We start from the raw sequence: 144,179 nt of genomic DNA on the forward strand, positions 1-144,179 counted from the left end.
ATAAGTCTAGATTCAAGTCTGCAAAGTGATGCCATTCTTCTAAAAATATACAGAGGAACCACGGAAGTCCTTTCCCCTTTTCTAAGAGCTTTCTCTTTCTTTCTTTTAAAGAAACATACTAGGATTGGTTTGTAAATCTGAGATTCAACACCTCAGATTTCCCCTTTTTTGTCGAGATGATGATCAAGCGATACTATTTTAAGGACTTCCTTCTCTTATACAGATTTTTCCACACTGGGAGGACAGATAAGGTATGTTCCACTAATGTTCCTGATTAAACCCACTTGCGTGCCAGCAGTCATTTCCCTTTGTCTTGCTATCCCATGACAACAGATTGCATATCATAGGAAATTGGAATGGAGATTTTATTTGGTTTGGATCTCTCTTCTCCATTGTTTAATTCCACATTCAGTTTTTCATTCTACATCTGCCTCCTTTTGCAGACATATACTACGATTAAAACGTCGGAGAAGGCAATGGCATCCCACTCCAGTACTCTTGCCTGGAAAATCCAATGGACGGAGGAGCCTGGTGGGCTGAAGTCCACGGGGTCGCTAAGAGTCAGACACGACTGAGCGACTTCACTTTCACTTTTCACTTTCATGCATTGGAGAAGGAAATGGCAACCCACTCCAGTGTTCTTGCCTGGAGAATCCCAGGGATGGGGGAGCCTGGTGGGCTGCCATCTATGGGGTCGCACAGAGTCGGACACAACTGAAGCGACTTAGCAGCAACTATGATTAAATACAGGGATGGCTAAACGAGTTGGTGTTGCTTATTGCCGACTCACTTCGTAGACTTCTCAGGAGCACTCTGACCAGCCCTCTCTCTCCCCAGAGTTGCAAAGAGTCAGACATGACTGAGCACACACACACACATACCCTCTGCCCTCAGAATCTCTGGTCTAAAATGTACTATGTACTCAGTAAAGAGCTGATGACTGACGTACATATCTCTGTTGTTAATTGCACTCCCAGTACTTTGTTTACTGTTGATCAAGTTCCAATAGTCAGTTTCCCTGTTTGCGCTAAGATGTGTGGATGTCTCAGTGATATTTCTGTCTTCAACCCAGATCACCTGTCCATTAAAACAAACAAAAAAGAAAAATAAAAAAAGCTTCCACCAAGTGCCAGAAAAGTAGGTCTAGGGGGGCAGAGAAAGTTTCACATTTCCTGTTGCTGAATTTAGGCATGGCCCTTAGAGGAAGCTGGATGACTTTTCAATCCAATATGCTCTGTTCTCTGATGCTATCATCCTTGTTTTTCCTTAGGACTACAAAGCCATGTTGCCAAACTTTTTTTAATGACCCAGCTATTTGTTTTTTGAGTGTCAACTTTTATCCAACTGTTGCTATGACTTTTTTTCTTTTCACTTAAAATTGTGATTTTAAAATATTTTGTTTTTCTAAATGGAATCCATTAAATCTAAGAGCGTTCTTTCCATTTATCAAACATGAACTGTGTGCCAGGCATTGGGTACTAACTAGCTTCCACACTCATTATTTCACTCACTCCCTTACAACCGCCCTATGAAGGAGATGCCATCACCTGAGAAAACTAAGGGAGGTTACACCATTTGCCCAAGATCTTATGTCTAGCGAGGGTTCTTTAAACCCTTCCAATAAAATCCATCCAGCTCTTACTAGCTTAAGTCCATGAGTTTTGCCATCCAGAAAACGTTTTCTGAGAACCCAAAGGAGAACTGTATTTGCATTCTGAAAAGTCCAGACCTCCTCCAAAAGAGGCAGACTCCAGGCAGTCAAGAGGCCAGACTCACTTGTGACACTACCTTAGTGGTCAGTAGAAAGTCCAGACATCAGATCAGATTTCAAGGCCCAGCTCACCCACATATACTGAGCCTGAGACCATAGGCTCAGAGACAGTTTCCACATCTCAAAATGGAGATAACAGTTTAAGTTATCTTCGAAACTGCCAACTTTCAACCATTTTTGACCTCCAAAACAAAATTTTTTTTTCAAATTCCTCACTGGGTCATTGTAGAGATTAAAACGAGTGCACAGAGGAAACAATAAATGGCTCTTTTGGGCAGACTTTTCTCTTTCCAATTTCATTTTGCTCAGGTCAATAAAGTGTGTCCCTGTTCTCTGCCCACACTTTACATGTTGAGAAGCCGGCTTAAGGTTATGTAAGTGTTGGAACTGATAGTTCAGGAAGAAAATATGACTGCGTGGATAATCAGGAATTAACAACAAAGGATCCCCTCAGGCCTTAGTGCTCCGTGCATTTCCCTCCCCCCCCCCCCCACCCCAGTTTAGTCTCTTAATTACTAAATCAGTATACAACTGCTTCTCTCTCTTTTTTTTTTCCTTTTATAAAGTGGAAGGAGGAGAGTATTGAGGAAATTTAGCACTCTATGTTAAAGTAAAGGTTTTTAAATCCATTCTTGCCAGAGTCTGTGCCTGGAAATGGCTTGGCTCCTCGGCCAGCAGGAGGGGGAGTCCTGCCTTGGACGGCAGCTCGGGCTCCAGACCACGGCCGCCGCACCCACGCCGGGAGAAGAGCCACCAGCGTTAGTTGTACCTGCCGCACGCTGTTTACCTCCTCGCTAGGTGCCAGGCCCTGCTCTCGGCCCCTCACATGCATGATTTATACACTCCCCTCACACCATTCGGGACAAAAGGGAACTCTCATTTTCCCCATTTTCCAAGTGAGGAAATAGGCACAGAGAAGTTAAGTCACTCGCCCAAGATCTCCTAACTGTGAAGTCAGACTCGAACCTGGGCAGCTCCAGCATTCCCACTCGGAACCTCTCCTTTTCCAACTTGGTTTTTCATCTAAGAATTCTCCAAACTTGGCCACCCCCAAGGGAAGGGGCTCGGCATCGCCAACTCGCACGACCTAGCCGGGCTCCGCAGGTCCAGGGCTGCGGGTGCCCGACGCGGGGCGCGGGTGGAGGAGCGGCGCCTCCCCCGGGTATTTAACCCCAGTCTGGAGCCCGCGGGGCGCCGGACGCTCCTGCTCCTCCCAGCTAGCGCCTCCCCGCCCTCCTCCCGGCTCTCCCGGCGCGCCCCACCCTCCGCCCCGCGCTCGCCTCGCGCACAGGCACCGGCCGGCGGGCGCGGGGAGCGGAGAGCGGGCCGCGCTGGCCTCTTCCGAGCCGCCCCCTGCCGCGGCCGCCGCGCATCGCCCGGCCGGAGTGCGACGCGGCTGCCCGAGTCCGGACGCCGGCCCCGGACGCCCCGGGGACCGGCGGGCGGCTGTGGACGCCAGCCGGCGGCATGGATTCAGATTCCGGCGAGCAGAGCGAGGGCGAGCCCGGGACCGCCGCAGGTACGAGGGGTCGGGGCAGCCCCGCTAGGAAGAGTGGGGCATTGAGGAGGGGAGGCCGGGGCGGGAAATCCCGAGTATTTCTCGGAGCTGCCGGGCGGGAGGCCGATCCCCAACAGTCCGATCCTTTCCAGGCCGGGACTGGGACGGCTCTGCGCTCTGACTTTGCTTTGGGGTTTTCTCCCCATTGCATCTGGGCGCTGGAGGGAGAGTAGGTGCGTTTGAGGGTGGCTCTCCGCGCTGCAGGGCTCGGGTCGTCGGGCCGGGGCAGGAGGTGGGGAGGTATCGGGCCGGGGTTGGGGAGGGGGGGTGGTTCGGGAAATCCGTACCCTGTAGTTTGCTGCAGTGAGGGTTGCAACACATCTGCTTTTTGAAATAACTTTCCAAGAGCCGGCCGGGTCCTCGAACCCCGGGCTCCAGGGACGCTGCGGAACAGATGACCGGCTCGAGGGCGTGACAGGACACTCGGGGAAGAAAATGCCCCCGCGGGTGGCCAGGCAGGACTCAAACCACAGCTCGTGGTTGCGGTTCCCGAGGTTGCTAGATGAGCCGGTGCAGAAGCGTTGGCCCATCGCTGCCCTGCACACGCGGAGAAGGTCCCCCACCAAGGGTCCAGGGAGACAGACACATCGGCGCGCGGGGGCCGAGCTTCGCCTTTAAGGGGCGCAGCCGGCTTTTCACAATCGATAGTTAATCGAAACGATGGGTGGATGCTTACTTAGGAAAAAGATGAATGTCCTCCCCCGCCTCTCCCTGATACTGAGCAACAGGAGGAAGCCACCCACAGCCTTGAGTCGACTTACCGCCGGGCTCTGCCCACCTCCACTGGCCAGCTCCGCCCGCCGCCCACGGGTCCAGGGGCAGAAGACCTATGGTACTCACACATACCCGTGGCTCCCCTCGCACCACGCCACCCTGCAGGCTGGCCCTGGCCAGCAGACCTGTGACCTGAGAGCTGGGGTCCTCGGGTACAGATCGGAGGTCCCAGACTAGTCCCCACTCTTCCCACTGTCAGACCAGGGTCCCCAGGGTGGGGACCAAGTGTCAGGAGGCACCATCAGCCCAGGCGTGCCTGTAGGAAAGTCAGGCTCAGGAATCAGGCAAGTCAGCGCCAGAAGCTGTGCCAAAGGCCCTGCATATATTATTCTCCTTCATCCTCACAGCACCTAGCCTGGTGGTTATTATCTCCATATTCCAGAACTGGGTTAGGTGGCTTACCCATAAATCATAGCCAGGGCCTAGCCAAGGGCGGAGTGACTGCCTTTCTGTTGCACCTCACAGGGCAGCTGGGTGGGAAGAGAGGATGGCAGAGAAGCAAGGTGGCATCGTCAAGATGCCTATGTGTGAGGACTCCTATCTCTGTGCAAGGGCCACCTGCTTTCTGTAGGTATGTGTGGACCTAATTAATAAACATGAGCTCTTCTCCAACCTGTGTGTTCCCATGACTATGAAGCACCAAGCTTTTGTTTCACAGGTGGCTTGTGGATCTCTTCCCATCATTTAAAAGTTCCAGTGGGTGTTTTGTGTGTATCTAAGTATATCTCTAGAGTTCAGAAGGAGGAGGGGAGGTGGATACATTGATACTGAAACTTTACTCTCTCAAAATCTCAGGAACTAAGGTGCTCTCCCGGCTCCCACCCTCAGATCTTTTATGTCAGTTGATGGAGAAGGGAAGGAGGATAGGAGGCTTTGAGAAAGAGGAGGGGAGGAAAAGGGGGAGGGGGGCGGGTAGCAAGAGACACTCAGAAGAGTTGGTACTTGGATGACAGGGGAGGAAAAGAGTTCTGAAGGGTCTGGTTGCTTCTCCGGGCAGCCTGCTCTGCAAGGAATATCCCTGAGGGTTCATGTCTGTTTGTGTGGAAGACCTCTACACGGCTAACAGCAGCTGAGCCGTGACTACCAAGGTTGGATGGATCCCGTGAAGAATAGGGCAGCCAGTTCTATGAGCTGTCACCATTTGTTTGTGCCTTACTGTTTTATACAGTCATTTCTTCTTCCTCTGTGTGCTTGAATCTCACAAGTTGAACATTTATTTGAATGTCACAAGTCATTCTGCTAAATGGCATTCAGTATCACTCATTACTTTCAGTCTTAAAGTCTTCGTGACACACCTTCAAAACTAAGTGCTAATTCATCACCTAGCTGTGGCTACATCCTATCGAAAGGAAACTCCTGTTGCAGCTTCAGATACAGGTTAAATTATCCATAGGGGTGATCACTGTCCCTGTAAGTAACATGACATCCATCTGTGGACCTGTAACTGTGCAAGCTGAGTGGGTTTGTAACTGAGGACAGCAGAGAAAGTGGGGCATCTTGGAGTATTAATGTGTGTATTTGTGTGTACCCGCCTCACAGGGAGCTGAGATGAAGGGCTGCTTCCTCCTCAATGCCCTCTCCTTCCTGAACTTGTAGAGAAGCCCTGCTGTAAGATGGACTGTATTAAAGTCCTGAGCCTGGACTCTGGAATCAGAAAGACCTGGGTCTCAATCTACCCCCGTGTGCTCTAAGTTGCTTCAGTTGTGTCCAACTCTTTGTGACCCCATGGACCATATCCCACCAGGCTCCTCTGTCTATGGGATTCTCCAGGCAAGAATACTGGTGTGGGTTGCCATTCCCTTCTCCAGGGGTTCTTCCCAACCCAGAGATCTAACCAGCATCTCTTACATCTCCTGCATTAGCAGGCGGGTTCTTTACCACTAGCACCACCTGATGGGCAAGTTAACTTCCTCATCTGTAAAATGGGGATAACATTTTATAACATTTATAAAACATGTATAAAACATTTATAACATGTATAAAACAATTAGTATTATTGTCATTATTATTACATTAATGTAATTGCCTGAGAAGATTTGTTTTGAATTTTCTCCTTTTCACTCTGTCTCGTGTATGTGTGTGTGTGTGTGCACATGTGTTTGTTTAGGAGAGGTTATTTTTAAGTTACCTCTTCTCATCCTCATCTTCTAGTTCAAGGCATAAAGACGGGGACCTTCAAAACTACTGCTTTCACCATCCATCTCTTCTAGCTCTAGAGAAATTTGCACAAAGTAGAGAACACCTTATCCAGTCTACCTTCTAACCTGGAGGTTAGCCATTTTTATGCCACTTCCGATAGAAGAGTGGTTAATCCCCACACACACTGGTTCACCTTTTCCCGTCAAGGTAACAGGAGACAGGGGAGATAGTCACTATTCTGCTGTCCATTTTTGCCCATCTCATAACCTTCCTGGTCAAAAACTGGCAGAGGAGTGAGGAAATGTTTTTACTGTACCCCTTTCAAGAGCCTTTTCCAAAGATCTCCGCAGTATCTGCTGTACTGCTCTCTCATGGAGCAGTCCCTGCATAGGAAGGTCAAAGGGGGATTGTGGATGAGATTTGTCCTAATCTGCATTTTCTGGTTTTCAAGAAGCACAGGATGGTGCTTCCATGTCATTCTGCTGCCTGCAGCTCTCCTTTGCCTCTCTGTAGTTTTATGGTTCTTTCTATGATTAGGAAAGAGACAGCATTTATGGAACACTGGATTCTTTCCAGAGACCCAACTTGGCAGTCTCTCCTTTTACAAACCCACCATCCATCTCTCAGGAATCTTAGAGCTTGGTATATTAACTCAGCACTGATTCAGAGTTTTTCCTAAGAAGCAACAAGTGAGTAAACATTAGCAGTGTCAGTTTCTTTCCTTTCTGACTTGTAAAACTGAGATCGTCTACCCCGGCTGAAACAGACAAGCTCCTTCTACCCAGAGGTAGCGCCAAGCAGTCACACTGATGGAGCATCCCTGTGTCTGGGTAAGTGCCACAGAAAAGCGTTTCCATGTGATAGAGTTGGGATGTGATCAGGAAACCTCAAGATAATAAAAGAAGTGGGAAAACAGCAGGCTCCTGACTTTGCCCTCCTTGTCTTTCCCATTCCCTAGGTCCTAAGCTTGGTCCAGGTAGACAGAGTGGCAAAGGAGTAGATAGGATTCAGTAGTTAGCCAAGAGGAGGTAAGGTGTTCCAGAAATCAGACACCATTGAGCAAAGGCACAGATAAACAGGGAAGAAATTGGAGTGGAGGGCATATACTAAGGTGTGCATGTGTGTGTGCTAAAAGTTGCTTCAGTATGCCCAACTCTTTGTGACCCCATGGACTGTAGCCTGCCAAGTTCCTCATCTGTGGGATTCTCCAGGCAAGAATACGACTGGGTTGCCATGCCCTCCTCTGGGATACTAAGGTGTACTGGGAAATAAAGTTAGATGAATGAAGGGAGAGCCACTTACTAGAGGGGGTCTTAATAACTTGGTCCTGGCAGCACTGAAGGAGCCCTAGCTGAGCTGATAGTAGAGCAGAGATGTCCCTGACTGAGAGCTGTGTTTTCAGAAGCCACGTCTGACAGACATGAAGTAGGGAGATGGCCTAGGCTTGGAGCCACGGCTACCAGGGTGTGACCACACAGTCAGAGGGGATGGTATCCTTAAGCGAGGCAGAAGAGGAAGGATGCAAATGCCATTTCAGAGAAACAACAACAACAGAAGTTGGTGACAGATTGTACAAAAGCAGTAAAAGGAGAGGGACAGTGGAAAGGGACTGGCGTGTGGAGTTGGGCTGAGGCAGGGAAATGCAGGAGACAGACTTCCCCACCCCACCAGTGCTTCCTTTCTTTCCATCAGATACTTAATAGTGAGGAAAAGACCCTGAAGACAGGAAAGATTGAAGGATGACAGAGGACGAGATGGCTGTATGGCATCATCAACTCAATAGACGTGAATTTGAGCAAGCTCCGGGAGATGGTGGAGGACAGGGAAGCCTGGCATGCTGCAGTCCATGGGGTCACAAAGAGTCAGAAATGACTTAGGGAGTGAAGAGCAACAAAGTTTTGCTCAAAGGCACTTCCCCCTACCCATAGTAAATTATGCTGGGACGTTGGTTTTGGAGGATCATGGGGTTCTGGAGTTTGTTGATTCTTATTGTTGGGTTATTTGTGGAGGCTATTCAGTAACATTTGTCGCCTGACAAATTAACAATCGATGGACTGAACAACCAAACAAGCACAGGCAAGGACACCACCTGGGGAAGATGAACTACTTGGCTATTAGTCATAGTCCCAGGTCTCATTCTTATTTTGGACATTTTCAGGGGCTTCGGCCCCAACACACAGTGGGCTGCTTTGAGGATCAGGACCTTGTCTCATGCTTTCATGTTTCCAAGGTTTTATGGACATTATAAATGAATGAGAAATTTGAGGAGCCTCCTGAGAGCTCTGCACTAAAAGGCCAGATGGACAGCCAAAAACCTGTCCTATAAAGTAGGGCTGCCAACGCTTTCCTTCAGTGCTTTGCTTCAGTGTTTTAAGATCACTTGCACTATCTGGGACTCTTGTTGGAAAGTATGGGGGCATGAAAAGAGATACAAGGATACAGTCCATTCTGTCTCCAGGAGGGCTTGGGATCAGATGGGCAGATAGGACGCAGGTACTGATGGCCACAGCTTAAGCCAGTACAGGAAGACTCTCACACCGTTGCCCTGAGGTTAGATCCTGGCCACGTCTCTGTTTATATGTTTTCTCTTGACACCAGCCACTTTCCATTGTGTGTTTTACAGTTATTCCTGTACATGTCTTATCTCTGGTATTGGTCTTAGCTCCCTAAGGATAAAGACTGGGCCTTTTTCCTCTGTATCGCCTCTCATCAACACCACCTGTGTGCCCTAAACACAGTGGTAGGTTACTGCCTGGCTGGCTGGCTGCTTGGATAGATGGATGGATCTACAAATGCTGTTATAAGTTGGTTCTCCAGGAAGCAGACTCTGAGATGGAGGTTAGCATGAAGTGTGTTTATTGGGAGAGGGTCTTGGGATCAATACCTGGGGAAGACAAACAGACAGGAGGGATGCCAGGCTGGGCAGAGGGAGAAGCTGAGCTGCAGAGCAGGCCCAACAACAAGTTGAAGGTGGAAAGCCCTACAGAACTGAGTTGAGGTGAGGGACTAGGCTTTTATATCACCTGGCTTAATGATCAGTCGTTACATGCAGGCCATCCCTGCATCTTGGAAAAAGCTGTCCCCTTCAGCTGAGAGCTGTCTGCAGGCAGCACTTCAGCAGCTTGTGGAGTGCTTGGCCTTTCATTCCTGAAGGGGGACCTGGAGCGTACACCATGGCATCTACCACGGGTGGCTTCCATAGTTCTCCAGGAATGTTTCATGGGGGTGGCAGCCCTGCCTGTGGGCAACTATGAACATTATCTGGACCTAATTAGAGCAATTTAGATAGCCAGATGAAATTAACCATTCTAGATCTCACAGATCTGCACCCAGCTGTTCAACCCATACAACCCAATAGATATTGGTTCATCACCTGTTTTGTGTTCAGTAGGTGAGGGGTACTATGGTAGCAGACAGAAATGGTGTTAGGGACCTCCCTGGTGGTCCAGTGGTTAAAACTCCACTTTCCAATGGAGAAAGCGTGGGTTGGATCCCTGGTAGGGGAACTAAGATCCATCCCACATGTCATAGGGTGTGGCCAAAAATTAAATAAAACTTGTTTTTTGTTTTTTTTTTCTTTTTTTAAAAAAGAAATGGAATTAGATGTGGCCCTGTCCTCAAGAGGCTTGCAGCCATAGGGAGAGAAAATGCCTACCCAGTATGAATCTGTAAAATTGACAGCATCAGCAATAAATAGTGGAGGATTCAGGGACTTCCCTGGCGGTCCAGTAGCTAAGACTCTGCACTCGCAATGCAGGAGGCCCAGATTCAACCCCTGGTTGGGGAACTAGACCCCACATGCCGCAGCTAAGACCCAGTGCAGCCAAAGAAATTAGTTGAAATACATTTGTTAAATAGTGTCAGGTTTGGAGCGTGGGGCGTGATGGTCTGGGGTTCTAGGGGAAGCCTCATGGTGGAGATGGGCCTTGAGGACAGCCTTGAAGGAGTGAAAGATTTCGACAGGGAGAAGAACGAGCCAAGGGACTCAGAGAAGGAGGGACAGACAGGAGTCCGTGGGAAGCCTGGCGTAGCCCGGGGGGCCCCCTTAGAGGGCCAAAAGGAAGAGAGGGTGGACATATTCAGAATGTCAAATTGGGTGTTGTGGTGCTTGTGGCCAATGTGTAAATTTCTGGAGATGGAGACAGAATGTCTATGTGTATGTAAATATAAAGCTATTTTCTACGTTATTTTTCCCTAAAAATATGGCACCTGCTTTCTTATTTGTCAGCAAAACCAAATAATAGTTACACTTTCCATTAGCACTTTTCTTTAATTGGTTCATTTTCCTCCAGAGTTACCATTGGTTCCATCTGAATTCACATGTAGATCTCTGTAAAGACACTATATACATAATTTTGTTTTGTTTTTCAGTCACTTGGCTTCCAACTCTTACTGTAAAATGCCTGTGTAGGTGGGTGTTTGGGCTGTACTGTGTACAAGTATAAATATAAAGGCTTGAGAAGAAGAATTTAGCAGATAAGTTCTCTGAGATAGCCCAGTCTCAGAAAACATAAAGAGTAGTGAGAACCCTTTTCCCCAACATATATTATCACATGCCCCCAAAACATATTTTTTATACATCAGAAGTGTTCTTTTTAGGCAACTGCATAGCACAAATTCTGAAACTGCCTTAGAACAGTCTTCATGTTCATATTGGATTTTCTAAACATCATTGCCTAGGAATAAAATTGAGCTTGTTCATGGAAAATCTAGTGTGCAGACTATAAAAATGGAAGGCTTGGCCGCAAAGAAAGTGCTAGACACACCCTAATAGAAACCAGTATTTTGTAATTCAGTTCTCCGGGGAAAAAAAAGAGAGAGAGACACTTTGGTGGTATCCAAATACTGGTTTAAACAGCTGGAAAACCACAGAAGCAGCCACTAGTTTCTAGATTGTCTTCTTGAAAATAAAATATGCTTTCTGAGAACATTTTCTAGCCTGGAAAGGAAGTATTTTGGTGATACACAGCTTTATGGAAACTTGCAGTTAATGTTTTTATGGTAGAGGCATCCAGTTTCATGTGCGGGAGGAAATTCTGTAAAGGGTTGTTCTGGTGAGCACACACATCCCGCATTCCCAATTTGGAGCCTGAGGGTTATGCTAGGAAGATATAGCCAGATTTTGGGGGAATAATATGGGAGGGAAGTGAAGGGGGCTGTCTGCCTGGCAGGCCGCTGCATTAGCTCTTCCCTACCCCACTTGAGTCTGGTTCCTTGGTTTGCTTGGAATGACATCAAGAAGGTCAGGAGAGAGGACTGGGGCCCAGGTCACAAGGTAGAGAAAGTAGATTTAAGAAGTTGTGGCATATACCAAACAAGATGAGAAATGGTCTTTGCCAGCCAGAGTCCAGTCCCAGAGGGCCAGTCCTGAATGTAAAATAATAGTGATGTTTTGAATTTGTACTTAATTTTATATTATTTAAGCACATGCAATGTATTTGAGACCAGGTTAACTATTTATATGGTATTTAAGACTTACACAGGCCTTATAGGTTAGGTACTATAAATAGCCCCATTGTATAGACCAGGAAACTGAGGCATGGAGAGGTTAAGTAACTTGCTCAGGGATATTCAGTTTCTCAGTGGATATGAAGCTGGTCTAAACTCCAAACATGGTGCTCTTTACCAGGTAAACTCTGTTGTTAGATCAGTAGATGCCACCAGGCTCCTTTATATCCACCACCAGCTCCCACAGGGCCCTTGGACTACAACGTTCCTTCTTCAGGCACCTACTGGTAGGTTAGGACATTCTACCTCCAGAAGGCCCTGTTTGAAGCTGCAGACATTTCCTGCAGTGGCCCAATAATACATGGGCAAAGAGGGGCTGTCATGGGTTCCAAAACAGGAGCTAGTAAGGGTTGGTTTAGGAGGGAAGAAGAGGAGAGCAGCACAAAGCAGCTGTCAGGGAGAGAAGGCCCTGGAAGGACCCTGCAGCCATGTATATGTCTAAGGTCCTGGCAACGTGGTGGAGGAGGAGACAGAGAGGAGAGAGGGTTGAAAAGCAGCGTCAAGAGAGATGCCAAACAAATGCTGCCTCTATCAGAGTGCGCTTAGACATTTTTTCCACTCCAGTATTTAGAATCATTCTAGATATAGAATCACCAGGACATGGTGACCAATTGGACTCAAGGGCAAGAAAAAACTCGAAGTTGAGACTATGGCACAATGATGAGATACTGAGCTGAACAACTTGGGTTTGGGTTTCTTACTTATTGCTTTCCAGTAACATTATTTTCCAACCAAAGGAGTACAAGCTCATGATAGAATATGCAAAAACAGTACAAAGAAGAAAATTAGATTGAGTCCCAAGAATAGATGGGCTTTTCCAAAAGAGTGTAGTCCAAAAGCCATCCTGAAAAATGCAAGAGACCTTTATTTAGGGAGGAAGGAAGTTTTGTATGGAGAAGGAAATGGCAACCCACTCCAGTATTCTTGCCTGGAGAATCCCAGAGACGGGGGAGCCTGGTGGGCTGCTGTCTATGGGGTCACACAGAGTCAGAGCCCCACTTCTGAAATGTTTAGTAAGAACATTGGCTACACTGCCAGACAGCATCAGCACCAGAGCTAGAAGCCAGATACTCTGGCTCTATTGGTCCCCCAAAACATATGTAATTGTAAAAAAGGATCAGAGTTATTCTGGATGTTCGGATATCAAAAGGACCGCTTCCATGTTTCCTTTTGACACCTTCCACCGTGTTCTTGCCATCCCCTCCCCTTTTCCTCTCCTGAGCTTTCTCCCTCCCAGCACAGCTGCCCAGAAGTCAGACACCACAGGCCCACACCAGGCCCTTCCCATGTACCAGGCCCACTTCACCAGTCAGGAGAGCCCTACATGGAGCCCTTAGAATATTTTTACATTTTTTTTTATACCCAGGAAGAATTTGGTAGGTTTTATAGATGCATGGCGACAATTGCAAAGGTTAATTTACTTTGAGTTTAATAACTTCCAGCTTCGGGAATAGATTTATTGGTTTCTAGTTCTCCAATTACTCTGTTTAGATTGATTTTTTACTTTATAAGGAAAGAGGTAAATTTGTTCACCTGTGTTAGCCTCTCTCTCACCCTTAAGATTTAATTCATTGATTCAATCTCAGTCAAACAAAGCAGGCAGAGCTAAGTTAATACATTCAACTTTTAGCGAGCCCAGAGCAGTACATGATGGGAATTAAATGTGAATTTTCTTGACTTTTTTTTATTTTGGTTTCTCTGATCGTATGTAATCCTGATTTTTCCTGCTGTTGTTGTTCAGTTGCCCAGTCGTGTCCAGTTGTTTGAGACCCCATGGACTGCAGCATACCAGGCCTCCCTGTCCCTCACCATCTCCTGAAGTTTGCCCAAGTTCATGTCCATTGCATCGGTGATGCCATCCAGCCATCTCATCCTCTGATGCCCTCTTTTCCTTCTACCCTCAATCTTTCCCAGCATCAGAGACTTTTGCAATGAGTCCACTGTTCACATCAGATGACCAAAATACTGGAGCTTCAGCTTCAGCATCAGTCCTTCCAATGAGTATTCAGGGTTGATTTCCCTGAAGATTGACTGGTTTGATCTCCTTGCTGTCCAAGAGACTTTCAGGAGTCTTCTCCAGCGCCACAGTTCAAAGGCATCAATTCTTCGGCATTCTGCCTTCTTTATGGTCCAGCTCTCACAACTGTACATGACCACTGGGAAGACCACAGCCTTGACTATACGGACCTTGCTTTTCAACATACCGTCTAGGTTTGTCATAGCTTTCCTGCCAAGAAGCAATCATCTTCTGATTTCATGTGTGCAGTCACCATCCACAGTGATTTTAGAGCCCAAGAATAGGAAATGGGGCTGGATGCCATGATCTTATCTTTTAATGTTTAGTTTTAAGCCAGCTCTTTCAGTCTCCTCCTTCACCCTCATCGAGAGGCTCTTTAGTTCCTCTTTGCTTTCTGCCATTACACTGGCATCATCCGCATATCGGAGGCTGTTGATATTTCTCCCACCTGTCTTGATTCCAGCTTGGAACTCATCCAGCCTGGCATCTCTCATGATGTGCTCAGCGTATAGGTTAAACCAACGGTGACAGCAGACAGCCCTGTCGTACTTCTTCCTTGATCTTGAACCAGTCAGTTGTTTCATGCAGGATTCTCACTGTTGCTTCTTGACCTGCATACAGATTCCTCAGGAGGCAGGTAAGATGGTCTGGTATTCCCATCTCTTTAAGAGCTTTCCACAGTTTGTTATGATCCACACAGTCAAAGGCTTTAGCGTAGTCAATGAAACAGAGGTAGATGTTTTTCTGGAATTCCCTTGCTTTCTCTATGATCCAGCGAATGTTGGCAGTTTGATCTCTGGTTCCTCTTCCACTTCCTTTTCCCTGTATCCCTCCTCAATTTCCCCTTCTGCCATCCTTCATTAATACCTTTTTTCTACCTGTGTCTCCTAAGGCTTTGCTCTTGGCCTTGTTCTTTTCTAACAATACACTTTCATTTGGAAAAGCCTGCCCACTTTTCATTTGGAAAGTGGAAAAGTGAAGTCGCTCAGTCGTGTCCAACTCTTTGTGACCCCGTGGACTGCGACCTCCCAGGCTCCTCTGTCCATGGGATTTTTCAGGCAAGAGTACTAGAGGGGGTTGCCATTTCCTTCTCCAGGGGATCTTCCCGACTCAGGGATTGAACCCGGGTCTCCCACATTGCAGGGGGACGCTTTACCCTCTAAGCCATGAGGGAAGCCCTTTTTCACTTGGAAAAGCCCGCCCATTTTTCCAGCATGAAGCTAAAGTTTCCCAAAGCTGTGGTCTAACCTGGTCCTCTCTCCAGAGCAAGAATCCTGCCCGTCAAAGTCATCTGGGTTTCATCTCCTTCCTGTCCAGGAGACACCCCAACTCAGCATAGCTACACCTGGACTGTTACCTTTCCATCACCCTCTCTCAGCTCTTCTGATGGCCTCACCAGCCACCAAGTCATTCAAAATTAAATTGTGAAGTCATAAGAAGAGTGACGGAGAAGGCAATGGCACCCGACTCCAGTACTCTTGCCTGGAAAATCCCATGGACGCAGGAGCCTGGTGGGCTGCAGTCCATGGGGTCACTAAGAATTGGACACGATTGAGCGACTTCACTTTCACTTTTCACTTTCATGCATTGGAGAAGAAAATGGCAACCCACTCCAGTGTTCTTGCCTAGAGAATCCCAGGGACGGGGGAGCCTTGTGGGCTGCCTTCTATGGGGTTGCACAGAGTTGGACACGACTGAAGTGACTTAGCAGCAGCAGCAGCAAGAAGAGTGAAATCTCCTATACATGTGATCTCATAGCAAAACCAGGACATGGAGAAAGCAGGCATTATTCCCAGTTTATAGATAAAGAAACACATCCACAGAGATTATTTACCCCAAATCACAAAATAAGTCGTAGATTTCCACTATTTAAAGCTACATCCCCCTCCAAAAAAAAAAAGGGGGGGGGGGGAGGGGCAGAAACAAATCTAAATGTTCAACCTAAAAATATATAAGCCCAGACTTTGGGGTCAAATGGGTATATGTTCACACCCCACACATGACTTGAAGCACTGCCTAGAAACATTTCAGAATCTGTTTCTTCACATCCCTGGGGTGGCTATCAGGTTTTCATGTGTGCTCAGCTGCTCAGTCATATCCAACTCTTTGCAACCCTATGGACTGTAGCCTGCCAGGCTCCTTTATCCATGGAATTTTCCAAGCAAGAATACTGGAGTGGGTTGCCATTTCCTCCTCCAGGGGATCTTCCTGATCCAGGAATTGAACTGGAGTCTCCTGCCTTTCCTGCATTGCAGGCAGATTCTCTGCTACTGAGTCACCTGGGAAGCCCCATTCAACCCAAGCATATAGGTAAATATTCAATCAAATAATTACTGAATAATTAAATACATAATGACATTTCTATACTGTGGAATATTACTCAGCTGTTAAGAAAAATTAATTTGGAAAAAATATAGATGTTTGTATTATAATATATGAAGAAAGCTTGATAATCTATGATCGCAATTTTGCTATATACATACATGTACACATATATACATGTATATTTATTTATACATGTACACCCATACACCTGTACCTACATATCAATACATCCCTTTTTAAAAATTTGTATTGAAATATAGTTGATTTACAACGTCCTGTTTAATTTCTGCTGTACAGCAAAATGACTTGGTTATACATATACATATTATTTTTCATCCTTTTTCATTATAGTTTATCACAGGATACTGAATATAGTTCCCTGTGCTATAGAGTAGGACCTTGTTGTCCATCCATCCTACATATAATGGTTTGCACCTGCTAATCTCAAAATCCCAATCCATCCCTCTGCCCTCTCCTCCTTGGCAACCACAGTTCTATTCTCTATGTCTGTGAGTCTGTTTTGGTTTCATAGATCACATACCCCTTTTTTCTTATAGAGAGAAGGGGAAGAAACTCTCCCTCCATTCACATTCATGAACTTTTTTTTTTTTTTTAAATCCTGGAGCAGAATTAACCATTCTGTGTGATGAGTTTGTAGGCAATTTTAATTTCCATCTTTTTTGCTTTCCTTCCATACTCAATGAGAATGTATAACTTGCAGCAGATTTTTATTTTAAAAACCACCCGAAATGAGATCCAGTGGACTTGTCCACTGCTCATCCTTCTGACTTTCTTGCAGGTTTGTCCCAGGTCCCTCTATTTTCTTCCTTGACACTCATTCTTCCCTCTGTTCCCCATGATCCTCTTCCCCATCAGACCAGGCCTCCATGGGTTCTTTTCATGGGCTCCTGCTGGCTCGCTGGTGGGGGCAATTCTGGACTTCTCTCCTCAGCCCCCTTCCTACTTACCCACTGCCCTGGCAGTGCTCTGCACCTCCACCTTATCACACCCTCCCTTCTGAGCCCATCTGGCCTGAGCCCCTATGCCAGGTATAGGAAGTATGAATACTCAGGGTGGATAAAGAGCTTATAGATTTGAGGCCAAGAGCCTCGGAACCTTGCAAGCCAAGTGGACCTGCTGGGTGAGTTTGCTGACCCAGCCATTATGGCTCTAGACTGTGGCCTTGCTGCTGCTTGCTGACCAGCAGTGTGTACAGCCTCTATCCCTGACCCTGCTCCCTCCCAACCCCCATCCCAAACATGAGTGACTTTCAGTTTCCACTTGTTCATCCTCACACTGATTTTGTCTTTATTACTTTTACAATTTGAAAAAAAACACCCTGTGTACACCCATGGAAGATTCATGTTGATGTATGGCAAAACCAATACAATATTGTAAAGTAATTAGCCTCCAATTAAAATAAATAAATTTATATTAAAAAATAAAAATTAAAATAAAAGAAAAAAAGAAGAGGCATTTAAAATTCTATTTTAACAGGATTATTAGCTTCTGGGAGGTATTGGTCTTCCACCCTCAGGTTTGATCTGTCTTTCCAAAAAAGTTCATTATTGAAATGTTGTTGTTGTTTAGTCGCTCAGTCATGTTCAACTCTTTGTGGCCCCATGGACTTCAGCCCCCCAGGCTCCTCTGTCCATGGGATTTCCCAGGCAAGAATACTAGAATGGGTTGCCATTCCCTTCTCTCGGGGATCTTCCCAACCCAGGGATTGAAACCCACATCTCCTGCATTGGCAGGCAGATTCTTTACCACTGAGCCACCTGGGAAGCCCATTGAAAAGTTAATATGATATTAAGTATTATATGTATCTATTTCTGAAGGAATTAGAAATTATTGAGGTCTTATAATAACCTATAATGGAAAAGAATCTGAAAAAGAATATATATAACTGAATCACTTTGCTGAATACTTGAAACTAACATAGCACTGTAAATTAACTATACTTTAATAAAAGAAAAAGAAGAAATGTATTGGATTTTGTGTGTATCTTGGAGCTGATATAAGAGATATCATGGCCCCAGTATTATTTGCTGCCTCCCTATCTCCACCTTATTTTACTCTAGTCCATCAAATAGGAATAGCCCAGTCAGGAAACTTATAGGAAACAAAGGTGTTCACCCTTTAGACTCACATTAACTAGCGTTTTTAACCTAGTTTTAAATTAGCCCCATTCACCCTTAATGACTGATATTCCCCATCAGCTAGAATTTTGTCTATCTTTACTTTCTTCATTTATATTATAAAATATGATTATTTTATGAGGTCACAAAGAGTTGGACACAACTGAGTGACTGAACTGAACTTATATTGATACTGATGATTATTTTACTCATTCTCAGATATAAAAACATATAGTAACTAAGCATTTTCACCCTTCCAGAAAAGTTCCTCCTTCCATTAAAAAAATCACTTTCTTAATCTTTAAATGGAAAGCAATATCAGTTTCCTTATTGAAAAGCCATATCTTATTAATTGCAAGTGGGTGAATATGACAACTGTGGATTTTAAAGGAGAGATCAGAGACTATGAGAGGAAGAATAATTGAGATATGAGTACATTCCTAGAGGAAGCAGGTGTTTATGTCTAGAGTGATGGATGGTACATCCTAAGACCAGCAGGTTCTATAAGCACCCAAGCAGGATATCTAGAGACTATCACCTGTCTTTCCCTTCATCCTAGGAGGGAAGTCAGTGATAGGCTGGCACTCACTCGTGGGTAAAGAAGTTTGGTTCCAACCATCCTTGGTTTTCTTTATTTCATTTTTATTTAAAAAAAAAAAAAAAAACAACCTCTCCACATAAATTAGCTCTCCGGGGCTTCCTGGTGGCTTAGTGGTAAAAATCTCCCTGCCATGCAGGAGACACAGGTTTGATACCTGATCCAGGAAGATCCCACATGCCTAAAAACAACTAAGCTCGTGTGCCACAAACTATTGAGCCTGTGCTCTAGAGCTTGGGAGCCACATCTGCCGAAGCCCAAGCAGCCTAGAGCCCATGCTCCGAAATAAGAGAAGTCACCACAATAAGAAGCCCGAGAATGACAACTAGAGAGTAGCCCCCGTTTGCCGAAAGGAGAGAAAAGCCTGCACAGCAGTGAAGACTCAGCACAGCCAAAAATAAATAAATTCAAGCCAAAAATAAAACTATTTAAAAAAATAGCTCTGCTATATTGGTACAACCCAATGAGAGTGGCTGAGGTCTGAGCCAAGTCTGAAGAGGGGTGAAGGTCAGTGGTCATTAGGGTCTGAGACTGTCTTATCAGCAGGATAAAGAGCAGGGGTGAGGACTAAGCACAGCTGGTCACGTGGTTGAGGAGTCAGGTCATGTGGCAGGGAAGCCAGAGGGGCCATAGGCCTGGCCGATTCTCTTTTTTTTTAACTTTTTATTTTGTATTGGGGTATAGCTGATTACCAGTGTTGTGATAGTTTCAGGTGAACAACAGAGGGACTCAGCTATACATACACATGTATCCATTCTCCCCCAAACTCCCCTCCCTTCCAGGCTGCCACATAACATTGAGCAGACTTCCCTGTGCCATGCAGTAGGACCTTGTTGGTTATCCATTTTAAATATAGCAGTGTGTACATGTCCATCCCAAACTCCCCAACTATCCCTTCCTCTCATCCTTCCTCCCGGCAACCATAAGTTTGTTCTCAAAGTCTGTGAGTCTCTTTCTGTTTTATAAGTAAGTGCATTTGTATTTCTTTTTATATAAAGGATGTCATATATCTCATTCTTTGTCTGATTTACTTCACTCAGTGTAACACTCGCTAGGTCCATCCACATGGCAGCAAATGACATTATTTCATTCTCTTTAATGGCTGAGTAATATTCCATTTTATATTTGTACCGCATCATCCTTATCCATTCCTCTGTCAATGGACATTTAGATTGCCCCATGTCTTGGCTATTGTAGATAGTGCTGCTGTAAATATTGGGATGAATGTTTCCTTTTGGGTCATGTTTTTCTCCATATATATACCCAGGAGTGGGATTGCAGGGTCATATGGTAGCTCTAGTTTTAGTTTTTTAAGAATCCTTCATACTATTCTCCATAGTGGCTGTACCAATTTACATTCCCACCAACAGTGTAGGAGGGTTCCCTTCTCTATATACCCTTTCCAGCATTTACTGTTTGTGGATTTTTTAATGATAGCCATTCTGGCTGGTGTGAGGTGATACCTCCTGAGGGCCTCTTGGCTTGCAGCAGCCACACATGGCTGCCCCAGCCTTCTTGAGCCTCCCCACCTGGAGAGTAGCCCCCTTTAATATTAAAGAGCCCAGAACTTTGAGAAAAGCTGGCTTCCAGCTGGGGCCTTCTGACCTCTCACGTCCACCCCAGGAGCAAGTCCTTCTAACCTCCCTTCCAGCCTGTTTCCCTGGCCCCAGATCTCTGCTTCATCCTTGTGCTTCGCTTCCCTGCAGCCCCTCCCACTTAAGTGTTCCTCTCCATCGATCCTCCCACCCATCCCACAAGCCCTCCAGAGTGCTAGAGGGACTATGGCAGTGGAGACACCAAGATAAGTGGCTGTGACTGGCGACTTGTCATGAAGCAAAGATATTAAAAGCTTCCAGAGAGAAAAACCAGGCTCTTAACAATGCACTAGTCAGAGAAAACCATAAGTCAAAAAGATACAGGCACACCAGTGTTCATAGCAGCACTGTTTACAATAGCCAGGACATGGAAACAACCTAAATGTCCATCAACAGAGGAATGGATAGAGAAGATGTGGCACATATATAGAATGGACTATTACTCAGCCATTAAAAAGGAACAAAGTTGGGTCATTTGTAGAGACATGGATGGTCCCAAAGTGTCTCATACAGGGTGAAGTAAGTCAGAGAGAGAAAAACTAATATCATATATTAAGGCATATATGCAAAATCTAGAAAAACAGTATAGATGATCATATTTGTAGAGCAGAAATAGAGACACAAAGGAAGAGAACAAATTTATGGATACCTGGGATCGACACACATACACTACTGATACTGTGTGTAAAATATGTAACTAATGAGCACATACTCTATAGCACAGGGAACTCTGTTTAATGCACTGTGGTGACCTGAGTGGGAAAGAAGTCCAAAAGGGACAAGGCACAGGTATACGTATGACTAGTTCATTTTACTGTAGAGTAGAAACTAACACAACACTGTAAAGCAACTATACTGAAATAAAAATTAAAGACACACGAAAAACAAGGCACTAGTTTTCTGCATAGCTGAGGACTAAACAACGGTGTTGCAGTATCTTTGAATTCTCAAGGCAAATGATTGGTGATACAGAGTTCTGAGCGCAGTCAGACTACCAGTCAAGTGTGTGAGGTAGACTAAATCATTGTTTGATAAGGTAGATCTCAAAAAAATTGCCTCACTGTGCTCCCTTCCTTAGGGAGCTGCTAGACTAGGAGTCAGCCAACTGACATCCCCAGGCCAAGACGAGCCTGTCACCTGTTTCTGTATGTCCCACAAGCTAGAAGCATGTTTACTTTTTTTAATGGTTAAATTGTAAATGGTTTTATAGGTACTTTTTTGTGCTTTTGGCCCTTAATTCTCTGGCCCTTTAAGGTAGCTTGCTGATGCATATACCGGACAAAGTGTTACACTGAAATGGGGAGCAAGTTAAGAAGGAGAAAGCTGTGAGAACCAAGAAACAGGAGATGGATACAGGAAAGAAGAAATGAAGAGTGAAGGAAGAATTGAGCTGACAGCCTGGAGCGGGCTAAGAGACCTTTGCACCCAGATTTGAGCCAGGGCACACAGCACTCCCAGAGAGGAGTCTCCAAGAAAGATTAGTTGATTTGTTTGAACCTGTTGTGAAACACTTTATATTCTGCTTAGAACTTTAGGTGTGAATTACTGCCCAGTAGCAGCAGCAGCAGCAGCAGAGTAAATTGAACTATGGAATGAGGTTCGTGACATTGTACAGGAGACAGGGATCAAGACCATCCTCAAGAAAAAGAAATGCAAAAAAGCAAAATGGCTGTCTGGGGAGGCCTTACAAATAGCTGTGAAAAGAAGAGAAGCAAAAAGCAAAGGAGAAAAGGAAAGATATAAACATCTAAATGCAGAGTTCCAAAGAATAGCAAGAAGAAATAAGAAAGCCTTCTTCAGCAATCAATGCAAAGAAATAGAGGAAAACAACAGAATGGGAAAGACTAGAGATCTCTTCAAGAAATCAGAAATACCAAAGGAACATTTCATGCAAAGATGGGCTCAATAAAGGACAGAAATGGTATGGACCTAACAGAAACAGAAGATATTAAGAAGAGATGGCAAGAATACACAGAAGAACTGTACAAAAATCCTCACGACCCAGATAATCATGATGGTGTAATCACTGACCTAGAGCCAGACATCCTGGAATGTGAAGTCAAGTGGGCCTTAGAAAGCATCACTACGAACAAAGCTAGTGGAGGTGATAGAATTCCAGTTGAGCTATTCCAAATCCTGAAATATGATGCTGTGAAAGTGCTGCACTCAATATGCCAGCAAATTTGGAAAACTCAGCAGTGGCCACAGGACTGGAAAAGGTCAGTTTTCATTCCAATCCCAAAGAAAGGCAATGAAAAGAATGCTCAAACTACCACACAATTGCACTCATCTCACAGGCTAGTAAAGTAATGCTCAAAATTCTGCAGGCCAGGCTTCAGCAATACGTGAACCGTGAACTTCCAGATGTTCAAGCTGGTTTTAGAAAAGCCAGAGGAACCAGAGATCAAATTGCCAACATCCGCTGGATCATGGAAAAAGCAAGAGAGCTCCAGAAAAACATCTATTTCTGCTTTACTGACTATGCCAAAGCCTTTGATTGTGTGGATCACAATAAACTGTGGAAAATTCTGAAAGAGATGGGAAGACCAGACCACCTGATCTGCCTCTTGAGAAACCTGTATGCACGTCAGGAAGCAACAGTTAGAACTGGACGTGGAACAACAGACTGGTTCCAAATAGGAAAAGGAGTATGTCAAGGCTGTATATTGTCACCCTCCTTATTTAACTTATATGCAGAGCACATCATGAGAAACGCTGGACTGGAAGAAACACAAGCTGGAATCAAGATTGCCGGGATAAATATCAATAATCTTAGATATGCAGATGATACCACCCTTATGGCAGAAAGTGAAGAGGAACTAAACAGCCTCTTGATGAAAGTGAAAGTGGAGAGTGAAAAAGTTGGCTTAAAGCTCAACATTCAGAAAACGAAGATCATGGCATCCGGTCCCATTACTTCATGGGAAATAGATGGGGAAACAGTGGAAACAGTGTCAGACTTTATTTTTCTGGGCTCCAAAATCACTGCAGATGGTGACTGCAGCCATGAAATTAAAAGACGCTTACTCCTTGGAAGGAAAGTTATGACCAAGCTAGATAGTATATTCAAAAGCAGAGACATTACTTTGCCAACAAAGGTTCGTCTAGTCAAGGCTATGGTTTTTCCAGTGGTCATGTATGGATGTGAGAGTTGGACTATGAAGAAGGCTGAGTGCCGAAGAATTGATGCTTTTGAACTGTGGTGTTGGAGAAGACTCTTGAGAGTCCCTTGGACTGCAAGAAGATCCAACCAGTCCATTCTGAAGGAGATCAGCTCTGGGATTTCTTTGGAAGAAATGATGTTAAAGCTGAAACTCCAGTACTTTGGCCACCTCATGCGAAGAGTTAACTCATTGGAAAAGACTCTGATGCTGGGAGGGCTTGGGGGCAGGAGGAGAAGGGGATGATAGAGGATGAGATGGCTGGATGGCATCACTGACTCGATGGACGTGAGTCTCAGTGAACTCCAGGAGTTGGTGATGGACAGGGAGGCCTGGCGTGCTGTGATTCATGGGGTCTCAAAGAGTCGGACACAACTGAGTGACTGATCTGATCTGATCTGATCTGAGAGTGAATTGAAGGCCCTGGTGGCTCATATGATAAAGCGTCTGCCCCCAATGCAGGAGACCTGGGTTTGATTCCTGGGTCGGGAAGATCCCCTGGAGAAGGAAATGGCAATCCACTCCAGCACTCTTGCCTGGAAAATCCCATGGATGGAGGAGCCTGATAGGCTACAATCCATGGGGTCTCAAAGACTTGGACACAACTGAGCGACTTCACTTTCAGAGTGAATTACTGCCCGGTAGATAGAAAACTAACCAAAAGAAATACAAGGCAGTGTTTAACTCCTGGGAAAACAAGATGAATAAGAAAGGAAATGCTGTCATGGAAGTGACAGAACATATATGACTCAGCTATGAATGGCATCTCTATCACAGCAATGTAATCACTTAAGTTTGATTTAAACAAATATTGAAATAGAACCAAATTGGAAGGTGGAAGGAGAAATGAATGGAAAAGACAGCTAAATTCTCACCTTCTGTGAAAGGAAGTTAAACATAATTATTAGTAATTACTAATAACTAGTAATTATTAGTTGCAATGGTTATAAAGTGTTTTGCCTCCAAAAAGCCAGGATCAGAAGTGGGCCAGAGTCTACAGCATTATGAGCCTTATAGAAGGATTTAACTTTTTAAATAATGTACCTATATTACATTGAAAAACGATTTTTAGAAATAAAATTAAAAATAATAGTAACTGGTAAGCTCAGAGTGACCATGCCCAGGTGGGGAAGGGGCAGTGTGGCAACCTCAGGCCCCTGTGTGGAGGAAGCAGGCATCAGCGTCCTGAGACCCCACCTGCTCCAGTTATCATTATTGTTCCTGACGTGAGTGTGAGTGGATTTCAATAAAATGTCAAGACTGTCAGCCATTCATGCATGCAACAGTCTCTATGTTTCAATCCCTGGCTAAAGTTGCAGTGTTAAATTAACTATGATTCCTGCCCTCAAGTTGTTCACAGACTGGTGAGATATAAAGTCACTCATTCAACCAATGGATGATTGCTCTCCATGGTGATAAGAATATAACAAAGGGAAAAGTAGTTGCAGAGAAAAGTTGCTGAGATGTTAGAAGTCCTTCGGGGAGCCCTGGAGGTTATTGAATAGGAATTGGTGGTGAGGGCAGAGCCAAAGTTCAGGCACAGGGGAACAGAATATACAAAGGTGCAGAGGGGACCCAGACATGATGGAGCAGGACAGGTGAAACCTGAGCGTTGCCTGGAATCAGGAGCTCAGAGTCTGTGGAGGATGAAGCTGGAGAGGTGAGCTCAGCAACCAGCATCCCATGCTCAAGAGTCTGGCCTCTGTCTTCAAGGCCATGGGAAGCCAGCCAGTCAATTGATGTTCTCCCTGATGGAGGAGTATCATGAAAGCCAACTCTTAAGCCCAGTGTGGAAAACAGAAAGGAAGCTGGGGCAGAGAGATGAGTGAGGAGACGGACAATCATTCGGGTGAGAAATGATCAGGGTTGGTACTAAGGTGGTGTCAGTGAGACAGAGAAAGGCATATAGATACATTTGAAGATGTGAAGGAGACCGAATCGACAGTCTAATGTCCCCTTAGATGTGCGAGGTGAAGGCAAGGATGACGCCCACATTTTTGTCCAGACACTGGGCAGGCAGCAAAGCCACATATAATACAAGGAGGAGGCTGCAGAGGGGTGGGAGAAAGGGGCTGAGAGAAGCTCTGAGCATGAGGCCTGGGAATCTAGGTGGAGAGGGCTGGCAAGCAGTAACATGTGGGGCTGGGCCTCAGCAGAGACACCTGGGCTGGGAGGCATATCAGCAAGAGCAAGGGGTGACATCTCACATTCTGGGAGAGTGTGTGGCAAGAGAGAAAAGGGTCCTGAGCAAACGGAGAACACCTAGGCCTCAGGCCTGGGCAGAAGGAAGAGGAGGCCTGGAAGATGCTGTGAAGGACCAAGACAGGGGAATCCAGAAAGCAGAGACCAAAGGAGCATCACAGGCTGTTGAAGGTCAGATGAGCCAAGGCCCGAGTGTGTGTCGCAGGGTGCCACAGGCATTCCCTGTCCCAGAAATTACAGCAGAGGTAACATATTTGGCCGCACCCACTGATGCCCCATAGAACCCCCCACTCCCATGCTATGACAACAAAATGTCCTCCCATATCCAGTCACTCCCCAGGAACAACTAGAAGGTGACCTCGTGAGAGCCAATGCCATTGAGTCTGGGGTGAAAGACAGGACAGGACAGGACCGCAGCGCCTCTGTCCTCTTGTGGCTGACCCTCCTCAGGCCTCTTCCTGGGGCTCCGGGCTCACCCTCTTCCCCATGACATCACTTCCTGTGCTGCCCAGTCAGTGTTGGGGTTTGAGGCTTAAATCTATCATTGAGCTCTTTCTATGTGCCGGGGACACCATGGTGGACACAGCAGTCCCAGTCCCCCTCTCCTGGAACTTGCAGTGAATGAACATGTGACGCCAAATGGAAGGTCCCTGAACAGGCCCCAAGAACCGAGTTTGTTCTGGAGAGAAGGAGGGCTCAGAGGAGAGGGGGAAGGAGGACAGCAAGGGATGCTTGGATCTGGGGAGAAGATGCACTGAGCCATGGGTGAAACCGCGGAAAGGATGAGCCAATCTCTCTTGGGGGCAGAGAGGTGGGATGACAGGGCTGTGGGCCTGGTGATAGGAACGGGGCCTGGCGTGTGGGACACAGCTCCCGTGTGCAGCTGCGTCAGCACAGGGCAGCCCGCCGGCACTGGCTGTCTGCAGCTTGGTCTGCGGGTGCTGAGGTCAGCGCCGGGAGAAGCCTGGGGGAAAGCTTGCTGACCGCCGCTCTGTGGCAAGCACAGGCTGACGTCTGACAGAGAAGTCAAGGGCCCTGGGGCTGGAGCGGGGAGGGGGGAAGAGGGAAGGTGTAATTTTGGAGGAAAGCCACAGGAAAGGAAAGCTGGAGCCTCCAAGGTCCATGCCCCAGGTTTTCAGAAGGACGGAAAAGCAGGAGGCATTCCACTGCGGAAACCACTGGCAGTGCAGAGCTGAGAGCGAGCTTGGAGGCTGGAGGGAAACCAGTGTGAAAGAAGGAAAGCTGAGGGTCTCTCCCACTGGCAGGGGCTCTATCTCAAGCATGCCCAGTGGGGTTTTTTAATGGACTTAAAAACTCAGTTTCTGATTCTGATGAGGTTATTATTAAATTGAGACTATAAAACAAATGAGCAGAATCATCTAGTCCAACTCCCAGACGTATAAACCAGGAAGGTGAAGACTTGGGCCCACAGCACACAGGGAGTACCCTGGGGCTCTTTCCTCCACTCCTCTGCTGTGAGCTCATGGAGAAACAGGACCCAGGTCAGCTCCCAGTTTTCCCTGTATTGGGGATATTCCCCAGACTTGGGGATCAACTTCATAGCCACAGCCCTGGCATCCTGGCTCCCCAAGACAGCAGTTATCAGCATCTTAGAGTGACTGGTACCTAGTGACTTGATTTGAAACAGTGAAACTTTTTGGTGGTACTGTCTTATATTACCATGCTGCTAAGTCACTTCAGTTGTGTCTGACTCTGTGCAACCCCATAGACAGCAGCCCACCAGGCTTCCCTGTCCCTGGGATTCTCCAGGCAAGAACACTGGAATGGGTTGCCATTTCCTTCTCCAATGCATGAAAGTGAAAAGTGAAAGTGAAGTCGCTCAGTCGTGTCAGACCCTCAGCGACCCCATGGACTGCAGCTTCCAGGCTCCTCCGTCCATGGGATTTTCCAGGCAAGAGTACTGGAGTGGGGTGCCATTGCCTTCTCGGATATTACCATGAAGTATAAATAACTTTCTTTGGAGGCTTTTACTGCCTTTGAGACAAGTATGGCAAAAGTTTAATTTAGAAAGGAAGCCTCAGAGAAAGACACACTTATGGGCAACTTCCAGAAAGGCAAGTCTCCACAGCTACTCTCTTGTTCAGAATGGTTCCTTCAGAGGTAGGGTACCAGCAGAACTAAGGTACCCAACCTCCAGGGACCTGGCAGGAGAGCAAGCTATCCACCATCCCAACTCCCTTCAGCAAACTGGGCCAGATAGGACCATGGCACCAATGGATATCCAAAATGTGTCTCAACTCATGTCTCATACCTCAGATCCATAAACAACAAGAAGAAACCAGTTACTCTAGAATACCGTTAGGGGGTACTATAAGTCATATTACATATGCCCCTTTCCTGTTCATATTGACTGAAATCCAAAAACGTCATTGTACAAAATTCTTATTTCACTAAAAAAAAAAAAATTAAGTAGACTATTAAGCAAGGCATAACACTGGCTGCCAAATCATCTCCCATCCAGAAGTACCTTCCGTTTCTTCACCCTCATGTGTTTCGACCTCCCTAGTACAGCAAATTGTTCATCTTTTTTAAGCTCACTAAACTGAGGGTTAACATATTACTGTATTAATCTCATTATAGCACCTTCTAAGAGCATCAGTGCTTTGGGCTTAAATACCCACCATCTCAGCCCATATTTTGTTTATTTTTGCCAATATAGGTAAGAGTTTGTTTCATTTTATTGCCTGCTTTAAAAAAAAAATTTTTTTTTAGGCTTTATAGCTATCCAAAAATGGGAGATTTCCAAAGATTGACGTTTTTATTGCATTGTTCTGTTTACTAATTTCACATATTACCAAGTTGGCATCCTCCCACGGCTCTGAATGTGGCATCCTACTGGCATCCTTGTTAGCAGTCTGGTGGCCTGAGCCTGAGTGTTTGAGCGCCTGCCTTGGTGAACAGTTTGGGAGCTGCCAACAGAGAAAGAGAATCACCCAGAGAGACAGACATGGCCTGTGCTATTCTGATCCCCAACAGCTCCTGAGTATTAAAATAGCCTGTGAGCGTGAAGGGCTGTGAATCTGGGGAGGCTCAGGGGTGGCAGGAGGGGTGGATGCTGCTGCCATGGAGAGAGGGTTCCTGCTGGAATTGAGTGCTGAGGGTATGATGGGGTGATGCATCTTGGGCCCCAGGTGCTGCTTCTGCTTGTGGGGCACAGACAGAGCCTGACCGGATCAGGCAGACAGCTCTGTGTGACAGGCAAGGGATGGAACTCAGTCCCTCAGCTGAATTCAGTACTTTTTTTTTTTTTTTTAGTGAGATCAGTTCAGCCTGCACTTTGTGAATAGAATGTATCTTGAACAGATAGAATCTAGGCCTCCAAGTGTGAGCAAAGAACAGGCTAAATCATTTATCCAGACATTCATGTAACATTTATTGGACTACTTCTGCTTGATGGACACTGCCCTAGGTGTGAGGTTCACACCCTCCGGAGCATCAGTCCTGTTAGCGCCCAGCGCCAGGCACAGCACAGCAGCACAGGGAAAGGACTGTAGGCGGGCTGGGCTCAGGTGTGAGGGCCACCGTCCCTGGGTAGGAGGAGGCCTTCAGCTGGGACAGACAAGCTGTGGCTCTGCCCCTCCCACCCAGACAGGGGTCCATTGGATTCACCTGTGGGCATGTGGGGCCCGGGTTCCACCCTCATGGAGAGCCAGCTGTGTTGCTGGTACTGTTTGGTTCTCATCTACCTGGCTTTCTTCAGCCAGCTGGGCTAGGGCACAGCCATCCTAGTGAAGACACCCTGTGGCTTCTGATTTCAGTATGACTGCTGACTGACATGGAAAAGCAGGGAGGGCTGGAATGGGGGTAAGTGGACCAAGGAGTCTGCTTGTGGGGCTACCTCTGGTTGTCACCTGCCATATCCTGGCTCAGGAAGGAGCATTAGGAGGGAATACTGCCATTTGCCAAGAGACACCTTTGGACATCCTTCCCCTCTTTGTGCTCCCTGCTGCTGCTGCTACTGCTAAGTCGCTTCAGTCCTGTCTGACGCTGTGCGACCCCATAGACAGCAGCCCACCAGGCTCCCCCATCCCTGGGATTCTCCTGGCAAGAACACTGGAGTGGGTTGCCATTTCCTTCTCCAATGCATGAAAGTGAAAAGTGAAAGTGAAGTCACTCAGTCGTGTCCGACCTTCAGCGACCCCATGGACTGCAGCCTTCCAGGCTCCTCCATCCATGGGATTTTCCAGGCAAGAGTACTGGAGTGGGGTGCCATTGCCTTCTCCCTGGTGCTAGGTTATTTGTTATTTGTTACTGTCTCCAGGCCTTTTGTAGCAAAAACTTTGAACAAATTAAAGTCTATCAAGAGAGAATTGGGAGAGGAAATGGGAAAATTGGAGCAGGGGGAAATTATATCATCAAAAAATATATAATCTATTTATTGACAAAGAAAGATATCCTCAGAATGTTAAGTGAAAATACAGATTAGAAAATAGTGTTCATTGTTCCCATGTTTGTAAATATGAAAGTGCATATGCCTGAGAGAGTGTTTTGAAGAAAATATATACATGCTAACCATTATGCATGATGGTATCATGGGGTGCTTACTTTCTTCCTTTAGCTTATCTGCCTTTTCTGATGGTTCTCAGTGCTCATGTATCATTTTTATAGTAAACTTATTAAAGAAAGAAAATATTTTGAGAAACAGCTCCTCAGTCTCCCCTCTTAAAACAAAACAAGGAGAACAGTATTAAAAATTATGCCAGTGGGTAGTGTTTGTCTCTTTACTCCTGAGAGTGATCTACCATTCAGAATGACTACCTACTTTGTGGATGCTCTAGGGAAAGTAATAAAATTCTAAAGATTTTGGATTAAGATTTTAGATTTTAAGCTCTCAAGACCTTAATGCTATGCTAAGTCACTTCAGTCATGTCCGACTCTGTGCAACCCCATAGACGGCAGCCCACCAGGCTCCCCTGTCCCTGGGATTCTACAGGCAAGAACACTGGAGTGGGCTGCCATTTCCTTCTCCAATGCATGAAAGTGAAAACTGAAAGTGAAGTCGCTCAGTCATGTCCGACTCTTAGCGACCCCATGGACTGCAGCCCACCAGGCTCCTCTGTCCATGGGATTTTCCAAGCAAGAGTACTGGAGTGGGGTGCCATTCAAGACCTTAAAGTAGTTGTTAAATAAAAAAATTACAAGAATGTTCTGTTTTAGGGAATTATTGCTCTTCTACACCAGAAAACATTAGAGAAATTGATTCTTCATTCATCCCTACTCTCAGAATAAACACTAATCACAAGTGGCTTTTATGGACACACTTTACTAACCCTTCAAAAGACCATTCATCCTTGTCTGACATGTACAGTCTCAGAAAACAGAAAAAGAGAAAGCAACCCAATCCATTTTATGAGGCTAGTTTACTCTGACATCAAAATAAGACAAAAACTATAATAGAAGAAGGTTATAGACCAGTCTCACCTTTGAGCATAATTGTAAAATGCTGACTGTGATATTTACTAATAGATTTCTACAGTATATTAAATGCATGACCAAGTAAAGCAGCTTATCCTAGGAATGCAGGGATGATTCAAATTTAAAAGTCTATTAATAATTGATTAAGTTCACATATTAAGAGAGACAAGCCATATAATCATCTCAGTAGGTACAAAGAAAGTGTTTGATAAAATTAGATACATATTTTTACCTTAAACAAAGCCTTAGCAAACTAGGAAGAGAAGGAAGGTTCCTTAACTTCATAAGCAGTATCCATAAAAAATCTACAGCAGAAAGTATATGTGGTGGGAAATATTATTAGAAGCAACCCTATTAAAGTCAGAAATGAGACAGGGATGCCAAATACCACCCTTACTATTCAGTATTGTACTACAGTTTCCTACTAAGGCAATAAGGCAAGAAAATGAAATAGGAGGTAGACAAAAATAATCATTCTGTGCAGGCAATGTAGCTATCCACATTAAAAATTACAAGCAGTGCTACATAAAGTCTATTAGGACTCAGAACTCAACAAAGTTTTTCAATTGGAGACAAATATACAGGGATCAACGGACATGAATTTTAGCCAACTTCAAGAGATAGTGAAGGACAGAGGAGCCTGACATGCTGCAGTCCATGGGGGTCACAAAGTGTGGGACACGACTTAGCAACTGAACAACAGCAACAATACAGGAATCAGTTGGGTTCCCATGCATTATCAATAACCACTTAGAAAATATAGTAGAAAAAAATTACACTTAGAGTAGCAACCAAAACTATATGGTACCTAGAAGTAAACCTAATGAAAGATATGCAAGAGCTTTATGGGTGTGACTGTAAGACCTTATTCAAAGACAGAGAAGACACTCTGATTAAATGGAGATATATCATGCTAATGAATGGGAAGCTTACTATCATAAACATATCAGTTTACCTCAGATGAATACAAGGTGTTCATTTGGTCAAATGACACTAAAATTCATTTGGAAGAGTAAAGGCAAGAATAATCAAAACAATTTCTAAGAAAATAAAATGGGGGGAACTTCCCTATGGCCAATCAAGACTTACTACGCTGCTGCTCAGCCCTGAGATTTCTTTGGAAGGAATGATGCTAAAGCTGAAACTCCAGTACTTTGGCCACCTCATGCAAAGAGTTGACTTATTGGAAAAGACTCTGATGCTGGGAGGGCTTGGGGGCAGGAGGAGAAGGGGACGACAGAGGATGAGCTGGCTAGATGGCATCACCGACTCGATGGACTTGAGTCTGAGTGAACTCCGGGAATTGGTGATGGACAAGGAGGCCTGGCGTGCTGCGATTCATGGGGTCTCAAAGAGTCAGACACGACTGAGTGACTGAACTGAACTGAACTGAACTGATGCTGCTGCTAAGTCGCTTCAGTCGTGTCCGACTCTGTGTGACCCCATAGACGGCAGCCCACCAGGCTCCCCTGTCCCTGGGATTCTCTAGGCAAGAACACTGGAGTGGGTTGCCATTTCCTTCTCCAGTGCATAAAAGTGAAAAGTGAAAGTGAAGTCGCTCAGTCATGTCTGACTTCACAACCCCATGGACTGCAGCCCACCAGGCTCCTCCATCCATGGGATTTTCCAGGCAAGAATATTAGAGTGGAATAGAAATAGAAATAATGCCATTGCCTTCTCCGAAGACTTACTATGAGTAACAGTAATTAAGACAGTGTGGTATTGGTGTTGAAATAGACAAAATGATCGATAGAAGAGAGTAAAATACTCAGACCTCTGCAATATGGAACTTGATAAGAAAAAGGTGGCCTGCCAGATCAGTAGCAGGCAGATGAGCTATTCAATAAATTGAATAAATTATGAGGAGAAAAATATACCTTCTACAGCACCCACAAATAAATTCCAAATGGATTAAAGACCTTAATGTGAAAAACAAAACCTTAAAACTTTTGGGAAATATATGAGACTCACTTATTGCCTCATGGCAGGAAATAATTTTTTTTAACACAAAATAAAAACCACTTCCCTGATGGCTCAGACGGTAAAGAATCTGCCTGCAATGCAAGAGACTTGGGTTCTATCCCTGGGTCTGGAAAATCCCCTGGAGAAGGGAACGGCAACCCATTCCAGTATTCTTGTCTGGAGAATTCCGTGGACAGAGGAGCCTGGTGGGCTATAGTCCATGGGGTTGCAAAGAGTTGGAGATAACTGAACTACTAACACTTTTACTTCACTTTCACAAAAACCACTAACCATAAAGGGAAAGACTGATAAATTTAACTATAATAAAAGTTTGAATTTCTATATAGCTGAAGATACCATAAACAAAATTAAAGGGTAATGCTATAGACTGGGAGGAGATTTTCACAAGTAATGTGATCAGCAGAGATTTAGAATCCATAATACATAAAAACTCCTACAAATTAACAGGAAAAAGACACACAATCCAATTGGGTGGGAAATGACCATGAAAAGAAAGTGAAAGTTGCTCAGTTATGTCTGACTCTTTGCAACCCCATGGACTGTATAGTGTATGGCATTCTCCAGGCCAGAATCTGCAGTAGGTAGCCATTCCCTTCTCTAGGAATCTTCCCAAGCCAGGGATCGAACCCAGGTCTACCACATTGCAGGTGGATACTTTACCAGCTGAGCCACCGGGGAAGTGGGAAATGACTATATGAATAAGCAATTCATAGATGAGAAAAGCCTTAATGCTCAATATACACAAAATATATTGACTCCCAGTGACAATCAGGGAAATGCATATTAAAATGAGGTACCATTTTGTTCTTAACAAATTGGCAAAAATTTTAAATGTGGATCTGAAGTGTTGATGGGGAAGTGGATCCACAGGAAATTCATACACTGCGGCTGGGAGTGAAAATTAGTGCAGTCTCGCTCGAAGCAATTGGCGGCTGTGGTGCAGGATCTGGCAGTGCTGGCCTAGGTTTAGAACCCAGGAGGCTATTGTGTGTGGGCACAAGGAGATGCGACTGTGGACTTACTTTCTTACAGAAAGTGGAAATAATGTAAATGTCCATCAAGATGAAACATGGATATAGAATATATTCGTGTAAGCAATGAAATGACTAATTAGATCAGTCTTGCAAGAATGAGGTTGAATGAAGAGATGCAGAAGGATCTGTGTAATGTTATACCTTCGTCTGAAGTTTAAAAACACTCTGAACAGTATAATGCTGATGTGTGCATACTCATGAGGTAAACATATAAAAACATGGATGAGAAAAAGACGCATGGACTTCTGAAGCAGTTAGATCCGAGGAGACAGAAGGGAAAGAAAGTTGAAAACAAAGCGGGCTTCATCTCCCTATGTCTTTGAGGGCAAAATATTAAGATTTATTCCATATGTGTGGTGACCATACAAGTAGAGTTTGTTATATTATTTTCTGTTTTGTCTATATATTTGAAATGCTCCATGGATTTGTAAAAAATTCATTCTTCTGAGGAGAAAACCAGCTCAATCTCCATGTTAAAGTGAGCAGTAATTCAAAAAAGCCTTTAAACTAATTGGTGTTTATCACCTCATGAATGGCAGGTTAGTGTGGTGGGTTGAAGCACAAGACTCTAGGGCAGCCCGAATCCAACTCTGCCACTTCCTAAATGGTGCATTTAAATAGCTGCTGCTGTTGCTGCTAAGTCGCTTCAGTCGTGTCTGATTCTGTGCGACCCCATCGGCTCCCCCGTCCCTGGGATTCTCCAGGCAAGAACACTGGAGTGGGTTGCCATTTCCTTCTCCAATGCAGGAAAGTGAAAAGTGAAAGTGAAGTCGCTCAGTCGTGTCCAACTCTTAGCGATCCCACGACTGCAGCCCACCAGGCTCCTCCATCCATGGGATCCCCATTTTGCAGTGGTTTCCTTGTATGTAAAATGATGATGATGGTGGTGATCAGTGCCTGCATGTTGAATTGTTGCAAGGATACGATGAGTTACTGTGCATAATGCACTACATACATAGACTCTATTTTTATTATTTTATTCTGCCTGAGTATGACCTGCTGTTCAGGGAGAGACACTAGCTATTCGTTAGATGCAAGAGAGATTGGGGGAGGGGTGAATAAGCTTTGCTTAAAGAAATCATATACCATAGATGTTGTTTTTAGTGATGGTTGCTCTTCTACTGCAGTGAGACAAAAATCTCTCTCAGATCTCCAAAATTAACCTGTTGAGTTGGAGATGATTCACCACACACACACACACCCCACCCCAGTGACTTCACAAGTATCTGCTTCAGTTAGTTCTGTTAAGTAAAATTATCACTCATTCACTTTTCAGAGCTAGCTATAAAATCAATATGAAAAACAAAGCCAGAATGCAACTCTGTTCAAATATATAGAATGCCCTCTCAAAATGAAAGTTACATCTACCTTCAAGTTTTGATGAATAGGTGGTATTGTTCTGTCACATCATAAGACTGGCTTTTTTGGGATAATATTTTTTTTAAATGATGAAATGTAAATCTCAGTGCTAGATGGTGATTTTAATTGAGACCTATTTAATTTCTCAAATAAGTGAGAAATCACAGTCATTAGGGAACCAGGGCCAATTTTCTAAAAGCAGATGCAGGGAGGCAAAGATTGCAGGCTTTGTCTAGAGTTGATTTGGCTCAACTTCAGCTGTCTTACTTAACTAGTCTCGTAGTTTTAAATGAATTACTTAAATCTGCTGTTCCTGAGTTTCCTCATCTATAAAATAGGACTCACAGACTTCCTTTTGCAGCCCTTTTGTGAGGGTCAAATACATAGCATACACTACCTGGGGTACATAATCTATGCTTGTAGTTAACATTATCTCTGACATGATTATTAATTGAGTTACAAATTCCTCAGTGCTGAGGTGGGTGGATTGGGGGCGTCTAAGACAAAGTGAGATAATGAGCTAGAAGAGCTTACAGCTGACCCTGCCAGATTTCTTCACCTGAAATGATGTTATTTCAAGGCCCAGGGATTTTTTTTTTGGAAATGAGACAGACTCTTCATCTTGAAGGTCATTAAATGCTGCCTTTAAAGTGTACTTATCCAGTGTAAGGTATTGCAACAGTCTGAACCTGCTTTCCTATGAAGACATCTTGTTTTCTCTACCACTGCTTTCGTATATTTCTCCGCACCCAAAAACATCCAATATAGCTAGGAAATTCCATCATGTCTGGTTCCCCCTGAAAACACTCAAACCCTCATTCCTGACTGCTAGATGAATGAATCTCTAGGACTGAGCAGCCACCCAGGGCAAAGCAAAAATCTGTGACTGTTCCCAGGCCTTAGCCAAGGGCAAGATTTTAAGGGCACCCCTTCCCTGGTGGCTCAGATGATAAAGAATCTGCCTGTAATTCAGGAGACCCAGGTTTGATCCCTGGGTTGGGAAGATCCCCTGGAGAGGGGAATGGCTACCCACACCAGTATTCTTGCCTGGCGAATTCCATGGACAAAGAAGCCTGGCAGGCTACAGTCCATGGGGTCTCAAAGAGCATGACACGACTGAGCAAATAACCCTTCACTTTCTCTCAAGCCCAAGCTAGAGGCAGGACTCGGGGTGGGTGAAGACGGGCTACTGAGGCGCCCTCTCCTCTGACTTGGTTGTCTCTGACAAATCAGTCCTTCCTCCTCCACCCTCCACCTCAATCCTTGTACCCAAAGCTACCTGTCACTTCCTACCCTCATTTTAAAATAATCCGTTTTCTTGGTGGGGAGGTGGACCACAAAGTAGGGGAGGAGCCATAGGAGGGCTGCAATGCGGCTCTGATGTGATCCCCAGGAAGCAGTGAGTAGAGACTACACTTCAATGAGGAATTTGCATTTTAAAGGAAGAACCTATTTATCCCCAGGATCTTTAATTGGCTAATTATTTAAGGAAGCTAGGTCTTTTCACTGTCAACTGCTTGATGGATAGGGACTGGGTCTGAACGGGGAAATGGGAAGCTCAGGGCAGAACATGTCAAGCTGGAGATGCCTGCTGTACAGGTTCGTGTGACCGTCTCCTCCCAGATGCCCCCCAGGACCCTCAGAACTCAGCATTCTCAGGCCTGAAGTCATACTCCCCACACATGCTCTCCCAGATGCTTGTTTGAGTTGGTGGTGCCTTAATGTCCCCCACCCCATGTCTCCCAAGCTAGAAGAAGCACTCAGCCTCACCCCTGACTCATCCATCTCCCCCAAAGTCACCCAGGCTGTTCCTTATTGCCTCTTACCCTCAACCACAGTACAAGCTAAGATCAAAATCACAATACGTCTGTCTTGCTGGGCTTCCCAGGTGGCGCTGGTGGTAAAGAACCTGCCCGATGATATAAGGTAGGAGACGAGATGTAAGAGATGCAGGTTTGATCTCTGGGTCGGGAAGATCCCGTGGAGGAGGACATGGCAACCCACTCCAGTATTCTTGCCTGGAGAATCTCCATGGACAGAGGAGCCTGGCGGGCTACAGTCCATAAGGTTGCACAGAGTTGGACACAACTGAAGCGACTTAGCACTCAGCACTCAGTGTCTTCCAAATTGCCATGACTTCCTACTGCCTTGGGGGATATCTTGAGGCAAGTACAAGTGTATGAAATCAATACTTCAAATAATCTTACTAGAATTTTTGAAATTTTTATAGCTTGTTTCTTGTCTGATTTGATTAGATCATTACTTTTACCTTATAATTTGGCTGTGGAAAACCTCTTTTGATGAGGAAGATAATCATCAGCTCTGCCATGTTCTTGCTACTCACTTGTGCTGGCATGATTGGTGTATTGTCTTCAGGCCTCAGTTTTGTTTCTTGCAAGAATCTTTTGAAATCATTGGTCCATTTCATAATGGTTAGTTTGCTGCTGCTGCTGCTAAGTCGCTTCAGTCGTGTCCGACTCTGTGCGACCCCATAGACCGCAGCCCACCAGGCTCCCCCGTCCCTGGGATTCTCCAGGCAAGCACACTGGAGTGGGTTGCCATTTCCTTCTCCAATGCATGAAAGTGAGAATTGAAAGTGAAGTCGCTCAGTTGTGTCCAACTCTTAGTGACCCCATGGACTGCAGCCTTCCAGGCTCCTCCATCCATGGGATTTTCCAGGTAAGAGTACTGGAGTGGGGTGCCATTGCCTTCTCTGAAAGGTTAGTTTAGTCAGAACTAAATAATATAAGCAGTAAGTCTATTTAACCAAGCACACATAAACATATGCCAAAATAAGCCAAAACTGCTGAAATGGAACAAAGAAACTAGAGATACACACTAAATACTTGCCCACCCCCTAGGGGATAGGGGGATCTTCTTCTCTTTTCTTAGACTGCCACACACTGGTGGGTCCCAGGGTCAGCCTGAATGTTAAATATTAGTAAAGCTTAATCTATCTCATTAGAAAAAAAGGAAACAGAAATAAAATTCTAATGTTCTCATTTTTCACACCCCTTCATGGTGCCTGGTGGAGGCTGCTGCCCTTCCAAGCCATGGTGACTCACCCACGGGACCCACAAGCTGCTTGCTTCTTATTGCAGGTGGTGGAAATTTGGAGACCTTGGGTCTTCTCATGGGCCTCCCAGTGGCTCAAGTGGTGAAGAATCTGCCTGCCAGTAGAGGAGACGCAGGAGATGCGGGTTTGATCCCTGGGTCAGGAAGATCCCCTGGAGGAGGAAATGACAACCTGCTCCAGTATTCTTGCCTGGAAAATCCCATGGACAGGGGTGCCTGGTGGGCCATAGTCCATGGGGTAGCAAAGAGCTGGACACGACTGAGCTACTGAGCATGCATGCACGCAAGGGTGAGCCCAGGGGCTCTGTCCTCAAGGCAGGAGAAGATGACTAGTATAATCAGCTTTTCTGGGTGCCTGTGCAGGTGAGCAGAAGATGGGTGCTCATCGTGAAAGTTCACATTCAGAGTAGTTTGTGGGGCTGCTCTGTCTCAAGGAGACTTGCTCAAACTTTATTTCTAACAGCTAAATTGGGAGATTGGGATTGACATATACACACTATTATATATAAAATAAATAACTAACAAGGACCTACTGTAAAGCACAAGGAACTCTACTCAGTACTCTGTAATGACCTATATGAGAAAAGAATCTAAAAAAAGACTGGCCATATGTATATGGATAACTGATTCACTCTGCTGTACACCTGAAACTAACACAACATTGTAAATCAACTACACTCAAATAAAGCAAACAAAACAAAAACCCAGTGAAGTGTAAGTGATTGAGCGCCAGAAACCTGGACAACCACAGATCACCCTCTGCCCAGCTCTTACCCCTCCTCGGGCCCTGGGGACTCCCCTCCCCTCTTCCTTGTACTCTGGGCCTCCTACTTTGACAGATGGTGCTTATTAAGCACCACAGATTGTTTTTCTCATGGTACCCTCTCCACCCCTAACTTCTACTTAACAATTTTTAGCCTACTTTTTTCCTTGCCATTTTCCTAAGCTATTTACAGAAGTGAAGTGAGATTGTGTGAGCGCTAGCTATTACAGATAATTTTATAATTTTGACACAGCTATCCATACAGCCATATATGTTTTGCTGCTGCTGCTGCTAAGTTGCTTCAGTTGTGTCCAACTCTGCACGATCCCATAGACGGCAGCCCACCAGGCTCCCCTGTCCCTGGGATTCTCCAGGCAAGAACACTGGAGTGGGTTGCCATTTCCTTCTCCAATGCATGCAAGTGAAAAGTGAAAGTAAAGTCACTCAGTCGTGTCCGACTCTTAGCAACCCCATGGCCTGCAGCCCACCAGGCTCCTCCATCCATGGGATTTTCCAGGCAAGAGTACTGGAGTGGGGTGCCATTGCCTTCTCTGATATATGTTTTACACACAGTCTTTAATCAGAGGTAGAGAAGTTACCAAGTCCTGAGAGTAAGAAGAAAAGAGCCGAGTCTGTCCCCCAGCCCCTCTCTGCCACAGTACATCCTGGGCTGATGCTCAAGAGCTCTTCTCTGGGCTGTAGCTGACAGCTGAGAGCCTGTCATCTTTCATAACCATCATTTATTTTTCCCAGAATGTATCACCTTGCTCTTACCATGCTGAAGCTCATCTGCCTCTTTTCTGCCCACTCACCTTTCCTGCTGTTTATCACCTCCAGCTTGGCATTTCACCATCCAGGAGAGCTTAGTGTTTCTAGAAACGCGGAAACATCACTTGTGCTACAGCTAAACATCATTTATAGACGCATCAGCTCAGACTGGCCCCAACACTTTTCCATGCAGTAAAAGGCCCACTCAGATGACTTTTGCATTCTCTCTTCAAAATAGTTCATTCCCATTGCCACGCCATTCTCCCAACAGAGTTCTGGTATTTCTCCTTTCCTTGTAATGTTCCAAGGTTGCTTATTCTCAGAGCACTGACTTTATAATCTTTTTATTTGAGCTCCTTTATCAATCTTGGTTTAAGGAAGCTCTTGTTTTTTTCTACAAGGATGGACTTTGCATCTTTCTCAGTCTCATCTCCTTGTGCTAGTCACACAAACTGCATAATCACCTTTCTATTTCCGTTCTCAAAGATTCCCAGGTACTGTAAACAATCCATTACTTTTCATGACTGGGGAATGGGTACTGTTGTTTAAATGTGGTTAAGAGAATTGTCACTGGCTAAAAGAGCCTTTTTAAGGCTTGTATACAGGAAAAAGAGAATAGTTTTTGCCATGACCTAGCCTAGATCTTCTTGGTGTTTCCCCCAAACACACACATGCACACTAGTTTGACCTGTTTTCCCAGGTATTCCCAGGGCACTCCTGACCTTGGCTTCCAAAGTTCATGCTCTTCCTCTCAGCCTGCAGTGCTTCTCCCTGGTGAGTCACCAACATGGTCCCTCTGCAAAAGACGGAGACAGAAGGATGGGTGGAAGGAAACAAGTCCAAGATTTCCACATGAAAAAAGTCTGTCCCAAAGCAATTATCCTCCAATTAAAAATAAATTGAAAAAAAAAGTCTGCCCCCCACCCCCAAGCCCTCCCTTGGTGCACACACTCTCCCTTGAATCCCGTGCCTGTTGGAAAGAGTATTGGCTCTCCAGCCCTCCCCCTGGGAGTTGTTAGAGTTGACCAGATTGGTGTCTTGATGCTATTTCATCAAATAAATAATAAAACTACACAGTTATCTTTACTACAGGACTTTTCAGAGCCTTTAATAAGCTGTCTGGTGTGGCACAACATCAAAAGCCAGCCACAGTATATAGTCATCTACAAACTCATTTAGCTGACCACAAAATCTCCTCCCCTGCAACATCTGACAGGACCAATGTTCTGTAAGATACATGTTGGGGCATGCCGTGATTGGTGGGTCCTACCTTCAGTAGGTTGGAATCATGCTAAATGTTAGGGAGCTTGTGATTGCTGGCCCTCCTTCTAAAGATTTTAGTACTGACAGTTTGGAGTAGACTGTGGGAATCTGCTTGGTTGCTGTTTTTTTCTTAAAGTTTCTCTTATAATTCGATGATCTGTAATCCCTCTGCTCCAGATTCTTGATTGTTAGGCTTCAGAGATTCAATACCTGTGACCCTCCTGAGGGCTCAGCATAGAAGCTTGTACCACAAGTCCCTTTGTAGGTAAATAACATGGTCTTTTACAGGAGAAATTGCTGAGAACATATGTGGGAAACCAACCCAAGGCCTTTGTGATTTGGGGGAAATTGCTGGCCTATTTCGATGACTTTAGAAACCACCTCCTGATATTGTAGCCATCCCCACCTATACATTTAAGTCCACCTTCAGAGCCCAGAGCTTCCACCAGCTGCTCTCACTCATGCCAATTTGGGCTACTTCACACGTTAAAGTATTTTGTTTCATTTGTCTCTACCCTGCCTCCCTGCAGGACCATATTCAGAGTAGGACCCAATTAAATATTGGGGAAAGAGGGGAGGACATCCCCCATGGCACTTCTACAGAATTGAACAAAGAGTAAATGCTCAGTAATTGCAGAGAAACCAAGGGACAAAGGAAACCTTGGCCCAAAGAGACCAAAAAAGGTTAAGATTGACTCTAGAATTAAAAAGCAAGTAGAGAAGTGTGATGTGTGTGCCAACAAGAGTAAGCATCTTACCCTGCTGAGATGATAGCAACTTCAACATTGTTCTTCATTTTTTAGGTCAATGATCTATGTATCATTAGTGGCTCAGGAAGAGGGTAACCAACTTGTCCCAATTTTCCTGGGCTTTTCAAATTTTAGCACCAGAAGTCCACCATACAGGAAACCCCTCAGTCCTGGCAACTCAGGGCAGTTGGTCACTCTACTCAAAAAAACAGAGTTTGGCAACTAGATAAAACTGGGAAATGCTTTACCACCCTCTGGGTTTCCTTAGTGGCTAAAGTGATAAAGAATCCACCTGCCAAGCAGGAGACATGGGTTCAATCACTGGGTTGGGAAGATGCCCTAGAGAAGAAAATGGCAACCCACTCCAGTATTCTTGCCTGGAAAGTCCAATGGACAGAGGAGCCTAATGAGTACATGGGGTCAAAAGAGTGATAGAACTTAGTGACTAAACAAGAACACGTCCACACTCTACTCACCTGAATTAGTTTCCTACAGCTGCTATAACAAATTACCACAAACTTAGTGATTGAAGACTATATAAATTTATCGTCACACAGCTTTGGAGATCAGACATCCTGAATGAATTTTATAGGTCTGAAAACCAATGTGTCAGCAGGGCTGCGTTTTTTCTGAAGGCTCTAGAGGGTAATCTGTTCCCTTGCCCGTTTTGACTTCTAGAGGCCACCTGTGTTCTTTGACTGATGCAGTTCTCTTTCCCATCTTTGAAGCCAGACATTACATCCCTTTGATCCTCTGCCCCCATCATCAAGTCTTTCTTCTGACTCTCTCTCCCCTTTTCACTTATAAAGAGTCTTGTAATTGCATCAGGTTTACTGGCTAATATGGGGTAATTTCTCCATCTCCAAATTCTTAACTTAGTCATATCTATGAAGTCTATTTTACCAGGTAAGGTAGTACATGCACAGATTCCAAGACTAGGATGTGGACATTTTGGGGGGGTCATTATTCTACCAATTATACCCACCCCTGTCTGACAGCTGATAAAACACCTTAATGTTTTAAAGAAATATTTTTAAAGTCTCATAGTAAAGAAATCTGTTTAATATTGCTTAATCTAGTGTTTTCCAAACCTTTTTTGATCAAGAAATTCTTTATTCAGGGAGTATTATGCTAAGTAAAATAAGTCAGAAAAAGACAAATACTGTATGATACCCATTATACATGGAATCTAAAAAATACAACAAACTAGTGAATATAACAAAAAAGAAGCAGACTCACAGATATAGAGAACAAACAATCAGTTACCATAGTAACCTTCTTCCTTGGGAGAGGGAAGGAGGAGGGACAAAATAGGAGTGGGGGATTAACAGGTATAGACTGTTATGTATAAAATAAGCTACAAGGATATATTGTACAACACAGGAAATTTAACCAGTATTTTATAATTATGGAGTAAAACCTTAAAAAAAAAAAAAAAGAAACTCTTTATTCCTCCGAAAAGAACAGCACTTAACATCTCATGGAACAACACTGCTCTTATAAAAGAGCAGGATTCAAATTGGTGTGTGCACCATGGAGAGTCCAGAAACTTTCCATGCAATGAGCAGATGAGGAGAGTTTTGATATCTAAGTCCAACTCCTCTTTCTCACTTCAATAATCTTCTAAATTCAACTGTCAGAACAACAATCTGAGGTCAAAGTGCAGGGAACCTTCCTTCTTTCCACTGGTTCAATCATGGAGTTCCCACCCATAAAGAATCTTATTGGAACAAATATGAATACATTTCACTGGCATGCAAAACCTGGTCAAAGTGATGACGTGCCCCTACTAATCTCACTTGGAGGTACATGTCCAATAAAACTACTTTTTATGTTTAATATTTATAACAGTTTAATACTTCTACCCAAAATAATTAGAATGATAACTTTTTAAGGAATTTCTTTAAGGATTGGAGATTTTGATCACTAGAATTATCTTTTAATTTAAATCTCAATTTTTATGTATCCTTTGGTTATAGAGAATTATGGATGGCTTGATCAAATAAAACATTTTCAAGCATAAAAACAGATACTAAGTTAAAGTTCTCTATATGTCATAGATATACAATTTTAAGTAGGGAAAAAAAACAGTGTAGCAGCTCTCATTTTTAAAGGAAAGCTTGCTCCTGTCAATTTCAAATGGACAATAATGGATGTTATATCACTGTGGTGTGTGCTGTGTACACTGGACACTTTTAAAAGAATAACACATTGATTTTAAAGTATCAATATTTAAAATATCTAGACATGTAATCTATTTTGAAAGTATAACTGTTTAACCATAAGGTGAAAAATACTTGTTGTCAAGTTAAAAAATATGCAAGGAGGTACTCGCTTTTCAAAATTCTTATGGGGATGTAAGAGCAAAAGGTGTGATGGCCCTTTGGAATCTGAAATACATCAGCTTACCACAGCTCTCAGGGATAAAGCCATGAAGTGCCTGGCTCAGAGCCAGTGTTCCCTCATTCAACAATGGCTGCCAAGGGCCGCCTGGGTCCAGTGGGCCCACTGAGTCAGTGGGGCTTGGACACAAACCCCTGTTCCCATAGAGCTTATATTCCAGCAGACACATAGTTAGTTGGTCAGTTGCTTCTGTGCTGCATTTCTATAGTGGTTCTTCAAATATCTTCTCAATTTTGGGGAACTGTGTCTACAAAGAAATGACTCATTTTTTGATATTCCAGAACAGATGCATCTGGATTCCATTGTTCCCCAACAGAATAACCACCTAGGGAGGCATACAGTTATTTTGGTGACAGAGCCAAAGCTTAAAAGTCTTTAAGTTTCTCCTGTGGAATTGACTTCAAAGCATGCAGCACAATCTTTTAAATATCCTTAATGCTGGTAAATATTTGTACGGGGAGGAGGAATGTGATGTTTTGGAACAAAGGTTATCTACACAAAGGTCTGATGACCATGGCAGATGATCGGTCTGGGCAAGAATATTGTCTCCAGCTCTGGAAGGGCATTAATCTCACAGTAAGGAAAAGTCAAAAATTGCTATCTCTTCCCTTCACACTGAGGCTGAAGGGAAAATCCTGGCTGTGTCAGGGTCACTTACTCTGAAGTTACTTGAAGAATCTATGTTCTCAGACATTCAGAAGAGCCTTCTGGGGCCATGGGAGACCCATGGTGCCTGCTTCTTTAGTTCTACTGATCCCACTTTAGTGACCCCACTCCAGGCCATGCTCCTGAGGCTGACAGCTAGAAGAGGTCCATGAGCAGGAGTAGCTGTCCTGGGAAAACCCAGGGCTGAGCTGGGAGGGAAGGAGCCAGTCTATGAAGGGGCATACGGGTGGAGGAAGAGCTGGGGCCTGTGTCTGAATTGTGTTTGAGTATTTACTGAGTCCATGTTTGTGAGACTTATGCACCCAGGGATTAATGGCATTCCATTGAGGGATGAATCCAAGGTGAGCAGAGGGGGTGGGATTGAGATGAGGAGGGGCCAGAGAGGATTGCAAAAGCTGGTATATGTAGCCATCTGGCTGTCCATGCTGCCTGCCACTTCCATGCAGCCACAGAGTGCTGGAAAAGAACTCTTGGGATCCTAGACAGCCCTCAGTTCTCAAAGGGAAATTTATACTGCAGAATTTCTCTAGCATTTAATTTAACAAATGCCATTCCATCCCTGTGCCCAGAACGTAACTAGGTGCTTTGGGAGATGCTGTCTCTGTCCTCAGGCAACTTGATTCTCCTTGGGAAGATAAGAAGGATACACATACATACTGTTGAATGAAGATGGCCAATGGGTTTCATTTCATATACCAGTTTCAGCTAACTGGTAACTTCATGGCGTATTCCATCCAGTCTAAGACCCCATCAATTACAAGAGGCTATTTTATATACTCTTAAGAAAGAAGAAAATGTTTCCAATTAAATTACAAATGATTGCTTTCTTACTGGTTAGAGTTTTGTGTCCAATTTCTTATTAGAAGATTCTTTTTAGACTTTCTTATACATAGTGTTATTTCCTTTAACATATATTATTCTCATTTGTTCATAAAGTGGAAAGTATGGGAAATAAACTGGGTTTGGTTTTTCTACATTTCCTCACATTCAGGGTACTACTTGGCGGAAGCATCTTTGCTCAGAGCATTGATGTCTGTGTTTCCCACACAGTGTAGTTCTCGGTCATCAAGAGCATTGGTGAGGCAACATTTCTTTCAAGAGTACTCATGACTTTTATTTCAAATCTCTGTCTCCTATTGTGTAAATTGATGCACACACAGGTAATGCAACCATAGCACAACTACCACCTGGCAACAGTGACTATAAGACAGATCACTATTTCCAAGACATCAAATGTGAAAAAATACATCTTAGACTCAATGAATATGGATTCTAAGACTCAGTCAAAAAACACTCCCATGATCAACCACCCAGGTCTGTCCTAGGAATGGGGCTGGCACTGGTGCTACATTCTTATCACTAAGCAATAATTTCCTCCTGTAAAGTTGCAAAACTGAATGGTTTTCATTACAATAATTATTGTAGGGAGTTTTCCATGAGCAAATAGATTCAAGGAGGCTTTCTGCAGGAAGTAGGTCAAAAGAATGAGATCTGGCCTGGACATGAGAAGACCATGTCCAGAAAGGAAAAAGGACAATTTAAAAGGTTCAAGAAGGTAAACAGGCATATCATGTGGCAAGGACAGTGGAGTAACCAGGCTAGGGTGGGGTTTCGTAAAAGAGTCATGGGTTACGAAGGCATGAATTTTTGCCCTAAGAACATAAGTTCAAGTTAGTATATTTCACTTGTAGAAACCTAATCAAAGGTTCTCCTATTTATATAACTCTTATTTCTTTTCTTACCATAGGTCCTGATGTTTTTAGTTCAAAGAACCTTGCCCTTCAAGCCCAGAAGAAGATTCTGAGCAAAATAGCCAGCAAAACTGTGGCCAACATGCTGATTGATGATACCAGCAGCGAGATCTTTGATGAGCTCTACAAAGTCACCAAAGAGCACATACATAACAAAAAGGAAGCCCACAAGATCATGAAGGACTTAATCAAGGTGGCAATCAAAATCGGGATCCTCTACCGGAACAACCAGTTCAGCCCAGAGGAAGTTGTTATAGTGGAGAAGTTTAGGAAGAAGCTGAACCAGACCGCCATGACCATTGTCAGCTTCTATGAAGTGGAATACACCTTCGATCGAAACGTGCTCTCCAAGCTCCTACATGAGTGCAAGGACCTGGTGCATGAACTGGTGCAGCGACACCTGACACCCAGGACCCACGGGCGCATCAATCATGTCTTCAACCACTTTGCCGATGTGGAGTTCCTCTCCACCCTTTATAGCCTGGATGGAGACTGTAGGCCCAACCTCAAGAAGATCTGTGAGGGAATCAATAAACTGATAGATGAAAAAGTCCTCTGAATGCCTTCCCTCCTCCTGGACTTCGCTGCATTCATGTTAGGGCACCCAGTGTGTTCCACATGAGAATCAGGAAACAAGAAGAAACCCTTGTCAAAGATGCCTATGTCTGTTTTGTTTATCCCTCTGATGTTGATGCTAGATTGAGCTCAGGTGTGTTTATCCTCTGAGCTATCTGCTGAGGTATGTACTTAAAATCTCCTTTGTTTGCAAGCCCAAAGGACGTCTTATCTCTCCTGAGCAGAAAAGCCACCCTGCTCACCAGGGTGGGCCCAGTTCACCTTGTGGAGTGGAAGGAGCCCTGGACCAGGGGTCAGAGTACACAGATTTGGTTCGCAACTCCATCAGTTATGACTTTGTTCTCTGGATCCTGGAACCACTGTGCCTGCCTGCCTACCTCCCAGGGTTGCTGTGAGGATCAAGTGAGACTATGTTCATGCTTTTAATAACTCTAATATGAGGTCTTACTAGTTTCTCTTTGGCATGTTGTGGGGATCAGCCTGGATCTAGACTATCAGGCAGTGGAGAAAAGAACAATAGTTTCTAATGGGCTGGGTTTGCAATCTGTGTCGAGATGTGCTGTTTCAAACACACAATTTCATTCATAAAAACAAATCTAAAGGTGTGAAAAAGTAGAGCAGCAAAGTGGAAAAATGTTTTTCAAGTCTTAGATGTGCAGGTTTATGGTCCTGCAGAGGGGAACTTTCTGGGGGGTGGGGGAGTAGAGAGAGAGTTTCCCACCCACGAGGCAGAAGCAGAGAAGAACTGTGCTCACCCTGCTCCTGCAGGACAGGCCTTCCCCATCTAAGGGGCACCATCAAAGAGGCACAGGGAAGGTTTATCCCAGCATGCACAGGAGAGTTGGCCTGAATGAACCCCTGTCTGTCTTTCTTGGTCTTTCACAGTCATTTTGTGCTGTTTATTCTGGTTTGTTAATAAATTGGAATTATCCTTCAAACAAGATGTTTTTGAGTTGTGATTCAAAAGTCAAATTCCTTGGAGTTTGATACGGTGTTAAGAATGATGCGATTGAAAGGAGGAAGAAAATAAAGAGTAAGAGCTTTCCACTCAGACCCGAAGGGAAAGTAGCCCCTGGGGGAGCAGGTATAGGCTGAGACCTGTGCCCTTGCTCAGTGGGGAGCTATTGTGACCTCCTTCCCCGTGTGTCTTAAATCCTCACATTCACACAAAGTATTTAATGCCTTATAATGTTGTCTGGAGGCCATCACCTTAAGAGACTTGCCCATCCAGCATCACCTCTGTCCTGTTATGCTTCTCTGATATCTGATAATAATGCAAAAATACTACCATTAGCTCAAGCCCCATGATTCATGCCCGCCCCATGGCCTCTCTCTGGCAGGAGCATCAAGAGATGGTTTGTAGGCGAGTGTGAAAAGATGGCAGCTGAACATACTGTGGCCATTCAACCCCAACTGGCTCTCATGTCAACATCAGTATAAAGCATCCAGTTAAGTTCTTCAGCCACCAGCACTCAAAATTAGTTCGTAGGAAAGATGTCTAGTGGGTAACAGGGAGTAGGTAAGTCAGCCCCTGTCTTTCTGTTTGACAAACGTGGCTCAGCCCCTCTTCATAGTCCCAAGGACCGAACAGTGATGGCCTGTGCACATTTGGGCTGGGGAGGCCATTGGTCATTTAGGCAGTGCCAGTGGAAGGGCTTCCCTGGAGGCTCAGTCGGTAAAGAATCCACTTGCAATGCAGGAGACCTGGGTTCGATCCCTGCATCAGGAAGGTCCCCTGGAGGAGGGCATGGCAACCCACTCCAGTAGTCCTGCCTGGAGAATCCCATGGACAGAGGAGCTTGGCAGGCTACAGTCCATGGGGTCGCAAAGAGTCGGACATGACTAAGTGACTAAGCACAGCACAATGGAAGCTGCAGGTGACAGGCTCCTTCTTGCCCACATGCCAACTAGGCAGCCAGCAGCCCAGCACTAGCCAAATTTTCACATATTGCCCTCCATGCCTGCCTTGGTGTACTCGTCTGATTAAGCACCACATTCTAATATGACGGGTGGCTCTAGAAGCAGGTTCTTTTTCGCTAAGTAGGTGGACCTACCCAGAGAGCTCAACCCTGCCAAAGGAATAGGCAGAACTGTCTCCTCTTCATCTGAGACAGCAGGGAAAGAAGGTGGGATTCCCCAGTCACAGAAGACTGCAGGTTCTCCCCACTCCACGTGTCACAGCATGGTGGGGGCACAGCAAAGCTGAGTAGTTTCTGAGCCACCAGCCTCAGAAGGAGGGGTCCTCCTTGTGCTGGTCAGAAAAGGATCAGCACTTCCACGAGCAGATCTTGGCAAGCACAACGCAGTGTAGACCAAAACATTCTACCACCTCTGGCTTCCCCACTGAGGCAGCCAAGCAAGGGGCACTCTACCTCAAGGCCAGTGGGGTATGTTTCCACCTTATCAACAATAGCCACAGGGAGCTGAGCTACCCAGGCATAAGTAACCCACCACAACTCTAAAAATAGTCAATGCCTACCCTCCATCCCCAGTATACCTTTCAAACACAGCACTGGCATGTAAATTCAAGTGATAAGTGAATTTCATCAACCAACTAAAAAGCTACACATTTCCAATATTTTACATAACAATCTAGTGGCCAAGGAATCTCATTACTGGTTTATCTGACAACTCTAACCACATCACTTAGTGCCCCTAGAAAGCTGTTTTGGTTGTAAACAATGTGACAGAGACCAGCAGATGCTTTTAAAAACAAGACTCTTTAGATGTATACATTTGTGCTCAGAAAGTGAAAGTCGCTCAGTCTTGTCTGACTCTTTGCAACCCCATGGACTGTATAGTCCATGGAATTCTCTAGGCCAGGCTACTAGAGTGGGTAGCCTTTCCCTCCTCCAGGGGACCTTCCCAACCCAGGGATCAAACACAGGTCTCCCGCATTGCAGGCAGATTCTTTACCAGCTGAGCCACAACCGAAGTGCAAGAATACTTGAGTGGGTGGTAGCCTATCCCTTCTTCAGTGGATCTTCCCAACCCATGAATTGAACCGGGGTCTCCTGCATTGCAGACGGATCTTTACCAACTGAGCTATCAGGGAAGTCCTTGTGCTCAGAACTTTGTACTAAACTTTTAATAGCGAGAACCCACAAAAGCAAAGTTACGATATCTACATTTAGGTGGCACCCTAAAGAAAACTGATTTCAAGAGAAGCAACAGTACTAAAACACTCACTTGATCAAGCCCCATGCAAAATTCAGAGAGAAATGCCTGGCTCAGCACATCAAGGGCAGAGACAGGAAACAGCAGTTTTTGATCTGGAGACATCACTGAGTCTTCATCCATCCCATAGCACTCAGTTGTATCCCCACAGGAGGACACCAGGAACTTGTGCTGAAGTGTCCATCCCACCCCTGCTTGCATCCTTCTTCGTGTGTCTGAACCCTACAGAAACACATTCCCTGCCAGCTGTGCCTGCCATGTGTCTGTATCACTCTTTCTCCCTGCGTTTGCATCTGTGTCTTGACACCCTCAGCAACTCCAGGTCTCTGCTCAGTGACAAATCAAAATGAAAAGATTTCTCCATCTGTGCTTCTTCTCCAAATTCCCATTTCACCCATCTGTGCATTTTCAGGGGCAAATCAGTACATTCACTGTCTGCTACAATGAACTTCTTGCATCCATTTATTTAAAAAGGAGCTCAAATAAGACCTATATACCCTCATCCCCAATATTCTGGGGGCTTTTAAAAATCAACATGGTCCCAGATGTCAAGAGCAAAACTACTTAGTAAAAATTCTAGACCAACTCTGGGATGCAAAGACCGTGCATTAATAGGAAATGTCTAGCTTGGACTGCAAGGAGATCCAACCAGTCCATTCTAAAGGAAATCAGTCCTGAATATTCATTGGAAGGACTGATGCTGAAGTTGAAACTCCAATACTTTGGCCACCTGATGCAAAGAACTGACTCATTGGAAAAGCCCCTGATGCTGGGAAAGATTGAAAGCAGGAGAAGGGGATGACAGAGGATGAGATGGTTGGATGGCATCACCGACTCAACAGACATGAATTTGAGCAAGCTCTGGGAGTTGGTGATGGACAGGTAAGCCTGGCATGCTGCAGTCCATGGGGTCACAAAGAGTCAGACATGACTGAGCAACTGAACTGTGAACTGTGTCTAGTAATGGAATGGGATGTTGACAATACAATCATAAATCAGATGGCCTTGGGAGAAAGGGTTTCCAAGGCCCTGTCAACTCAGAACTGTGTGGTCAGTGGGTGACCTTTGTTTAGTCTTACCCTGCTATGGGACCAAAGCCCCAACAAGGCCATCTCTTGCTCTTGCTGCAGAGGGAGGTCTTGCTGGATAGAGGAAAGACTCTTCTACAATCGTTTTCCTCAAAATAGCATCTGGAAATCCATGAAAGTCCTGGGAAAGCAGGAGTGGTTTGGAGGAGGTAAAATTCCATGAGTTCTAAAAAGGAATTTTTAAATTTTTGTCTCATTCTGACAACTTAAAAAAAAAAAATCACAATTAGCCTCAGTACCTTCTGAGTCATGGGAAACTACCTTATAATCAGGTAGTACCATCTTACTTCAGGGTCCGAGTTTCTCTTTGTGTTTACAATGTTGTTCATGCTGATTGACCAACCCAAGTGAAAGAAAACAATTTAACTTAATGTGTTTCTCTAACCAGGCCTGAGCATCCCTAAGGGTCTGCAGGCATACCTTAGGCATCCATGAGTTCTCCATTTTGAGAAATGTTGCTAAAGCCTATGAAAATATAGGCTTGCAGAGAATGAATGACTGTTACCCTACCCTTGATGGAGACTCATTTGTGGGGACTCAAAGACTGAGAGGTGAACCTGTGTCTGGAGGATACATAGGCCTTCTGCAGGAAAAGGTGGGATCCCACATGTCCTGCCTGCCCTTTGAAAACTGGCCAGAAAAAGCTACCATAAATAATCAAAGAATTAACCAACCCATCCTGGGAACTCTCATAATAAATCTCAAAGACACAAGAGAGGCCATCACTGGACACACCAGGTACTGCTCTTCCCAAGGAAGGGAAGAGTGGAAAAAACTTGCAAAGCCTCTTTGGGAAGAAGAGAAGTCATCTGCACCTGTTCACATCCTCCCAGTTCCAGCAGCACCTGCAGCGTGCAGAGGCCTAGTCAGACACGTGGTCCCAGGATCCCAGGGACTTATTCCTTGTCTGAACTTAAGGCACTGACACTCAGAATTCCTCCCAGTCTCAGAAGAAAGAGTGGTAAGCCAGAGCAAGCACTCTCACACCTCTCTCCAGCAGGGGTGGTACAGTCAATATTCCTATATTCCTCAGTGCCACGACTAACCTATCCTTCTTCTACCTTGTCCTTTGTTTGCTGAGCTGGGGCATGTCTCTACAGAGGAGGAGTCCTGGCCACTTACCCAGGAAGCCGGAGCTTGGGTGGCCAGACCCCCCAGGCTGTGGTATAGAGCTCCTTCTTGCTGACTCTAAGACCTTTCTGGACCAGCTCCTGGGACAAGGGAGTCTGGGGTTTGGCTCTGCCTTAAGAGGAGCTGGGTGGGAGCCAGAGCTTGGCACAGAGCAAGAGGCTAGCAGGGAAGCCGCAATTAGACTACGTTATGGAAGGAGAGAAGGCAATGGCACCCAACTCCAGCACTCTTGCCTGGAAAATCCCATGAATGGTGGAGCCTTGTGGGCTGCAGTCCATGGAGTTGCTAAGAGTCGGACACGACTGAGCAACTTCACTTTCACTTTTCACTTTCCTGCATTGGAGAAGGAAATGGCAACCCACTCCAGTGTTCTTGCCTGGAGAATCCCAGGGACGGGGGAGCCTGGTGGGCTACTGTCCATGGGGTCACACAGAGTTGGACATGACTGAAGTGACTTAGCAGCAGCAGCAGCACCCCTTACAGCAGCAGGATCCCTGCCAAGAGGGTCATACTACCTCAGTGATAGGTTGGGGCTGCCCCTGCTCTGTGATTCAGAAACAGTTACAACTTGACTTTAGAAACAGATTGTTGATTCTGGGATGAGGAAGGCTGGGGAGATGAATATTTTGGGTTTTCTTTTCAGCTTTCATAGGCAGCAGAAAATATAGAACATGAAATCAGCCATGAGTCAGGAGGTTTAGTCTCAGCTTGCCCAATACCTGGTGATTTCCTAATACTTCACCTCTCTGGGCTTCAGTTTCCTCAACTGTAAAAGCAGACCGTTGCACAAAATCTCCAAGAATCCTTCTAGCTCCAAAATTTCACATTCTGAGCACCACAGAAGGGAAGACGCTCTGGACATTTCTGTACTGTAGGTTTCTTAGAAGATAAGTTATTCATTATTTAAATGAAATAATACTTCCAAATGCACTGAGAGATGACATATCAATGAACCCCTTCAAGACCTTTGTGTTAGAAAGCTTTTTTTTTTAAATCTCATCTCAAATAGCTTAAAAATAAAACCAAAACACTAGGAATAAACCTAACCAAGAAGGTGAAAGACCTATAGGCTAAAACCGATAAACCACTTATAAAAAAATTGAAGATGATTCAAAGAAATGGGAAAATATTCTATGTTCTTGGATTGGAAGAATTAATATTGTTGAAATGACCATATTACCAAAAGCAATCTACAGATTTAATGCAATCCCTGTTAATATACTCATAACATTTTTCACAGCACTAGAATAAATAAATCTGAAATTTTATATAGGACCATAAAAGGCCCAGAATTGCCAAAGAAATCCTGACAAAAAAGAACAAAGATAGATGCCTACCCCTTTCAGATTTCAGACTATGCTATAAAGCTACAGTAACCAAAGTAGTTGGTATTGACACAATAAACAGACATATAGTTCAATGGAACAAAACAGAGAGCCCAGAAATAAACCCAGGTACCCATAGTCAGTTAATCTACAGCAAAGGGGAGAAGAATATACAATGGAGAAAAGACAATCTCTTCAACAAGTGGGGTTGGGAAAACTAGACAGCTATGTGTAAATCAATGAAATTGGAATACTTCCTCACACTAAATACCATAAAACTGCTAGAAGCGAACATAGGCAAAACATTATATGACATAAATTATAGCAACATTTTCTTAGATCAGTCTCCCAAGGCAAAAGAAATAAAAGCAAAAACAAACAAATGGGACATAACCAAACTTATAAGCTTTTGCACAGCAAAGTAAACCATCAACAAAATGAAAAGACAATCTATGGAATAAGAGAAAATATTTGCAAATGATGAGACCAACTAGGGGTGAATATTCAAAACCTACAAACAGCTCATACAACTCAATATTGAAAAAACAAATAATCTGATCAAAAAATACAGAAGACTTAAATAGACATTTCTCCAAAGAAGACATACAGATGGCCAAGAGTGAATGAAAAGATGTCCGATGTTGCTAATTGTACTGCTACTGCTGCTAAGTCACTTTAGTCGTGTCCAACTCTGTGCGACCCCATAGACGGCAGCCCACCAGGCTCCCCCATCCCTGGGATTCTCCAACCAAGAACACTGGAGTGGGTTGCCATTTCCTTCTCCAGTGCATGGAAGTGAAAAGTGAAAGTAAAGTTGCTCAGTCGTGTCAGACTCTTCGCGACCCCATGGACTGCAGCCTATGAGGCTCCTCCGTTCATGGGATTTTCCAGGCAAGAGTACTGGAGTGGGGTGCCATTGCTAATTGTAAGAGAAATGCAAATCAAAACCACAACAAGGTTTTACCTCACACAAGTCAGAATGGCCACCATCAAAAAGCCTACAAATAATAAATGCTGGAGAGGGTGTGGCAAAAAGGGAACCCTCTGACACTGTTGGTGGAAATGTAAACTGGTGCAGTGGGCTGGTTTGGTGGTGCTGAATTCTCTCAGCTTTTGCTTGTCTGTAAAGCTTTTGATTTCTCCTTCATATTTGAATAAGATCCTTGCTGTACTGCTGGGTAGAGTAATCTGGGATATAGGTTATTTTCTTTCATCACTCTAAGTATGTCTTGCCATTCCCTTCTGGCCTGAAGAGCTTCTATTGAAAGATCAGCTGTTATCCTTATGGGAATCCCCTTGTGTGTTATTTGTTGTTTTTCCCTTGCTGCTTTTAATATTTGTTCTTTGTGTTTGATCTTTGTTAATTTGATTAATATGTGTCTTGGGGTGTTTCGCCTTGGGTTTATCCTGTTTGGGACTCTCTGGGTTTCTTGGACTTGGGTGACTATTTCCTTCCCCATTTTAGGGAAGTTTTCAACTATTATCTCCTCAAGTATTTTCTCATGGCCTTTCTTTTTGTCTTCTTCTTCTGGGACTCCTATAATTTGAATATTGGGGCATTTAACATTGTCCCAGAGGTCTCTGAGGTTGTCCTCATTTAATTATTTTTTCTTTTTTCCTGTTTCATTTATTTCTACCATTCTATCTTCTACCTCACTAATCCTATCTTCTGCTGCCGTTATTCTACTGTTGGTTCCCTCCAGAGTGTTTTTTTATCTCATTTATTGCATTATTCATTATATATTGACTCTTTTTAATTTCTTCTAGGTCCTTGTTAAACATTTCTTGCATCTTCTCGATCTTTGTCTCCAGGCTATTTATCTGTAACTCCATTTTGTTTTCAAGATTTTGGATCATTTTCACTATCATTATTTGGAATTCTTTATAGGTAGATTCCCTATCTCTTCCTCTTTTGTTTGGTTTGGTGGGCATTTATCCTGTTCCTTTACCTGCTGGGTATTTCTCTGCCTTTTCATCTTGTTTATATTGCTGTGTTTGGGGTAGCCTTTCCGTATTCTGGCAGTTTGTGGTTCCTCTTTATTGTAGAGGTTCCTCACTGTGGATGGGGTTGGACGTGTGGCTTGTCAAGGTATTCTGGTTAGGGAAGCTTGTGTCGGTGTTCTGGTGGGTGGAGCTGGATTTCTTCTCTCTGGAGTGCACTGAAGTGTCTAGTAATGAGTTTTGAGATGTCAACGGGTTTGGTGTGACTTTGGGCAGCCTGTATACTGAAGCTCAGCACTATGTTCCTGTGTTGCTGGAGAATTTGCATGGTCTGTCTTTCTCTGGAACTTGTTGGCCCTTGGGTGGTGCTTGGTTTCAGCGTAGATATGGAGGCGTTTGATGAGCTCCTATTGATTAATGTTCCCTGGAGTCAGGAGTTCTCTGGTGTTCTCAGGATTTGGACTTAAGCCTTCTGCCTCTGGTTTTCAGTCTTATTCTTACAGTAGCCTCAAGACTTCTCCATCTATACAGCACCGATGATAAAACATCTAGGTTAATTATGTAAAGTTTCTTCATAGTGAGATACACCTGGAGAGGTACACAGAGTTACATGGAGAAAAGAAGAGGGAGGAGGGAGACAGAGGTGGCCAGGAGGAGAAGAGGGGGAATCAAAAGGGGCAAGAGCAAGCTAGCCAGTAATCACTTCCCTATGTGCTCTCCACAGTTTGGATCCCTCAGAGATGTTCACGGAGTTACACAGAGAAGAGAAGAGGGAGGAAGGAGACAGAGGTGGCCAGGAGGATAAAGGGGGAAATCAAAAGGAGACTGATCCAGCCAGTAATCAGTTCCCTAAGTGCTCTCCACAGCCTGGAACACACAAAAAGATTCACAGAGTTGGGTAGAGAAGAGAAGGGGGAGGGAGGAGACAGGGGCAACCTGGTGGAGAAAAAGGAGAGTCCAAAGGGGGAGAGAGCAATCCAGCCATTAATCTCGCTCCCAAGTAAAAATGGGTACTGAAGATTGGGTTCTTAAAGGTACAAAATTGATAACAAATACCAAAAAGCGAAGATTAAAAATCTAGAGTAGAGGTTAGATTTTCAAAAATACAATATTAAAGAAAAAAACAAAGTCACAAAAATTATGATATATATATATATATATATATGAAGTTTGCTTTAAAAATAGGGTCTTTTTTTGGCAAAGTAATAGTAGGTTATTAAAATGAAAATTAAAGGAGTAATAGAGGACTTAAAAAATTTTTTAATGTAAAGAAATTTAAAAAATGTTAATAGTAAAAATATAGCTAGGACTTTCTCTGGTGTTATTGTGGACAGTGTGGGGTCAGTTCATTTTCAGATAGTTCCTTGATCTGGCTTACACTTCTCAAGATCTATAGGCCCATTCCTATGTAGTCGGTGCTAACTGCAGGGTTTTAATCTATTTCACCTGTCACTTCCAAAGCGGTTCCCTCTGTTTATTTCGGCTTCTGTCTGCTGGCCTCTTCAGCGTCTAATTTCCGCCCTGACACAAGGGGGTGGTGGTGGTCACTTTTTTTAGGCTCACTTGTTCAGTCGTGCTGTGGGGAGGGAGGAACACTGCAAACAAATATCACTGGTGTCTGTGGGGAGTGCTCCCAGTGTCTCGGCCACACTTAGGTTTGCCCCCGCTCACTGGTGTGTGTGCTTTCCCAGTCTACACTACTTAGGCTCTAGGTTGCTCTGCCGGGAACTGTCTGAGGCAGGCCCTGGGTTGAGTGCACTTCCTAGGTCTAAGCCACTCAGGTTCAGGTTCTTGGGTACTCCACAAAGGCACAGACTTGATTGGGCCTGCATTTTGTGCCCTTCCCCAGCCAGAGCAGCTCAGGTGACCAGGTGCTTGGCAAGCATGGTCGCCCCAGTTGGGGCTGCGACTTATCACCTCCCCCGTCCCTGCCGCTCGGTTTTCTAGGTGTACAACAGGCGTGCCTTCTCTTGCATGCCGTGTGTCTCCTCAGGGGAGCTTCTCTCTGGGTACGATCCTCCGGGCGGATGTCGACCATCCAGAATCCCAAGGAGTCTTGGTTAGCAATGAAGCCTGCTTGCAGTTTGGTAGATGATGCCTCTCTGGGGCCGCAATTGCCCCCTTGCAGCTCTGGCTGCCCTCGCCTGCCTGTCTCTGGCGGGGGGATGGGCCCGTCCGCAGCCGGCTAGCTCTGCTCAGTCCTTTGTTCTGTGAGCGGGCCTGGCGGTGTCTTAGGTTAGGGCTTTTCTCGGGATAGCTATCCCACAGTCTGGGTTGCTCTCTCTAGTTAGTTCCCTCTGATTGCCCTCGGGGCATTCAGACCCGGTCCTTACCCTAAGCAATGCAGCCCGCACCTTCCTGTTCAGTCCCCGCTTGCTAGTGGCAGATGCAAGCGTCTGCGCTGCTTCTCCGCTGGGAGTTGCCTTTGGGCACGTAATCTGAAGGGTTTAATTATTTATTTATTTTTCCTCCCGGTTATGTTGCCCTCTGAGGTTCCAAGACTTGCCACAGAGTCACCGGTGAGAGTGTTTCCTGGTATTTGGAAACTTCTTTTTTTTAAGACTCCCTTCCTGGGATGGATCTCCATCCCTCCCTCTTTTCTCTCTCTTTTTATCTTTTATATTTTTTCCTACCTCCTTTCGAAGACAATGGGCTGCCTTTCTGGGTGCCTGATGTCCTCTGCCAGCATTCAGAAGTTGTTTTGTGGAATTTGCTCAGCATTCAAATGTTCATTCAATGAATTTGTGAGGGAGGAAGTGGTCTCCCCGTCCTAGTCCTCCTCCATCTTAGGACCGTCCCTGACAAATACTATATCACTCATATATGGAATCTGAAGTATAATACAAATGAATGTATAAACAAAACAGAAACAGACTCATAGACACAGAAAATAAATTTATGATTATCAAAGGGGAGAGAGAGGGTGAGAGGGACAAATTAGGGGTATGGATTTAAGAGATATAAACTGCTATACATAAAATAGATAAGCAACAAGGACATACCGTATCAGATCAGATCAGATCAGTCGCTCAGTCGTGTCCAACTCTTTGCGACCCCATGAACCGCAGCATGCCAGGCCTCCCTGTCCATCACCAACTCCCGGAGTTCACCCAGACTCACGTCCATTGAGTCAGTGATGCCATCCAGCCATCTCATCCTCTGTCGTCCCCTTCTCCTCCTGCCCCCAGTCCCTCCCAGCATCAGAATCTTTTCCAATGAGTCAACTCTTCGCATGAGATGGCCAAAGTACTGGAGTTTCAGCTTTAGCATCATTCCTTCCAAAGAAATCCCAGGTAATTATATTCACTATCTAGTAATAACCTATAATTGAATATGTATAATTTGCAAAAAAAAAAAAACCCAAAAAAACAAACCTGAATCACTATGCTGTACACCTGAAACTAACAAAATACTATAAATCAACTATACTTAAGTGTTTTTTAAAAAAGATTTTTGAGTGTAGATCTAAGTTCATGATTACAGAAGGGAAAGGCTTTAAGTCAGAAAATGCAAAGTAAAAACTACAAAGACCAGTGAACTGCACAATGTAGGACCAGGTAGTCAGCCAGTCACCAGGGGCCCACTGGGATTCAATGTTAGGACTGATCCTCTACTGAGACACACATTTCAAGGTCACGTGTCCAACCCCAGTAATGTATCGATATCTCTGTAGAGATAACAGGGTAGTATGCAAATTCATGAGTAAGTCATTACTGATTTGAGCCAAATACAGGAAACAATCAGAATTATTTTTAAATATATTAATGAAGCCATTCTGCCAACAAATGGGACATTATACAGAACTCTCAAAACCTCCCCTCGTGTCCCTGTTTGAATCATCTTTAATACATATCTTTACACGATGTATTCCATGCACCCCCACGTCATGAACTCACCTTTTAAAAAACAGCTTTATTGAGATATAATTCACATAACATACAATTCAGTGGCTTTGGATATACTCACAGATATGTGCAACCATAACCACAGTCAATTTTACAATATTTTCATCACTTCAAAAAGAAACCTGGTACCCTTTAGTTATCACCTCCCAACTCCACCTCAGACCTTACAAGCATACTAGTCTCCTAAAGTCTTCCCCTGGAAGTTACAAGCTTTATTCAATAAATTCCAGAGTTTCAAAATAGTTACGCAAGACAAATTCTGCCAGTGCAATTGTTGTCCTAGGTGGTGAGATTTCCGGTTGCTTCTTATTTCATCTTCCCAGAATCCTCCTTGGCACATTCACCCTTGGGTTTCCTGCCTACTCACCCCATGCCCTAACACATCTATATCTGTATTACCTCCTGTTTTCCATTTCCATCCCCTACTTGGGTGTTCAGACTATTAAAGAGGTCATGAATTCTGCTCAACAAGGGGCATCAGCCACATTTCAGGATTCATCAGTCCCAGAGAACCAGGGACCCACCTCTTTAAATCTCTCAACTCTTCCTCCTCACCATGTACCCTTTTACATTTTTGCCCAATTTTCTACCAACATGATCAAATTCCTAAGAGAGAGGGATTTTCATGTTCTGTGTTTATGTGCACATACCTTCTTTTCTAACTTCCAAAACCATAACAAGTTTGTTGGGTTTTTTTGTTTGTTTTTTGTTTTCATTTTTTAAAGTTAAATTCTGTTGACAAATTTCCCCCAAGATCTCTGAGTTAACTACAGACAACAGGATTATTTTAAAAATTCTTTTTGTAAAACTCAACATCTCCAAGATCTTAAACAAGGAAAACCAGCCCATTGAGCACGCATGTCTGATGCCTCTGAGCCTGGAGCAGGTCCTCTGACCATAACTAGTGGAGAGAAGTGGTGATATTTTGCCTCCCATTGCTCCCCTTGCTGCCATTCACTCTCTGAGTGAGGCTGGTCTTATTTGTGGACTAGTAAACACTGGGCTGTAGGGAAGGGAGATTGTAGGCCTCTTTACCCTGAAGAGAACTGCAGCTTGACTGGGCTGCTGAACTGGGCCTTTGTAAGGAAAGGGTCCCCCTGCCTCTCCTCCCCCACCTTGTAAATGTCCAGGGAGAAAAGGCCCACAGGGGAGTGGGTCACCCTCACAGTTGTGGCCAGCCAATTCCTCGCTTGCCTGTGAGTTCCCAGAGGAAATGCAAACAAATCAGACCACATTTGGCTGCTGGCCAACGAATCTTTTAACTTCTTCAATAAAAAGTCTTGAAAACTTTGATTCTGACCCAAATCTTTTGCTCTAGCATAAAAAGTGCTGGGCCTCAAGGCTCTCTGTTGAGGGAAACAGTGTGTCTGTGGCATGTGAATAAGGATGTTTATCTCAGAACTGGTGCCTTGAGCTTCACCAGGTTCTATAATAAGCTCAATGCATTTTACTTCAGCTTTCAAACCTTCCTGAATTTCTAGTGAGTGTTTACCTCCACCCGTTAGAGCAGTCGTTGGGTGGGTTTACTTGTGAATGTTCTTAACTCCATCTTCTTTCTTTGTAAGCCTCCAGTTGTGCTTTGTAAAAGGGCCCAGAGGTTACTGAGTTTCCACTGAAATTGGGACAAGAGAAAACAAACTCTCAAGCAGGAAGCATTTAAAAGGTGTTGGTCACTGGTATTCACTATCCAAAGTGGTCCTGGAGCTACCACATTACAAAAAAATAAAAATAAATTTAAAGAATTGATGAGCTAAAAGGTGTAGTTTTTTTTTTTTTTTTCTTTTAGACTAAATGGTACATTAGATCTTTTTTTTCATTCCCTCTCTGTTGCTGCTTATTTCCAAAGTAGATTATATGGCAGACGCCTGCTCTCTAAAGTCACATCTCAACCTTATATATAGAAGTCTCAAGAGGTGGACCCAGGGACAGAGGAGCCTGGTGGGCTACAGTCCATGGGGTGGCAAAAGAGTTAGATGTGACTTAGCGACGAAACAAGAGATGGAAGAACCCAGTTTTCCATGCCCAGGTGTCTCTCTTAGTCTCAAATCAATACCCTTACCACCTTCACTTCCACACTTCCCTAGAAATAATATTACTGAGTTCACTTTGAGCCTTTGAGAGGAAGTCTGGAGGAAATCAGTTGCAAGCAAACCACTAAGCAGTAATTTCTTAATCTACTCTGTCACTAGTTTACCTGTACAATATGGACATTCAAACAGCAGCTGAACCTTTGCATGTGGTCTCCTGGGTATGACCTTCAACCTCCTAACCTGAAATCTGCCTTCAACACACCTGGGAACCAAAGCCATCAAGAACATTCCCCAGAGAGTGTCAAATAGCTGGAAAAGTAACTGGGAGCAAGACAGGATTCCAAATTCAAGGAAAGAAGAAAGAATCATAGATCAGACCCCAGGCAATTTTTTTTTTTTCCATAAAACTGGAGTGACCAAAAAAAAAACAAAAAACACAAAACTGGAGTGAGCAATAATTGTTACCCATTTCTTTATTTGCTCCCTTAAATAACATCTCACAGAGTCAACCTCAAACTATTCATCTCCATCTAAATGACTTTTAGTGAAAATAGGTGGGAACTAACTCCATTTCAGAATTAATTCCTTTAATGGCACACTTTCAGACATGTCACAGAGCATTGAGTGTTATAAAGTAATATTTTTGTTGCTATTAAAGTGCCAGTTTAAATTATACGTACATAAATGTGCTGCGTCTAGTCTGTTAGGTCACCACCAAATCATTTCTAAAGATGAACACCATTAACAAGAGCAGGGGAAGTGCTTCCCTATTTAGGCATCCTTTCTCTCTTTTTAGCCTGGTGGCTATACACACATCATCATCCCTCCCCCATCCCATCTCTGCACACACACACACACACACAAACACACACAAAATTTACTTTAGCCTCCTCTTAAACAATTTCATTCTATCATAATATTTGTGGAGTAAATGTGATACTTGACCTTATTTTGTTCTGTTTTCATTATCTTGTTATCATTATATTCATTCATTTACATGGATACTTCTAAAATTGGTCAGAACTCTCTTGGAGCCTACAAATTATGACAGCAGACAAAACAACATATTCGTAGATATGTATGATGCTGCAATTCTAAAGCACTATTAAGTCAACTCCTCATATGAAGATAATACTGCTAGTGCTGATAGACAAGCCATAAATGACTATGCTGGATGCCTGTCTTGGTAATGTCTTTTAGAGCTTTGGAAGAATCCCTCACTGTAGGTCACTTTGTTTGACCTTCCTCCTTTCTCTGGGGAATTTCTGGGTGACTGTTTAAGGGGAGACTGATTCTAGAGGCAGGTAGCCAAGGCTGCACAGAAAGGGCTGTGGTCATTGTCACCTGCCCAGGGAAAGAGTAGTTCATGTTGTTCTCAGGTTGTAGCAAGTCCTATCATGGGCTGCCCTGAGGATTCACAAAGCTTCGCATCTGCTTCTGCTGCCCCTATGCTTCCTCGGTTTCTATCCTTGTTCACTATAAGAACCAGAACTTTATTGTCTTGGTGTTCAAACACAGTGACTTGCCCTGTCATTTCTCCATCTAACCATCCCTGCCCTCTCCCAAGTCATTAACCCAAATTCCTCCTCCATGCTACAATTTTACCCCTAGAAAATTGAACTTAGCTATTCTATTGATCAGCAGACTTTGCTTGGAAGCCCACTTTAGAAAAGCAAGTAACAGAAAACTTCTGGCTGTTTCCAATCTAATGGTCTCTCTGAGCTTATCTTGTTTTATTTTTGGCTTCCCAAACTCTGATCCATTTGAGAAAATGATAATCTCTCAGCAGAAAGGACAAACTTAATGAAAGCACCACATACTTGGTAAAATTTTAAGAGTTCCTAGGAAGAGTCTAAAATTCTAACACTGGAACTATTGCCATACATTTCTGAGAAGGATAACACAATAATCCATTATCATGCCCCAATACCTTGGCATAGCTTTCTGTCAAATAGCTAGCTATTTTCTTGGAAAACAATGTAATGAGATACTGATGTGGCAAGTTTTGATAGGAGATAGAGGATGGGAGGAGAAGGCAATGGCAACCCACTCCAGTATGCTTGCCTGGAAAATCCCATGGACGGAGGAGCCTGGAAGGCTGCAGTCCATGGGGTCGCAAAGAGTCAGGCACGACTGAGCGACTTCACTTTCACTTTTCGCTTTCATGCATTGGAGAAGGAAATGGCAACCCACTCTAGTGTTCTTGCCTGGAGAATCCCAGGGACGGGGGAGCCTGGTGGGCTGCCGTCTATGGAGTCACACAGAGTCAGACATGACTGAGGTGACTTAGCAGCAGCAGCAGCAGAGGATGGGGTATATAAAATACAGAAAACTCAGAAAGGGAGAGAACAATAAGTAGATCACCATCATGGAATGAAGTGGACAATATTAAGCACCTAAGGATTATGGCAAAAAGAAAATAGAAGCAAGCTCTGAATCAATCAAGATTCAGTCAAAAAAACAGAAAACACTCCAGACATTTCAGAGAGAATCTGGTTCAGGGAACTGATTATCAAGTTGGTGTAGGCTAGGAAGCCTAACAAGGTATATTAATGCACCCCAGAAATCAGCAATAACATGAACCCAAGATGCCACCAATCTCTAAGTCTGAAGGGGCCATTACAGGAGGCAATGCCACTAACTCTCAGGAGCTAGGGTATCCAGTTTGAATAAAAATTTGAAGTAGATTTTGGGTATGTTCCCACTTCCATTTCCATGTAACCCCCTTCTTCAGGACTCCAAGCCTGGGGGTGAAGATTTTATAGATTACACAAAAGATTAAGGAAAGCTACTGTATCCCAGTGAACTCAGTCCAGAACCCTCAGGCATCAAAGAAAGGTTGAGTCCTCTCTGGTCTTTAAATAAACAGGAGAGAAATTAATTTGATCAACCCTTGCCCTTACCCTCGCCTATACCAGCTGGCTCTCACCCCCAGTCCATCAGAGGTAGGATGACCAGATATCCTTGGTTTGCCAAGGACAACCTCAACACACACTTGTCCTAGCATCACACCTTTTTAGCATATGTCCTGGAATTTTCATCTTTTAATGAAGTATTACTAAGATAAAAAACTATAAAACTCTTAGAAGGAAAATATTGATGAAAAATCTGCATGACGTTAGATTAGGCAATGATTTCCTAGAAATGACACCAAATGCACAAGGCAATCAAACAAAATAAGGGATAAACTGGATTCATCAAAATTTAAAACTTTTGTGCTTTCAAAAGACACTATTAAGAAAGTGAAAAACTCAGAGAATAAGGAAAGTATCTACAAATTATCTGATACGGGTCTTGCATCCCCAATATATAAAAAATGCATAACTAGACAAAAAAAACAACAAATAACCCAATTTTGAAAAGGGCAAAGGTTAAAAAGACATTTCTCCAGAAAAGATATATGAAAAGATGTTCAACATCATTAGAATTAGGGAAACAAGCCAACAGATAAACTGGATACATCAAAATTAAAAATTCAAATCAAAACTACAATGATATATCACTGTTTATAAAGGTACCTGTTATCTCTTCACACACTAGATATAACAGAAACAACAGATGGTAACAATTGCTGATGAGGATGTGGAGCAATCTGAAGCCTCACACACTGCTGATGGGAATGTAAAAGGGTGCAGACAGTGTGGGAAACCATGTGATGGTTCCTCAGAAAGTTCAGTGTAGAGTTACCATGTGATGCAGCAATTATACTCCTAGGTATATGTAACTAGGAGAACTGAAAACATATATTCACATAAACATTTACACACAAATGTTCACAGTAGCATTATTCATAATACCCAAAAAGTGGAAACAATTAAAATGTCCATCAACTAGAGTGAACAAATGAGGTATATCCATATAAAGAAATACTAACAATAATAAAGTATTGTTGAATGCTACAACATGCTACAACATGCCTTATGTTAAGTGAAAGTAGCCAGACACAAAAGACTACATATGGTATGATTCCATTTCTATAAAATGTCCAGGATAGGCAAATCCACAGAAATGAAATAACAGTGATTGCCAGAGGCTAGGGAGAAGGTGAAACTGGTACTGACTGCTAATAGGCACAGGGTTTCAGTTGTTGTGGCTGAAATAATTATTTATTTCATTAAATAATTCCATATGTACTTCTGTATGTTTTTTCTCTGGATGTATGCTGCATTAAAAAAAATCACTCATTTATTTGATGATTTTTCTTACAATACAAAGCAACCCCCCCAAAAAAAACAGTGAATAATCAATTATCAATGATTAACTTGCTATAGTTTTCCTCTGCTTTACAAATACCTTCTTCAATTAAATAAAATAACCACAGCATAACTTCCTGACACAACTGCCAAATTAATCTAAAATAAAAAGAAATTATTGTAATTTCTCAATTTTCTTTAGCCTAGCTGGACTTTTGTCATTCAGAATGGCCTCCAATCTGAAAGTAACCAAGAAAAGAAAAAGCAAAATGTGTCTCTCTTCAGTAGAAAAACAAAAACCCCCAGTGACAGGCTTGTCAATCTGCTCACAGAAGTTATGGCACCTTCTTATTGGCAGAACTCCTGAAGGGCCAGCTGCTCCTCACCAAAGGCAAAAGGTGTCAAAGAAACAAAAAAGGAAATAAGAAAACAGGCAGGGGATATTCAAGGATGATCATAAAATCCCAATCTAGGTCCTAACTCTACTGCTAGATATGTGTGACCCTAGGCAAGTCACTTAAACTCTCTGAGACTCAGTTTCCTCATCAATAAAATAGGAAAATAATATCTGTCTTCAGGCAGATTAAGCCCCTGATAGTATTTGGAATAAGCCTCTGACCTAGAGGCACTCAATAAATGTTTCCTGGTTGTTGAGATGACAAAATGCTTTTCTTTGGAGGCCTTTTAGATGTAATTAGGGATAGAAAGTCATAGATAGCAGAAAAATTATATAGAGGGCTTTGCAGAATACAAGTTGGGAATCCCCTAATGTGAGGAAAGTTGATATTTTATTTTTTATTTTATTACTAGCTTTTTAGCCACACCACGTGGCAAGCAGGATCTTAGCTCTCCAACCAGGGACCAATCTTAGGCCCCCTGCAGTGGAAGCACAGAATCTTAACCACTAGGAATCTGGGCAGTCCTGGAGGCTGATATTTTAAACCAACTTCGTACTCTAATAAAGAGAGGACAAATAAAGAGAGGACAAATAAGTTTCATTTTGAGTGGCAACTCAGACTAACTAGTAGTGAATGCCCAAAGCGCTATGGCAGAAAGAATTCTGAAGATGAGTCCTGAATCCAAGGCCAGAAGGGATGTGATAGATTACGATGTTTGCCCTCATCTCAGAAGAGGAAGTGATGACATATGCCATTCTTGGATCTTCTATGGACTAAGGACAAACCTGCAGTGACTTAGGTAGCTAACTTCACAAGAGAAAACTCAGACAAGTAATATAATAGTACTTCTTAAACCAAGAAATATTTTAGTTGAGAAACAATTTACTTTAAAAAAAAACTAACAAAAATACCAATACTGATTAAGATCTATGGTATTACAGGGACAGCTCTTTTCAGGGAAATCCTTTTTTTCTGACTTCTGCCCTTGAAACTTGAGGAAGAGGGCAGGAAGGGATACTCTGTTGGACAGCCCAGGACCTGACACACTTTAACCATCCATACGTTTCTTGTCCTTGGAAGAAACAAAAATCCTCTCCCCTCCTCCCTCACTCCCACCAAAAACCTACGATTTACAGACAAATCAGTAGTTCAAAGTCCACAGTATTCTTCCTGGGACTTCCCTGGTGGTCCAGTGGTTCAGAGTCTGCTTTGCAATGCAGGGGACCTGGGTTTGATTCCTGTTTGGGGAACTGGGATTCTGCATGCTGTGGGCAACTGGTCTTGCATGCCGCAATGAAAGATCCCAAATAATGCAACGAAGATCTGGCATGCCAGGGCTAAGACCCAACACAGCCAAATAAATATAAATAAATTTTGTTTTGTTTTGTTTTAAAAAAAGGAAAATTCCCAGCTACAACTGCCAATACTGGGGCAAGTTCAGCTCAGACCAACCTACCAAGGAGTTTTTAGCCTGGAGCTGCTCCAGCAAAGGCCTCTGCTTGTGCCCCTCTGGCCTGTCGAGCAATGTCTGCTGATGCAAGACTTCAGAGCTTCATTCTGATGGGAAGATTTAAAAAGTCCTCTTCTACTCCCCTCTGCTTTCTTAATCAACACTTAGCTGCCACAATAAGGGGCTCTTCCTTTTGATGCTAATTGCACTGCCTGATTGTAGGGTTATTATCTTTAATAACCTGGCCAGACCTAAAACATAGAGAGGAGAGTTCCATGTCTACATAGAGTAACACATGCCTCTTCACTCCAAATTTAATACTGAATTTGATCAAATGCCTCACGAATTCCTAGCATAGTGTAGGAGTGTGTCCTTCATGAAATCAAAACCTGGTTAGGGCATTACCTCTTTTACAAGAACTAAATTTACCCTCTTGCCTTAAATAACTAGGAAGCTGGAGAAATTATATAAAATTGTTATTTGTTGAGACACTGAAAACAACCAGCACAAAGCAAATTTCCCTGAGAGAAGGGAAACAAAAGCAAAGCAAGCCCTGTAATTGTTGCACCTTACTATCTGGAAGCAGTTTTCAAAGCACAGGACAGGGAGGAAAAGTTCTAATAGCTCAAGGAGGCCAGGAGGGCTAGATTTGGGGATGGAAAGAGTTTATGTTTCCACCAGCCAAAGTGCTCGCATGATACAGAAGTACAATACTCAGAAAGGTGTCGCTTTAGGGGAGGATAATTTAACCCTAGACTAAAAATTGTTCTGGACCAAGCATAATAAGTCTTTAAGGCAGATCTTGAAAAGATCAATCTGATTCCAAGTGCCTTAACAAAACACATCCCAACACCATGTAAAATAATACAGTAAAATCCAACATTCAACAATATCTAGCATCTAGTTTAAAAAAAAAAATATATATATATATACACACACATACACCAGACATAAAAAAAGCAGACAAAATATGACCAATAACAGAAGAAAATACAATCAATAGAAACAGACACAGGCCCTATATACATTGGTTAGCACTTTGGACTCTGAAACAGACACAGAAATGACAGAGATACCAGAATTATCTGACAAAGACATTACAACAGCTATTAAAAATATACTCCATATGTTCTAGAAGAAAACCTGAGCATGATGAAAAAAAATTGAAGATATAAAAAAGACCCAATGGCACCTCTATAGAGAAGAAAAATATTATGTCTGAATTTAAAAACACATTAGTAACATTTTAGACAAAGGTAAGTTAGATATAGGAAAGAGACAGAGACACGAACAAATGGATATCAAATTCTTCTAGAAGTTGAGGAAAATTCTTCCTTTTAAAAAGACATAATTCTCTTGGAATTGCCATCAAAGATTAAGAATAACAGATTTAATGTTAGGATTAGCAGCAAGGAAGGAACTATCACAGATTGTTTTTTCTAGATTAGACCTTTGTAGGTCTATAAATTGAGATCTTGGTTGAATGTTACTTCCAAGACAGCACTGTCCTATAGACATATAATACAGTCACATATGTAAGTTTAAATTCTCTAGTAGCCACATTAAAAAGAAATATGTAAAATTAATTTTAGTAATATATTTTAGTTAGCCTAATATATTCAAATATTATTTCAATATTATTAAACAATTTTAATATATTTTTTGTACTAAATCTTTAAAATCCAATGCCCATTTTATACTTAAAATACATCTCAGTCCTAACTAGCCACATTTCAAGGGTGCAGTTACCACACGTGGCTAGTGGCTACTATACTGGACTGCATAAGTTTAAGCAGTTGCATTAGTCAGGGTCATGCTAGGTATTGTAACAAACTCAAAAATCTCAATGGCTTAACACAATCCAAGACTTATTTTCAATTCAGGTTACAGTCCAAGGACGTTAAGAAGGAAAAGAACTCAACCTCATTTCAAGGACTCAAGTTTCTTATAGCCAGTGGTGCCACTGTCTCCTTTCTGGAGACTTTCACTGGATTCTCTTTATCCAGTCACCTAAAGAGCAAAGAGTAAGGGCATCCCACTAAAGCAGCAGCAGCTTTGGGTGCAAAGTCTCCCCATAGCAAATCACCATCATACAAGTCCCATTTACACTTAAGACCTCCATTTGTATTACATGTGCTAACATTCCGTTGGCCACACCAAGAATGGAAGGAGAAAAGAGAAGGGGAATGAAATAGGCTGAACAAAGATCTATCACAATGTGAACGGTTCAATTTGAAAACCCTCTGTAAGAGGAGAAATTAAAGCGAGCAACTGATGTGTTTCCCTCTCCACTGGTAATGGTAGCCTTGCTGCTCCCATATTCTCTAAGATATAGCATACACCAATAATAACCAAAAATATGGTGTGAAAATATGGATCATTACAGAAAATGGCTCAGACTGCATTACTAGGGGCCTCTTAATGATCTACTTTTGTTAGAAAACCCTGTTTTAAACTGTAAAATAAAACACAGACACAGAAAACCATACTATACAAATGGATAATTTCATACATTATTTTTTCAAATTTTATCGAAGTATAGTTCATTTACAATGTTGTGTTAATTTCTGCTATATAAAGCAGAAAAGTGATTCAGTTATACATATATATATATATATTCATATTCTTTTCCATTAAGGTTTATCACAGGATACTGAATATAGTTACCTGTACTACACAATAGGACCTTGTTTATCCATTCTACATATAAATAGTTTACATCTGCTAATCCCAAACCCAATCCTTCCCTTCCCCAACCCCCTCCCCCTTGGCAACCACAAGTCTGTTTTCTGTGTCTATGAGTCTGTTTCTATTTCACAGATAGGTTCACTTGTGTCATATTTTAGATTCCATGTATAAGTGATATTATATGCTATTTGTCGTTCTCTGACTTACTGTAATATGAGCATCTCTATGTCTATCCATGTTGCTGCAAATGACATTGTTTCACTATTTTTCATAGCTGAGTAGTATTCCGTTCTGTGTATATACCACATTTTCTTTATCCATTCGTGTCAATGGACATTTAGGTTGTTTCCATGTCTTGGTTACTGTAAACAGTGCTGCTATGAACACTAGGGTGCATGTATCTTTTTGAATTATGGTGGGGTTTTTTTTTTTTTTTTTTGTACACCAGGCTTCCCTGCTTGTTCTCTATTGCTAGATAGATCAATTTTCATAACTTCCTCATGCATCAAAATGGGATGTGTAAAAATCCAGAGCGTCTTTCACAGTGGTGTGTCTTCTCAGACTCTTGACCAACTGATACTACTACTTCACAGCACTCAGTGAGCCTCACATGGGCAGGCAGAGTCGGCCAAGCCTTGGACCTCCTTCAGCTTCCTCTGGGGTTGACACCTCCTGCTTGTTCTCAGAGAGAACATTCATGAAGGATTATCACTAGTGCCAAGTACGAGGCCCACATTCAAAACAACTTTCAGACTAGTGATCTCTCTGGAAGAGCGTCCTGTCCACAGAGGCTTATAGGCCACTCTCTGTGTCTGCAGAGAAGGGACCACTGAGCCAAGTTTCCTGCTCTTGGATTGAAACAAGGGAAAGCAGACTCTCTTTCCCCTTCCCGGATGGGGAACACGGCTGCCTTGAACAAGTCACTCCCAAAGTCTAAGGACCGTTTCAGTCACATCCTTGGTAAGACAGAGGGCCACTCACCTTCGTGTAGGAAGGGACTCTGGAGTCTGGGGTTAGACTCTGCGATGAGCGAGCAGAGCCATTGCTTTCAGTGTTCACGAATTACAATTTTGTCTGGGTATATATCCAGGAGTGGGACTGCTGGGCAACTCTATTTTTAGTTTTTTGAGGAACCTCCATACTGTTTTCCATAGTAGGTGCACCAATTTATACTCCCACCAACAATGTTAAGAGGGTTCCTCTTTTCTCCACATGCTCTCCAGCATTAGTTATTAGTAGACTTTTTAATGATGGCCACTCTGACTGGTGTGAGGTGGTACCTCATTTAGTTTTGATTAACATTTCTCTAATAATTAGAGATATGAATGTCTTTTCATGTGCCTATTGGCCATTTTTTTGCCTATCTTCTTTGGAGAAATATCTATTTAGGTCTTCTGATCATTTAGTCAATTGGGTTGTTTGGTCTTTGTTACTGAATGGTATGAGCTGTTTGCATATTTTGGAAATTAAGCCCTTGTCAGTCGCATCACTTGCAAATATTTTCTCCAGGTTCATAGGTTGTCATTTCCTTTTTTGTTTTTTTTCATGGTTTCCTTTGCAGTACACAAGCTTGTAAGTTTGATAAGGTCCCATTTATTTTTGCTTTTAACTTGAAAAAATGATTAACAATAAAAGGGAAACTGTTATAATACCACCCAGGTCAAGAAACAATACTTTGCCAACCACCCCAAAAAGCCCCTGCATGCATGCTAACTCACTTCAGTAGTGTCTGATTCTTTGCGACCCTATGTAGTCCACCAGGCTCCTCTGTCCATAGGATTCTCCAGGCAAGAACACTGGAGTGGGTTGCCATGCCCTCCTCCAGGGGATCTTCCCAACCCAGAGACTGAACCCATGTCTCTTGGGTCTCTTGCAGTGGCATTGTGAGGCACACTCTTTACCATCAGCACCACCTGGGAAGACATCCTCCCCCAAAAACAGTCCCTCAGTGGGCCCAATTCCAATCACAATCTTCCCCCTGCCCCAGAGTAACATTTATTACAATCACTTCCTTGCATTTCTTTTAAATACCCAACTGTGCATCCCTAGACACTACAGTTTAGTCTAGCCCATTTTTAAGAAACTTGACATGTTTCTTTTAATGTGAAAACTCCATCCCATCCCTTTCTTTTCCTTATTTGTTGAAGGTCTCTAGAGTTTTCCACAGTCTAAATTTTGCTTACTGCAAACATGTGATGCAGTTTAGCTTATTCCTCTCTCCTCTGTATTTTCAGTACCAAGCTGGCAACTTCATCCAAAGACTTGAACAAACTCAGATTATTCTATCACTTTGGTTAAGACTGTAGGTGATCTGTACTCTTTCATCGGGAGACACAAGTTAGCTACTGTGTCCTTTGTTGTGACTTTAGTGGTCTTTGATAGATTCTTTGCTATCTGGTATAAAAAATATTTCAGGCTCATCTTGTATAATTTCTGTCCCCGACCTGGAATCAATAATTTCTCCAAGAAGCCTTGGTTTCTTTTAGAGGAAAATCCAACTGAGCAACTAAAACCACCAAACCACCACAGTATAACAACATTCCAGGACCACATTCTAGGCAGCAGGGGCATATGTATATGTGTGTATCCTCAACACAAAATGAGAACTACAGAAGTTATTCACCATCTTCTATATTATTTCTGTACTTACTTTCTTCCACTCTGAGACTCCTGGTCTCAAGGACACAATGATAAAACTGGAATATCCCATCATTAATCTTTTGTTTTATCCTACATGGTATCAGATAATGCTACCACTACTGATATAATTACAAAAAATATTTTTGATTTTGCATATGCTTTTTCTATTTCCCCCACTTCTTTCAGCTGTATCTGCATTGTCAGTGCACACAGCCCTTACATATTCTTATCTTCTCCTTTTCACTTATTCCTGGTTCTACTAACAGCCATATATTTAATGCTTACAACCAGCCCTTATGAATCTCATTTCTAGTAGCTTCCTCAGGAAGAGTTCATAGGGTTCATAGGAACCCTATAGGATTCCACAGGGTTCATAGGAACAATATTCCTTGACTACTTATATGTTGATAGCAGTTTGTGCTTGTTAAACTTGGGGATTAGTTTTACTGAGCATAAAATTCTTGGTTCACATCTTCGAGTATCTAAAATATATTATCCTATTTTCTTCTGGCATATAGCATTTGTCAAAGTTTGATGATAATCTATTTTCTTTATAAGTCACTTGCTATTTTTTCTTAGGTGGTCAAGGAATTTTTCCAATTTTTATGAGTTTAGTAATCTTACTAGAAGGTCCTGTCTTGGTATTTATCAGTTGAGAGTCTCAGGTACACAATGTACTCTCTCGTTTCAAATTTTTTAAATTGTACTTTCGGGAATGTTCCCTTGAGTTACCACGTTCAGGATTTGTTTTGGTCCTGTGTTTTGGAATTTCTTCTTCAGAGCTCCTATAATCCGTATGTTGAATCTTCTTTACCTATCTTCAATATTTGTTGCTTTCTCTTGAATATTCACCATATTTCATTTATTTAAAAAATATATCATCTTCATACTGCATTTCCCTAAAGCGTTTTTGTGTGTTTATTCACACTTGTGATTCTTCTAGTTGCTTTTAGTTCTGAGTTTTTAAAAATTTTATTTCTTCCCTAATTTATCACTTCGTTTCAGAATTTCTACAGCACTAATATATGTTGTTTTCTCACATCTTAACTTTTAAAATCTCATCTAGCTTGTTTTACAACAGTAGGTTAACAGTTTTGATCTATTTTGTGAGCATGTTATACTAGTGTACTTTTATTTTCTATAGGGATATTATCCCACCTCTTAATATCACCCTCTCTCTCATAATAAGTTTATATGGGATTTGACCATAGTATTTTTCTGATGCCTACATTTCTATAAAATTATTTTCCTAAATATTTAGGGACATCATTGAAAACAGCTTTTCTAACTTCATGAAGCTTTCCTTTTTGTTTTTTAAATTATGTTAAAAATTTTGGCAATTCACCTTCTGATGTTTCCTGGTTCTGCTAAATTCTTCACTTTATCTGAGCTCTCTCTTTCTTTCATCTTTACTACGCCCTTTTTTTTCCCCCATAATGATGTTAATAAACTCATACTTTAAGACACTGACAGATTATAACATGAACCACTATGTGTCTTACATCATCTCACAGTAATCCTACAAGGTACTATCATTCCCCATACAGAAAAGAAACTGGGGCACAGAGTGTTAAGTATTATGCCCAAAAGCACAAGTTAGTAATTAGTGAAGCCAAGAATTAAAATTTGACAATCCAACTTCAATTCACATTACCTAACAATTTCTACAGTGCTTTCCTGCTTGGATGTGAGGGACTCTCATTTCTCAAATCCCACCATGCTACCATTTTAAGAGCAAGCCTAAGCTTGCTAAATTCAAACACTAAGCTGCTACTGTCATAGAACCTACAACTTTTTATATATTCACACAAGATTCCTCCTGTGTACCTACCCCAATATTTCCAAATAATGCCATTACTTACCTTCCAAATACTCAATAGCCACTCTTAATCAGTCTCCATTGCAGGAAGGAGTGTGGGGAAAACATCACCAAAAATAATCCCATTGAGGAAAAGTAGGGTGAGACAGACAGCATTTAAAACAGTGGTTCTCAAACTTGACTGCATGTTGTAATTATCTATGGAGTTTAATAATAGCAGGAGCCTATGTCTGATCCCTCAAAGAATCTGATTATGGTCTAGGGTATGGGATTTTAAAGTGATCCCCAGTCTCGTGGATTGCACAGTGACTATATTTGTGTTGTGTTGTGTATTAGTCGCTCAGTCATGTCCGACTCTTTGTGACCCCATGGACTATAGCCCACCAGGCTCCTCTGTCCATGGAATTCTCCAGGAAAGAATAGTGGAATGGGTTGCCATACCCTTCTTCAGGGAATCTTCCAGACCCAGGGATCAAACCTGGGTCTCCTGCATTTCAGGCAGATTCTTTACCATTTGAGCCACCAGGGAAGAATACCATATTGTATATTTGAAATCTGCTAAGACCCTAAGTGTTCTCACCACACACACAAAAGTAACTGTGTGAAGTGATGGATGCATTTTAATTAATTTGACTGTGGTAATCATTTCACAATATATTTTAAATCATCAAATTGGACAACTTGAAAAAAAATCACATTGCACAATCGAAATTTTTTTGTCAATTGATGCATTTTTTTCCCCATGCCACAAAGCAATGCTGAGTGGAGGCACACTGGCTTGTCCTACAAATTAACTCAATTCTGTCACTATATACCTGGAGACAGAATCAGATCTTATACGTTAAAGGCTTAGTTCCACAAGACTGTTCCACAAGTCCAGGTTGTCAACTACACTGCTGATGCAATGACTGTAAACTGGAAGGTCCCACAACCCACTTCTCAGGTTCAATTAATTTGGAAGAGTGGCTCACAGAATCCAGAGAAACATTTACTTATGTTTACCAGTTTATTATAAAGGATACAAATGAAGACGTATAGAGGGTGAGCAACAGAAGGGTCCCAACCACAGGAATTTCGGTCCTCACTGGAACTGGGATGTGTCCCCTCCCAGAATGTGATGCATTCACCAACACATAAGCTCATCAAATTCCTTTGTTTAGTAAAAAATTTTTTGAGCTTAATCTCCAGCCCTCAAATCTTTCCCTTCCTTGAGGTCAGTGGGTAGGGTTGAAAGTTCTAACTCTCTAAGTACTTGGTCTCTCTGGTGACCAGCCCCTTTCTGAGACTATGGGTGAACCACAGGCCAAAGTCTTTTCATTAGCATTAACTCAAGTGTGTTCAAAAAGGCTTAATATAAATAAGAAAAGACACTCTTATTGCTTCTGGAGGTGAAGACTTGTCCGATGTTTGGGTTCAAATAATTTCACCTTTCCTTTCAAGGCTCAAAACTGTTCTACTTAACCCCACTAACCATCAACCAAGATGAAAAAACTAAATTCTTATACATTGATATCCATGATCAATGAGGACCAGTTTGTTCTAGTCATAGATACTGCCCTTAACTTCATTAAATTACAAGGCAGCAAATCAGACTAAATGCCTCTCCCTAAGAATATATATGCCTTGCCTCTGTTCCTATTTGTCATATAATATAAAGGGCAGAGTCAGACACTAAGTATGCACACACTTAAAGTGTGGAGATGTGCAATTAAACTTCTAATTACTTTTCTCTCTTGGAAGCATGAATAATCTCTAGGCTCTAGTCTCTATCCATTTGGCCTAAGTCCTGTCAGACCCCGTCAGGGAAAAAACGTCCTGAGGTCAGCCATTTAGTCACAAAGGCAGCTTAAAGTTTAAGAAAGGAAAAGCACTCATCCACTTAGGAAAATAGTTCAAACTAACTAAAGGAAATTGAGTCCTTTTCTCTTGGAGAAAAGCCCACAATCTAGCCACAATCAGTTATGAGGACCCACTAGTTTTCCAGCGTTATAAGTGTTCCAGTAAACTTGTTTTGACTTTCCACACACACAGGCCCATCCTCTCTGCATCTAGGCTACAATCTTTAAGTGCTCATGGTTCTCTGGGATTCATTTCTGGGGGTATCCTCTTATCTTGGATCCATGTACCTACCATAACATTTCCTGTGTGATGCAAATGAACATTTCCTTTTCTCGTGCCCTATCCCAGGCGGCCTGTTCTTTCCCAACTTTCCTGATGCTACTGACCTTTTTAATATCAATATAGTTGATTTTAAACTATATTAACTCTCCCATTAGTAACTACATTAAACTCTCCCCTTATCATAGTTCTCACTTTTCTAAAAAAATAGGTGATACTAATTTAGCTGGTAAATCTGCCTTATATTCATTACCTCCCTATATTTAATTTCACTGACCAAATGTCTACCATTTTTCATCCTAGAAAAAGTTCTTATAGACCAGTAAGAACTCATAAACATCTGACATATTATAGAACAGTACCCATTCTCCAAGTCATAATTTCTATCTGTAATCACATTTCCTTTGCAGAAAGATCTCTTAAATGACATAGCACATTTTCATGGGACTGAGGCTGGTAAGGGTCTCTTCAAGTGGTCATATTTCTCCTCTCCTACCTGGTACAAACAAGTTATTTCCATTGGAACCCTTTTCTGCTGACTTCTATCTATAAGCCAGATCAGTCCCTTTTCTTTATTTCTAGGACAGCCACAGGATTACTAAAATCAATCCCTGGATATTACCTGGTCTCAGATAGCTCAGTTGGTAAAGAATCTGCCTGCAATGCAGGAGACCACAGTTCGATTCCTGGGTCAGGAAGACACCCTGGAGAAGGGATAGGCTACCCACTCCAGTATTCTTGGGCTTCCCTTGTGGCTCAGCTGGTAAAGAATTCCCCTGCAATGCAAGAGACCTGGGTTTGATCCCTGGGTTCGGAAGATCCCCTGGAGAGGGAAAGGCTACCCACTCCAGTATTCTGGCCTGGAGAATTCCATGGACTGTATAGTCCATGAGGTTGCAAAGAGCTGGACACAACTGAGTAACTTTCACTTCAGATTACTTATTTTTAGGGAACAGGTCTTTTTAGTCATTCATTCAATACACTGCTAGGTACCAGGCAAAAGGGACATAAAAATATACACCTGGTTCCTAGCTCTAAAAAGCTCACAGCCTCTTTTTATGCACACACATAACAAGTAAATTTCATATAATCATTACCCCTGGCCCATTTGGCTGCAGGCCATCCTTCTTTTTAATTATTGCAATGGGTGTGAGGCATTTAAACCTCCTTTACCTTCTGTGCCCCAAATATCAGTTTCAAGCCCCAGAACATTTTTCCTACTATGCATTATAGCCAACAAGAGGCATCTGTAAGTGAGATTTAAATATCACTTCTTTGTGTCTTAGGATACGCAATGCAGAGATGGCCAGAAGATTTAGAATCTTTAGATAAGAAGTCACCACCTGACTTACCGTGTTTCTTGCATCTTGAGGAGAGGCAATATGGAAACAAAACACTGCTTTGAATGCTCTGGTAAGGCTAGGATGAAAGCAGGGGATATGGACAAGTTCCTGAGGATCAATCCATGCTCTAACCTGTCAGAAGCCCATAAAGTTTTCTCTGAACATCATACAGAAAGAGCAGTGTCTTTACTTTTAACCAATTATATGACATGCTTTGGGGCTATAATAAGTAAATCACTTTTTTCATCCCATTCCAATTGCTTCTGCTCTTTTTAGCTAATGCCTATCAAATTACTGAATAGTATTACTTTTAGATGATAAAGAATATATAGACTGAAGAACAACAACATAGATCACTTTGCATTTATTACATGTTTAACTGAATTTCTTCAAATTACAGAATTCAACTCCAAAATAAGGCAACTAATGCCTGGTAAGCTGTTATTCCCTTGCATTTTTCCCTCCTAACATTTTAAAACAAATGAAAACAACACCTTAAAAGACATGTGAATAGGTTCAGTGCACTTTCAGTGGCTCACAAACATGAGATAAAGACCACATTAACCCCTAAAAAAAAACTGCTTGATATTTTAAAACACAAATGACATGAACTAAAATAAAGGAAAAAATAAAACACTGCGTTTTAACCAAAATTGTTTCCATAGACTATAGAATATTTTTTTTAAATACTGCTCCTCTGCAGAGCACATGCTGTGCTTGGCATGCTTGGCACATTAGCACTTGGTAACTGTTCAGCTTCCATCTGCAGTTTTTTTCGGAAGGACCCATTCTCAGGGCCCACACTCCCCTGCGACTAATCTACTCCTCTGGTGGAAGCCTGCTCCTTCTTCCTCCACTGTCTCTTAAGGCTTTCCTGTCTTCCCTTTATTCTCCCCAGATTCACACTCATTGCCACCTGTGTTCTCAGCAAAGATGCCCAGCAGAGAACTCACCAGCTGCATCTCCCCTCCACAAGAGCTCTCACTCCAGATGTCACCCCTTTACTTGACTGAACTGTAACATAAAGAGACAATCTTGCCCCCAAAAAGTTTGTTCTTCCTACTTCGTCACATCTCCTATAATGCAGAAAAGGCTGGCAATGCCTCATCTAGAACTTAAAACATTCATTAGTTTAGGCAGAATTTATACTGCTCTGCAGTTCTTTAAAATCTACTCCTTCCTATTTTTAAAAACCATAAAAATATAAAAATGTAAACATTCTATTAAACATTCAGCAGAAATCCTTTTATCCTACTTTATGCAGTGGGTTCAGAAAGAACAAAAGTGACACCATGTTACCTCTGACAGACCCCAAATCATACTCCCAGCCCTAACCTACCATTCCACATTTCCCACCATTTGCACTGTGGGCCAAGCACGTCTCTCATGACAACTGCTGCTGCCAACCCTGTAACAAAGCAGCACAACAGCTCACTGTAATCTCTCCCAGCTAGCTGTCCACCTGCTTGTTGGGAACCTTTACATCCACTGCTCCACACTCCACCCAGCCGTGGTGACCACCCAAACTAATGGAAGCAGGGACACAAAAATATGAAGCACCTCTTTTGCTACACTTTACATTCCTTCACAAAGTGAGAGGGCACTTCCTATCTCTTTGTCAGAGTATCAACAGAACTAGGTGGGGTGGGAGGGTGCTGCTGACAGAGGCAGCACTAAAGAGAAAGCCAACAGTGTCCACACTCTCCCAACATTCATATTCCTATCGTCATGACACTGCTGAGAGCTTGAGGATGAATCTAATATTCTATTCAAAAGAAAAAACCTACTCAGGAAATTCTAACCACTTATTGCTCTTGTAGCAAGGTTTTACTGCATGCTTTTTAGAAGTATGAAATTAACAAGGTATTTTTTTAATGAGTAACTTAAAAATCAATTTCTTAACGTGGCTTTTGTTTTTAGGGAGACATACGCTAAACACAATAACCAGTGAAGTCTATCAGCTTTGGGGAATTCCCTATCAGTTATGACTAATGAGACAACCTAAAACCACAATTCCACACCTGGGTGATAAACAGTACCAATTAACCAGAGTATTAACTACAATGACTTAAAACTATATTACCTGAATAGTTTCTACCATGAAGTATCAGAAAAAGTGAAATAATAAATATTTTCCACAGCACCATAAGGTTTTATAAAATACTCTGTTTTTAACATAAATGTATAATCATAAGATTCTGGTCTATCATTCATATCAGGCTTAACCTCTTTTACTGATAATAGTTCTCACAGAGGTCATATAGGCACAACTGTAACATGAAAATCATATTTTACTGAAGATTCTGTATGGTAAACTTAGACTACCACTCTTCTCGTTGCATCCATTGAGTACTAGTGGATTCAAAGGCCAGGAAAGATGGTTTTGCCATTTGTACTCTATTCACATATTTTAATGTGCCCAAAAAATCTAAGTGGTAACTAAGATATTTGCCATAACTGAAAAGTCCTTTTATACCTGTTTACTTTAGTACTGTGTGCTCTTAACAGGTTTTGTTTCTAAATGATAGTATTATGTAAATGGCTCTGAGTTTTGAAAACAAGAACACAGTAATTCATTTTGAATTTTAAAAATTAATGCAAGTGGAAAACAAATTTTGTAGCCAAATTGTTTGCAATTATGTGTATCAAGTTATAATAAAAACTCTACCATAGATTGTGGTGGTTTAGTCGCTAAGTCGTGTCTGACTCTTTGCGACCCCATGGACTGTAGCCCACCAGGCTCCTCTGTCCATGGGATTTTTCCAGGCAAGAATACTGGAGTGGATTGCCATTTCCTTCTCCAGGGGATCTTCCCAACCCAGGAATTGAACCCAGGTCTCCTGCATTGCAGGTAGATTCTTTACTGACTGAGCTGTGAGGGAAGTCCATCTACCATAGATTGGATCCCCCCAAAATCCAACGTGCTTATGGGTCTCCTGAAGTATTAGTATGTGCTGTGCCAACTTAGCTCAGTACTGATCTAAGCAAACATTATTGAAAGTAATGACTTGCTGACCAAAAAGCATATACTGCATTCCAAAGCCAAATATGAATTTGATTTAGGATTATTAAGTCCATGTCTCCCCTCCATTAACGCAGAAAACTGAGACCTGGCTTTACTATAAATCAGCTTTAACACTAGAGTAAATCTGCTATAAAATTATTTATAACAAAATAAATTATTTTCAGACCCTCTACACTAAGTGATATATATAAATCTTTAGCAGTTTATAACATTAGCTTAGGCCACTTTTTTAGGACCCAAACCTACTGTACAATCCTGAGTAAAAGGTTAGGGGTACAGTTTCTTGGGGATCTTTCTTGATCATGAACCATAAAGAAAACATAAAACCACAACCTGTAATAATCCCCATTTTCATTAGAAGTACCATTAATTCTTTTTACTTTGGTAAATAAGTTTATCTATGTAAACCATTTATTTTGATGGAGTAAAATATAAGCAGAGCTTTTGCTAGGATCCCTCCATCACTTTTTGACACTGATAAAGTAAATAGTCAGGAAGAGTAGAACAGGAGGATCTGAACCACAGGGCTAACGTGTCACCATGAACTCGGAAATGCAGCAAGCAGGGGACGGATGGGAGCAGTTGACAGGCCAACAGCCCTTCATTACCTACAACAAAGCAAAATCAGAAATTCTTTAATACAAAAAGATTTCAACAGACAGTTCTACAAAGAAGATATACAAATATCCAATAAGCATGTGAAAAGATACTCAACATCACTGATCATTAAGGAAATGCAAATCAAAACTAAAATGACACACTACTCATACCCGTTAAAACAGCAATTATCAAAATTCTACACCGGGGTACATAACTAAAAGAACTGAAAGCAGGGACTCAAACACAGATTATTTGTATATCCATGTTCAAAGCAGCATTATTCAGAACAGCCAAAAGGTGGAAGCAAACCAAATGTCCATCAAAAGATTAACTGACAAATAAAATATGGTGTATTCATAAAATGTGACTGTATTTAGGCTTACAAGCAAGGAAATTTTGACACATAACATGGATGAACCTTGAAGACATTAAAGTGAAATAAGCCAGTCACAAAAGGATGAATACTGTATGAGTCTACTTAGATGAGGTACCTAGAGTAGTCAAATTCATAGAGACAGAAAATAGGATGGTGGCTGCCAAGGGCTGCAGAGGAGAGGCAATGGAAAGTAGTGCTTAATGGGTACAGTTTCAGTTAAGAAAGAGGAAAAGGTTCTGAAAATGAGAGTGGCAATGGCTGCACAACAAAATGAAATATATTTAATGCCACTCACCAATACACTTTATGATCCAAATGGTAAAATTATGCTACATATACTTTACCACAGAAAAAAATTCTTTAATAAAGTCTGCACAACACACTTATCAAAAAGATGCTCATAAAAAAAATGCTCATAACAGGATATACATCCCTAAGAAATTAGATATTTTTAAGAGTTTGCCTTCTGATTGTAAGAAAAGGCCCCATAAACACAAGACTGCCTTCTCAAAAACTCTACAAACCTATAATGTCAACAACATGAAGTCTTAGTTCCCGTTGCAGGGCCTTTAAGGTAGAACGCAGAGCAGCTTGAGATTCTGACATCTTTACATTTTGTTTCACATCATTTGCAAAGGATAACCAGAGTTTACCAAAGTCTTCAGTCGAGATTTTTAATGGCCTGAAAATAATTGTGAAAATTAGATTTATGTCCATAAGAATGAAATGATTCTAAACAAATACATTTCAACTGATTCATGGGAATAAAAAAAAAAATCATTACAAATCTAAATCCTATGAAATCTATGTTTTTTAAACCAGACATGATCAGAATGCTGACCAAAATCCTCTAACTTGAAGACAATGCTGAAAACAGATGTTATTACAGAACAAATGTCTTTTCAATAAATCACCCAGTTCTTTTTCTGCGCATCAGTCATTACAGTAAAATTTCACCAAATAATTTCATGAATCATTCAAATATAAAACTTTTCTTTCATGTATACTTTAGACTGGGGATTCCCAGGTGGCTCAGTGGGTAAAGAACCTGCCTGCAATGCCAGAGATGCCAGAGATATGGGTTCGATTCCTGGGTCGGGAAGATCCCCTGGAGAAGAGCATGGCAACCCACTCCAGTATTCTGGCCTGGGGAATTCCATGGACAGAGGAGTCTGGCGTGCTTCAGACCATGGGGTCACAAAGAGTCAAACATGACTGAAGCAACTGAGCACACATACTTTAGATTTGGGGACGAGACACTCTATCAAAGTCATGTACAAAAGTACGAATACAAAGATCCAGCACCTTAAGCAAAATGGACCAAGAAAGAATTTTAATAAATACAGTTTTTAAATGGTTCAAGCAGCTAAAGATCAAATAGTTAACACTGGGATATCTCTGGGGGGAATGGGAAATTTTTATATTCTACTTACATTTTTCTATATCATTTAAATTCTTATAATAAGTACTGATTTTATAATTAGAAAAAAAATTTTTAAGATACAGAGGATTTTACTCATAAGAACAGAATTGTTTGTGGCACATATGCTGTGCTTCTTCAAGTTACTAATGTTCACCATGGGACATAACCTTCATAGTCACAGAATCTAAGTTTTCTGAAGGCTGGATTTTATCTTTTCAGCACGGCAGGCATAAATACATACTCTTTGACAGACTGATAAACATGTTCTTACTAGAAGACTTTGAAGAATGGGCAAAAATTATAGATGGATATGGAAAGTTAAAAAAATTTTTTACAGATATTCATTGGTATTCTACATTCTTCCTTCAGGCATGCTTCATTTTAAAAAATGTTTGAACACAGTACAATATATTCATAATACTAAATGAGAGCAGAAGGGTTAAAAGATTGTTTTCAATTATGCGGGTAGCACTGCACAAGCTAGTACAATAACTAAATGCTGTATGTCTAATAAAAGCTTAACAACTTTACTGGTCATAGCAAAAACCCTCTTCCAACAACACAAGAGAAGACTACACATGGACATCAACAGATGGCCAACACCGAAATCAGACTGATCATACTCTTGGCAGCCAAAGATGGAGAAGCTCCATACAGTCAGCAAAAACAAGACCGGGAGCTGACTGTGGCTCAGATCACAAACTCCTTATTGCCAAATTCAAACTGAAATTGAAGAAAGTGGGGGAAACCACTAGACCATTCAGGTATGATCTAAATCAAATCCCTTATGATTATACAGGGGAAGTGAGAAATAGATTTAAGGGACTAGATCTGATAGACAGAGTGCCTGATGAACTATGGATGGAGGTTCGTGACATTGTACAGGAGACAGGGATCAAGACCATCCCCAAGAAAAAGAAATCCAAAAAAGCAAAGTGGCTGTCTGAGGAGGCCTTACAAATAGCTGTGAAAAGAAGAGAAGCGAAAAGCAAAGGAGAAAAGGAAAGATATAAGCATCTGAATGCAGAGTTCCAAAGAACAGCAAGGAGAGATAAGAAAGCCTTCCTCAGCGATCAATGCAAAGAAAGAGGAAAACAACAGAATGGGAAAGACTAGAGATCTCTTCAAGAAAATTAGAGATACCAAGGGAACATTTCATGCAAAGATGGGCTCAATAAAGGACAGAAATGGTATGTACCTAAACAGAAACTGAACATATTAAGAAGAGATGGCAAGAGTACACAGAAGAACTGTACAAAAAGAGCTTCACAACCAAGATAATCACAATGGTATGATCACTCACCTAGAGCCAGACATCCTGGAATGTGAAGTCAAGTGGGCCTGAGGAAGCATCACTACGAACAAAGCTAGTGGAGGTGATAGAATTCCAGTTGAGCTATTTCAAATCCTGAAATATGATGCTGTGAAAGTGCTGCACTCAATATGCCAGCAAATTTGGAAAACTCAGCAGGGGCCACAGGACTGGAAAAGGTCAGTTTTCATTCCAATCCCAAAGAAAGGCAATGTCAAAGAATGCTTAAAATATCACACAATTGCACTTATCTCACATGTTAGTAAAGTAATGCTCAAAATTCTCCAAGCCAGACTTCAGTGATACATGAACTGTGAACTTCCAGATGTTCAAGCTGGTTTTAGAAAATGCAGAGGAACCAGAAATCAAATTGCCAACATCTGCTGGATCACTGAAAAAGCAAGAGAGTTCCAGAAAAACATCTATTTCTGCTTTATTAACTATGCCAAAGCCTTTGACTGTGTGGATCAGAATAAACTGTGGAAAATTCTGAAACAGATGGGAACCAGACCACCTGACCTGCCTCTTGAGAAATCTGTATGCAGGTCAGGAAGCAACAGTTAGAACTGGACATGGAACAACAGACTGGTTCCAAATTGGGAAAGGAGTACGTCAAGGCTGTATATTGTCACCCTGCTTATTTAACTTATATGCAGAATACATCATGAGAAATGCTGGGGTGGATGAAGCACAAGCTGGAATCAAGATTGCTGGGAGAAATATCAATAACCTCAGATATGCAGATGACACCACCCTTATGGCAGAAAGTGAAAAAGAACTGAAGAGCCTCTTGATGAAAGTGAAAGAGGAGAGTGAAAAAGTTGGCTTAAAGCTCAACACTCAGAAGACTAACATCATGGCATCCGGTCCCATCACTTCATGGCAAATAGATGGGCAAACAGTGGAAACAGTGGCTGACTTTAATTTTTTGGGCTCCAAAATCACTGCAGATGATGACTGCAGCCATGAAATTAAAAGACACATACTCCTTGGAAGGAAAGTTATGACCAACCCAGACAGCATATTCAAAAGCAGAGACATTACTTTGCCGACAAAAGTCCATCTAGTCAAAGCTATGATTTTTCCAGTAGTCATGTATGGATGTGAGAGTTAGACTATAAAGAAAGCTGAGTGCCGAAGAATTGATGCTTTTGAACTGAAGTGTTGGAGAAGACTCTTAAGAGTCTCTTGGACTACAAGGAGATCCAACCAGTCCATCCTAAAGGAGATCAGTCCTGGGTGTTCATTGGAAGGACTGATGAAGCTGAAACTCCAATACTTTGGCCACCTGATGCAAAGAACTAACTCATTTGAAAAGACCGTGATGCTGAGAAAGATTGAAGGCGAGTAAAGGGACAATAGAGGATGAGATGGTTGGATGGCATCACTGATTCAATGGACATGAGTTTGAGTAAACTCCGGGAGTTGGTGATGGACAGGGAGGCCCGGTATGCGGCAGTCCATGTGGTCGCAAAGAGTTGGACATGACTGAGCGACTGAACTGAACTGAAACACTAACATTAGTTTCTCTCAGAAGTTTTCCATAGGTTAGCCAACCCTATCCTATACAGGGTCCCCCACACTATAATCATCCATCACACCATTTACTTCCTGTTCATAGGACAATTCACAGTTATACATCCATCTGTATAACTATTCAATATCTCTCTCTAGAATGAACCCTCTCCTCCCTTTGTGGTGTTATACTCCCTAGCACCTAGTACAGTGCTCTGTCCAGAGAAGAGCCTAGTAAATACTTGCTGAAAGAATGAACAACTTGAATTAATATTCCAAAAAATATTTACCTAATGAAATCTAACAGTGATAAGTTTACTGAAAATTCAAGCTGAACAGAGTGAGTATCCATCACTTGATAAGTTATAAAACCAGACAGATTTCCTTCTGTAAATGGTTTTTCCATCTGCACACTATATTGAAAAATTTTGGTGCTTTCTGCTTCTATTACGGGCAAACAGCATCCAGGTTGCTCAGTGATCTGTAAATAAAAGTAAAGTAAGTACTGAAGAAGGTATCAATACAGACTTTCACATGAATACCAATATTCTATTTAACTGAATTGGTACAAAAGCATACTATAGTGAGATATTAATAACAAGCCACAACACTAGGATAACTGACAACTTCACTTGAGAAAAATTCACTAGCATAGATAATTAAGAAATAACAATACATAGGTCAGAAGTATGCAACAAACAGCATTACAATGAAAATGTCTATGTGGTTTAACAACAACCAAAAAACAACAACAACAACAACAGTCCTGTGGCTCTCAATACTAACTAGTAGCAGGTTTTTAAAGCTAGGAGAATTTAAAGAAAAAACAAAAACAAAAAACAGGTCTATCTTTCCCTCTCATTCTCCACCCTTACTCAAATCAAGTTCTGGTGGTAAAGCTCAGACAACTGAACTGGGTTTTGGTTTGTTTTTAGGTTTTTAGAATTAGGTGATTCTAATGTATATCTATGGGCTTCTCTGGTGGCTTAGCAGTAAAGAATCCGCCTACAATGAGGGAGCTGCAGGAGACGTGGGTTTGATCTCTAGGTCAGGAAGATGCCCTGGAGGAGGGCACGGCAACCCACTCCAGTATTCTTGCCTGGAGAATCCATGGACAGGGGAGCAGGGCAGGCAACAGTCCATAGGGTCACAAAGAGTCAGACACAACTGAAGTGACTTAACACAGCATGGCAGCACAACGCACACATCTACAGTTAGGAATTTCTGCCAGGTCAGGCCCAGGTAATATCCCACTCAATGCATTCTAGCTCAGAGAAGAAATTGGATCAGTTTTCTCAGTCTTCTCTAATACAATCTTTATTATGTTCCCTTGTCTCCTTTGAATGATTTGTCCCACTTAAAATAATTTTAAAAATCTGTCACACCTTTTTTTTTTGCTAAAGAAGAAACAAGGATGTGGGAGAAATTTATAAGCCATCAGAAGCATCAACAGTAGAAACACTAAGGAAGCACTGTCCATTTAAGGCAGAAAAAATAAACCATTCATTGTCTTACCTTGAAATTTTCTGCAGGAGCCATTTCTAAGTTAGCACTTTTCAGTTCCAAACCACTCTTATTAAAAACTGACCAGACCACCAACAAACAATCATCTTTCCAAATTTTGTAAGAAGACACAGATATGGCTTCATTATTACAGACCTCCATAAGATCTGAATGTATGTGTTCAGTAGTTTCTTCCAACAAAGAAGAAGCTAAAGAGATTTCATTGGCAACTGAGGCTGGAGTGGCTTGAGGAGGATGAAAAACTTCCATGTTGTTATCAGCAAACAAAGAGGGTGTAGACAGCCTGCAATTTGAGATTTTCTCAACCAAGGGCAGTTCTGTCAGTGACTCAGAATCCAAAAGTTCTGAACTGAGAGAAAATTTCTTTAATTCTTTGTCTCCTCTATCCTGCAAATTATCCAAACAATAATCTTCTTCGTAAGTCACATTTGATGAAGAACTAAAGGAAGAACGGATTATATTTTGATCAGTGGTTGTTTCCTCACTTTTGGTTTCTTTGATTTTTGATTTCCTTCTAAACTTGTGAGAAATGGTATCTGCTTTTCCGAGCTGCAAAGATAAAACATAATAATACAAAAAGAAACCATTCTACTACATCATGAGTCAAACTTTTTTTTAATCATTTCAAATGAACAATGTAGTAACTAGCTAAGGTTCTACCTATTAGAGATGAATAAAATGTTAAGCCCTAAAATTCTGACAGCTACATAAGCTAAATCTACTATTAAGCTAAATCTACTTCTCATTAAAAACACATAAAACCAGAAAAAGAAATAAGGTCAAAAAGTCAACAATGAACAATTCTAAATCTTGTTAGATTTCAGAATGCTAGAGTACAGAATTGCACAAATTAAAAACAGTGAGAAAGTTAGCAATTTTTTGTTTCCAGAGTTGTCCTGTAGAAGCTAAAATACCCTTAAACATAGGGATGCCTCAAACTTTGGCTCAGTAATCTATAATAGTCCTATTTTTATGATCTGTGAGTCAATAAACAGGGAAGAAAAACTGACTTTACCTTAATAATCAACTAGCACTGGCTAACTAGAACTCACAGAAGCAAAGAATTCTAAAAGTGACTAGTGAAGTACATTACAGACTCAGGGGATGGGAACAGCAAGTTTGCTATTCTTGAGCTAAGCCTCCCAAGGAAATGGCTGAGAATTCATGCAAGAGTGATGGCTCAAGAGCCCTCTTGCCTCACAAAGAGATGACTGGATGGCATCACCAATGCAATGGACATAAATTTGGACAAACTTTGGGAGATGGTGAGGGACAGAGAGGCCTAGAATCCTATGGTCCATGGGGTTGCAAAGAGTCAGACACAACTGAGCAACTCAACAACATTATTACATGTATTATTAAAAAATAATACATGCTAATTTTACATAATTATTTGCTTCCCCTCCTTTCTGCATGATGCCATCTGAGTTATAACACAGTTCCTCACATAATTCAGAGCCCCCCGAAACAAGGAAATACACTCTTTTTACACTCTTTTTTTCCAACTAATCTAGTGACAGCTGAAGAAAAAAGAAAAATGTGAGGGGTAACGCAGAAAGGATTTAACCTAACTTAAATAGAAAAACATCCTACTTACATTTCTTATTTCGAGCCCACCAAAAAAAAGAAAAGTCTAATTAATTTATCACCCTGAATGTTCTCCTGAGAAATACTCTGAAAGCTATGTACTTTGTTGAGAAGGTAGAAATCCTTCAACACCAGGAAAAAGGCTCACCAATCAGGGCTTCATAAGCCTTGGAGCACCCTGACCCTGATGCTCTCTGACCACTGAGAACTTGCCCTATTAGTGACAGATCATTCAATGGAAACCACCACAGCCTGCTGGAACAGTTCACGGACTCAAGATCAGTCACTCTGCTGCTGAACTACACATGCTGAGACAACATTAAGATACATTAATTACCTATTAATACTTTTAAAATGAATTCAATTCACTTTTTCTGATTATCAAGTCTGACAAAAATAAGCTCTGGAAAAGAAAGAGATACAGGCAAAGAATGTAGCCTAGAGACTTGACTAGTGTTGACAGAGATGGAGGGAAAATTCCACCAAGGGAGGTGAAGGATGAAAAAAACTGTGATATAAAACTGAAGAAAATATAGCTCTAATCATAATTTTGCACTAGGTGGGATCATTTGCCCATCAAATGGAAAATTACATATGGAATACACAGACACTCAAAAATAGCACCTGTCCTTCACTCCACAGTTTATTCTTTTACTAAGAGAATAATATATCAGCATAAAAATTTTTGCAAATCATAATCAAAATTTCTGAATATAATTATCACTTTTGTATAATTCCTTTCAACCTCAATACACTTTTATCTTAACAGTTACAAGCAATATAAAAAATTAATATTCTGGGGGGGTTTTGCTTGATATATGTAAGTATTTTTAAATTTTACAATGTAGTATTTATCATTTTTAATGACAAAGTCATATTCAGTGCTAATATAATTTATGTACCCATCCTCTTAAGACATCTAAATTGATTCCTATTTTTCACTATTAAAAATAACCATTTTAAGAAGTACTTTTTCCATAGACACATCAATATTGTTAACTATTACTATTTTTAATTTCCATCAAGTCCCCTTTCCACTGAGGCCTGTCCTTTCCACCAATGGGGGTGATAATACACATGGTCATATTTGCAACTTAATCTGGACTCTGACCCTTGCACTGACTAAAGAGAACACCTGACTGAAGCTGAGCCAGTAAGATTTTCTCCTTCAGGAATATAAAAGGTATGTCACTGATGGCTTTGGAGCTGCGGGAGCCATTCCCACAATGTGTATAGATTAACAGTCATGAGCTTTTGTAGAGCCAGTTTTTTTGTTCAAAACAGGGGACATAAGATTCTCAGAGGAATATAACTGACTACTTACCAAATTGATTGTACTTTCTGATCCTAGCCCAACAAACAATGATGATGCCAGCAGCTGCTTTTCTTTCTCCTCTTTAGATTGGGTAAGGACTTGAGATGGATCCTTTTTTGTTACAGTTTGATCTCCATTCTCCATCATTATACTCTCCTGAGGAACTGGCAGAGCTTCTGTTTCATCACCAGTTTTGCTTTCTTTCTTGGGAAGATAGCCCTCTTTCCCCCACAATTTCTTTATACCTTCCAGCTTCAAGCCATTTGTCCTAAGGAGATTGATAATGAAATCAAGTCAGTTTAAATAACTGCTAAATGGTTACCTTCATGAGGCATTTTTTAAAAAACACATCTTTGTTGTCATCTTTTAGAAATAGCTTTCAGATTATATTCTATATGCCAGAAATAAAATTGAGATCTACAGTTTTGATTTTAGTTAAAGCCAACCTTCACCAACCCTCCAGCCAAAATATTTAATGCAACAGAACTCAAGGCTTAGTTTAAAATTTCAGATCATTTAATTTTCATTTAATTGTTTGAATAAGATGTCCAAAAACAGAAATACTATAAATCAGTTCCTTTCAGTGTATGGACTTTTCAAAATTATCCTTACTTCTGATGGGTTAAAGATCAGAAATGACATAGTTTCATAGCTATAATCACTTAATGAAGGAATTAACACTCTATAAATTCACTACATAAAATCCTGTGGAAAGCAAAAAAAAAAAATTCATTCAAATCTACTCCTATGTGTAAATTTACCTTTAATCCAAAAGATTTTATTAATGTGAACACAATCTACATTTTCACCTATTATTGCTGTTTAGTCACTAAGTCGTGTCCAACTCTTTTGAGACCCACCCAGCTCCTCTGTCCAAGGGATTTCTCAGGTAAGAACAACGAAGTGGTTGCCATTTCCTTCTCCAGGGTTCTTCCTGACCCACGGATTGAACCCACATTCCTACATTGGCAGGCAGATTCCTTACCACTGAACCACCAGAAAAGCCCCATTAACTATTATAAAGTACATTAATAAAAATGAATGAGGTTTGATCTATAAAAGAAAAAAGTATTAATGATACTTTTGGAAAAAGCATGAATGTGAGGAGTTAATACCTGAGGTGAAGAAGAATAAAGCAGTGATTAGGATTAAGACTCATCTACTGTTGTCCCAGAAGCTACAGCTGCAAATCCTAAGTGTAGGCTCAAACAACCAAAGACTACCTCTATTGTTTTCATTTAAGAACCATGTGTCCTTGGCACCAACTCATTAAGTATCTCTGCCATGATCTAAAACTGCAGTTTTAAAATTTGTGCTACAAGATAGGCAGATCATGAAATGACTCTATAATAAGATTTCAGAAATATCTGTACTGATTGTTATTCTACTTCATTCTACTTAATGATTTGTTGGAATCACAGTCAGTTTGATTTTCTGTAGTACTCCAGAAACAAAAAAAGATCATTATACTTCATACTGAGTGAAGAACTAATGCTATTAAGTACCAACTGTCTAAAAGAAAGTCTAACGCTAATAAAGAACGCCCTACAGGAAATCAGTCCATTCAACAAATGTTGAATGTTCCTTTATAAATATCTTCATTTCTCTCTTTCAGGTACCAAAGAGTTTTCTTAAAAGTTAACAAACAAACAAAATCCTGTTACTTACCTATCAAACCTTTCAGAAGAAAACTGGTTGATCTTGTGTGAGCAGATAAAAAAGTCATCACGGGAGCCACTAAAATGACCCTAGCATCTCTAGGATGCTCAACAGCAACAAGGGATTCATGAATCCCCCAGGAGAATGACAGTGTGTTTTGTAACCTTGTTTACCAAAACATATCCTTTAATTATTAAGGGGTAGTTTAAAAAAAAAAAGAGAAACTCTCCAAATGATTCAAATATTAATTTAATAAAAAAAAAGAAAAGTAAGCGTAGTAGTTCCTGGGATGTTCCATCCAGATCCCCGTTCAATGAAGGAGTCACTGGTGCAGCTGCTGGGACTGTAGAACCCTTAGGGATTTGCCTCAGTTGTAGAGTCACATCAGTTGCAGAAAATGCCCTTTTCCCAGGCCACCCACATCCAATAATTAATGAGCAGACATATAGAGTCCTGGCCACCCATTTCAGCCCAACTCAGGACAGCTCTGATGGGCCATTCTAGCTCCAGAGCTTCCAAGTGAGTTGGCAGACACTGTTGTTGGCAACAACAACATTGATTCTAGACTTCTTTTTCTGCCCAACCCTCTTCTTTTCCTTCCCTTCCACAGCTGACAATGCCAAGGACACTCCTTAATATTTTGCATGCTAAATTCCATCTCCAAATGCACTTCCCAGGGAATTCAACCCACAATAACTGGCAAAAATGAGAAAGGGAAGGAAAATGGAGCCTGCATTATTGTTGTTAAGTTGCTAAGTCGTGTCCAACTCTTTGTGACCCCATGAAGTGCAGCATGCCAGGCTTTCCTGTGCTTCACTATCTCCCAGAGTCTGATCAAACTCATGTCCATTGGGTCAGTGATGCCATCCAACTATCTCATCCTCTATAACAGGCACACACGCCTATCAGTTCAGTTCAGTCACTCAGTCATGTCCGACTCTTTGTGACCCCATGAACTGCAGCACACCAGGCCTCCCTGTCCATCACCAATTCCCGGAGTTCACTCAGACTCACGTCCATGGAGTCGGTGATGCCATCCAGCCATCTCATCCTCCGTCCTCCCCTTCTCCTCCTGCCCCCAATCCCTCCCAGCATCACAGTCTTTTCCAATGAGTCAACTCTTCACATGAGCTGGACAAAGTACTGGAATTTCAGCTTTAGCATCATTCCTTCCAAAGAACACCCAGGACTAGTCTCCTTTAGAATGGACTGGTTGGATCTCCTTGCAGGCCAAGGGACTCTCAAGAGTCTTCTCCAACACCACAGTTCAAAAGCATCAATTCTTCGGCGCTCAGCTTTCTTCACAGTCCAACTCTCATATCCATACGTGACTACTGGAAAAACCATAGCCTTGAATAGATGGACCTTTGTTGGCAAAGTAAAGTCTCTGCTTTTTAATATGCTATCTAGATTGGTCATAACTTTCCTTCCAAGGAGTACGTGTCTTTTAATTTCATGGCTGCAATCACCATCTACAGTGATTTTGGAGCCCCAAAAAATAAAGGCTGACAATGTTTCCACTGTTTCCCCATCTATTTCCCATGAAGTGATGGGACCAGATGCCATGATCTTCGTTTTCTGACTGTTGAGCTTTAAGCCAACTTTTTCACTCTCCTCTTTCACTTTCATCAAGAGGCTTTTTAGTTCCTCTTCACTTTCTGCCATAAGGGTGGTGTCATCTGCATATCTAACATTATTGATTTTCCAGCTTGTGCTTCTTTCAGCCCAGCGTTTCTCATGATGTACTCTGCATATAAGCTAAATAAGCAGGGTGACGATATACAGCCTTGACATACTCCTTTTCCTATTTGGAACCAGTCTGTTGTTCCATGTCCAGTTCTAACTGTTGCTTCCTGACCTGCATATAGGTTTCTCAAGAGGCAGGTCAGGTGGTCTGGTAATCCCATCTCTTGAAGAATTTTCCACAGTTTATTGTAATCCACACAGTCAAAGGCTTTGGCATAGTCATAAAGCAGAAATAGATGTTTTTCTGGAACTCTCTTGCTTTTTCCATGATCCAATGGATGTTGGCAATTTGCTGTCTGGTTCCTCTGCCTTTTCTAAAACCAGCTTGAACATCTGGAAGTTCACAGTTCACATATTGCTGAAGCCTGGCTTGCAGAATTTTGAGCATTACTTTACTAGCGTGTGAGATGAGTGCAATTGTGCGGTAGGTAGTTTGAGCATTCTTTGGCATTGCCATTCTTTGGGATTGGAATGAAAACTGACCTTTTCCAATCCTGTGGCCACTGCTGAGTTTTCCAAATTTGCTGGCATATTGAGTGCAAAACTTTCACAGCATGATTTTAGGATTTGAAATAGCTCAACTGGAATTCCATCACCTCCACTAGCTTTGTTTGTAGTGATGCTTCCTAAGGTCCTTGACTTCCTTGACTTCACATTCCAGGATGTCTGGCTCTAGGTGAGTGATCACACCATCGTGATTATCTGGGTTGTGAACAGTTCTTCTGTGTATTCTTGCCACCTCTTCTTAATATCTTCTGCTTCTGTCAGGTCCATACCATTTCTGTCCTTTATTGTGCCCATCTTTGCATGAAATGTTCCCTTGGTATCTCTAATTTTCTTGAAGAGATCTCTAGTCTTTCCCATTCTGTTGTTTTCCTCTATTTCTTTGCATTGATCACAGAGGAAGGCTTTCTTATCTCTCCTTGCTATTCTTTGGAACTCTGCATTCAGATGCTTCTATCTTTCCTTTTCTCCTTTGCTTTTCGCTTCTCTTCTTTTCACAGCTATTTATAAGGCCTCCTCAGACAGCCATTTTGCTTTTTTGCATTTCTTTTCCATGGGGATGGTCTTGATCCCTGCCTCCTGTACAATGTCACGAACCTCCGTCCTTAGTTCATCAGGCACTCTATCTATCAGATCGAGTCCCTTAAATCTATTTCTCACTTCCACTGTATAATCATAAGGGATGTGATTTTGGTCATACCTGAATGGTCTAGTGGTTTTCCCTACTTTCTTCAATTTAAGTCTGAATTTGGCAATAAGGAGTGCATGATCTGAGCCACAAAAATTTTCACTATCATGCATTACATATAGAAAGTCTAAATAGGAAGTATATGAGAGCAGCATAAAACCATTTCACACACAAAATACGCTTCTTTCTGATATGAAACACTGTAAAAAAATTTTAAACATCAGTCATCTTTGCCTGGATTTTGACAATAATAATATTAATATAATACATGGTTTTATATGGTATACCTTTTGTGCTATTTTTAATCAGGCCATTCAAACACAGATGTAAATTATGGCCAAACAATCTTCAAAACCGCTGCCTGCCAGGCTCCTCTGTCCACGGACTTCTCTAGCCAAGAATACCAGAGTGGGTAGCTGTTGCCTTCTTCAGGGGCTCTTCTCAACCCAGGGATCAAATCCAGGTCTCTCACATTGCAGGTGAATCCTTTACAATCTGAGCCACCAGTGAAGCCCAATGAAGCAATCTTCAGAAGGGGCTTCCCTGGTACCTCAGCTGGTAAAGAATCTGCCTGTAATGCAGGAGACCCTGGTTTGATTCCTGGGTCAGAAAGATATGCAGAAGAAGGGATAGGCTACCCACTCCAGTATTCTTGGGCTTCCCTGGTGGCTCAGCTGGTAAAGAATCCACCTGCATTGTGGGAGACCTGGGTTTGATCCTTGGTTTGGGACAATCCCGTGGAGAAGGGAAAGGCTACCCACTCTAGTATTCTGGCCTGGAGAATTCCATGGACTGTATAGTTCATGGGGTCAAAAAGAGTTGGACACGACTGAGTGACTTTCACTCACTCACTCAACATTCAAAGACTGGGAATATACTTTGAGCTCCAGAAATTCCCATTCGAGCTAGGGTGCTGCTCTACAATAGGACTTAAGGTAAGAAATTCTAAATCGGCTTGCTGTACTTTATTCTGGTTCAGACGGTAAAGTGTCTGCCTACAATGTGGGAGACCCAGGTTCAATCCCTGGGTCAGGAAGATCTTATGGAGCAGGAAATGGCAACCCACTGCAGTATTCTTGCCTGGAAAATCCCATGGACAGTGGAACCTGGTAGGCTACAGTCCATGGGGTCGCAAAGAGTCGGACACAACTGAGCAACTTCACTTCCACTTCACTTTATTCTCAACTTGCCAGAGACTGAAGAAGAACCATCATCTCCTCTCTAAAGCTGATTCACCTTGCCAATTACCACACAGGTTCCTAATCTGAAATAATGTGTGAGCTGTGGTCCTTTTTAGATAGAAATTTTAAATTCATCCCTCACACTGCATTTCATGATAATACGGCATATGTATAATTCCTTAGCAGCTTTGCCAAATGTCTTTTCTCTGCATGCAGTACATGTACACATATAGGATTCACAAGGTCCTGTCAAGTCCCCCAGACCCTAGTTCCAATACTAAAAAAGCAGGTGCCATCATCTGTTGTTCAGTAAAAGGGACTACATTTCCTCCCTGGATTGGGAGGGTTTGGGTTTTCTGTTTCTCCTTGCCTTGCCTCTCTATTCGCTGTCTAAGGTACTTAAATGCTATCACCACCACCACCATTATATGTTCATGGACCATATCTGCACCCCATGCTTGTAATGCTGACATTAAATGTCTGGGAAAGAAAAGGGTGTCAACAGAGCAGGGGAAAAAAACGCTAGGAAAGAGGTTTTGAACTTATGCCTTTTCACTCAGCATATCATCTATGTTTCTCATATTCTGTCATTCTTCTGATAAATCCTTCTTATAACCATCTCACTGGAAGGCTGACAAATACAAAGATGAACATAAAATAAGGTCACTGAGTCAATTCAAATGTCATCTTTCATATGAGATTTTATCATTTATTTCAACAATGCTGCCATTACACAAAATATTTTTGAATTCTTTTAGAAGAAGCTCCTTCACAAACAAAAATGCCATTTTCATTATTTTATGTCACATTGGTATACTAACCAGTTATCCAGATTGACTACAACTTTTATGTAGTAAATTCAGCTTTTAGTTAATAACAATAATGACAGCAATGACAGTTATTAATTATATTAGTACCATTTATCAATCATTTATTATGTATTGGGTTGTACAAGGCACTTTGCATACATTATCTCATTTTATTAACTTGATCATAATTTCTAATGTATTCATATTTCAAAAATAAAAATTACCTAAAAAGGATGGAGATTTGGTTCCATGTTTAGACGTTTAGACAAATGTATCACCAAATTTCAAGGTGGCTGTAAAGAGGCTCTGAAAGCATTCTGAACAAAATATACAGCTTTATCAAGTGAAGTCTGTCACCTGTCACCTTATTTTATGTTCATCTATGTTTGTCAATTTCCAATGAGATGGTTTTAAGAAATAGATTATGAGGAATGTGGAATGATATGTTGAATACTCACCTGGGTATAGAAGTTCTGATACACTACTTTAAAAATGTGTGTGTGTATACATGGTATACAGTAATAACACACACAAAGTATGTATACTTTCTGTACTGTCTTGGAAGCAAGCTCTCTTAAAGTATGACAGTCTGCACACTATCAGTACTTTGAAAGCAATACATAGAAACAACAACCCATGCAGAATTTAGCTTTCAGGAACCCTTCAACATTTAAAGACATTTAAACACTCCCATGTTCTCAATTTTAATAAGAAAGGAACTTACTCTTTTAGTCCGGTCTCTGTACTATTCCCAGATATATCTGAACCAAGAGAAATGCCAGCAGGAGACTGTCGTCCAGTGAAGCCAGATGAAGAAAAAGAGAGTCCATATGGTTCAAAATTGAGAACTAGAATTTTAAAACAAAAACAGAGGTTCATATTTAAAACAAAGCAAAAATTATGAAAAAAGCAAAAATTATCAAAAGCACCATTTAATACTGAAATAAAATAACTGAATACTAGGATTCAGTGACAATTTTTAAACTGGAAAGCGTCTGGGAAATAATCTAATCAAATATTTATAGTAATAATAATAACAAAGCAGCTATTATTTATTGAATCTCTACTACAGTTTTCAGACAATTAATTTATCAAAGACAAACAGTCTTTCATTTTTTTAGCTCCCTTCAAAGCTAAAAACAATTCAACCAGGAAAGACAACTGATAAGTCAGGTCTACTGATAAGTTGCTCTTCTCATGCAAAAATGTTTAATGAACTATGAATGAAGATCTCACTGTGTTTTTGTTTCACAAAATGCTCTTACGCACATTCCTGTACCAACTGGACTGATGGAACCCTCAATGTAAAATCTCCCTTACTGTCAAAGAACAAGGTTTACCCAGGTTCAGATTCCTTTGAGTCTGTATACCCAAATGACTCATCCAGAGCCACAAAATTCATATTGTGATTGTGGTAGAGCACATATCAATATCCACTCTCCTCTTCTTTATAAGTTATAGAACCCTCCATTCTTAACTAGGTAAATAGCCACCCAGAAAAGAGATAACATTTCCAGACTCTTCTACCATGTGACTGAATTCTGACCAATGAAATTATATGCACATTTTGTGTACAACTTCTGGAAGGAATCCTCCTGGAAGAAAAAAATCTTCCTCTCTTCCTTCCTCTTTTATGTTCATAAAGCCATCATCAATACTAGGCTGCCTATTTCCAGATTTCTTTAATGGGAAAAAGCAATACCCTGTGCCTTGCATAAGGCCCTGTTTTCTAATATGCTATTTAACTAAATTCAATCCTAAATGGCACATTAACTCTTTGGATTGCCTATTTACAATACAAAGTGAAGTTGCTGAGTCGTGTCTGACTCTTTGCGATCCATGGTCTGTAGACTGCCAAGCTCCTCCATCCATCGGATTTTCCAGGCAAGAATACCAGAGTGGTTTGCCATTAAAGACCTTCTTAAATAATAAAAAGTATCTCAGAAAATAAAATGTAAACTTCTGCAACTAGTATTCTCTTTTACAAATGAGGAAACTGTAGTCAAGAGCCTACAATGAAGACACCCAGAGTACCAAGACAAGAAATGAAAGAGGCAGACTCAACATCAGATACTCTGGTTCCAGAACTGCACCCTCAGTCATAGTACACACTGGCTCCTTCAAAGGAAACACCACCTAATCTAAAGTGTACTACATAAATCAGCCTGTTTGTTAGCTAAATGAAAGATACAGAAGAGAACTACTTCTCAGTAGAAAAAAATAATGGGCTCATTAATAATAATCAAGAGAACCAGTTCTTAATGTAGGTTGGGTGTTAACTAGATTGTGAAATAGAACTTTCTTTTGTCTATAAAGTGAAGATCAGCAGTTTCCAAGATAACCAAGAATAAGCTGACTTCACAGAATCTACAAATCTTTTTATACCTACAACCAGGCTTTCAGAGACACAGATACAAAAGGTACAGAAGTAAGACTCAAAAATCTGTATCATTTTTTCAGAACTCTCTTTGTGATTCTGATTCTTAATCATGTTTGGAAACCACTTGTCTAAGTCTTTCTAAGGTGCTTTTCAGCTAGAATATCCTCTCATTTTAAGTTTTCAAATCATCTGTTTAACCTTCTAGTCCATATTGGCCTCTTTTAAATAGCATCTGTGACAGCCAGCCATCCAGCCTCTGCACTGACACTTCAGTAATAGCAGAGCTCAAGAAATGTTTCAAGAGTTTAAGACAAAGAGCACTTAAGATAATGTTTAAGCAAAGACCAGAAAGAGTTCAAAATTAGAGGTAAAAAGTTGAAAATAGAAGGGAAGAAAAAACTAGACATGAAAGAGGACAATATCTGGAGAACAGTCAGATAAAATTCTGATTATGATACAGAAGAATTAAAGATTGTCATCTAAGAAAGGCTGAGAAAGGCTTAACATTGAGAATAACATTCAAACCACATTATTTTCATTAAGTGAAAATTTCCCAAGATTCTTACAGAGATAAATGACTAGAGGGACAAAAATTGGAGAGAGTTAACTAGATGAATATGTGCAAACTGAGGAGCAGGAAGAGAATAATGCTATACAGAGAGTCAGGAGAAGACAGAAGATGGCTGAATTGAAACTTAACAGATATGTAGAAGTTAACCAGATGAAGGGCAATTCATACAGAAGAGAAAGCATGAGCCAGAAGCAGAGAGAGTCCTTGGGAGTTGGGAGCTACCAAGAGTAATGCAGGTGAGAAATAAAAATATAAACTATCCTGGGCATAAGTAATTCAATATTTAACTTGTTTGTATCCTTCACAACTTCAGAGGCCTTGACTATATGCACATTCCTTCTTTATCATTTGCTATACTTCTGTGACTACCCCCAGATCTTATTAATTTTATTTTTTGAGAGACCAACATTCTCAACTTGATGTGGTTTTCAAAAATCCTTAATTTTGTAGACAGGAGTTGCTGCTGCTGCTGTTCAGTTACTAAGTGGTGTCCAACTCTTTGTGACCCCATGGACTGCATGCAGCATGCCAGGCTTCCTTGTCCTCCACTATCTCTTGGAGTTTGCTCAAACTCATTGAGTCGGTGATGCTCTCTAACCAGCCCATCTTCTGCTGCCCCCTTCTCCTTTTATCTTCAATCTTTTCCAGTATCAGAATCTTTTCCAATGACTCAGCTTTTCACATCAGATGGTCAAAGTATTTTTGAGCTTCAGCATCAGTCCTTCCAATGAATATTCAGGGTAGAATTCCTTTAGGATTGACTGGTTTGATCTCCTTGCTGTCCAGGGGACTCTCAAGAGTCTTCTCCAGCACAATTCAAAACCATCAATTCTTCAGTGCTCAGCCTTCTTTAAGGTCCAACTCTCACATCTGTACAGGACTACTGGAAAAACCATAGCTTTGACTACATGGACCTTTGTTGGCAAAGTGATATCTCTGCTTTTTAACATGTTGTCTAGGTTTATCATAGCTTTCCTTCCAAGGAGCAAGTGTCTTTTAATTTCATGGCTGCAGTCACTGTCCACAGTGATTTTGGAGTTCAAGAAAATAAAATCACTGCTTCCACTTTTTTCCCCATCTATTTGCCATGAAGTGATAGGACTGGATGACATTATCTTTTTTTTTTTTTTTAACACAATAATCCACACTGATTCTTCAGTGTTTCTCTTGGGTACAAAATGGTAGTAAGTTTGTTCCTCACTATCCCACCTATTTTTACCAATTCTTAGTATTTTCCTGAAATTTGTTGTTAACATGCTTGGCATTTTTCTACCCAAGAGAGTGAAGTACTGTATCCCTCATAAAAGTGACATTTAACTATAAATTATTTACAAAAATTTCAAACAAGATCAGCATCAGAACCAATTGACACTTGAAAGATTCCAGAATTAACAACTTTTTAGGCTGAAAATACCTATTTTCCACCAACTTTTTACTTCCTGTCATTGCCATCAAATCATAAGATACATGATTTTATAACTTACCCCTCAAGTACTTACTAAAGCACTTACTATGTCCTGTCTTGTAACTGATTCCCTTTCCATGATGTTGAGGCTCATGAAATTTTAATTTAGAGAACTTTTAAGAAATAGATTTTGAAGGAGAGGGGAAAAGCCTAATTTGACAGTTTAACTTCATTTATAACGATGAATCTATGATTAAAAATGTACTTGGCAAATTAATACACTAGCTTGGGGAGTTTCAGGGCTATTATATTTGTCTCAGCCACTTAACTTATTTTAAGAAAGAAGTCAGGGAGTACCAGAAATTAGGCTCCTTGTCCTACCTCCCCTTCCCTATTCTAGCCTTGAATTGCAGTAATAAGAGCAACTGATGGGGAATTCCTGGTGGTCCAGTGGCTAGGGCTGCGCGTTTCTGCTGTAGGGAGCACAAATTCAATCCCTGATGGGGAATTAAGATTCCATATGCCACAAGGCACAGCCAAAAAAAAGAGCAATTTAAAACCCCCAAACATTTGAAAACAAGGAAATATGGCAACTGGACCACGTCTCCCACTCTGGAACTCTGCATTTTTCACCCTGTGCCTCGGATGTCATAAGACATGCACTCGAGTCAGAGGTTGGGTAATTATAATTTAAAATTTTTATTTCCCCCTCTATATATTCTGTCAATATATGAGGGTTAAATAAGAAGGAAACTGATTACCCTTTGACAGAAAATTGAACTTTCTACACCATTAGGTATCATTGTACTAAATAATGTATTAAACTATAAAGAGAGCTGCATGCCAAAGAATTGATGCTTTTGAACTGTGGTGTTGGAGAAGACCCTTGAGAGTCCCTGGGACTGCAAGGAGATCCAACCAGTCCATCCTAAATGAGATCAGTCCTGGGTGTTCATTGGATGGGCAAATGTTGAAGCTGAAACTCCAATACTTTCGCCACCTGATGCGAAGAGCTGACTCATTGGAAAAGACCCTGATGCTGGGAAAGATTGAGGGCAGGAGGAGAAAGGGATGACGAAGATGAGATGGTTGGATGGCATCACCGACTCAATGTACATGGGTTTGGATGGACTCTGGGCGTTGGTGATGGACAGGGAGGCCTGGCGTGCTGTGGTTCATGGGTCACAAAGAGTTGGACACGACTGAGCGACTGAACTGAACTGAAACCTTAAAAGAGAAAATACTTCTACTTCTGCAAAAAAATACCATCAAGCCGATTATATAAATGTTTATACTTTTTGGTTTCATCATAGGATCATCCATTTACTTGAACTTTTTTGCCTAGCACAGAGCCTGAATTAACAAGTACTCAACAAAATCATTAAAGAATGAGTAGAAGGCAATGGCACCCGACTCCAGTACTCTTGCCTGGAAAATCCCATGGATGGAGGAGCCTGGAAGGCTGCAATCCATGGGGTCGCTAAGAGTCGGACACGGCTGAGTGACTTCACTTTCACTTTTCACTTTCATGCATTGGAGAAGGAAATGGCAACCCACTCCAGGGTTCTTGCCTGGAGAATCCCAGGGATGGGGGAGCCTGGTGGGCTGCCGTCTATGGGGTTGCACAGAGTCGGACACGATTGAAGCGACTTAGCAGCAGCAGCAGCTGAACAAAAAAAGGACTTTCAGCATTAAACTTTTTAGTATTAACATTCTGAATTCCTATATATATAAGTCAATGGTCTCCCTTTATTCATATCCCATCCACCATCAAATATTTCTATAATCTCCTCTTGACTAAAACCATGACAGAAGTCTTTCCCTGACACCCTACATTTTTAAAATATAAGTTATTATTTCCTTTCTTAGCCATTACTAAACTCACTGATTAGATATACAAGATTGTTCAGAATGAAAATGAAACTCACTATCCATAGTAACCAGCATTTTTTTTCTGAAGTTTTTCTGCAGGTATGCTGACAGGAACATCTGTCAGTCCTTTAGCACAGTGACCAACATGATAATTCTACCTTCAAGTTCTTTTAAAATTATAAGATGATCTGAGGCACTTATGTACATGAAACGTATGACTTTTGGAACTCCCCTTTTTTTTTTCTGTTTACCCCAAATAAGGCCAGGGTGAACAAGTCACAAGCAGATTTAAAGAGGGATAATAAATCTTCTCAGTTACATACTTACATGACTATGATACCAATCGCATGAAAAAGTCATGTCCCTACAATGTAACTTATTATAAACTCATGAAAAATTACCTTTTTCCTGAGAAAGCTTTTCTTCCTGCCGTTGGTGGTGAGGTTTGTAAGGCGCTGCCCCCTGTGTTAGTTCTTCAGCCACAAAACCATCCAGAAAAGATAAGGAAGCATCTACCTAAGTAAAGCAAAAATTAGGAATTAAAACACTTACCCTACACAGTAGACTGCACAATCATATAAGTAATGTTAGCCCACATTTCCTAAAAATAATTTTTAAGTGAAAAACAGAACTTCAATTCTAAAATTGCTACTCAACTCTCTAGCTTTTTGAAACATCAATAATCAAATCCCTCAGCTCTAAGAATCTAACAATATAAGTCATTTGCACTTATTATTAATTCACTGCACTGCAGAATACATTTTTGTTGTATATTAAAGAATCATGTTGGATGCTAATCGTTCAGAAAAGGGAAGACACAAGACCTGCCCTCATGAGACTTGTAACTTACTAGAGGAGAAGACATATACACTACGAGCTATGCTGTCTTCATTAGTTTCCTCCTGCTGGGGGCTAAAAACAAGGTGGTGGCAAAGGCTAGTTCCTTCTGGAGGCTCCAGGAGAGAACAGGTTCCTTGTCTCTTTCTAGAGGCATTCCTCGGCTTGTGGCTATATCACTCCAATCTCTGCTTCTATGGTTACTTTGCCTTCTCCTCTCTGACCTCTTGCCTCACTTTTATAAGGACACTTCATGATTATATTATGCCTACTCAGATGATCCACATTAATCTCCCCATTACAAAATTCGTAATCAAACCTACAAAGTCCCTTTTACCACATAAAGTAACATATGCATAGGCTCTGGGCTTCTCAGGTGGCACTAGTGGTAAAGAACCCATCTGAGAATGGAGTTGTAAGAGACACGGGTTTGATCCCTGGGTCAGGAAGATGCCCTGGAGGAGGGCATGGCAACCCACTCCAGAATTCTTGCCTGGAGAATTCCATGGACAGAGGAGCCTAGTGGGCTACAGTCTATGGGGTTGCAGTCAGACACAACTGAAGAGCCTTAACATACACACACACACATGCACAGGCTCCAGGGATTAAGATGTGAATATCTTGGGGAGGGCTGTTATCCAGCCTCCCACACTGATTTCACTACCCTGTTCTTTTCAACAGCAACAGTTCAACAGCAACAGTTAGAACTGGACATGGAACAACAGACTGGTTCCAAATAGGAAAAGGAGTACGTAAAGGCTGTATATTTTCACCCTGCTTATTTAGCTTCTATGCAGAGTACATCATGAGAAACGCTGGGCTAGAGGAAGCACAAACTGGAATCAAGATTGCAAGGAGAAATATCAATAACCTCAGATACACAGATGACACCACCCTTATGGCAGAAAGTGAAAAAGAACTGAAGAGCCTCTTGATGAAAGTGAAAGAGGAGAGTGAAAAAGTTGGCTTAAAGCTCAACATTTAGAAAACTAAGATCATGGCATCCGGTCCCATCACTTCATGGCAAATAGAGGGGGAAACAGTGGAAACAGTGGCTGATTTTATTTTTCTGGGCTCCAAAATCACTGCCAATGGTGACTGCAGCCATGAAATTAAAAGACGCTTACTCCTTGGAAGGAAAGTTATGACCAACCTAGATAAAGAGACATTACTTTGCCAACAAAGGTCTGTCTAGTCAAGGCTCTACTTTTTCCAGTGGTCATGTATGGATGTGAGAGTTGGACTATAAAGAAAGCTGAGCACCAAAGAATTGACACTTTTGAACTGTGGTGTTGGAGAAGACTCTTGAAAGTCCTTTGGATTGCAAGGAGATCCAACCAGTCCATCTTAAAGGAGATCAGTCCTGGGTGTTCATTGGAAGGACTGATGTTGAAGCTGAAACTCCAATACTTTGGCCACCTGATGCCAAGAGCTGACTCATTGGAAAAGACCCTGATGCTCGGAAAGATTGAGGGCATGACAAGAAGGGGACGACAGAGGATGAGATGGTTGGATGGCATCACCAACTCAATGCACATGGGTTTGGGTAGACTCCGGGAGTTGGTGATGGACATGACAGGGAGGCCTGGCATGCTGTGGTTCATGGGGTCGCAAAGAGTTGGACACGACTGAGCAACTAAACTGAACTGAACTTATTCCTTTCTACCTAGAAATGTTTCTTCACAAATCTGTGGAATATTAACTTAATTTCAACAAAGTACAAGAATAGATAGGTTAAATGAAAAGAAATAAAGAGATGAAAAAAGAGTAAGAGGAAAATGAGAAAAAGAGAAAATTAAGTGAGAAAGGAAAACAAGATACACAAGAGGATACAGCAATAACAACCTCCGAAACCACAGATCTGCTTCTCCTGATTTAGCTAAGTATATACAACCAGCTCTGGAGAAGGCAATGGCACCCCACTCCAGAAAATCCCACGGACAGAGGAGCATGGTAGGCTGCAGTCCATGGGGTCGCTGGGAGTCAGACACGACTGACCGACTTCACTTTCACTTTTCACTTTCATGCATTGGAGAAGGAAATGGCAACCCACTCCAGTGTTCTTGCCTGGAGAATTCCAGGGACAGGGGAGCCTGGTGGGCTGCCATCTGTGGGGTCGCACAGAGTCGGACACGACTGAAGCGACTTAGCAGCAGCAGCAGCATACAACCAGCTCAGATAATTTAGAAATGCAGGTAATTCTCAAAAATTTAATTGGCATCTCACACTCTGAATTTGGAAAAGTTTTGTTTTGGTAAGATTCTTAAATAGATGAAGCTATGTCATCATCATTATCTTTCAGATAGAAAAAGAAGTAGAGTTACTAACTAGCTTAACAGCATATGTATTCATACAGCCTCAGGAATGTTAAACCAAGGCCTCTGCCCATGAGGAGCTAATGAAAAAAATTAATGAACAAAGGTTCAAAATGAATACAAGCCATGAATGTGCTCAGTCACCTCAGTCATGCCCGACTCTTTGCCATCCTATCGACTATAGCCAGGTTCCTCTGTCCATGGGATTCTTCAGGCAAGAATACTGGAATGACATTTCCTCCTCCAGGGGATCTCCCCAGCCAGAGATCAAACCTGCATCTCCATCTGAATCGTAATTAGTGGGAATGCCCATCCTCTCCTGTAGAATATGACATCTAACATAAAAATCTGAAAAATCTGACTTCCTCTTTGAAGTTTTCAGATTTACACCAATCTGAGGGAGAACTCAAAGTGAAATGTGACTAAGTGCTTTGCCTAAAAGGGCAGGTGCTGAAAGCAGGTGGGAGAAGGAAAGGTGAGTGATCAGGTTCCAGAGTAGTAAAGATTTAGATGGTAGATGCATAAAATAAAGTGGAGAAATTTTTTTCTTACATTCTCAAAGAGAGTAATAATAAAATGATATATTAGAGAAGTTTGAAGGAGATAAAATTTTTAATTTCTCAAATTATTATATGTTAAAGGAGATTGTCACAGAATATAAACCCCTTCCACAGCAGTTCTCCAGAACAGATTAGTCTTCCTTACTATTTAGGATCACTATTGAACTAGAGGAGAAGGCGGCAACAGAGGATGAGATGGTTGGATGGCATCATTCACTCAATAGACATGAGTTTGAGCAAATTCAGGGAGATAATGAAGGACAAGGAAGCCTGGAGTGCTGCAGTTCATGGGGTTGCAGAGTCAGACACAACTTAGCGACTGAACAACAACAACTGAATAGAAGCTCTCAAATCCTCTCTCACACTAACATGAGAAAAACGCCAACCTTCATCTTAAGCGCTACAGAAATTACATTTTGGTACATTATAGATATATCTCAAATGCAAGAATTATTCTTTTTAAACACAATGCAACCCTTAAAAAGACAGAATGCAGATGTCTTACCACCATGTCTTCACAACTCTTATCAAGTGGAAGTAAGCTCTTCATCAATTTTATATTCTCATGCAAGTGTTTTAATTCAAATGCATGCTGTCTCAAGCAAGTATCCAAAGATGTGGTAAATTCCTGGATTAATCTCTCAACTATATTAGAAGAGTGTGCTTGGGGTGTCAACTTGGTCACAGCAGCTATTATCCAGGCTTTTGTTTCTGAAGAAATGGAGTCATTCATAAGTAACTTGTAGAGCTTGGTTATAACTTCCTCTGGTGTTTCCTTATTTAAGAGATAGGAATACTCTCCTAACACCTGTAAGTAAAACAAAGAAATGAATATATGCAAACATCAAGTTAGATAGCAATTATACTCAGAAATCTAAACAAAGTGTCTGCAGAGTAAATTTAATCTATACTAAGCATATTCTCACAGTAAAAAAATTATTAAAAATAAAATTGCATATTTTAGGTCAAAATTACACCATGAATTGGGGAGGAGGAAATGGCAACCCACTCCAGTATTCTTGCCTGGAATGTTCCATGGACAGAGGAGCCTAGCGAGCTACAGTTCATAGGGTCACAAAGAGTCAGATACGACTAAGCAACTGAACACCACCACCATGAACTGGAAGTGAATACAAGAAGGACTTTCACATCTTTATTATTAACAATATATAAAGCATCATATCTTTACAAGTTACCTTTCTTCTGAACTTCCAGGTTTGGATGTTGGTTTTTACAAGCACTTTCACATTCTGTTACTATTTTCCAATAACCATTTAAACAAGTGGTTCCCACACACTAGCATGCGTAAGAGCCATCTGAAATGTTTCACAAAAATACAGATTTCTGACTCTACTCCCAGATAATCTGATTTAGTATGTCTGTGGTGGGGATCTACAATACACATTCTGAACAAATACCATCTGATTCTGATACAGATGATCCACAGAAGAGACTTTGAGGAACACTGATCTATGTTACACATTCTCTTTTCTACATCTAACTTATTCAGGTCTCAACACCATCACCAAAAGAATTTAATCAACATCTATAGAACACACCACCCAACAGTAAGCAGGATACTTTTCGAGCACCCACAGAACATTTAACAAGACAGACTATATCTTAGGCCATAAAATAAACCTCAAGAGACTTAAAAGAACTGAAATCATAAGAGTATTTTCTCTGACAACAAACTAAAATCAGTAACAGGAAGGACAACAGGAAATTTTCAAGACACTTAAAGACAAAACAACACCCTATCTTTCCATTACATAAATGAGGAAAGAACACTCCCAAACAGTCTATGAAGCCAGTATGACCTTGATACTAAACCCAAAGAGTAGGAAAAAAACAAAACAAAAAAAAGTAAAAAAAAAAAAAAGAAGATCCCTCATAAACAGAGATGCAAAAATTCTTAACACAGTCTCAAGAAATCTACAAAAAAAAAAAAAATTCTAGATTAATAAGTGAATTTAGCAAGGTATAAGATCAAAATACAGAAATAAACCACTAATCTATGAAAAAGGAGGCAAGCGTATAGGATAGAGAAAGGAACAGTTTCTTCAATAAGTGGTGCTGGGAAAACTAGACTGCTACATGTAAAATGATAAAATTATAACATTTCCTCACATTATATACAAAATTAAACTTAAAATGGATTAATGATCTAATTGTAAGACCTGAATCATACAACTCCTAGAAAAGAACATTCTTTAACATAAATTGTAACGATATTTTCTTGGCTCTGTCTACTAAGGCAAAAATAAACAAATGGGACCTAATTAAACTTAAAAGCTTTTGCACACTAAAGGAAACAATCAACAAAATGAAAAAACAACCTACAGAATGGGAGAAAATATTTGTAAACAATGCAACCAGCAAGGACTTAATTTCCAAAATATACAAACAATCCATACAACTCAGTATCAACAAAACAACTCAATGAAAAAATGAGCAGAAGACCTGAATAGACATTTTTCCAAAGAAGACATAAAGCTGGCTAACAGGCACAAGAAGACATAAAGCTGGCTAACAGGCACAAGAAAAGATGCTCAACATCACTAATTATTAGAGAAAAGCAAATCAAAAACCTCAGTGAGATATTACCTCACACCTGTGAGAATGAGTATTCTCAAAAAGTCTACAAATAACAAATGCTGGAGAGAATGTGGAGACAAGGGAACCCTTCTACATGACTGGCGGGAATTTAAATTGGTGAAGCCACTACAGAAAACAGTATGGATGTTTCTTTAAAAAATACAAAAGAGCTGCCATATAATCTAGCAACTTAACTCCTGGGCATATATATCCAGAGGAAACCAGAATTCGAAAAGATACATGCATCCCAATGTTCAGTGCAGCACTATTTACAATAGCCAAGATATGGAAGCCACCTAATGTCCACTGACATACTGAAAGGATAAAGAAGATATGGTGTATGTATGTATATATATATATATATATATATATATATACACACACACACATACATCACACATACATACACACACACACACACACATACACACACACACACACACACACACGATGGAATACTACTCAGCCATGAAAAAGAATGAAATAATGCTATTTAAAGCAACATGGATGGAACTAGAAATTATCATACTAGGTGAAGCAAGTGAGAAAGAAAAAGACAAATACTCTATGATATCACTTATACGTGGCATCTAAAATGTGACACAAACCAATTTATCTAAGAAACAGACTCACAGGTAGAGAAAACAAACTTATGGTTATCAAAGGGGGTAGGAGATAGGGGAGATATAACTTAGGAATTTGGGATTAGCATATACAAACTACTATATATAAAACAGATAAATAACAATGTCCTACTGTATAGCACCAGGAACTATATTCAAAATCCTATAATAAATCATAATGGAAAAGAATGGCTGCAATCCATGGGGTTGAGAAGAGTCAGACACGACTGAGCGACTTCACTTTCACTTTTCACTTTCATGCACTGGAGAAGGCAATGGCAACCCACTCCAGTGTTCTTGCCTGGAGAATCCCAGGGACGGGGGAGCCTAGTGGGCTGCCATCTATGGGGTCGCACAGAGTCGGACATGACTGAAGTGACTTAGCAGTAGCAGTAGCAGTATATGTATAACTGAATCACTTTGCTGTATGCTAGAAATTAACACACACTGTAAATCAACTATATTCAATAAAATAAAATAAAATAAATAATAAAAAAAAACAAACCAGTGGTTACCAGTGGAACGAGGGAAGGGGGAAGGAGCAAGTTAGGTATAAGGGATTAAGAGATACAAACTACAAACAAAGTATGAACTAGGTAAGCAACAAGGATGTACTGAATAGTACCGGAAATTAGACCCATAATCTTATAATAACCTTAATGGAATATAATTTGCAAAAGAAAGAATCAACATGCTGTACACTTAAAACTGATATAATATTAATACTGTAAATCAACTATACTTCAATTCAAAATAAAGAATTTGAAGTTTCTCCTAAATTTGTATCACTTTCGCATCGCCAGAACCCTAACCCTAACCTGAACTATCTTAAATCAGGGACCATCTGTATCTAAGTATAAATCTAACAAAACAGGGACAGGATTTGTATGCTGTAGAAAAAGAAACACTCCAAATATATGAACATATACAAATGGCTACCAAATACAGCAATCAATTTAGGCAAAGATTATCAATGCTAAAACCATTGATAAAAGACAGCTGAAGAACAGATGCTCACACAGTCTCATAGAATCACCTCACAGATTAGTTCTAAATCAGTAAGAAGAAATGGTACCTTTACAATGGAGAGAATATGAAGATCACCATCTTAACCAAAGACATTAACAATCACCAATAATTGGAGGAACTGATATTATATGCATCCTGATATGATGTAATGGGAAGTACATATTGACAATGTTGTATTCTTGCTAAAAATGTTTACCTGAACCAGACATAGTCCAATTCAGAATGCTGGACTTTCTACAAGTATTCATCCAAAAAAATAACAATGTCATGAAAACAAAAAAACAAACAAAAAAAAACCTGAGGATCACTGTAAAATACAGAGGCTAAAAGAAAAACTAAATGCAATTTGTGAACCTTGACTGGATATGGGGTAAGGAGGAATGGAAAAATAGTCATAAGAGACATTTTTTGGATAACTGGATTAATATGAATATGGACTGTATATTGGGTGACATTAATGAATTAAGGTCATGTTTTTCAGTTGCAATAATGGTTTTATGGTTATCTAGAATGTGACTCTTGGGAGATTTATATTGAATTCTTTTATAGGGGAAGCAGCTATATATAGAGATGTAGATAAAGTAAAGCAAGGTGGTTAAAAACATTCACTGGGAATCTAGATGAACAGTACAGGGGTATTTATTATGCCACTTTTTCACCTTTCTCATAGATGAGAAAAGAATTCTTACATAAAAGTCTGGGTAAAATTTAATTTAACATACTAACATTTGACAAAACCATAAAATATTAAAGTGTGAACATCCTATGACCCAGAGATGCACTTCTCCAAATCTCCTCCTACAGAAATGCTCACTCACATGCACAGGAAAGAATATACGAAGGTGACAGGATGTATATGATGATTATGTAAGCCTTATACTCTACAAAATTGTAACCTCACTTTGCAAAGAGATGATCTCCCTTGCAGGCTTTGATGAAGCAAGCCTCCATGTTGGGAGGCCCACATGGCAAGAAATTGAGGACAACTCTTGGAGCCAAGGGCAGCCAACAGTCAACAGTCCGAACATCAAACCTTCAGCCTTAGAGCTACAAAAAACTGATTTCTGCCAACAACCACATGTGAGCCTGGAAGCAGATCCTTTACTAATCAAGTTTCAGATGAAACAGCAGCCCCAAGGGACACCTGGATTGCACCCTTAAAAAGCCTTAAGCAGAAAACCCAGCTAAGCCACACCTGAGCTCCTAACCCACAGAAACTGTGAGATAACAAATGTATGCTGTTTTAAGTTTGTGGTAACATGATTACGCAACAATAGAAAGCTAGCATACCACAGCTTCATGAGTATTCACATATTCATATACAGATTCACAACAAATGCATTGTATACAGACAGGCATCTAAATAAATACCCATATTTAAAAGACTATTCAAGTGAGAGGGCAGAGAGAATGAATACACAAGTAAATAGGTAAGTGATAGAAGGTAGCCACTGGGAAAGAAAATCGGCAGCTGAAGGAGTTAACAGATCTGAAAGAAATGATTTCTGAAGAAATACATTATCAGTATTTGTCTTTATAAAAAATAATATTATAAACATTTATGAGTCAATGTACTTTGCTTACCCAACTCATAACTTGAAGAAATCTCTGTGGATAGAACACATTTTCCACATCTAGTAAAGTAAGATAAGACTGAACTGCATAAAGTCTTAGTTGTTGATTTTCTGTTTCATCATCAAAACCTACAAAGGAATTGATATACCATTTTAATTTCCATTAAATTCTCCAAGGACTCTGTAATAAAAACATTTAATTTTAATATCTTTACAGAATGCAATAGTTTACTAACCTTCTGCTAGCAGTCTCAGAAAGTTATTGGGAATATCAGGATGCATCACATCTCCTCCCACTGAAAATACAGCATTCATTGTCTGAATAAACCACGCGTTATCAGGAGCATATGTGTCCACAGTGTTAAGAACAAGTACACTTCCAAATGCCAGTTATTAAAATTACCCTTCCTGAATCAATCTTTGCAAAAATAACCCTCAATTCATCCCAGTTTGGCATTTATAATTTTAACTTCTGCCAATAAATTTTTCCATACTCTAGCTTTGTGTAAAATAGGTGTTCAGTAAAGCGTATTTAGTAAACTTAGTAAACCAATTCATGTTGCTTTTTTTTATCTAGCACCATATTTTGGACATAATAGGCACTCAATTAAATGTGAAATAACTGAAAGAAATATTCCAGCTGACTGTGGACAAATACATAATGGAAAATGATATGCACTTCAGAAAGGTTAAGTGTTGTGATATGTCTTTCTGAACAATTGTTTACCCTCTTTTCTAATCTGTTCCTCTTCAGTTCTAAAATTCTACCATTCTGCTAGCCAGGGCTATAGCACTGGCCAGGACAAAACTATACTTAAGCATTCCAAGATAATTTGACTGACATTACTCATTCATTCATTCGATCTTAGATTTAAACAACAAACATCTTAAAAAGAATGTTGAGTAACCTTGGGGCCTGTAAAGTTCCTCTGAGTTTTTAAAAACAAATGTGAAGAAAAGTAACACGTAAATGGAGTTTGTGACCATTCCCAGTATAAGCAATCATGTAAAGGCTAAATTTTAGCATACTGATATCCTCACCAATCTCCCTCAAACAACAAGAACTTTTACTCAGGAAAGAAACTGAGTAGGAAGTAAAGTCAAAGACAAGGAGGGATAAAAGAAGAGTCAAGAGATTCCTGTATACTCCTGTTGATAATACGGCCCAGTAGAATAAAAAGAAACAGGAAAAAAGTTATCGCCCAGGAAGTCTACACAACTTTTTGTTTTTAACAATAAGAAAGGCTTGAACATCAGGAATGGAAGTTATTGCTGGGCCTCTGAATTCAACCTACAAGTGACTATGTCTATACCAATCATTTTAAAGTCACTGTGTAACACACTGCTATATTTAAAATGGATAACAAGCAAAACACTATTGTATAGCACATGGAACTCTGCTCAATGTTACGTGCCAGCCTGGATGGGACGGGGGTTTGAGGGAGAATGGATACATGTACATGTATATGGCTGAGTCTCTTCACTGTTCACCTGAACTATCACAACATTGTTAATCGGCTCTACCTCAATACAAAACGTTTTTGGTGATAAAAAAAATTTTAGTTAAAAAAAAAGGAAAAACATTTATTTTTTGAAAAATAAATAAATAAAGTCACTGTGTAACTAAAAAGTGTTTTATGACTCAGGGCCCAAAAGATATTTCTCAGCCAGCTCAGCTATTTTTCCAACCAAATTGACGATAATATATTCTTCTTTGCTCTGATGTAAATATTCAAGCATTTTCTGGACAATCACTGTTATATTCTGTGCATTAGTAATTCTGTAAAGAAGTTCCAGAGTCTATTTAAGAAAGAAAAACAAAAGCAGTATTATAAAACTATGCATGATAATCCCAATAAATACTGTAACATAAAGGTTTATACCCCGCTTTGATTCCTGGTTTGGGAAGATCCCCTGGAGAAGGGGTAGGCTACCCACTCCGGTATTCTTGGGCTTCCCTGGTGGTTCAGCTGGTAAAGAATCCATCTGCAATGCCGAAGACCTGGGTTCGAAAGATTCCCTGGAAAAGAGAAAGGCTACCCACTCCGGTATTCTGGCCTAGAGATTTCCATTGACAGTACAGTCCATAGGGTTGCAAAGAGTTGGACATGACTGAGTGACTTTCACTTTCAAAGGTTTTTAATAGTTGGTTCTTCCACTTTTATGTAGCTTTACTGGGCAGTTAACGGGCACTCAAGAAATACACATTTTAACCAGAATAGAACTTAAGAAAGGTAAAACCATTGTTGAAAAAAAGGAATTATAATCAATTCAAAAGTCTAAAACCCTTCGACTGATACAGATAATTATGATCTGACATCTCTACATTGACAGGCCATGCAAACACCAAAAAGTTAAAAGATTTATAACCTATTTTCTAAAAATGTAACAGCTTCTTCAATTCAGTTCAGTTGCTCAGTCATGTCTAACTCTTTGCAACCCCATGGACTGCAACACAGCAGGCCTCCCTGTCCATCACCAGCTCCTGAAGTTTACCCAAACTCATGTCCATTGAGTCGGTGATGTCATCCAGCCATCTCATCCTCTGTCGTCCCCTTCTCCTGCCCTCAACCTTTCCCAGCATCAGGGTCTTTTCAAATAAGTCAGCTCTTGGCATCAGGCGGCCAAAGTACTGGAGTTTCGGCTTCAACATCAGTCCTTCCAATGAACACCCAGGACTGATCTCCTTTAGGATGGACTGGTTGGATCTCCTTGCAATCCAAGGGACTTTCAAGAGTCTTCTCCAACACCACAGTTCAAAAGCATCAATTCTTTGGTGCTCAGCTTTCTTTATAGTCCAACTCTCACATCCATACATGACCACTGGAAAAAGTAGAGCCTTGACTAGATGGACCTTTGTTGGCAAAGTAATATTTCTGCTTTTTAATATGCTGTCTAGGTTGGTCATAACTGTCCTTCCAAGGAGAAAGCATCTAAGCCTACATTACACATGCCTGCATACTATGCATGTGTGTGTTTAAGCATTTTGGAAGACTGGATTTTTGTATACATACATATACAAAAATCCAGTCTTCCAAAATGCTTTTCCATACTTCCCAAACAGAAAAGTGCACTTGAGTGGATCTGTCAGATCAGATCAGATCAGTTGCTCAGTCGTGTCCAACTCTTTGCAACCCCATGAATCGCAGCACACCAGGCCTCCCTGTCCATCACCAACTCCCGGAGTTCACTGAGACTCACGTCCATCGAGTCAGTGATGCCATCCAGCCATCTCATCCTCTGGCGTCCCCTTCTCCTCCTGCCCCCAATCCCTCCCAGCATCAGGGTCTTTTCCAATGAATCAACTCTTCGTACGAGGTGGCCAAAGTACTGGAGTTTCAGCTTTAGCATCATTCCTTCCAAAGAAATCCCAGGGCTGATCTCCTTCAGAATGGACTGGTTGGATCTCCTTGCAGTCCAAGGGACTTTCAAGAGTCTTCTCCAACACCACAGTTCAAAAGCATCAATTCTTTGGCGCTCAGCCTTCTTCACAGTCCAACTCTCACATCCATACATGACCACAGGAAAAACCATAGCCTTGACTAGACGAACCTTTGTTGGCAAAGTAATGTCTCTGCTTTTGAATATGCTAAATGGTCTCTCATGGATGGATAAGGTAGCGCGAGCACTTCGAAGTGCAGCAAGGCCTACTTTCAGAATCTCAGGTATCAAGGAAGAACTGTTTTATGGCTCCTCAGTGCTGAGGAATACACCTCTTGCTGCCTCAAGTAAGATGAAGAAAAACCATTACCAAAGTAAACTCCCATTTACCTGGCTTTCTGAGGCCCTATATTAAGGTTCCACAAATATCATAGTTCCCAGAATCAGTATGAAACAAAAGGCAGCAATAAGAAAGCATCCTTTACTAGCATTTCAGGATCAACAATATTAGCTGTAAGAGAATTTCTATGTACCTTACTTGTTAAATCTGTTCAGATTTCTTTAGGGTTCTTCCTAATTTTTCAATCCTTATATCCAGGACTTCAAGTACAAAGGATAACAGATTTTGAATTTTTTTTTTAAACTGTTCCAGTTAATCCTTAACACCATTTAAAATCTATAAATACATAGATCCCCCATCACTAGCTTTCCACTTACAAAGCTGTTTCAGACATCCTTCCTGTAGGCTCTGTAAGCCATGTATTTTAAGATAATGTACACCAAATTTAATTCCTACTCTAAGACTATGAAACTTAGCGTTTCCAGGACTGAATGGGGCATTGTATTAGGAATTGCATGGCGGAAGGTCTTTTCTATTAACTCCCTCATGCTTTCTTTTGTCTTGTTATGAAAGAAAGGTAATACAATCAGGTAAAAGAGCATCCCAGACCCAAGCAACAGGTCACTCCATACCCCAGGACCAAAGTTCTTGCCACATAATTACTGATGGACGTTAGATATGACAGTGGAATTAAGGAAACAGTACTACAGTGCCTTCTTTGGGCACCACTGATGCTCAGTATCCTCCCCAAAGAATTCAAACTACTTTTCTCACTGCAGACCAGACCTGATAATTTTAGAAGTTCTCTGTTTCTCTTTAACTCTCATTTTTAAATTAAATCCCAATAATTAAGCACAGAACTAAGAAAACTGTACCCAAGTCAACCCTGTTCAACATACTACTTAACCACACAAAGAAAATGCATGCTCTGTATCCATTCAAAGTAGAAGAGTCATATAATTATTTGTTACTGTCCCTTGGCATCTTTGCATTTTTCTACAATGTCTACACATAGAAATTATCCATAAACTTTCTGGATTCATTCAAGGCAGGTAACTATTTTTTAGAAGATCAAAAATATGAATCCAAAATATATATGCATATATATTGCATATATGTAGATGGCAATTTCTCAGAAACATTATTTCAAAAATAGTACCTTTAGAATTCAACATTCATATTATTCAATGCAATAATGTTCTTTCAATGAACTTTTAATTCATTGCTTTTAAATAATTTAGATGTTTACTAGAATTTATCTTTTTATCTTCATTATTTTTAAAATCAGAAATAAAACAATCACTCTTCTTAATTAGGTCCCATAAACCATTTTAAATGAAGGTATAGAATCATGTCTGTACATGAGAATTACCAGATCTATCTAGAACACCCAAGCAGATAATGAAGCAATTTTATAAAAGGAAAAAGTTGAAAAAAATTAAGTAGATTTATACACCTTTCCTTCCAAGAAGTTCAAAACAGTTTAGGGATATCTTTACTAATTCTTTTTATTTTTTGGCCACACCATGCAGCATGTAGGATCTTAACTCCCTGAGCAGAGACTGAACCTGTGCCCCTGCAGCAGTAGCATGGAGTCCCAACCACTGAAACTCCAGGGAAGTCCCTATCTTTATTAATTCTATCAACATTCTTACAGATTCAATAAGGAATAGAGTAGCCCATTTTATAGATGTCAAGGAAAATAATGAAAAAAATTAATTATCATAAATTATGTCTTAAAATTATACTAATAGGAAGAACTGGAAATAGAATTCTGGTCTTCTATTGACACAACCCTTGGACCAGTAAGATTCCTTGATAAGGGATCCTACACAGGTGTGTGCATGCATGTGTGCTGTCACTTCAGTTGCGTCCAACTCTTTGCAACCCTATGGACTGTGGCCCGCCAGACTCTTCTGTCCGCGGGATTCTCCAGGTAAGAATCCTGGAGTGGGCTACCATGCCCTCCTCTGGGGGATCTTCCTGACCCGGGATCAAACTCATGTCTCTTACGTCTCCTGCATTGGCAGCGGGGGTTCTTTACCATTACCACCACCTAGTTACACCTTCCTAACTTCTCCAACTCACAATTTAAAACCATTCTTGTGGTTATTGATACAAGTACTTTTTAGAAAAGTCCCTTAAACTTCAGTAGAAAAAATAAAATGCATTCAAAAGTTAAAATACACACGTGTGCACATGCCCATAATGTTCATCTCTCTCCATAAGACCAACAAAATGTTTAAAAATTTTAACATTTCACATACACTACTCAAAATACCAGTTTACCTCTCTTTTAATAATGGGATCAGGATGATCTAAGCATTCAATTATTGTCATCTGATGTTGAAGAGCCAGAGTGGGATCCTGTTGGATAACATAGGTAAGAGCCTTCAGTCCTAGAAACAAAGATTAAATAACATAAAGTGACTTAAAATAAATATTCAGAAAATTTCAAAAAGCTCTCTTGGTAATTTCCATCAAAAGAACCAATCATCTTACCTAAATATTTGAGATTTATTTTAGGTGACAGAACAAACTTTCCAATGCATTTGGCAGCCTTCTCAAGCAATTCCGATTTAGGATAAATAGAATAGACTGTATGTACACATTCAAACAGAATAGCTAGAAAAATAAAACATTATAACTTCAGAGATCATAGTAAGCCATAATAAAAAATGTATCTGTGCAGAACTCCTAACAAAACAAACTAATCAGAAGGTCAGTTTTAGTCAAAAATCTTATGGAAATTTTTCAAAGATAAGAATTTTACTATTTTCAGGCTTTATACGGTTGTTAGGATTATGTTGCCACAGTACAATTTAGAGAGAACTATATATATTAAAAGATAAGAATGATATATTCATCCACGCAACAAGTATTTTCTGAAACCTCCTATGAGTCAGACATTGTTCTACTAGTATGGATACAGCAGAGACAAACACCCTTACCCTCAAGAAATTCACATTCTAATGGGCACGTAAGTAATATATTCATTACTCCTATATAAATAGATACTTCCAACACTCCTTGAATGCTTCAAAATAAGTTATTCTCAGGCAGTTTCTACCACTTATACACAAAAACTGGATATGTAGTTTATTTCCATGTGGTTTCAGTTCAGTTCAGTTCAGTTGCTCAGTTGTGTCCAACTCTTTGTGGTTTAGTTCAATATAATTATTTTAGGGTGCTCTAGCATTTATTTCAAAATTTTTATACTCAAAACTCAAGTCACTTTTTAAAAATTAACTTAAAAATTAACCTCCAAGGTTATAGAAAACCTACTGACATCTTGATAGTGTTCAAATTTGATTTTCTAGTCTCATCAAAGATCAGATAACTATAACAGATGATTAAAATGGACACTAAAATATTTTTCAAACTCTCTTAAAGATCAAGAGTGAAAGAGCTGGAGCTTGGTCATGGCAAAGAAGAATAATTTAGGCACCATTAAACAAAATAAGCAGACTTAAAAACAGTTCAACTGAGGGCTTCCTTGGTTGCTTAGATGGTAAAGAAATCTGCCTGCAATGCAGGAGACCCCGGTTTGATCCCTGGGCCAGGAAGATCCCCTGGAGAAGAGAATGGCAACCCACTCTAGTATTCTTGCCCTGGAGAATCCATCTCATGGACAGAAGAGCCTGGCAGGCTACAGTCCATTGGGTTGCAAAGAGTCAGACACAACTAAGCAACTAACACACACGGTTGAAGAATATCATATCTTTGAAAGAATCACTCCTGCTCTTTTTCCAAAAGTTTAAAACACAATAATCAAACATTTATTCATGTACAAGATATAAAATAGAGCCTGAATATTCAACTAGCTATGTTTTTTACACTGCTAAGTTGCCTATCAACTGATACACATAAACATTTTGGGTAAAAAGTTTTACTAAAATAAATACTTTCTAAATAAGGAGAGAAAAGAAATTAGAAATAAGTATATTTAAAAAAATAAACATCTCTTTAAGAAGTGAATAGACTTTAATTAAAGGAAAACCTATAAAGTCAACTGAACCTAAAAAGATCTTTGCAGATAATATGCTGTAAAGTCTTTACTCTGTGCTATGAAAAAGAGTTGACTTTGGACTTCCCCAGTAGCTCTGTGGTAAAGAATGTGCCTACCAAACCCCTGGCCCAGGAAGACTACATGCTGCAGAATAACTAAGCCCCTGCGCCACAACTATTGAGCCTGTGCTCCAGAGCCCAGGAACTGCAAGTCCTGAGCCCACATGCCCCAGCTACTGAAGCCCATGCACCCCAGAGCCTGTGCTCCCCAAGGGAAGCCACCACGATCGTAAGCCCTCCCACCGCAACTGAAGAGCAGCCCTCACTCCCAGCAACTAGATAAAAGCCCTCACAGCAATAAAGACCCAGCATAGCCAAAATAGTAAATAAAATTCTTTTTTTTAATAGATTTGTTTTCAAAGAAAAATTTTTTCAAAAAGTTGACTTTATGACTTCATGAAGTAAACAGAGAAAGCCTTGGTCAATTAACTAATCAACTAAGGCAGGACTAGGCAAAATACCATTAAATCCAGCCTTCAGCCTATCTTTGTAAACTGTGAACTAAGGATGATTTTTATATTTTTTGAGATATAACTGATATATAAAATTATTAGTTTTAGGTGTACAATTACATTTTTAAAGGTTAAAACAAAAGGAGAATATATGACAGAAACCTATACGACCTACACAAAACCTAAAAGAACTGCTAGTTTAGGTATAGAATAAAATTAATAGTTCAAAAAATACACTTATTTGCCAACTTAGGCATACACACAGACTCAGAAGTCGCTCAGTCGTGTCCGACTCTTTGCAACCCCATCGATTAAAAATAGGTTTTTAAATTATTTTAAAATAATTTAGAGATTTTAAGACTGTTTATACTCCAACTCTACAAAAGTCTAAGTCCACAGATAAAAAAGCAGTCACTCCACTGTCTCCTCACTGCAGTGGTTAAAACGAAAGTGCCTCTGAGGACTTCTAAAGGAAAAAATGCAATGTGGAGTTTTGCTTACTCCTCCAAAGCAACCTAGGTCCTAACCAAAATATCATTAAGTAAAAATTACCAAATTAATAATGTCCTAACATTTGTGACACACTGTGACTTTATCACAGATATTTTGGGTAGGATTATGTACAAAATTTGAGGAATTCTACTGATTACTCTATCCTTCAGACTAGACTTTACTTACATTTTAAATAAGTTATCTACTGTCACCACTCTGGCAAGGAAATGGGGGTACCAGCCAATGAGGGTGGTAGTCCACTTTCTCCATTCTGCTTCCTTTAACACTTGGAATGGCAGGGGATGCTGCATTCTTCTGGATGGGGGATGAGGGTACCCTGTCTGGGAGAGGAAGGGGCACCCCAGTACTGCTCCCGATGTGACCTGTACTGAGAACAACGGAGTGACTCTAGTGTACGGGACCAGTAGAAAAAGCCCTGTCACTCTACTAAGTTTCCTCTACCACCACCCCAGGAAAGATGGGAGGGGTACCTCAATTGTTCTCTGTTCCTTGATGATGTAAAACCCAGGCTTCCCACATCATCTCCACTGGCAATGCCAGGGAGGGTCCCTCTTGACATACGGCAGGATCAAACTGCAGCTGCCCTCTTGGTCTTCACCACCGAGCTCCATGGGAGGGTTGGGGTACCTCATTATACCTGATGAGGATGGAAATCTTGATTCTTCATTCAGCCTTTGCTGCTCTGGGTAGTCCATAGTTTTTTCTATGTGGTGCTTGACTGCAATAGAAAAACTATTGTCTAAAAGTCTTCCATCTTGCTAGTCTGCCCTTTTTGCCTGAGTCCTCTGGCTAGAGAGTAGGCTTTTTTTCAGGGCATTTTTATCTGCACCTGTTGGCATTTTCAGACTGCTGGCTCTCCAGTAACCAGTTTGGGGCATACAAGGCAAAAAGAAAACCCAGGGTACTAACCTTGGAGTCATTCCTTACATGCCAATGTCCCTAATCAGTCTCCTTCATTTATCCACGTTTCAGAATCTCATGTGTTTATTTTACATATAATGTTCAAAGTTTTTAGGTGTACTTAGTGGGTAGAGTACACCTAAAGTACTTCTATCTACTTTCAATGGTTCTATCCCTTGTATTTCATTTTATATTATCTCTCAGTTTACTTAATAGTTTACTAAAAATGTCCTTCTCATCTTATCAGTTTCCTGCCCAAAACTATCCCATATCTCCATATTTATACAATCCAAACTCTGTGGCTACCATAGGAGGACGTCCGCAATATACCCTTCCCACTGCTCCCACTATTAACTGTCCAATCAAGCTGGCAAGTCAGTTTTCTGAAACAGTCGGTGTTTTAAACACCCCTACTTCTGCACCTTCTTTCATGTTCCCTTTGCCTAAAACTGCTTTTAACCTCCTTTCTGGCTATCTCAATCCTATCTTTCAAGGTCCTATTACATCAATAAATCTTTAGGTGCCCTGAAGCCCACAGTGATCTTAACCACCTCTGGAATCCTGTAATATTTATTCCCTTTACCTCCCCCTTTACATTCTGCCTTATACTGGTATTATGCCTTCATATATAAGTTATCTCCTCCATTATACTGTAAACTCCTTGAAGGCAAAGCTTACATTTTATACTTCCTCATATCCTCTACATCACTTTACAATGCCTGGCACATAGCAGATACACTCTAAATGCCTCTGATACGATTAATTTCTTCCTTTGACACTAAGTTATAAAAATGAAACTTTAATTAAAATATGGTTTGGACTGAAACCCAATGAGATAACTGATCAAAAGTAAAATAACTTTCTCTTCTATTAATTCAATTAAAACATATTACTCACTGATTAACCCAGTGCCAGATACTGGGATATGCTAGCCAATAAGACAGATATAGTCCCGGTCCTTATGAAGTTTATAATTTAATACTGATATGTTTAAGCAATAAAATATTTATATTAAGTTTACTAGAGAATACTCTACCACTGATAAATGTAAGCTATAAACTGTATTGGTACAAGTATGGGGGGAAATGCAGAACAAAGAGAAGTAAATAAAGGAAAAAAGAAAACAACAGAAACTAAGTTTCTCTGGCAAAGTTAAACACTGGACCAGTAGACTACAAAGAAACAAATTGTTAGCATTGGTCTCATCAATCTTAATAAAAGAAGGATGTCCTAATGGAGAACATTAAAACTATTTCCTCAGGTATACAATATTCTCTAAATGGAAAGGAACAGGTAACAGCAGTTATCTACAGGAGTAGGTGATAAGGGTTGAAGGGACACTTTACTGTCCACTGTATACCCTTTCATACCTTTTGATTTCTGAACCATGTGCATATATTACCTATCCAATAAAATAATTATATCTCAAACAATTTTTAATTTACTTTAGCTGCCTGGAAAAATTCTGACACTACTTTGGATTATTCCGACAGCTCCTAGCCAAACCACCCGCCTCAATAAGGATCATCCTTACCTCTGATGCCTTATTCTTCTCATTACATAATAAGATCCTGTGTGCGTGCTAAGTCGCTGTCATGTCTGACTCTCTGCGACCTCTCTGCGACCGTACAGACTGTAGCCCACCAGGCTCCTCTGTCCATGGGATTCTCCAGAATCCAGGAGTGGGTTGCTATGCCCTCCTCCAGGGGATCTTCCCGACCCTGAGATCGAACCTGCAGTCTCTTACATCTCCTACATTGGAAGGCGGGTTCTTTACCACTAGCGCCACCTGGTAAGTCCCAATAAGATCCTAGATGCCATCAACTGTCCATTATACTAAACACTTAGAAGGGCAGGGCCTGTGTCTACCTTATTTTTCCTTTAATCTCCCACATTTAGCAGGGAGGAATATGTAAGTAAATCAACTCTTTCCTCAATCTGTATCTAGTTTAAAAATTAAGGTTTTGTTTTGCAGGAATTCAATAAATACTGGTTGAACAAATGAATACCATGCTTGTTACCTTAACTACCATTTATACATGCAAAACATAAATCTATCCTTCAAAATTTACTATCCCAATTCACTACCATGTACATTACTTTTTCTATACTAGTCTTACAGATGCAATCCTTTCTTCAGTTTTATTACAGTTAAAACCGGTTCAACTTCTACCCTCTAGTCTACTCTATGTTTCTACAACCATTATTCTTTAAGATTTGCAGTTTATCATTGCCTGAAAGAACAAATACTCCTCTCTATCCCCTATTTCATGGTATTTCACCAGATTAAGAAATGACTTCTCATTTGAGTTGTATTTCTCAATATCTCTTCTACTGCTCATCTCCACAGTAGGCAAAATTCAAAGTGTTTTACTTCTATCTCTTAAATACCTCAAAATATCCCACTTTCTTCAATAAGCTTTCTCAAGCTGATCAACAAAGAACTAAGAGTTCTTCCCTCTGGCTATTACGACTAGTTACTTTTCTCAGTTCTTCTCCCTCCTCTCCCATTTTACTCTTGTTTCCTATCACTAAAAGACTTTTTAAAATTGTGTTTAACATAAATAGCTGCTGTCTCTTCATTACAAAGTTCATTATTCCTTATCTATATATTCTTATCTATCTCAAATTCAACCTTTAGTTGTCTTCTTAAGTATCACTTTTTGAGAAAAGCCTTCCTTATCCTTCTGCTCAACTAAGAATAGCTGCCATATGCTCCACAGTACCCTGTAACTTGCCTCTGTAACATTCATGGTACCTGTCCCTTTCCATCTCTCTAGGCTATGAGCTCAATGATAAGACTGTTTTGTTCACAACTGTATTCCAAGCATCTTGCACAAGGACTAATAACAAATAAAACCTTAAATATTTGGTGACTAGATGACAGATTGCTTTATTTGAAAACTGTTTTCTTAAGTATGGAATAGATCTACTGGGTTATCTTCACTGTCAGATGCTTGATTGTTGAATCATCTATTGAACATTTTCAATAAAGAGACAATTTCTCTTTAAAAATGAAGTCTTTAAAAGAGAGACAATTATAATAGTCAATCTACATCAACATTTAAAACAATGTCATAATTTCAAATTATTTTTATTAGTTATTCAATACTTTCAATGAAAAATAATAACCCAAAACCACCTTAAAAATTAACATTTAAAATTTACTGGAATTCACAGTATTCTAACACAGATTTAGCTATAATACTGAAAACATTATTAGAGCAGCATTTACACAAATATTACCTACCATATGTGACATTGTGATTTAACTCAGCTCTTCGTAAGGATTCATCAAGAACATCATACATTAATTCACTTGTCCTGTTTAAAAGATATTTTATTTGCAGTAGAATTATAGTATTATAACCCAATAAAACATAGTTTTTCAAACTTCTCTCTCTTTAAAACTGAGGATCTACAGAAAAGAAGTGAAAGAAATTCATTTTATGAAGTTATGGGAATTTCACTTCTTAAATATTCCACTTTCACTTTTTTAAGAGTTTAACCTTCTGCTTTATCAAAGCTGACTAGCCAATGAGGAAAGTCAATCAACTCGTTCCTCAATCTGTACCTACTTTAAATATGGTTACGGTTTTCATCTGATTGAACACTCTTTTATCATTTTCTTTGTAATATAATATTTCTACCTGTTTAAAATTACTATAGTAATACTTCACATATCCAGATTATTCCAGACAGTATATTATATGTATTTTAAATACTTATTTTTAAAAAAATATTCAAGTATCAGTCTTTCTTTGAGCAGCAGTAGGTTCTTCAGAGAGAAAATTTTAACTTTCATTTATGTTAAATATAAAGAAATTATATTTTTGTGAAACTAACAAATTAATACCATTCTATGTCTTTATGGTCACAGATTACAGTTACAGTAACTGAGTTGAGGTAGAAACTATACAAAAATGCAGTGCCTTATAGACCCCTAGCACTCTGCCACTACGCCTTTTCTCCAGGTAAAAGTCCTCTCTAAAAGGCCAATGGTGAAAAATATGGCTTCTCAGCTGATATTTTTGTATGTTTTGTGAAATCAAAAAGCACTAATAGAAAAAGGCACCACCAACAAAGAAATACACAGTAGTTTCTTGTAGAAAAACTATACTACAAAACAAAAAGATCAAAATAATCTTGGGCTATACAAATCATCTATCATGTATGTTACAAGTTTCTGAGAAAATGTCTTCTTTTTTAAAAAACTATACAGCTATAAAACTCAATTTGAAGTGCATGTACTTTTATTATACCTTAACTGAAGTATACATATCAACTGAGAATTCAGAACCATATTTTAAAATCCCTTATTTTATTATGTAAGCATTTTTCCACAGACAACAATCATATAGTAGACATTACAAATATTCCCCCCCCAAAAATCTGGTAATTCTACACTTAATATTACAGTGTAACTTCCCAATTTTAAAAGCCAATGTAGGAGTTATAATTAACCACACAAAATGTGGAAACATTTGCAGACATGATTGAGCTGAATGTTAATAACCTAAGAAGCAGAATGCTATAAAACACAAGAAAATATTCAAATAGATATAAAAGACCATAAACATAAGACTTTTCCAGTAAATTAATACTTACAATTAAATATATTAGAATCCTGTTATAAAATAACATTTTTACTTTGCCAAATTGAGCATATCATGTCTTAAGAAATACATGTTAACATAAAATCTCGTTAGAGTTGGGACAAAAAAGGAGAAAACATTTTAATGTCCACAACACTGTAAAAGAGACATATTCTTTAGTCATTTAATTAAGCCTAATTTCTATGCAATTGAGCTCTCTGAACTCCGTAAACATATTCATTTTTGTATGTATTCTCCAAATGCATCCTTGAAGGAAAGGATGATAATGAGTTAATGAATTTAGTAAATTCACTAATGTCTACAAAGTAACTTTCTGACAACATATGATGGCATTAAATCTTTTTGGACCAATGAGATCTGAATGCATTACTATGAAATTAATGGTTTTAAAACAATTCTAGTGAGCTTCAACTAGAGCTCCACAATGGACAAACATTTCTAATGTGTGTGTCTGCTCCATCAACTCCAGGTTTTCACCCCAGGCTTCAATCAAGGTTGAGATTCATAAAGATAGAAAAAAGGAAAACAGCAATACCAAGAGTGATACAGCCCAGCTGGTGTTCATTAGAAGCTCACCAATGATGGGTTCTGACTTGAAGCTGAGAGGGCTTTACTAGGAGCAATAGCCTGGAGGACAATCCGGTAGTATGGCAAGACTAGAGAATTAGCAAATACATGTACCTTACTGTATAAAACAAAACCATATCTCTAAAGTCAGAATCTGATTAATAATATGTTCTCAAGATAGAAACACATCAGGGACTTCAGCCAATGGTCCTTGCTCTTGAGGGGAATAAATCGAGTTGCTTTCAAACAGCTCAGAAAAAAATTTTAAATAAAAATAATGTGTGCACACATGCACATACAGGAAGAGATAGAAAGAACGATAAAGCAAATATAAATAACTGATGAATCTAGGTAGAGAGCTCCCTGTATTATTCTTGGAAATTTTCTGGAAGTTTAAAAAACTACAGCAAAATTAAAAGTTACAACACATATATGTAATTGGAAAGACATGAATAAAAAGTTTCATAAAATTATTGCCTAAAAAAAGTAATTCAGACAAAATGAATTGTTCCAGTATAGCAATAGTGTCAGCAAACTATAGTCTGCATGCCTAATCTGGCCAGATGTCTGTTTTTATATTGGCTATAGGCTAAAATGGTTTTTACATTTTTAAATGGTTAAAAAATTCAAAAGAATAAGATTTCCTGACACATAAAGTTTATATGAAATTCAAGTTTTAACGTCCATAAAGCTTTTTGGAACTGAGGTGTGCTCATTCATTTACGTACTATCTATGGTTGCTTTTGAGCTATATACCACAGCAGAGTTAACATGTTGCAATAGACAACATATAGCCCACAAAGTCTAAAATATTTATAATCTGGCTTTTTATAAAAAAGCTTCCCAACTTCCAAACTAGAATGATTCAGGAAGTTTCACAGAGGATATGGAGCTCCAAAGGTAACTTTTTCTATGAGTGGACTTAGATAAGCAGAAAGCCAGGATTATCTCAACAAGCTGAATTTATACACTTCTTACAGTGGCTTACTTATCACTACTAAGTCAACTAAGCATTGGGAGAATTTGGTTTATCATGAACCTTTACATGGCTAAAGCCTAAGACTATCAAATTTACTTAGAAGAGTTTACCTTTGATCATCTTTTCCTAGAAGTCCTAGTATTCTCAACAACTGAATTTGTAACCATGGTGCTGGTACGCTGTGGTAATTGAAATCTACTGGGAGCTTTCCTCCAACCACTTGCTTCAAGATCGTTACAAAACTCCCAGTCAAGTCTTTATATGCAGATGAATTCTCCTATATTCAAAAAATAAAACAAAAAAACTTTCTGTTAATAACAATATCTCAAAAATAAAACAGACCTGCTTGAAATGCTATGCAGAATCTAACTTAGTATATGCTCATTTAGAAGTCTCATGTTCACATTTAATGAAACAGTCCTCTGATTTGTGTAATTCCTTCCACAATGAAACTCTACTGGTGACCAGATTCAGAAGTGAATCATGCCCCTAAAAGTTTCCACCATTCCCTACTTGTCCCACACACCAGTTTAATTACCTTTCCAAAGTTCGATAATTATATCTTAGAACTTTTAATAGCTAGTATCAGCAATTAAAAATTGAAAAGAAAAAAAGCAGTAATCTCTCTACTTTAGATGAAAATCAAGGCCTGTTTGCAATCTGAATTTTGTTTGCAAAAGACTTCCCTTGTAATTGAACTAAATTATCCTCTGGGTGGAAGAGCACAACCAACATTACTCGAACATTCAAAACTCCCCAAATCATCAAGCCTGCTTATTAAAAATTAATTAACTGTATAGTATTTAAACATATTTGTGATTCTAAATGAGTGTGCCTTGATTATCTATCAGACTACTCTCTCAGACATGGGAAATTTTTTCATCTTATATTGTTTAATGAAGTATAGTTGACTCACAATATTATATTAGTTTCAGGTGTACAACATAGTGATTCAACATTGTATATATTACAAATTGATCACAACTGTGTTCTAGTAACCATCTGCCTGAATTAGGGAAAGTAAATACGTACTCCTCAAAATGAATGCTAGACTCTTCACTGTAATTTTTATAGTATCAAGGACAAATTTTTGGAAGAGAAATAATAGCTCTCTCAGAGTTTAATAAATGTCAGAGGAAAATAAGATTTAATGTCAATTATCTATTTATACCATACTACTTTGGAACACACAACGCATAAAAGTAAAGACAACTTTCAGTTTGTATAATTTTAAATTTATTTCAATAGCATTATGAGATATGATGAAATCTCTCACAAATATATACTTTCAGACACAAAAGGTTTCAGGCAATACACTGGGGCTGAATTAGTATAAACCCATATTGCCATTTAGAAAAAAATTTTTACTATAACATTTAATCCTCCTTCCTCCTCTAACACAGAATCAATGTATGGAATCAACACAATAGACCAGGGGTCCAACTCTGAGATCTAATGCCTGATGATCTGAGGTGGAGCTGATGTAATAATAATAGGAATAAAGAGCAAAATAAACATAATGTGCTTGACTCATCCCCAAAATCACCCTCCCCAAAATCATCCTCCCCCTCCCCAACCCATCCAAAAATTGTCTTCCACAAAACTGGTCTCTAGTGCCAAAACAATTAGGGACTGCTTCTGCAGACTGTGCCTTACACATTCCCCACCAGCTCTCCTCACTTTAGAAGCTGTTGTAAGTATCCCATGAAGCTGTATAAAAAGGAGCCACTTCTTGAAAATCCACAAATCTGCAAATTTCAACCACCTTCCAGAGCTACCATTTTTCCATGCTTCTTTCATAACATGAAAACATTTCAGGCATTTAAAAAAGACTAAGTCTAGAATGTGTCTGCAACTCATGCTATTAACAACATGCAAAAATTACTATTAAAGGGTCAATAATACAAACTTAAATGTGACGCAGTTTACTGAAAAATATGAGTTTTCTTTTAATTACACAGTTATATTTTTCTAATGATAGCTACTCAGTAACTTCTCAAAATGTCAACTTACCTTAATCATCCTAAGGTATATGTGCAAGGAAGCAGCCATGACTCCAACATCTCTATCACAAAGTGCTTTCCGAAACTTAACATGGATATGCTGTACTTGATTAGGAGCAATGAGGTAAAATTTATATAATGCCAGAACAGCTTTTCTTCGTATAATCTCCCTAAAGATAAAAAATAAAATCTAAATAAACCATCTGGAAATATCAGACATTTAGGCTGAAAAGATTACGGACCAGATGATTTCAAAATACCAGCTATTACTTTAATCTAAAAAAAGAGAGAGAATTACCCATTTATTGTTAATTTTTATTCTAATTTACCAAATTATAAAATAGTGGTTATCTCTAGGAGGTTATCTCTAGGAGGTTACCTCAAGAGACTTTAAGTCTCCATGTTATGTATTTCTTTAGTTACAACATTCTTTGATAACAAGCATATATTACTTTTGAAACCAAAACAAAGCAAGAAAGATAAACAAATTTCTTAATTCCCAAATTCCATTTCTGAAAGCCATATCTCTAAAGATTGGGAAGAGAATAAATAGTAAGTTTAAATGAGTAAGAGGTAATTTCAGCTAGTAATATTAAACAGTCTCTTCATTAACATTAAAGTCTCCTTAACATTTCAGCTTTTTATATTTTTTATATCATGGGTAAACATACTCCAAATACTTAAGTGGGGCAGGGGAGTATAAGGGGGACTTACATTAAAAGCTGTTACTCCTCTCCTTGCCCAGCTCATGTTTCAAAAACCTCATTACAATGAGGAGGAAAGTATATACAAGTCGTGCACTTCATTTGTAACAGATAATGTCTAGCACACAAGAAGCAAAAATAAAGAGTTGCTATCCTGTGAACACAATGTCATTTTCAAGGAATTATATTCTTGTTTTTCTCTCTCATGCCTGTTTCCACATGGCTCATATCTGCAGATAATGCTGGCAGTGCTCACAACAGCAGTAGTGAAGTATTTACTTTCAGGATTCCTTAAGACATATTTCTGATACCTAAAATCATAGAATCTCAAAACTGAGATTATTCAATGCAATCCTCTGTGTTCCATTCAAGAATACCTTTTATAATATTCCTAACAAATGGTCATCCAGCTTCTGCATTAACAAGCAACCCATTATCTTCCTGGGTAAACTATGTCATGATGGAAAATCCTTTTCACATAAAAAGAAAGCAGATTAACAACAGATTTGCCACTAGTATTAATATTATGGTAACTGGAATCTACATCCCAAAGTGTTGCTATAGGGTATTAACCAATATGAGTTCCAGGACACAGTAAATAAATGAGGTGAGGAAAAAGAATACAAACCCTCATCAGGCTCAGGAATCCCTTGGTCTGGCCCAAAATGGTGGCAATAACACAAGGTATCAAAAAACCTGGATTTGGGCTGTAGGTCTGGCATGTGAAAATACAACCAAGGATTCAAAAGTCAAGTCCAACCCCTGTCTCACAGCTTCGTCGTGACATCTACTGGCCTATCTGTAGCTGTGGCCCACAACTCTGTCTTTAGCTCTTTACTCCACAGCGAGGAAGTAGGTATGGCCATAATTGCAAAAGCAGAGTTTCAGAAAGTCTAAATTCTAACTAGTACAAGACAGGAAAAGCCAGGATTTGAAATGAGAGTAGATGGGAAGCAATATGGAAAAAATTGAGAGGGTAAATGGGAAGCAACAAGGAAAAAATTCAAATCTTTCTCAGAAAGATTTCATACAAAGGGTAAGTACGGCTACCACAAAACAGTGGTGGTATGGAAAAATTTCATAAAAATATGCTCAGCTATGATAGACCAACTTCTAAATAAAGAAAGGCTAATATTTTATTTCCAGTAGTTAACTGTCCATGCCCATCATTTGTTCTAAACACCGATTCAACACAAACAAAACAAGTCTGAAAAATCTATGAAGTTACTCCATAATTCTCAGTAAGAGCTATTATTTTTAGCTGGAAGATTCATGGCCCAAAATTTCTTAAAGAACACAGACCATAAGACGACACTTTATAATCTTAGAACACTAAAAATGCTGACTTAAAAAAGCATAGAAATAAAGAGATATTATACAGGTAACAAAAAAAAAAAATCTTTAACAAAAATATGTATACAATAAAGTACCACAATCACAAATGAAAAATGGCTAGTGACTAAACATTTTCCTAGCTATAAAGGTTATGAAATCAAGGGGCTTGAGCAAAAACAAAATAATTCCAAGTTTGGAAAAAATACTAATCAAGTTAATAAGGAGAGAGTTGAGGAATCATTCAAAATTAGCAAAATACTACAAGTTAAGGTTCATTTGTATATATCCTGCTAAAGCTGCAGTTTTGATATAAAAGCATTTCCAGTACATTGAAGCTATGGATTCATGGCATCTGAACCACTTCCAAATGTTTTCCATTATTTCACTTTATAAAACAACTTTGTGAGAACTAAGGAGCTTCAATCAACCCCATATAGCCAAGGGAAAAACAGGACCACTGAGAGTTAGCAGCAGAAGTGGAAAGAGAGCCAAAGATTCCTGATGGTAAGCCTCACTGTCTCAGTTTTACTTTAGAAAGCTGCCTAACATTTTTCTAAACCCACATAAAAATAAAGGACAGTGCTATTGGGGATTTTTGTATTATACCTGGCAGTCAAAGAATATCCTCTATCCTGGTAGCATTAAATCAAAGTTAGAATAAAATTTTTAGTATAAATTTTTCTTTTGAAATACACAGTGTAGACACCTATCCAAAAAAGAATTTACTTACTTAGAATGTTGAAGTTTATCTTCTATCAATGGAAGAACAGCTGGAATCATTTCTCGGGGGAAAATCTGGCTGACGATAGTAAGTGCCATACATACTTCTACTAGGTTAGTGCTCTGCAAGTCCTGACATAATTATTAAGCAAAGAAAACATTCAGTGCAAATTCTGAAACTAGGGACAGTGAGCTCAACATTGCAATGGTCCTATACACTTAATATGGTAGTTTTCAACTAATTTGTCCATTTAGGAATACCTTGTATTTTATAGGAATATCAGTGTTTCACTTGCCTTAATAGAGTCAATAGATAAAGACAGCCCAAAAGTAACCGATCTAAAGGAAACTATATTTCTGTTCTGACACTGATCAAAGTAGTCTTCTTTACTACAGCCTTTAAAACTTTTCTAAACCAGTAACAAAAAAAATTTTATGAATTTTTATTGTTAAAGCAATGAGTGGAAGTTTAAAAGGAAGCAATTTTTTAATACATACTATAAAATGTATGCATTTATATATACTTATATAAGCACAAAGTTTATAAACTATTTTAATAGAAACTGAAACTACGTTTTTGAAAGTTTGGAAAGGTTTAAAGCCACTAGTGACCTTAAGAGAATATATGACTTAAAATTCAGAAAGTACTACACACACACACACTCTCTCACATATCAGAAGAAATAAGATAAACACGAAAAAGCTCAACAATTCAATTATACTTCATTACCAATTTTGTCTAAAAGTTTAACAGAAAAAAATATTGCATGTGGATTAAATTGTTTTTATTATCATACATTTCAGTTACCCAATTATACTCTATTCTCCTTTAAATTGACTTTTAGAGTTTAAAAGACTTCAATATACTCTATTCTCCTTTAAATTGACTTTTAGAGTTTAAAAGACTTCAATTATTCAGTTTATATTATATCCCTTTAAAATTGATCCTAGAAAAAAAGACAATAGCATGGAAAATGCATCTGACTAAGAGTCTGGAGATCTAAATTATAGTTCTAGTTCCAGCTCTGCTTTTTTTTTTATTTATTCTTTTACTGAAGTATAGCTGATTTACAATATAGTATTAGTTTCAGGTGTACAGCATAGTGATTTAGAAAATTTTTGCAGATTATACTCCACTGTAGGCTATTATATGATAAATGGGTATAATTCCCGTGCTATCCCTTTCCTTATCTATTTTATATACAGTAATTTGTTATCTATTAATACCATACTCCTAAGTTGTTCCTCCCCTCTCTCCCTATGGTAACCCCAAGTTCATTTTCTGTCTGTGAGTCTGTTTCTATTTTGCATTTCCATTCATTTGTATTATTTTTTAGACTATACATATAAGTGATATCATACTGTATTTGTCTTTCTGTGTGACTTATTTCACTAACCACAATATTCTCTAGGTTCATCCACATTGCTACAAATGGCAGTATTTCACTGTTTTTAATACCTGAATAATATTCTATTATGTATATATACCAAGTCTTTTTAATCCAACTGTCTGTTGATGGGCACTTGGGTTGTTTCCATGTCTTGGCTACTATAAATAGTCCTATGAACACTGAGGTTATGTACCTTTTTAAGTCAGTGTCTTCGTTCTGTCCAGATAGAAACCCAGGAGTGAAACTGCCGGATCATATGGTAGTTCTTTTTTAGTTTTTTAAGGAATCTCCATACTGTTTCCCATAGTGGCTGACCAATTTGCATTCCCACCAACCATGTATAAGGGTTCCCTTTTCTCCACATCCTTGCCAACTCTCCACATCCTTGCCAACATTTATTTTTCACAAACTTTTTCACAATAGCCATTCTCAATGAGGTGATACCTCACTGTGGTTTTGATTTTACTTCTCTAATAATTAGTGACGTTGAGCATCTTTTCATTGCCTGTTAGCTATTTACATGTCTTCTTTGGAAAAATGTCTATTCAAGTCTTCTGCTCATTTTGTGACTACGGTTTACTTTTTTTATATTGAGTTGTATGAGTGTTTGTATATTTTGAATATCAAGCCCTGTCAGTCCCATCATTTGCAAATATTTTCTCCCATTTGGTAGGTTGTCTTTTCATTTTATCAGTTATTTCCTTTGCTGTGCAAAAGCTTTTAAGTTTAATTAGGTCCCATTTGTTTATTTTTTGCTTTCTATTTATTCTGCCTTAGGAGACTGATCCAAGAAAACCTCGCTACAATTTATGTCAAAGAGTATTCTACCTACGTTCTCTTCTAGGAGTTTTATAGTTTCAGGTCTTACTTGTAGATCTTTAGACCATTTTGAGTTTATTTTCCTTAACTCTGCTTTTTTAAATGAAACCACTATAACAGCAGCAGTAGCAAATGATATTCTGTACAGTGTTTCATTCGACCCTTACAACTTGGTTAAGTTCTATTATTATCCTCATTCTACAGATGCAGAAACCGATCTAAAAGATCTTTCCAATAAACACATTCTGCAAGCCTACATTCTTTCAAAAATATAAAAACTGTCAAATGCCTGATGGAATAATTTAAGACTTTATATTAACCAGCATACAATACAGTACCTTTACAACTGTGTTCACAAGGAGAAGCAATAGTTCATGACTTTCATGTAGAAATAAAGATACAGCCAAATAACCTTAAAATTTGAGAGAAAAAGTCTCATTAACACCCGTCAAAAATTAACTCTTCTTAAGAAGTTAAACAAAGCAATAATATATTCCAAAGTTTGAATGTCAAAGACAGAGTTACAGGTAAATATTAAAACAAATAGTAAAATAAGAAGGTTCAAAAAAATTCAGTAAGGAAGATTTCAGGTGTTCTTCATCCTGAAGTCTTTCATAATTAGGTATTTCACAGAATATAACTAAAATGGAAAAAAGGCTATGTGTACCAGCTTAAAGTCCTATAATTGACATTAGGAATATATACCTTCTATCTTCTGTGCAAATTTCTACATAATCAATCAAAACATTTTGTCTTGTAGCCAAATACAATTATCCAAAAACTAACAGCTGTTATAGTTAATAGTGAGTTACCAGCTATCTGTATTACTGAATGAGCTATTTAATACCATATGACATAAATCATACATTAAGCCACAAGAAATACCTTGTTTTCTCAGTTTGAAGATAAACTATTGAGTGAATAGATGTTGAGGAAAAAAACACTGTCTACCACATTAAATATACTCATTGACTTAAGCACTTTTAATAATATCAAAACATTAAAAAGTACATCTTAAAATTGAGGAAGTACTTTAATACCATGACAAATACCATGTGTATGGAATCTGGATGCCCCATTTCATTTTCCTGTCACCCTTCATATTGATAACATTTGTTAGACAGTTGCTATGGGTCAAATACATTACAAGCTTATTGAATCTTTACAATAACTATATGAGGTAGATATTATTATTATCCCCAGTATAAAAGGCCCCAAAAGGATAACTGCCCAAGGTCTGCAGCTACTACACGGTGGAGCCAGGACTACAATCAAGCCAGTAGGAGTTAGGTCACGTTTTTAACCCTTATGCCATTCTGTTTCTTCAGTCTCCCTTGAGACCCGATTCCCTGTTTCCCATCCCCATTGTTTTTCATTCTTTTCAATTCTTTCAGCCCTTTTATTAGGGATTCTAAGGTTAACTATCCCTATCACTACCCAGCATTCACACTGTCTGTGCCTGTTGTGGAAAGTGGGAAAACTGTCAGAAATTTCCTGTTCTCATAACCAAGCATCTTCACTGAAGGTCAGAGGAACAGAGCTATCACTCCCATAATCAGGACAGAGAAAAAAGAACAAACCAGGACCAGGGAAGAGAAAAACCCTAGACAGTATTTAAAGCAGAGATTACAGGAGCGGGGAACACATGTATACCTGTGGCTGATTCATGTTGCTGTATGTCAGAAACCATCACAATACTATAAAGTAATTATTCAATTAAAATAAATAAATTTTAAAAAACAATAAAGCAGAGATTACATCTTATCAGACTACATCTGTTCAGCAAAGATATTATCCACACTTAAGTCACTAGTACCACAATGCAAGAAGATTAACAAACTAATCCAAAGACCACCTTGAAACCTTACAAAAAACCTTAAATCTGTGTCAAAGAATGTCCTATTTTGACAACCAGAGAAAACAGGGAAACTATTTTGATAATCCAGAAACAGGGGGAAAAGATATTCTGTGACTCAAAAAATGAAAAAGACTTCAGGAAAAGAAGACTTCCCTGGTGGCTGAGACGGTAAAGCGTCTGTCTACAATTCAGGAGACCCAGGTTCAATCCCTGGGTTGGAAAGATGCCCTGGAGAAGGAAATAGCAACCCACTCCAGTACTACTGCCTGGAAAATCCCATGGACAAGGAGCCTGGTAGGCTACACTCCATGGGGTCACAAAGAATCGGACACAACTGAGTGACTTCACTTTCACTTTCTTTTTCAGGAAAAGAAATAACAACAACTATGATTATAAAGTACATTTGCTATGATTAAGAGTGAGCTATAGGATAAGAATACAGGCTTTAGGGACTTCCCTGATGGTCCAGAGGCAAAGGCTCCATGCTCCCCAAGCAGAGGGCCCAAGTTCCATCCCTGGCCAGGGAACTAGATCCCATATGCCACGATCCCTCGAGCCATAGTGAAGATTGAAGATTCCTGGGTGCCACCACTAAAACCCCAGCACAGCCAAATAAATAATAAATTAATTAAAAAAAAAAAAAGAATACAGGCTTTGATTCATAGAAACTTGGGTTCATATTTTGGCTCCACCATTTAATAGCTCTATGACCTTCAACAACTGACTTCCTTTCTGAGCTTCAGTTTTCTCCTCTGTAAAGTGAAATACCATCTCACAAGATAAAGCACCTAACATAATACTTGACTTAGTGGATACTGAGATTTATTTATTCAACAATATTCATGTGAAAAACAATAAGGCATTATCTATCAGACAAAGCACCAAAGTTAGCCATAGAAATCTCAGAGGAGTAGATGATGCAGAAGTACTAAAATCAAGATATAAAAGATTTAAATGCTACCTTACAAAACAAGGGCTTCCCTTGTGGCTCAGCTGGTAAAGAATCTGCTTGCAATGCGGGAGACCTGGGTTTGATCCCTGGGTTGGGAAGATCCCCTGGAGAAGGGAAACGCTATCCACTCTAGTATTCTGGCCTGGAGAATTCCATGGACTGTATAGTCCATGGGGTTGCAAAGAGTCAGACACGGCTGAGCAACTTTCACATCACATTAAAAAAACAAAACTTCCAGTCATTAGCACACATAAAGAACATCTGATACCCACAAACATGTCTCTCTAGGTGGCAAGAAAATACTTTCCTAAGAAAGACCATGAATCTCAATGAATCTGGGGTCTCCTTAGCCACTTTAACTATGAAATAACACATGTACAAGGTCATTCACTGCAACATTGGTTATGAGAGCAAAAAACAAAAGACAAACTCATATATCCACCAATAGAGACTTGATTGAAAATACTGTGGTCTATCCACTCACCCAATGAAAACTATGCAACTGTATAAAAATATAAAGATATCAAAACAAGGTGTAGAATAATCTCTACAGCAAGCCATTTTTTGTGTAAGAGAGAGTATATAAATGTGTACTTGTTTGCTTATTTTCAAAAAGAAGCAATGGAAAGATTAATCAGAAACTAGTGAAAATAGTTATTCATGGGGTAAGGGGCAAACCTCATACAGGAGCTAGAAATAAAAGTAAAAATTTGACAAATCAGAAATTTGTCTGATTATACCTTTTTATCAGGTCTTAACTTTGGACCATGTAACACAAGTAATTTTTACACATTTAAAAAATAAAACAGAGAATTCCCTAGTGGTCCAGTGGTTAGGACTTGGCGCTTTCACTGCTGGTCTGGATTCAAACCCTGGTCAAAGAACTAAGATCCCGCAAGTTGCACAGCATAGCCATAAGTAAATAAATTTAATTGAAAATGAAAAAATTACATGAAAGTCTAAAAAGAAAAAGACAGCAACAGATGTACAAAGTATTGACTATCTATTGTTTTCAAAATTTCCTGCTGTCAGAGATTTTACAGTTAGGTTGGAGAAGACAAACAGATGGTAGGAGCCACCTGAGTGATCACAGAAGAGTTAAAACTTGGTTTGAAATACAGAAAGGGAGAGATAGGCTGCCAGAGGCCACTGTACTTGGAGGGAAGAATATAACGAAAGACAGAAGAGTATTTTTGGTGAAGTGAGGTTCAACAAGTAGAATGCTGTGTGAGGATAGTCTCAGAATCTTTTACCAAGACATCTCCACCCTTCCCCATCATCTGACAGCAAGGGTCAATATAGCATAAGAAGGTTGGTCCCCAACAAGGTAACAGTAGCAACTTCTTTGAATAAAGAATACGTTCTACTCCTATGTTATTCTAAAGTGCTTGCTCCTTAAGTTTCTGATATGAAGCTGAAGCTACAAGAAAACAAGCTTTAAGTCTTTGAAAGGAGTTTTACTAATAGCCTTGAAGGCTAATTATAGAGATAACAATTTTTAAAAGATACCTGAAATCCTTATAGCTAACATTTGTGAAACTAAGAGCAAGATAGCTAAAATTATTCACAGCAATTTCAGTCTTATTCTATAAAAAACCATATCTGATCATTAAACTGATGAAACTGAATAGACTTTTTAAAATCAGCTTTACTGAAGTATAATTTACATACAAGAAAAGTCATCCTTTTAAGGGTATAGTTCAGTGAGTCTTGACAAAGTCATCTAACCACCATCCTAAGAACAAACAACTTTTAATCTTCTATGTAACTCCAAAATGCTATGAATCAGAAAATTGATTTCATTTATAGGCTGTAAGTTTTTGACGCGTTATCTTTTAAAGGTAAGGAAATCACAAGGTAGTGTTCTAAAAACATACTACATATCAGTCATCATTCATTTTACATACTAGTCAGAACTTTAAGGACAAGATAAAGTGCAATAGTCTTAAACGCATACATACCTACTCTTTTTTCTAAAAGATTTCCTTGTTGTGCCAACTTGATTGCATGTATATAGCCAAAGGAAGCATCATATCCAAGCATTTCACAATATATAAGTCTCACCATACATTCCTTCATCATTTTCTGAAAAAAAAAAAAAAAAATCCAGTAATCATATAAAGAGAATGCTTTGACTCTTTCTTTAGTATGTTTGTAATCATTTAACAGCAGAATTCTTTAATCCTGGCACTGAAGAAACAACATATGTAAATTACCACCCAAAGTCAGACTTTGTAAACAAGTTTCTCCCAAATTTAACTATCAACAGTACTCATTTTAGTAAAATTGTTTCGATATTTTGTTAGAGGCAACAATATAAAATAAATCAATTATAGCTATTTCTAATTCTAGGTCCCCCTCCTGAAAAATTTGGTCATAATGTGGGATGCATGGTCCTCAGAAAAAACTTCAGTCATAGTACTCTAACTTCGCTTCTAGAATGCAGCACATCATTTAATACACTTTGTCAAATGAAAATATCCATGAAATCCCCACAAGTTTGTAACAATTTCTGTAATGAAAATATTTTTCATACTTAAAAACCAAATTGCATCTGGAGTTTCTTCAGAATTATTATGCTGTATATGATATGCAATAATTTATTGTCTAAGTATTACTTTTTCAACAACTCTCACAAATATTATGACTTTATTAATGGTATGTGTATATGTTAGTTACTCAGTTGCCTCCGACTCTTTGCGACCCCACAGACTGTAGCCCACCAGGATCCTCTGTCCACAGAATTCTCCAGGTAAGAATATTGGAATGGGTTGCTATTCCCTTCTCCAGGGGATCTTTCCGACCAAGGGATCGAATCCAGGTCTTCTGCATTGCAGGCAGATTCTTTACTGTCGGAGCCACCCAGGGAAGCCCTATTAATGGTAGAGTCATTCCAAGATTAAACTTAACTGAGTCTTTCAAAATTTACAACATAAGCTAATAACTTGTTTTAAGAGATTCTATAAATTTATTAGTATGAGAATATCTGCATTCTCAATATTGACAGCAAATTTTAATCAAGAATTAAAAATATAAATAAATGTGTTTCAAACTATGTAAAGCTCAGACTATTTTAGTATCTAAAAATTAGGGTTAATAAATTAATCCTAATATATAACAGAATTATAGAATTCCTAAATCACAAAAAGCTTAAGAATAGTAAAATAAAATGTTTTAAACTAAGGACAACATTTAATATTTCATATATATTATATATAGATAGATATACACATACACATTTAAATATGAAAAGTTTAAAAATAAATCACAGGAAAATCTTAAGGGAATAATATTTAATGATTTAATTTAGTTCACTTGGGTTTAAAGTAATAAAAGTTAATTCATTACCACATTAACTACTAAATACTGAGAAATATTGGTTCCAAATTGGGAAAGGAGTACATCAATGCTATATATTGTCACCCTGCTTATTTAACTTATATGCAGAGGACATCATGCAAAATGCCAGGCTGGATGAAGCAGAAGCTGAAATTAAGATTACAGGGAGAAGTATTAATAACCTCAGATATGCAGGTGACACCACCTTTATGGCAGAAAGTGAAGCTGACGCTAAAGAGCTTCTTGATGAAGGTGAAAGACAAGAGTGAAAAAGCTGGCTTAAAACTCAACATTCAAAAAAATAAGATTATGGCATCTAGTCCCATCGTTTCATGGCAAATAGATGGGGAAACAATGAAAAGTGACAGACTTTATTTTCTTGGGTTCCAAAATCCCTATGGATGGTGACTGCAGCCATGAAATTAAAAGATGCTCGCTCATTGGAAGAAAAGTTACGACAGACCCAGACAGCAAATTAAAAAGCAGAGATGTTACTTGGCTGATGAAGGTCCATACAGTCAAGGCTATGGTTTTTCCAGTAGTCCTGTATGGATGTGAGAGTTGGACCATAAAGAAGGCTGAGCGCCAAAGAACTGATGCTTTTTAACTGTTGTATTGGAGAAGACTCTTAAAAGTCCTTTGGACTGCAAGGAGATCAAACCAGTTGATCCTAAAGGAAATCAATCCTGAATATTCACTGGAAGGACTGATGCCGAAGCTCCAACACTTCAGCCACCTAATATGAAGAGCCAACTCATTGGAAAAGACCCAAATGCTGGGAAAGATTGAAGGCAGGAAGAAAAGGGGACATCAGAGGATGACATGGTTAGATGGCATCACCAACTCGACGGACTTGAGTGTGCACAAGTTCTGAGAGATGGTGAAGGTCAGGGAAGCCAGGCATGCTGCAGTCCCTAGGGTCGCAAAGAGTTGGACATGACTGAGCAACTGAACAATGACAACTGAGAAAACGTGTAAAAGATACTGGAAGCTTCTTCAAAAACTTCTGTATCAGGACTTCCCTTGGGGTCCAGTAGCTAAGACTGCATTCCCAATGCAGGGGGCCTGGCTTCAGTCTCTGGTCAGGGAGCTAGATCCCACGTATCGCAACTAAAAATCTTGCAAGCTGCAACTAAGACCCATCACAGTAAAATAAATAAATATATATATATATAAGCAAAATTCTGTATCAATGAGGAGTGAAAGTGTTCATTTAAGCCCTTAAATATCAACCTTGATTTTGTAACATTTTATCTCATAGGTTCTCAAAAGTCATTAGGCACTTTAAGTAAAATTCTATTGCATACACTATTATTCTCTTATTTTTGGAGAAGAAAATGATTCTCCAATGTAGAA

General features: G+C 40.3%; 2 protein-coding genes and 1 non-coding gene across 3 annotated transcripts in view; 2 read left to right on the plus strand and 1 right to left on the minus strand.

Moving 5' to 3' along the window:
- The first annotated feature begins 3,019 nt into the window (after positions 1 to 3,019).
- Positions 3,020 to 48,553, plus strand: TNFAIP8L3 (TNF alpha induced protein 8 like 3). Its single transcript, XM_019968840.2, has 2 exons — positions 3,020 to 3,290; positions 47,033 to 48,553. Exons 1-2 carry the CDS (start codon positions 3,239 to 3,241, stop codon positions 47,593 to 47,595), a joined length of 615 nt encoding a protein of 204 aa, XP_019824399.1. The 5' UTR covers positions 3,020 to 3,238; the 3' UTR covers positions 47,596 to 48,553.
- A 30,654-nt stretch (positions 48,554 to 79,207) lies between these two features.
- The window catches only part of AP4E1 (adaptor related protein complex 4 subunit epsilon 1), a 69,482-nt gene continuing 4,510 nt past the window's right edge, over positions 79,208 to 144,179 (minus strand). Inside the window, exons 3-21 of the mRNA XM_070797552.1 lie at positions 141,446 to 141,569; positions 137,013 to 137,086; positions 134,475 to 134,596; positions 131,716 to 131,875; positions 129,813 to 129,979; positions 126,791 to 126,864; positions 120,110 to 120,232; positions 119,897 to 120,006; positions 115,547 to 115,686; positions 114,123 to 114,235; positions 113,897 to 114,015; positions 108,568 to 108,870; positions 104,752 to 104,866; positions 98,847 to 98,970; positions 91,545 to 91,803; positions 88,625 to 89,182; positions 87,400 to 87,590; positions 83,384 to 83,541; positions 79,208 to 82,491 (exon numbers count right to left, since the gene is read on the minus strand). Of these exons, the coding sequence (XP_070653653.1) occupies positions 82,331 to 82,491; positions 83,384 to 83,541; positions 87,400 to 87,590; positions 88,625 to 89,182; positions 91,545 to 91,803; positions 98,847 to 98,970; positions 104,752 to 104,866; positions 108,568 to 108,870; positions 113,897 to 114,015; positions 114,123 to 114,235; positions 115,547 to 115,686; positions 119,897 to 120,006; positions 120,110 to 120,232; positions 126,791 to 126,864; positions 129,813 to 129,979; positions 131,716 to 131,875; positions 134,475 to 134,596; positions 137,013 to 137,086; positions 141,446 to 141,569 (3,195 nt within the window). The 3' untranslated portion in view covers positions 79,208 to 82,330. The remainder of the gene's footprint in view (positions 82,492 to 83,383; positions 83,542 to 87,399; positions 87,591 to 88,624; positions 89,183 to 91,544; positions 91,804 to 98,846; positions 98,971 to 104,751; positions 104,867 to 108,567; positions 108,871 to 113,896; positions 114,016 to 114,122; positions 114,236 to 115,546; positions 115,687 to 119,896; positions 120,007 to 120,109; positions 120,233 to 126,790; positions 126,865 to 129,812; positions 129,980 to 131,715; positions 131,876 to 134,474; positions 134,597 to 137,012; positions 137,087 to 141,445; positions 141,570 to 144,179) is intronic.
- On the plus strand, positions 138,683 to 138,754 carry TRNAC-ACA (transfer RNA cysteine (anticodon ACA)). Its single transcript has one exon. It is a non-coding gene; the product is annotated as a tRNA-Cys (tRNA).

Source organism: Bos indicus, chromosome 10 (genome assembly GCF_029378745.1).
Source record: "Bos indicus isolate NIAB-ARS_2022 breed Sahiwal x Tharparkar chromosome 10, NIAB-ARS_B.indTharparkar_mat_pri_1.0, whole genome shotgun sequence".
NCBI lineage: Eukaryota > Metazoa > Chordata > Mammalia > Artiodactyla > Bovidae > Bos > Bos indicus.

Bases quoted from the DNA above. Each gene is read 5' to 3' on its own strand.
- TNFAIP8L3 (XM_019968840.2), top strand. From the start codon at position 3,239: ATGGATTCAGATTCCGGCGAGCAGAGCGAGGGCGAGCCCGGGACCGCC. The intron at 3,291-47,032 runs GTACGAGGGGTC...TTCTTACCATAG, and splicing joins CGAGCCCGGGACCGCCGCAG to GTCCTGATGTTTTTAGTTCA.